This window comes from Parasteatoda tepidariorum, chromosome 3 (genome assembly GCF_982258835.1).
Source record: "Parasteatoda tepidariorum strain Cologne lab strain chromosome 3, Ptep-v5.0, whole genome shotgun sequence".
Lineage (NCBI taxonomy): Eukaryota > Metazoa > Arthropoda > Arachnida > Araneae > Theridiidae > Parasteatoda > Parasteatoda tepidariorum.
The window spans coordinates 55,130,692-55,274,870 of record NC_141757.1 but is presented as its reverse complement, the minus strand read 5'-3'; positions in this window follow the sequence as shown (position 1 = coordinate 55,274,870).

The window sequence follows — 144,179 nt, the reverse complement described above, 5'->3', positions numbered from 1 at the left end:
TGAACTTTGCACGGTAAAAAGAGAATTTATTTTCATTTCACAAATTATTACCTAGGAACTTTATAAGTGAAAGTAGGGATAAAATTTTCGAACAAATTGAAAAGAACGCTTGATTATTTTTCTTAAAAACTGCCTTGTAACTTTGCCTTACTTAAAAATAGTAGTCTGTGGTAAATTTGTTTGAAATATTTCAAAACTTATTTTCCAAATTAAATATTGGTTGACTTATAATAAATGTAGTCTTTAAAATGCTGTTAGCTTTAGGTTAAAATTATTCTAGCTACTTTAGTTTTTCTAAATCATTTAAATCAATCGTTATAAATTTAATTCAATATTTAACAACTGCTCTACATTTTATAATTGGGGACAAATTGATAATTAAATGCACAATTACGGCAGTGGATCATATTTCATCATATTATATGTTGCATAAACGTTAATTAAAAAGGAAAATAGATATATCTGAAAGAATTCTCAATATATTTTAGTTTTTTAGAAATTTTTATAATGATAACAACTATTGAAGAATTCAATTTCAAAACATCTCCTCCCCCCCAGTAACTTAAGGACTATTTCAAGGTTTTAAAATTCCTAGTAACTTAATAAGGCAGATAACTTTTAAGATACAAATTTAAAGATTTTTATTATTCCAGGAAATCTTTCCAAATTTCATTTAATTCTTTATTTCTTTGCATCAGTTCAGAATAAATTCAATTTAATTCCTTATCAGCCATTAATTTATTTTACTGCAGCAATGTGAAACTGTATAAAAAATTCGCGATTTCTTATACAATTTCACATTGTTATCTCGTTAGTTTTCATCATCTCGTTATTTTTCAAGCACGAGCATACAATTTTCCTTTGGCAATATATATAAAAATTTTTTTATAAGGTTACGATTGTTTCATTTCCGATTCAAATAGAGGTTTATAAAGTATTATTATACCGTAAATTTTAATCAAATTTAATTCTTAAATAAAACACTTTTGTTTTAACTTTGAAGCGATTTCTTTTATCGTTTTTTGTCTTACTTAAACTGAACATTTTCTCTCATTTTTCAGTTTTTTATTATCTAAACGTTTCCTATTTAAGAAATTTTTCAGTTATCTCAATAAATTCCATAAATTTTTAAAGTTACAATAAATTAATAAATACTAATTTTTTTTAGCATTTCGTGTTGTATCATTGTTCTGCTCTTTTATCATTGTTGCTTCGTTTTATTTGATGAGTAAAATAAACAAGCTTAATATACTTATTAAGGCATCTAATAAACCCATCATTTGTGAATGTTTTCCCATGTTTTCATATTTAGAAATTTGTAGAAGAGGTACTAGATTAGAGATGGACAAAGTTGCCTTGCAAGATTCAAAATTAAATGACATTGATTCCATAACCGTCAAATAATTTACTTTGGGAAAATATTTAGGTACTTTGTCCTATCTGGATATATATCACAAAAATTATTCTAAATGTTCTTTTAAAATTTTTTGGGTATCAATTTAATTTTGTATGATTAACGATGAAGGTTGTGACTCAAAAATAATTTACCACTTATTTATGACAGAACACTAAGCAATTCATATTTAGAAATCATTTTTGAGCTCGAAAGAGAGATTATAAACGAACGAAATATAATCAACGCTCATAACTGTGACATTTACTCGTTGTGGTTGAACTATATACACCGAAGAGCCATTACATTATGACCACCCTCCGTCTATAACAATGGGCTCGCCCAGGTTTTCATGGTCTCTCTCCCAGGATCAATGTTTTCATGGGGCACATTGGGACCCATAATCCTCATAGAACAATCCCTGACGTCTGTAAGCTACTTGAACATAGTTGCAGACCAGGTTCCCATGATTCATGGCTACAGTTTTTCCTGCGGGGAATGGTGTTTACCAACAGGATAATGCACCATGTCATAAGGGTCGAATCATCGAGGAGCATTCCAGTGACTTTCAAGTAATGTCTTGGCCCCCAAAATCACCTGATCTTAATCCAATAGAGCACTTGTGGTCCTACTTGGAAAACCAAATTCGTAATGCCACGCTACCCCCTCGCAATGTGAGGGAATTGCAGGACCAGTTGGTGAGCTCTTGGTACCAGATATCTCAGACTACCTATCAGCACCTTGTGGAATCAATGCGACGGCGAGTGCTAGCAGTTTTGAGGGTTAAAAGTGGTCCTAAATGTTATTAGCAGGGTGGTCATAATATAATGGCTCTTCGGTGTATGATAGATGCATACGCAAATAAGAAGTTCGCAGTTGCAGTAAAAGACAATGGGTAGTACCAAGGGAAGTTTCCAACAAGTCGGGTCTTAGTTGCAGGAACTTTCAGCAGTCACATCAACGGAAAAAAGGTGTTTAAAAGTATCATCAGAAATGACAAAAGGGAAGGGAGGTGCTCTAACAGAAAACTTTTGCAGTGAATGATCGAACGCACTCAACATAAGTGACACATTAGTACATGGGCATTGCAGCAAATGACCCTTTCGCAAAGAGGGGCCCTTTAGCACTTTAAAAATAATTTCCCATCTTTCAAACAATGATATGCATGCTTTGAGCACGTCTGATTCATTGCAATTTCCTCTTATGTGGTCATCATGTGCTCAGACACGCCTAGAATAACGTTTTTCGTACGTTAACTTAAGAATACATCCTTTGATTAAAAAATTTGAAAGGAAATTTATATTGTTTAGAGTCAATGTTTAAGTTAGAAAGATCAAATTAAAGAGCAATGAACACTCAAAGTTTTTAAAAATAAATTTCTATAATTGACTGAATGATTCTATTAGACTGCAAAAAATCTAGAATCAAATTACGATAAAATGTAATGGCACTCAGGATGCCTGTACTTTTCACAGTAAAAGTGGATTTTATGGATGTTTCACACAAAGTGCCGGGACTTTATACCCTAATTTTGACCCTTAATGTTTTACAGTGTAGGCAGTATGTCCAATTCCTTGCTGTTTTTAAATACAACGATGTACATAATACGGATACAGAACTTAATTTCAAACCATATTATGTTTTAAATCTTTAATGGAATTTTCCTTAATGAGCTATTTTTATAGCATTTTTCTTTAAAAAATTCATAAAATATGTTCACTTTTAAGTTGCTTAAAAATATACATAAATTTTGCTTTAGTCTTATTTTTTTTTAAATAATGAAATTAACCATTTTGTGTAACTTTAATATAATTTATAACAATGTTTGATAAATAAAGTTTTAATTGAAACGTTAGTGTAAAATATTATTTTTTCCGCCCTTGAGAAAATATTTCACAGTAAGGTGAGTATGATAACTTATGTAACTTCATGTATATCAAAAATATATCAAGATAGTTAGAACAAAGAAATGAATATCTTCTCTTAACTAAAGTAACGCGAGTAAGGAAGATAAATTTTACATTTTATACTGTCACGTAATTTTACGTTATTTTTTTCAAGATGACAATTTTTGGCAAGTAAATTGTTAAAGAAAACGCACGTTCTTAATCATGTCTCAACTCTGAACTTTCTCTTTTTAAACTAGTTAAAAGTTATTCACCTTTATACTCCAAATCTGATTAAACCACGTGAGAAAAATTCTTTTGTTTTGGAGAGAGTGGCAGCGAAAAGATACATTGAAAATGAATTTTGAAGTGGTTGGACTGAAAGTTAATTTAATTTTTAAAACCACTTTATTAGATTGGATTTTTCCTTGTAAAAATAGGATATTTAGACAAGTCGAATTTTTATTTTTCATAAGGTAACGGCGCACGTGAATTTTCCCCAAAAATGTAAAACTTATATAAATTAATATTTTAAACACAATTAATATACAATCTACACATTACTTAACAGTAAAATATGTTGAATTTGAGGGAAAATGTATTACTTAATAGTGTCTTTATTAAGAGTTAGAACTGTTGAAAATCAAAAACTGAATTTATTGGTTTTCAAGCTATTTTTGCTCATATTTTCTAAATAATTTTAGTAAAAAAAGCAAATTTTGTGAAAGTGAGGAAAAACTGTCAAAGAAAATGTAGGCATGATTTTTTCAAAGCTTAACAGTACTTATCATTATCAACTGCTTTTCGTGCTAAAGATATAAAACAATAAAAAAAGAAAAACGATAACGATAAATGAAAAACAAAAAAACTTCATGCTGTAGAGCAAAAAATGGCACATTTTTGTTGAAAACTTTCAAATATTGCTCATAATTTGCTTCTTAGCCGATATATTTAAAATAATGATATGGCTGCATAAAATTGCCGTGTGCATGGTGGATAAAAACATCAAATTTTGTATTATAAGGTACCTAAGCAAAAGTAAACGAAAGTAAACAGAAATATATACATTTATATGTACCTTTAGATTCTTTTAGAAATAGTTTAGCTCAGTTGAGTTGTTCAAAAGGATACTCATCCGTTTGTCTCTATTTTACCAATTGAATGAAGCTAAACGTTTCGATGAAAATGAAACAATGAAAGGAATTGAATTGAATTGGATTGAAAAGGAATTGAATTGATAATTGGAATGAATGAAATCGAACTCAAGTTTGATACCAAGAATAGTTAATCAGTTACGCAGATTTTATGTTAAAAAAGTATAGTTTTGAACTAATACGCTTTTTTTATCTGACATTGTTATTTGGCTAAATGAAGCACTGCTTACTGTTACTGTTTAGTTTTAAGCTAAATCGAATAAAACTGCGCGGAGGAGGAAAAATTACCGTGCTGCATGGTAATCGCAACCCTAGCTAAAAGAAAGTCTTATTTGACATTAAAAACCAAAACTATCACTACGCGTCTGAGATTTCTATCTAGAAAAGTGATATATTGTTTAGTATGACTTTTTTTGTTGAATTGCATTAAACATTTTGAAACCTAAATCTTTAAAGCGTCGTTAGGGAAGGATAACCATATTAAATTTGTTTAACTCGAAAACTTTCATGAATTCTTAACTATTAGTCCCATCTAAATGGTTTTGTTTTTGTTTAATTCGATGTAAAATTATCAGAAGAGAATACAATTCTTTTCTAAATAGTAACAGAATAGCAATGTCAGAAATGCAAATTAGTACAAGTCAAAGAATACTCTGTAGAATGCATATTAATATGAAACTTAATTTAACTTTACTGATTTTACATGGATAAAGCTAATTAAAACGGTATTAAAATTAGCAAAATATGTCATTTTTGAAAAAAACGTATTATTGTGTTTTTAATTTAATTAAAATATTAGATATATTTGAGTATTTCATACAGTTTTTGTCAGTTATTAGGCTTTAGAAAATTATATATTGTAAAACATTTTTTTTGTAAATTTGTACTTTGAACAATTTGTATTTTGGTGCGATGAGAATTCTTTCAAACAATTGATATTATCTTTGAGATTGAGTCGAACTCATTAAATATTAAATTTGAATAATATAACAATAAACATTTTTCTTGATATATTTTCAATATTTGAAAATATGTTAAAAGTAAGAATTTCCATACATAAAATCCTATCTAACAGAAATAAATTCTTAATATTTTTCGTAAATATCTTTTTGTGAAGTTCTGAACCGTAAAATTCGAAAAATGTCAATAATTAAAATTCTTTTAAATAGTTTTTTTAAAACAAATTTCTGAGAATAACTAGTTACTGTTATGAAGTTCATTAAAACAAATAACATAATTAACTGAACATAAAAATAAAATGCATGAATAATAAAACAAACATAAAAACGCCATTGTTTTAAAAATTTATTTGTATGTAAAATCAATTTTTTAGCAATCAACATATAGCAATGTCTTTTAATTGTTGACTGATTATGCTATATGTCTATATATTTGCTTAATTTATTATGTTTATCTACTCTGGAATGTTTCACTTTTACGTTTAAAATTCACTGCTGAGGTAAAGAAAAATTGAAAAGCAATTATATCTTTGTAGTTTTTTTTCAAATTTTCAATACACCAAAGTAATTTATTTGCTTAATTTTTTCACATAAGCAAATATTAAACATATCGTTCCCCTGCTCAAATCGCATAATACTAATAAAAAAATGATTTGAAAGATGATTTTCGTTTTGGCAAAAATATTTTAAATCGGATATTTATACATAGACTCAGGGTATCGTAAGTATTTACAAAGTCGAAAGCTTGCTCTTAAACTATTGAAAACTTAAAATATATTTTCAGAATGAATAAAAATGCTGTTTTTAATGTTATAATTCTTGGCATAAAAGCAATACAAATCAAATAAACTGAATTTTTCAGTTTCTTTTCAGGTATTTATACTGATGAAAACGATTTTTTTAAAGCTAATGAACGTAATAAATTTTAAACGAATGGAGCTTAAACGTAAAATATTAGAAAAATAAAATTTTATTTTCAGAAAAAATATGAAATGTATTTCTGATACTTTGAATATTTTTTTAATGTTTTAATTTAAACTCTGAAATAGTTATTGCTTTAGAAGTTGTTTTTATATATTGCAAATGAAGTCGTCGTTATAATAGAGCAATTAAAAAATAGTAATATTACATAGTATCAATCACATACAATAAGAATAGAACATTATTAGCTAGTATTACGTAATACTACTACTAGTTACATAAAATCACCTAGCATCACGTAGCATTACTATTAGTTACGTACCTAGTATTACGTATTATTACTATTAGTTACATAAAATCACCTAGCATCACGTAGCATTACTATTAGTTACGTACCTAGTATTACGTATTATTACTATTAGTTACATAAAATTACAAAGCATTACGTATTAAATGTGTTGTAAAGTCTTATTACATGAAAAATGTTTGAACATCGTTCAGTAATAAATTATTTTTGAATTTGGTTTTAGAGTAAATGCATGCCTGTTTAGTACAAGTTTAAATTGACAAATAAAATCAATCTGCTTGAGAGAAGACTTTATGGAAAATGTTAATTACTACGAGAGATATGTTAATGATAGGTTTCCATAAATGTCATGTCGAAGTTCAAACGGTATCCTAAGCGATATTAGTATTCAATATTATGAAGCGAGACCCATAACTCTAAATTAATATTTGTAGGATCGTTTGAAGTTTGACTTAGACATCTGTTCATATATGAACTTAGATTATCCTATATCGTAAGTATAGCACTAAGACTAAAACTATAAATTATTCATAGTACGGTCAGATTTAACTCAAAATTGTCAATTTTACGAATAAAGCGTCTTACAGGAAATGTTTAGAAAATATTTGTGAATTAATGTGTAATGTAATTAATGTTATTTATAAAAAGAATTAAACTTTGTTTGACTTGGGATTGAATTGAATTATTGATGGTTAAGTAAAACACCGGGCAAATTTTGCAAATTTAGTGAATTTTTTAAGTTTTTTTCTATGATAAGAAAATGATTAATAAAGAAACAAAAGAAAAGGATAATATGGATATGTCAGGAAAAAGTATGAGCAGTTTTAACAATATTTTAACAATATTATATGTTTTCATATCGTTATTTATGTGCGTGGGAGTTCTCAAATTAAGACAATTTTTGATAAATCGTCTGTCCTAAGGTGTGCTTCATAAAAAGAGGGAAATGGAATTTTATAATTAGAAATACATAACTCAAAATTAACACATAACTCTAAATTAAATGTATTTTCCCACTTATGCAAAAAAGTAGAAAAAAACGAGTCATCCTATTTAAATTTAAATTAAATTAAGAGGTGATCGTACAAACTATTACCATAAGATAAGTTGTTAATGAGAAGGTAAATTTAAATGAAAAAAAACAGCACTATTTTTCGTCAACCTAGCTTAAAAAGAATAAGTGAACTACAGATTAAAGTTTGTTCTTTCATGCTTTTGGTCATAAAAATATTTTAAAGAAATAATAATTTTAATAAAAATTCTTTATATGGTACAAAATTTCTTAACACTAACTTGTACACAGAGAAGAAAAGTATGGTCAAAACTAGTGGAATATGATGAAATTTTACTGCGTTTCTGCATCAATAGGAACACTTTAAAGCAAGTTAACTTTTGCCGAAGCACTTTGATAATGATTTGTTTTAAAATTAACAATAAAATATTCTTTTATAATCTGTGATAAAATTTGGTAATTTTAGCACGTTACCTTAGAGCATGACATAAAAACCTAGATTAGGTAAAGTTTACTTTTCAGTTTTGAATTTTTTACTAAGTGCCTGGTATTAAGAACTATAATTTTGAAAACTAGAACTTCCGGAAATCGTTACCATACAAACAGAAGAATTACCAAATGCATGCTTAAAATACTGTATATTTTGATTTATACTAACAAAATTAGATATTTGTTTTTTACCAGAAATGTCACTATGAAATGTTCGGTAATTTTAAAAGAATTTTGCTTCCGTGTAGCAATTAGAAAAATCTTACTAAATTGTGTTTTATAAATCGTATGGCATCAGGTTGCAGTTGCGACTACAGCGTGTTATTCAGAAACGGCGAAAAAAAAAAGTCTTTTGACAAAACAATTTATATTAATTAAATTAAATAAGATGAAAAATAACTTTCAGTATTTATGGTAAAAATAAAACTAAGGCGATAAGAACTATTTATGGTATAAGAACTAACCATTACAGCTACGTCTTTTTTTCCATAAATTATAGACTGGATTCAGTAAACATTTGAAAATAATTGCTGTATTGGTATGGTACAATATCAGATTATGGTTGCAACTACAGCATACCCTTCAAAACGCGTTGAAAAAAGTCATTTCACTGCCAGATTTATATTAATTAATAGAAGATGAAAAATAATTTTCAGTACTTTGATAAAAGAACTGGGGTTTATAGCTAAGGCCATAAGAACTATTTATGATATAAGAACTAACCATTGTGGCTATGTGGTTATTTTTAAAATTAATCCCTATAATTAGTACATTTTTGAAAAAAATCTACAGTCTTAGTATGATGTAATATCAGATTGTAGTTGCTTCTACATTCAGAAGACGCCGAAAAAAAGTCATTTTGCAGAAGGATTTATATTAATTAAGAAGTAGAAGCTGAAAAATAACTTTCAGTATTTATGGTATAAGAACTAACCAATTTGGTCATATTTTAAATTAATTGCAGGATTCAGTACACATTTGAAAAAAAATGCGCCTATTTGCCTGGAATTCCTTTACTTAAACTGAATAATATTGGGTACAGGCTATTCTTTGAAATTGTTTGGTTTGAAGTAAAAACTACAAAAAAGAAATTCAAAAATATATGATTGAAACAGAATTGGAGGAATCCCTGCAGGCAGGAAATTTAGTTTGCGCGCAGTAAACATAGATTTCAATCTGCGGTGACGCTTGAGGGTAGACCATCCACTTTATGTGACTTATGAAAAACATAAGGACTTAGACAAAGGTGAAAACAAGTAGTTACCATGAAAAAAGAATAACAGAAAGTGTGTTTTTAACTTCGTGTTTCAGATTTCTGTTGTCTCGAATTTTCTCGATTTCAAGCTTCACTTAAATTACCTTTTTTTTCCTAGTCTTACAATTATCTCCATTGTAAGTCAGAGTGTTTCATATTTTGAAATATGTATTTCATTAATTTTGAAAAATGCCATTAAAAATGGTTATTTTTAAGAAAAGAAATGTAAAATATGCACCATGCGAATGTGTAACTTGTGCATGCTACACATGCATGCTTTTAATTTCCAGTTCACCGGTTTAGTATATTTCTATATTATAATAAATTATATAATATATTATAATAAATATTCTATATTTTAATAAATATTATAATAAATTAGTTTTCCTTCTAATATTAAAACTATTACTCACGTAAGTCATAATGAATTGTGGTCAGAGCCTTCTAACATTAATAAAATGTTTTTATAAATGACTAAAACGTATTAAACTTATTTATTATGCCACAATGCTGTAATTTTTATAACAGTTTTCTTATAACTGAGGAACACTAAGTTCTGTTTACTATATCTCCTAAATCGTTTTATCTTTCAGTTGGGATCTCTTAGTAATTCACTGAATTCATTGCCTGTATTTTCGCTACATATGTTGACATCCCTACAACTCATGATGAATTTTTATTTACGTGTTCATTTAAAAAGGAACTTGGTACATATTGTAAATACGTAATTCTACTATTTTTTCTGATAGAATGTATTTAAGTGCAGTAATTCTTAATTTTAAGAAAATAATATAATGCTTATTCCTGAATTTAATTCTAATAACCAATGGCAAATCCATGTCGAAGGAATGGTTAAACATTTTAAAATTATGCAGATTTTTATGAATATAAATGAAATTATTTTTAAATTTCTGAAATGTTTCTGGCAGAGATTCATGTTTACAATATGTGTTTTTTGACAGATATATATATATATATTATTATTTTGCATCACGTGGGAAATAAAATTTTAGAGCACCCCACATAACGCTCAAAGCACACTATTTTACATTCCAAATAAATGACAGGGGTTGATGTATTAGGTACATGCCTGACAACATTAAGCGTGTTGAAACACACAAGCTATAATCATGAATTCTGTAACTAAGTATATCTACTTGCACAATATACGTAATAAGTATGTCAAAGCGAAGCTTCAGAGTTTTTATTTTGAAGACAAGTACATTTGTGCTGTTAAATTTTGAATCGCATGTCATGCCAATTATTTTCTCATAATTAAATTTAAAGTTTCACTTGCTGTCATTGTTTTTTTTTATTTGTGCTTACTTAAATTTATTAAGCTTTGCAATTAAGGTATAGTTAACTAAATTAGAATTATTTTTAAATTTTAAAAGTACTAGAAAAAATTTGGACAATGCAAGTATTTTCAAAATATAAGAAAAAACGGCCATATTAAAAATTCATATTTCTAAGCTATCTTCTTTACTTTTTTTGCTTGCGTTTATTTGAGGTACATAATCCTTTGTATTAACTTAAATATTTTTACTGACATACTTACTATGAATATTGTGAAGAAAGGGAACAAAAATGAACTCTGGAATATTTACCAGTGCTGATACTTTTCGTAAAAAAATATTTGATTCCATTCGACTTGAAAACTGAGCTGAATTATTATAAATATTATAACTATCTTCTTCTAAGAAATAAAAAGTTAAACTTTTTTGCAGTTTGAGCACAGTGGCTTATTTTTATTTCTTAAAAATGGAAGTAAATTATTGAAGAAAACTCGAATTTTTAAAAATAAATTCTTACTTGGGAGCCTAATTATTTTTGTATCATAATATTCTAGGGATTTCAATACCATATATTGTTTAAATTCAGCCAACGGTGAAAAGAAGCTTTGCGGAATAAAACTTTTTTTAAAAGTTTCAGTGATAATGCAATCAATATTATATGTTGCTATTCTAGTAGTTTTATGAGGTTCATTACTTCAGATGTTGAACTTAGGCATATGAAAGTAATAGAATTTCTAAATATTTAAATTTTATTAAAAATAATAAAATGCACAGTTAATAGCCAGAAATATATACACTGTATGGTCAAATTATTTGAGTTTTTTTAAAAAAAAAATTATGCTTTTTTTCCTCATAAAAATACGAGGCATTCCTTCTAATTTTTATATTTGGTCCATGATAAAAAATGAGGGTTCAAAATTTCGTTCTCAATAGTTCTATTTTATCTGAAGCGAACTTCATTTTAGAACATCATAAATCACTATCCTTTCTCAAAAAATATTTCATAGGGCGCAGGATTCTCAAAGCTTCTATTTCTACTGAATGTAAAATCTCATTTTTCATCCTCTGATGACAACTTTATTTGGATGCTATCGTTGTATTCCACCCTCTTCTTTGGAACAATATCTATCAGAAAATAAGACAAACACCCGCAATACATATGTAATTAAAGTAGCATACATTTTCGAACCTTAAACTAGTATTTATTTGCCGCTTTTTGTATTTTTTTCAGAACTTGATGATTTTCAGATGGCTAAACTTAGTTTAATAGATAGATAGATAGATTTATCTTCAGAAAAAATTATAATTAATTGCAGTATACTCTCAATTAAAGTAATTTTCCAAATTTTAAAAAAAATATTTCATACTTAATTACACCCAAATTTAATGCTGAAAATAATTATATGAATTAGTTTGCCGACATCCAGTAAAAATATATTTCCCTTTTATGTATCTCAAACCTCAAACTTTCAAATGCAATGTTAAAATTCATTTTCAATACAAAGCATTTGCTTATTTCGTAATACAGTACACCTAAATTTAATGTCAACAATAATTATTTGAATTAGTTTGCCTATGTATAATATTACAGTTTTATAATTCTCAAACTTACAAATGTACTATTAAAATAATTAAAACGAAAACACAAAACATTTATTTTTTTTACAAAGTACACCCAAATTTTATATAGAAAATAATTAGTTGAATTATTTCGCCTATGTCCAGTAAAAGGATATTATCATTCTATAATTCCCAAACTTTTCAAACTACTATTAAAATATTTTTCAAAATGAAAAGCATTTATTTATTTCATTAAAAATATTTACGTAAATCACATCCAAATTTAATGTAAACAATTATTATTTGAATAGTTTGTATATTCCCAGTGAAAAAATATTACCGTTATGTAATTCTCAAGCTTTTAATTCTATGCTTCTATATTTAAATCAGATGTCTATTAATAGCTATATACTTTTAAATTCCTTTCGCATACTTAATATCAATACGTAATAATATTTACTTCAAAAAAGTGCTTGAAGCATTAAATTGTTGATTTAAATTCTAATGCTAATTGCTCCATTACCTTTTAACTATTACTATTTCAGAGAAAATTGCTCTAAAGCTGCCATCAAATTAATTTTTATAATGCTTTATGCACTTAATTTGGATAACAGGCAATAACAATAAAACAAATAAATTGGGCTTGAATATTTTTCTCTAGTAATATATTTTTCGCAGTAATATGAATATTTTACTTTTATTCTTGATTTTTAGGGAACAAAAGTGAATAGCCTTGGGTACAGAATTTAAAATATTTTTATAGTGTATAAATTTACATTTTGAGTGATTCGTTAGTTTTTTTCGTTTCCTTTCTACATGCTATTGAATGATTCATAATTGAAATTTATATTACAGTTTTAAAGAATTTAAATAAACTAGCAAATATAGTCAAAGGATGTAATGCATATTAAAAGAAAGTGCCTTATCTCTCTTAGGAAAAAAATTATGTCGTACATAAATTTACTAATAAAATTTAACTATATCACAATATGAATATAATGAAATTTTCATTATTCTCTAAAAGAAATGGTACATAAGATAAAATAAAAGAGATTAAACGAAATGTAACTGTAATATAAATTGAATTTGCAAATTAAAAGACATAAATTTTAGTAAAATTTCAGATAATAGAGATATTTAATAAATAAAAATAATTTAAAAAAAAATTGAAAATATTCTGAATTATTAAAACATTATTTACATAAATATTTAAATCTAAACTAAAATTCAGTAGGTGCAGATAAGCGTTAATTAAGAAATGGATTTATTGTTGTAATCTAATAAAATGCGAATGATATGTCTAAAAAATAAATAAATTAATATTCACTAAAATATTCCTTTACATAATTTCAACTGATATTAATATCAGCAAATTATTTTATTGAGTGTTGTATTTGTCATGTCATTATTTATTAATATTGTCTTTTTTTTAATCGGTTAAAAAGTTTAAAAATAATATTACGATATTTTCCACATTTCTCGTTTTTTGTTGTGTTTAAAGAGATTACATTATATACAAAGCATTTTATTTTATTTTATAACCGTCGTTGAACAACCAACCAAATTTTGGATTTACGACTACTAATGTTCAACTCTGTAGCCTTGCAATTTTACACCAATCCAGAAGACAAGGAAACTCCTGGATCAGTACCCCAAAGATATGATTTGTTATGGGAAAATGGAGACTTTGTGACTCGACAGATTTAACACGCATCAGTCAAAATTTACAGCATTTCGGCCGACGGGGAACGAGCCCACGACCTCTTGGATATGGGTCCCGTGACTTACCAACCAGGCTAACCCGAGAATAAACTGTAGACAAAAACATGGTCGCTATATTATAAAAAGAAGTATCTTCAAGGTAGAGAACTTTTTTTTATATTTTTGACGCTAAAGACAGATTTCAAAGAACTCTCCTGTTTTAACTATGATTATTGACTCTCAATAACGTAGCTTAAGGAAAAGAAATTCTAAAGAAAGGAATTTTCATTTTTTTAAAATCTTCACTTTTTACAGCATATTTTAAACCATTTAATTTTTTTTTAAAAATTGTCCTAATTTTGTACAATTTTTTGAAGCTGCTCTACAACATGTATCAGTAATTAAAAAAGGGCTTATGTGTTACACTCTCAGATATGAAACTATCCTTTTTGACTGTTCAGCAATCCTTGGGCAGTATTTCGTTAATTCTGAGAATCATTTCGTCACAAAATCACGTTACGCAACCGTAACGAAACACAAACTCAAATAGATGCCGAAAATGTTTCCTCAACTCGAAATCTCATCGTAGTGCTTAGGGGGGGGGGAGAGATTGTTAACTAGAACGATGGAATTAGAATAAAGACTGGACAATCGAAAATAAAGTCAAAAATCAAGCCAATGTGGTCAAGGAGTTGGCCTCGTGCCAGGAAGTTTGAAACCCACTTCGAGCATTAGGAATAATTTAAATCTCTGTTTTATCCTCGTCCTTGTTGTCTTGTACCACCTATATAGTGCTCATCATTAAGTGATAATTTGAAAAGGTAAATACATTATGCACTTTTAAGTTTTTTCTCTGGAATATAATGACGAAATATTTTGACAAAATTCTTTCCTCGAAGAAGTGGCGATTGTTATTTCATCACTTTGACGAAATAATGATGGACGATTTCGTCAAAAACGAAGAAAGTTTCATGATATTTGAGTATCCATTTTTTATAGTGAAATAAATTAATTTTTTCCACTGAGCAAGAATTAGGCTAAATTGAAAATAGGAGAAGTTTAATAAAAATAAATGCTAGAAACGAGGATAAAATGCAGAGATAGATACTAGAAATAAAGAAAAATATATGAATGTAACCCCAGCAATGACTTTTGTAAATCACTCCGATGAGCTTGGCTCTCAACGAATAAGAGGAAAAATACATATATTCGAAGGTACTAAATCCTCTGATTTATATATTTACCCCGAAGGATTTCTCTCATATCGAGCTAGATCGCTTCGAGCCATTTGCTTGAAGAGAATATATAGATATATGTCTTGATCTTTACCATTCATATTGATCTAAGAGAATAAAGTGATATCTCTGGTGTATAGGGTGTAAAGAAATCTATTTCAATAATGTAAATATTTTTTTTTTAGAAAATGGAAAATAAAATAAAGCATTTGAACAGTTTATTTACATTTATTTATTTACATTTATAATATTTGAAAACAAAATGATCAAATAAAGATATTCAATAAAGGTATGACGAATATAAAACTGGTGTGAAATACATGACTAGACAGGAACAGGAATAGAGACTAGAAAGAAGCGTTCATATTCTCAAAGCAAAAAATGGGCCACCCTGAATAACTTCTGATCTATTCATTGGATCTTCATGTTCTAGGAGTCACTCATAATGGTTCGAGGGATTTATTCTCAAATATGCTGATTACTTAGTGCAGGAAAATTTTAGCTTCCGTACCTTCTTTGAATAAACACCTTTTTTTTTTTGACGGATTTGGATTTCAGAACCCAACAATATTGGGGATACTCGCAATTTGGGAAATATGGTCATAAAAGTTTGGTCAGGAGAGCTGTCCAAAATTTGAGCCTCTAATGCTAATTTTACTTTTTGCATATTGCGCCATATTTCGAGAACTTTTTATTAAGCGAATTAAAAAAAATACACACAATCATAAATTTTGTTAATCCAACGATAATTCCATGCAAAATATAATTTATAGTAAGTATTGATAATTTTATTTAATATGAGTCGAAAAACTTAATTGTAAGTTATGCAATTGTAAGTTATAATTTTTCTTTTGCATTATTTTAATGAATGTAATTTTAAATGGGTAAATGCAAAATTTGAGCAAAATCGGTCGAATAGTTCCGATGAAATTGAGTCTTAAAAACACGACTTAATACGAATAAAATAAAATTAACATTAAAGAGTCCAAACTTTGGACTTCTTTCCAGACCAAACTATTAAAATAATATTTTCCAGATTGCGGCTTCCCTCTAAACTGTGAAAGGATAACAAATTTGAATCCGTCAAAAAAAGGTATATTTATTCAGAGAAGTTAAGTTTTTGTGTCTTATTTCGTTACCTAAAATTTGACGTCTAATTAATTAGCATATTTGAAGTCAACCCTTCGAACCTTTAAATTTGAGTCCTAAATCGTGAGGATCCATTCATTAGATCAAAAGTTATTTCGGGTGGTCAGTTTTTTTTTACACATCGTACAGCCTTATTTACATATTTATTTTTTAAATTCCTTACTAACTTTGCTGCAGTCAATTAGAAAAAAAAAATCAATAGAAAGAAACATTAATAATTCTTAGAACACCTAATGAGAAAAATACTGTTCATTGTTGTGCACAACTTCATTTTCATATTCATTTTTATTTTAATTCTTTAGTAATTTGTCTTCCGTCAATTAGAAAGAACAGCCTTCGAAAGAAAGATTAATATTTCTCAGAATACAGTATACAGAAAAAATTTAGTTCATTGTTATACACAATTTTTACACTTATTCTTACTGTATTTCTTTATTAACTTTTCTCTCATTGTGAGTTTCAACTATGTGTTTAAATCAACAATTAGGGAAAAATTATGTTGCATATACATTTTGAACTATCAAGCAAAAAAATTTCAATTTTTGACGATAATTTACTAGTGAATGTGTTTTTTGACATTATTAACTCATTATTAACTACTATATATAATAAATTCTCATATTAAAGTAATTTAAAATGCATTTTAGAAATAAATTGATTATGGTTTTAATAATGATTCTGATTAAATTTTATGAGAAACCGTAGTTAATTTTTAAAAATGAAGCTTTAATTTATTATTAAAAGGCAAAATTCCGTAATTATTTTTTCAGTAAATAATTATAAGTAATCCCTTAAAATTATAAAATAATCTTTTTCCGTTGAAAATTTGCTTGTATTACATTATTTGTTTAAAATTTGTGTAATTAGATAATGAAATTGAAAATATTTGTACTGCGTAATTTTCTTAAAAGGCGAAAAGAACTCAGTACAAATATTTGTTTAATTTTTTACTCATTAAGTTTGTTTAATATAACTTATCACAAAATTTGCGAGCTGCAAAATGAAAATAAAATAATGTGTTATTAGTTTCTAAAAGTCGTGATTAAGTTTTAACGTACTTTTAATTTAATAAATTATAATTTCATTAATGCATATTATTGAAATATCTGTTTTTCAGAAGCGATAAAATATTTTTTAACTAACATATATTTATGCATTTTTTACATGCAATTTTTTTAGTAACAAATTTATTTATTATTGCTTAGTTTTCGTATATTTTAATTTCTTAAAATATGTAATATAATCAAACTTCTAAATTTTTAATGCACGATACAATTAAATTTCTCTAAACATTTAAAGTGTAATACAGTTATGTATCATAAAGTCGATGAAGCATGATTTATTACGGCAAAGCGTCCATAGAGAAATTCAGTTTAGTGATAAAATTAAATTCAAATAAAATGAAATAAAACAATCAATATTATTTATTCATTTTTCGTAGACTACTTTTAAAAATGATTAGTAACCAAAAGATCTGTTTTGTTATGAAAAAGTGTATGCTACTGTAAACATTATGGTTAGAAGTTTATTTGGGAATAAAGAAAAAATATTATACAACAAGATAACAAAATTAAATATACTTTTCGGTATTAGACAATATTGTTAGTATAAATACATTTAATGTCTAAAATATCACCTTTGAAAATTGCAAAATATAATTTTTCTGAACTGTAAGTGTGCAGTCATGTTGATATTTAAAAAATATTTGTACCCTAAATAGTGAAAAATTTATTAAACATACTAAAAATATTGTAAATATAAGCATAACATATAAAGCTTAAAATCTATGACAGCAGTTTTCATTGCGTTTCATATTGATCACTTTATGTATGAAACTGAATGTTGTTTGTCCAATTGTGACGAATATAATCTCCTGAACCATTTATCCGACTAAAATGAAATTTAACTCAATAATAGATTGAAGTACAGACAAGGTTACAGTTGACATGAGAATACTTTCTCCAAACAAATTTTTTATGTGAGAACCTTTACAATGAAGGTCTTAGCATGAAAAAATAACAGCCAGACTTTTAACAGCTTGCAGCTCTATTTAATCAAATACGAATTTCAGAGAGAATAAATTTCACTTTTTTAATATTTATATATTATTGGCGAGCACAAGTAAGTCTGAGTGAACTGAAAATCAGGTGGCTGGTTTGTGTTGCATATTGGAATAACGACACCGAACTTGTAATTTATAAGCTGATTTATACCCCGTGCCTATCCTTACGCTTTGAAAACATTGTTACGTATACAGAAATTCTAAATAATCTGGTATATTGAAGTACCGGGAAAGTTACAGCTGACATGATAATATTTTTCTCCAAATAAAATGTGAGAAAATTTTTTTCTTCATGTGACAAGATTTAAGATGAAAACCTTATCATTAAAAGATAACAACCAGGCCTATCTGACAGCTTATAGCTCTATTTAATCAAAAAGAAATTTAAAAAGGAATTAATTTCATGTTTTTAATATTTATTTACATTTGAAGAGAGCAAGTAAGTTTAAGGGAACACCAGTAAAATCATATCCCTGCATATTCTGCATTCTGCTAATGTTACTGAATCCGTATTTTGTAAGCTGATTTATACCGAGTGGTTATATTTATACTTTTTAAACATTAATATGTGAACTAAGCTCTAAAGTCTAATGGGATTTATAAAAAAAGTTAAAATTTCTGGGTGTGCAAAAATCTTGACTATCACAAGTAAGCTGAGTTAAAAAGCATAATTTTTGTTGACAAAAAAATATCATAAAATAACGGAAAGTATACTTTACTTTTTCGTTTCGTGTGTTTAACCTCTTAAACATGTGTTCTGATGAGTTTAAAAATTTAAAGTCATTGGAAAGCAGAGAATATCTTTATTAACTTTGAAAAAATATGTTGAACCATATGATAAGAAAATCAAAGATTATCGTTTTTCTTTGATTTTCTAATTATTTACTTATATCAAAGTAGTCATTACGTATGTAAAATTTCATTTCATTTTGACGACTCCGTCTTGGTGAGCTAATTTTTTCGTCCATGAATGAATTTGAATAAAAAAAACTAGTTAACAAAACATATTTTGGTTATTTTTTTGATATTTCTGAAAATAAGAACAATTAACTAAATTTTAAGTTTGAAAGAACTCTACTTTTCCAAATATATTTCCCAAGGAATTCTCATTTTAAATCTATTTTTTGAAACTGAAACAAGCATGTAGTCTGTTTACTAGTTGGTGAAAAAAATGGAAAATGATACATGCAACAATCAATTTCTTTAAAAAAGATAAATATCATGATAAGTTAGTCATCCGATGGGCTTGCTCAGACAATAAATACAATACCAATTTAAAGAATATCATTTTATATAGTATTGATATTATAATTTAGTGTTTCAATAGCGCTTTTTATAGTTAGATATTTTGAACTATTGCCATTGCCATTTGATCGATATTAGACTTATACAGTTTTTCTCTTTATTTGATAAGAAACACGTGGTCAAAATTTGAGATTTATATATTTGTAGCAGACTTAAATTCAGTATATATTTCAATTGGGGTGATTTCCTTGATGATTATCAAATATCGAAAGAAACTTTTAATTCTTTCTTATGTCTGATGATTAACATTAGTGCAAACTTAAGGAATTTACCATGGTCGATTTCTCGGCAGGTGTGTTATTTAACTTCACTGACAATTATTCTAATTACCTTCAAATTATCCGAATAATTACAAAATTTCAAAAGAAAATTATCTTTATTTTTCCATTTATCTCATAATGAGCACGTGGTCATAATGTGAGACTTCTATCTAGGTAAAACTTTTTACTTGTTTAGGTAATTACGAGCCTGAAATTATAGAATATTGAAATTTCTTTAGTGTTTCTATTTATGTGGCACAAATTTGCGATTCACACATGTGGTTCAAATTTGAAACCTTTATCTAGGTAAAAACGTGTTTTAAATTGATTTTGTCAATTAGGCTAATTACTGTCTAATTATCCCGATAAATCTAAAATATTGAAATGTTTTTCAGTTTCTTATATTCCTTGTAAATTTATCTAGTTACACTAACTCTATTACCCTAAAACGTTCAAAAGGACAGATTCCAAATGAATGATATCTGAAAAAAAAAGAGTCTACTTGGAATACAAAATTGCTCTCAGTCCGAAAAATAATGGTAACTAGAAAGCTCCATAAATTAAATTCCAAAAAAGGTGTTATAGGTTAAAGGATTTTTTTAAAAAATTTATCCTGATTTCACCATTTCTGTAGCAGAAAAAGGAAGCATTTGATTCCAAAATTTTCTGCTACACCCAAAGAAAAAACTTCCGAAAAGCTCCAATTTTTACAGGTTAAGAGATTTTTTTTTTTTACAAGTAACTCGTTTTTTAGCAATTTTTGATCTATATGTATGAAAAATAGGTATAAGAAAAAGGAAGTTTATTTTTAACATAAAAACCCTTACAACTTCTAAAGTATTTAACTTTTTGACTCACGTTTGATCTCATTCAATTTGATGAAATGTATGAAATATAAATCCTGATTTTAAATGACAGATATTTTAAACAAAAGAACCCTCTATATCTTTCTAACTATAACTCTGCTGACTCGTATTTGATTTCATTCTATGTTGCGTAAAAATAGTTAAGAGGATTCTATCCCATTTGTTTAGAGAGTAATGTTAAAAGCAAAAATTTCTTCACGCATAGAATTGAACTTTTTGTCCATAAAATTCATATAACTTCTAAATTTATTGTCCTATTGTCTAGTATTTTTAAAGTATATCATTCAATATAAAGAATACAATTACACCAGGAACTGTCTTGTCTGGATATCAATATTTAAGTTTCTCATTTTCAATACTCTTCTTTTTTCCCTTTCCCTCTCCAGACAGGGGTCACAAATATCCCCAATTGCTTTTCTCATTCTACAGTGCATAAAAGAAAAAAAGTGTACACTCACAATACTTGATCACAATATTGCATAAAGAATGCTATTGTGAAATTTCTTATTAACTGCTTTGTATCAGAAAAAGAAATAAGATGATATAAATTACATAACGTATTCTAATTATTAATCTTTTCACCTCTTTGCGGATAACATTAGCTTTGACTAGTGATTTACTCATAAATTGCTGTCGCTGTTATTTACATACTGAGCGTTATTGCAGCTGAGAAAGAGAAATGGAAAGCTTATTTTTTCTTTTAAATTTTGCACGTAAGACTTACACTTTTTAAGTGCTTTTTTAAATATAGATATTCTTCTACTGTACTGACTCATTAAAGATACTCTACAAATTTTAAATCTGTTAATTAAGCTAGAAGAATCGAAATCTAAACTGACATAAAATAAAATAGTTCTTAATGTGGAATTTATTGAAGTTATATTATTTGATTATTACGGAGATAAGTAGAGCATAATTTAAATTCTAAACTTAGGTAAAATTAACAATTGGAACTAAAAAAAACAATTGGACGATTAACATTACATAGCTTTTTCTTCTGATTGATGTATTTTCTAACTATTATTTTTATGCAAGAGTGATTTTAAACATAGTTAACATCCAATTAATATTGAAGTTTCAGTGGCACAAATGTAATTGAGAACAATTACTTAATGTTAGTATTAAATTCTAATTTATATTAATAAAATAATTTCGACTGTTTTGAATAATTTTCTAGTCCTGAATTAAACTCCTTTAGTTTTTGGCACTGTAAACTTTTATATTAGTCCGCAATATTTCAGGAGATCACTACAATTTTCGATTCTTTATCTTCTAATTGGGAGGAAATCAGATCTTTCAAAGGGGCAACTTGTTATCACATTTCAAATTTTAAAGCTTTAACTGAGAAGTGATCTGTCGAAAAGTTTTAATGAACCTTTTTTGAATGCAGAAATTGAAATTTATTGATGTCATTTTCAAGTGAAAGAACAGAATTAGATTGTGTGACATATGATAGGCGTTAGATCGGCAAGTATCTAGTTATGGTAGGAAAAAAATGTAAAATTCAGTAAGTTTCTTATCATATTTTTCAGATGCAATTATTTCTTTCGATATTCTGCTACTTCAAGAGATACTTGTAATATTCTTTTTCAGTTTATTTCTGTATATATGCGTTTAAATTAGGTAATATAAAAAAAATATCGTGTTAAAGTTATTAAAATTGTTTTTAAATAAATAACCTGTTATGCTAGTTGCATTAAATAATGAATCCTGGAACACTACTATTTCCTTCTTATTGTGTTGCTTTTTAAAATAATTTTTTTAAGAGAAAATCAGAATTTGAAATTAATTAATAATTTAAAAATTAAAATTTAAAAATTAAAAAGACTTTAAATTCCATTTCTATATTAATAGTTAATACTAAAACACCAATAAGAATCTAATGAAAATGGATTATTTTATCTTCCTTTTGAACTTGAAAAAATTAATAACATTGAACATCTTAACAAAAATGACATTTTTGTAACTAAATAAACGCATATAACTCTTCTGAGCAATTAAAATTAAGAAAAAAAATTTAAACAAAAAGTGCATTAGAAATTTTAAATACTAAACCAAATTAATTTCTTTTCTGTTTAATTCACTTTAGTAGCTTAATTTATTTAATTCATTATTGTTGTCTAGCCATTTTTGTAAAAAAATAATGATCTTTTAAATTACAAGTAATAAATATTTTTTTTTCAATTTTTATTTTTATCTGAATTCATACATTTCTTTATTAAATCTACACAATCTTACATACTCTCAACAGTGCTTTCCCTTTTTTTAGAAAATAATTCTTTCTTGTAGTTACATATATGAATGTAGTATTTATTTGCTTTTTGCCTTTTATAAAATACGATCAAAGAACGTTTCAAACTGGAATAAGAAAAATGATTTAAGTTCGTATGATCTGTTGAAAAGTTGGAAACACTCTTTATAAATAAATAAAGAAAAGACAATCTTGGAATGACTGCCTTAATGGAGTCGAACTGAGGCAAATTGTTTTCGACATGACTTTAACGGTTTTTCAGCTTCAATCTACGGGCCATTAGTAAGAAGTAAGTTTTGTGGGAAGAGATAAATCTATATATAAACACTAAAGAGCAGCAATATCTTCGGATAATTATCTTTCCATCCATTGCCTTTTAGACCAGATGAAACTGTAATTTATTCTTTTTAATTTCCATTTTTCTCTTTTCTAGCACTTAAGTTTTAAATTATTAATCTTCATTTTATCTTGACAAAATTCTATGCGAAATTCTTTCATAGATACCAGAAATCAGTGGAGTTTTCAACGTTGTGTGGATATTTTTACAATAAAGTAAAGTAAAGTAAATTCAAGTAAACCTTTTTCGTTAACAGAGCGGTGAGATCCAGAGGGTCATGTGTTAAAGGCTCCTAAATTTCGTAAGCAACAACATGATGTTGGAATGGTATTTAATTACGCACTGACAATCTTTAGTTTCCAGACAAGCTGGTACTCATCGATTTGAAGATGGGTGGATTTTAAGCTAACATTAGGGAAAGGACCTTGCAGCTTAGTGCATCATCCACCTAGCACTAGCGGCTCGAACCAACGAAAAAAAAACGTATATTAAAATAAAGTAATTTATTTTTGGCATTGTGTAAATTTCCCTTTCGTTGCGAAATCTTTATCGAGTTTCATGCATTTTAATGTATATAAGACTTTTATATATGTTTCTATTTTCTTAAAAATTTCCATCTTGCCCGAAATCATATTTTGGGAAAAGCGACAGAGCAAATTCAACGCGAATTCGGATCAAGTGAAGGTATATTTCATTTGAATTGCAGATATAAGAAGAGAAAAAATGAAAATTTCTCTTGGATATATCGAGTAGCTAAAGTTAAACTAATGCTTTGTGTAATTCAGAATATATGTTGCGTGTATACTACCAAGAGAATGGATGAAAACATTATAAACATCAGCTAACTTACTCTGAGTTTTGAAATGGATCGTCATATATAAGAAAATTTTACACTTTTAAGAAAATTTTACATTTTACACTTTTAATAAAGCTTATTCACCTAAACTTCATTAAGATCCACTGAGTTTAATCAAATTTTATATTAAATATGCATTTGTTTAGCTTCATGATAAAAATCATTTTCTAAATTTTCTTCAATCCGGTGATTTATTAAACACACATATTCATGTCATTAGTAATTCAAATTAAAATAAATCAGAATTTAGATTAAAAATAATATTAATAATTAGATGAGGTAATCAATTATATTCAATTTGAAGGCCTTAAAGGTGCAATTAAAACAAGATTTAACTCTATTTCCAAAATTCACACGCTTTTAACAACTGAAATAAAATTTGTCAGCTTAAGTTACAATTTACTAAATGGTTTGATAATGATACCTTCGAGGTTTAGGTAAATGTTTAAACAGATTGATATTTAAATATGGAATTTTAATATGGATTAAAATATGGAATTTTACAATGGGATATATAATTTAAATAATTTGATTATCTGATGTTATATATTTAGCATCCTTAGTAGAAAGATCAATTATGAAGTAATTTAATTTATTTTTGAACGTATCTGAAATAGTTATAAAGTGTTAAGTTTTTACAAGTATTTACATAAAACTTAATTCGTGTTAAAATCCAGCTTTTTCATAGATTGATAATCTTAGAGCTCAAAACTTTAAGTTTCTTTATGACAATTTATTTTTCAGTTATTGGCAAATCTCGCAAACTCTTAGAGCTTGAAATAATTTAAGAACTGAAAATCAACTTATATTCCAAAGAAAGGTTTGGTGATTTGGAAAATTTACCAGATTTAAAAAGAGTAAGTGTTTTTTTAAATGATAAAAATTTTTTTAAAATCAATTTTGTTATTCAATTTTTTTGTAAATGTTTTACATATTTAACTGTTAGCAATTTTTAATTCTTTTTACTTTTAAGTAACTATAGGAGAATAAACTATCTTTTGGAAGTAAGTGACATAAAATAACACTTTTTCAATTAAAATGACACTGAGTTCAAGAAAATAATTTACGTTAATTATCCTAGTTAACGTGTAAAAGGAAATTGCAAGAATCAATGAAAATCATTATCAAAAGTCATCTCAAGTACTTTAATAATAATTTCATTAGTGCTTCATCTGATTCTCATAAAATATCAATTTAAATCAAAATGATAGTATATAGTAACAATGGTATATTAACGGTGGTGTATATAAGAGCTCGTATAAAATTAATAATGCAAAGGGCAGGAAAGCATGTCTATATCAACTAAGTAAAGATGCAATTGATTAGTACGTAATTAAGTCAAACATTTATGTATCCAGATTTATTAAATTAATTTAACCAACTCGTTATACTTCACAGCCTATAATTTAGCTAATAAGAATTGGCAATTTAATTAGTTAAATTTTTTTTTTCAGATTTCTTTTGAACTGATTAGTACTATATTTAAATTTAAGACGCCATAAATACGATATTTATCAAGGTTAAAATTAAAGTTAAAGAAAGATTTTTAATTTATTTTAATTTAATATCATTGTATTTCATAATAAGTCTTAATGAGAATTTATTTGAATTAATTGAAGAAGAAATGCAATTTATTTTTAGATATAAATCTAAGGAAGATTAAGGAAAATACGTTATAGGTTTATATTATAATAAAATACGTTATACGCTTATATTATACAATTGAGCCATTATCTCATGCAATATTACAACAATTTTTATGCATTTTCACCTAAAAGTGATTATCCGATACAGTGGTTAAATTTGCAAAAGTACTTGATTCAAACAGCTGGTATTATGACAGACTTTATGACGAAAATATATTTGTAAAAGAACTATTTTGAGCTACTCGCAAACTGCTATTTTAAGAGCATCTGTTATTAAATTAAGATATCAGGACCTATATAGCTATATAGCTATAGTATATACCTATTTAATGAGAAGCAAATCTCGCAAATACCACTAATGAACAAAAAAAGGGTAGAAATTTACAAGTAGGGTAAACCAACCAGAGAAGGAACACTACCCAGTGAGGGAACATTTCATATATATTGATTGAAAATAAGAATTTGAAAGTTTTTCTTTAGATTGATTGGTAACAATAGCTTACTGCCAAACAATAGTAAGTCATCTAGCAATGTTTTGGATTACCTGGTCAAATAGACTTCTCTGGAAAAATTTTTAAACTTGTTATTATCTCTGCAACACCTTGTTTCCTTGAAAAAATTATAAGGTGAGTGTTTGTATTTTTATGTTTGAAGTGGAATTAATAGCATGTAATAGTTTTATTTTTCTCACTGTGAAAAGGACAGCTCAAAATATAGTTATTGAAGTTACATTTTATTTTTTTAAAGCATCATAGCATAATAAAGTACTGAGATAAAGGGGTGTTTATTCACTGGATCACCAAACGATGAAAAACCAGTGAAGGAACAAGTGTTCCTTTACTGGTTTTTTTTCTAAGTTAATGAAAATAAAAGATAAACTTTAATTTTCTTGAACTTTTAGTGATGTTCCTCATCAAAAGTATGTTAAAAACAACTTTTAACCAGTGAGGGAACAGGCATTTTCCTTTACTGGGTGTAGATTTCCCACTGAATGAACAGTATGTGTTAATATGTTGACACTTTAATTTTCAATTCATGATTACAAAAAAAGAGTTAACATTTTACAAGTATTTATATGTTATAATTTCAAGAGTAGGCTTGTTTTTAAATATTTGTAGGGCTTATAAATTCATAAAGAGCATTAAAAAATAACCAAAATTAAGTGTTCCTTTACTGGGTGTTCATTCACTGGTAAGAGCTGTTCCTTCACTTGGTCTTCTTACTACTTGTTATTTGAACCTCCAGAACTTGGAAACAATATTATGTAAGTTCTCTAAAATTTTTTTTACATAATTTGCAATTAGTAACAAATATGTTGACACTGTTATTTAACTAAAATTACGAGTTTTGAAATTAATATGATTTTTTAAAAGGCAAGCGAAGCTTAAGTGTTCCTTCACTGGTTAGTTTACCCTACCTTACACAAAAACGTGAAAAATGACGGAAACGGTGGCTAATTTGCAATCTAGCAGCTTTTAACAACTCATTCTCCTTTCAGGAGATTTTTCTCTTGATTGTAGCTGGCACAAATATAATGCTCAAGGACTTTTTTTATTTCCTCTTTTTTATTTATTTCCTCTTTTTTATTTATTTATTTTTTTTTAATTTAAGGAAAAGTAAACCAAGACAGCGGGTTATAAAACACCGCTACAATACGAAGTCACGTCAGGGAGTAAATTGCGCAGGGAAAAAAACACTCTGAATGAGTTTTGATCTGATTGAATTTTCATATGCTAGGACTCAATCTTCTTGGCTCAAAGGATTAACCTCAAATATGCTGATTCATAAGTGCAGACAGTGTTTTAAATTACGAAATCAGACACAAAAAGTGCTTTTTTCTGAATAAGCATGCCTTTTTTTCAACGGAATTGGATTTTTGACAATCAAAATGTAAGGTATAGATGGAATCTTGGAAATAGGATCCATATAGGTTGGTCGTGAAAGCTGTCCAAAGTTTAGATCTCAGAAAGTTCTTTCTTACTTATGTTACTTCTTACTTATATCGCCGTATCTTGAAAACTTTTTAATAAATTTGAAATTTTTTTACTCACAATTAGATTTATACGAAGATAATTCCATGTAAGAATAATCATTATTAATATCCTTTTAATATTTTTGAAATATTTCTTAAATAGTGGACAAAATTTTGAATTGCAAGGTATACAATCATTTGCATCATTTTAAAGAATGTAGTTTCAGGTAGCAAAACCCAAAATGGGAGCAAAATCAGTAGAATAGGTCTTGAGATATCAAATTTTTGATGTATGATTTACAGTTAGGATACAATGCAATTTTTTTTAAGTATGCGAAGCATCCCATTGTTAAAAAGTATAATATTAGAAAAAAATTCAAAGTTGATCAAAGAATTTAATTACGTAGCTCTTAAAAACTTTAATACCCTGTCCGGAAATTTGAAAAACATTCATATTAAGCTCATGTCTAAAAGAGAATTGAATTTTTATGCTGATATTGATTTTTTTAAATTGATTTATTTATTTATTTTAAATCTCTGTTATCATGTAATAAAATAATTTGATAGCAAATTTGATTCATTTACAGTGACACTCAATAGCAGGAAAAAAAAAACGGTAAATCTTATCTTTTTTTTAAAATATATACATTTTGTTTCGTCTATAAAAAACTAATGTGTATATATATATATATATATATATATATATATATATATATATATATATATATATATATATATATATATATATATATATATATATATATATATATATATATATATATATATATATATATATATATATATATATATATATACACATTAGTTTTTTATGAGTTATACACAGTAAAATCTTTATACGAAATAGAATATGGTTTATAAAAGTATTAAAAAAGTAATAGTACTTTTAAAATTTTTTTGAGGATTCAACAAAAACATAATAGAAAATAGAAAATTTTAAAAACTTAGTTAAATACAGAAAATAATTAAACGTAAACATCGTAAAAGTATTTCTTCTTTAAACACACATAAAATTCTTCACGATTTAAGTTGGTGGCACAAAGTATGCAGAGTAAATTTAGCTGTCAAGGAACTATTTACCTAAGTAACTGTAGAACAAAAAGTTTGCAAAGTTTAATGATTATATCAACCTAGAAACTTCTAAAATAAATTACTTTTTTGTTTCGAAAGATCTAAGGAAATTCTTTGATAAAATTAAGTGTAAAAAGATGTTAGGAGAGAAAAAAATATTTTTAATAAAAGCAAGTAAGCAAAAATAATGATAAAAACTCCAAGTTAATTTCTTGCTTAATTTAATAATTCTAAAATGTTATGTTTTTTTTCCACTTCGCTATTTGCTTATAATTTCTATTCAGCACAATGAGTGGCATTGTATAGTTTGCGAATACAATTTTAAAGCATAAGAACATTAAGAATTTATCAAGAACATTTTGTTTAGTGTTTTTTTTATAACACGACAAATAAATAGTCACTACTTCGTTTAAAATAATTACTTTCGTGAAACATTTATCAGTGACTTTGCTCCTGTGTAATGGCTTTCACAGCATACTTTTACATCTGTAAATTATCTTTTGGAACATTCTTCAGTTGTACATTGGAACTCCATGAACAGCACATCGTTACCTCTGTGCACTTACATCCATGCAACCCAGGGTTAGCCTCGTGGTACTTTCATCCGCAGGCATCTTTTGCTTATCACAATCTATTTGCTTTCTTGTACTGATAGCAAACGGACGCGCATTTCGAGATTTCAATATTTCCCGGATGCCCCCTGTTTGCAAGGGTCGGGGTTAAGCTATGCTTTTACCAATTATTTGTAGCAAAAAATACTAAGAAATTAATTAAGAGTGACGAACGATAATATTGCAAATTTTTTTTTTGAATGTAATAAAATTATAGAAAATAAAATCTCTAGAGTTTATTTTTTAAAGTCCATAGCATTTACACATTAGTTTTCAATAATATATCTTTAAAAATATGCATATTTTTGAAAATGTATGTTTGTTTTAAGAAACAAAATTTGAACAATTGAGAGTAGTAAAATAACAAAAAAATTTATATAACATAAACTAGAACAGTGGCGGAATTATACAACTTTGTAATAAATGAAAATTGAATTTATAGTTGAGGATGAGAAATTTTAAAATATTCCAGCTTGATTCATTCTGGAAGGAGGGTTTGTCATTTTAAGCACTGACTGTTTCAGAGGTAATTATTGTTCAAAAAATGTAACGTCTAACTTGCCATCCGCATCGTTTCCTTTGAATCCTCTAATAACATACAATAATATATTCATTAGATAATATAATTAGTGCATAAATTACAGCTTTACCCAAAGAGATGGAAGAATCCCAAGAAGGTGTCATAGTGATTACTTATAATATGTAAATGTAATTTTGTTAATATACCGCGATATTGAAGTGTGTTCAGTGTTAGAATTACAATCTTGACATAGAAGTAATACTTCAATAATAAAGGTTTAATAAATGTCTATTAATTATCATAATAATAAATGTGCTTTGAAGTAAATAGAAAACTAAAGAAAACCATTGTAAAATAGTGAAGCTTCACCAAACACGATAGGCTAAAAATATATAATGAGAATCTCAGATTTTAGTCAAACGCAATTTATATGCAGAGAAAATTACCTGGTGAAATTACTATCTCATCATCTGGTAAAATTATTGTACTGTGTGGTGATGAAATTTCTGATAAAAAGAAACATAATTTTGGTATTAAAACCCAAAATATAAGGTATTTGAAGCATTCATTTGGTAATTTTTTCGTTCAAATGATAAAAGCTTACTATAAATTTTGGTTTTAAAAATTATAGTTATTATTAACACACATTTAGTGAAAATGCAAAACTGTTAAGTAAATTCAATCGAACAAATGATTTTTACGCCATGTTTTTAGGCATCAAGATAGAGTACCCAAATTTTTCCACATTTATCAAATTCTATCTCCTATTGTAAAACCATATTGTATTGCTAATTTTATCAAAATCATTACCAAAGCACTTTGGTAAAAATGATCGAGTTTTATTGTTTTCTCATAAAGCAAGAAGCATGGTAAATCTACCACGTTCTGGAGTTTTGACCATTTTTTTTCTCTGTTTGGTAATTGCATTAAATTAATTTTATTTTAAGCAAATATGAAAATGAAATTTTTAAATCATGACATTTTATTATTGAATTTCGAAAAATATATTTGAATAGTTTGCGTGATACCTTACATGACCTAGATTAATTCAATTAAATGCTTAGTTGAACTGCGCGGACATTAATTATCCTTTTCCGAGTTGTCTTTTAATCATGAAGACGTATAGAGTGAATAATAGAAAAATTAATAAGGTGTCAAGCGGAAGAATCTTGACAGCTTCTGGCGGAAGTGTTCGCTAACTTCCTTTTGTGTAAAGGTCTTTTAAGAATTTATCCGCTTCAAGACTTAAATTAGAACTTCCAATATGGATCTTCTTAGCTTGAATTAGAAAGTATTTTCATTAAAGGTTGTTCTTAGAATAAAACGAATTGAATATATTATCCGGAAAGTGGATTTATTAATGCAGAACATTGGCGCATCATCTCAACTTAAATTAAATCAAGTAAACAACTTACGAAATGATAAACATAGTTAACGATTACATGATTGGAATGAAATGTGTTTATCGTAATATGCATTTGGAATTATATTTAAAAGTTGTAAAGTATTAAATTCAAGGACTATTAAAAGATGGTTTCTGATTTTGTAAATATTTAAATAAAAAAATAAGCTTCACCAAAGATAAATTGCAATAATATATTTAAATTTTTTTTTATTGCGATACATGATTTTTAATTTTTCTAAGGAAAATTGAACATTACAATGCAAGGTAAACTGTTAAAATAAATAAAACTGTTACACCATAACAAAATTTTCTCACTATCTTTTTGGAAACATGATACAAAAAAACAGTGTTAAGATTAATATGTATTTTATACATTTTATTCGGTTAGAAAGACATACTAAAATTTCACGATATTTTCTTCATTTCTGACGAAATCGATGATGGCAACACTTCGTTCTGAAAGTTTGACGTGTTTTTTCGAACTCATTTTGTTCACTTTTCAAAAATGTGATTTTTCTAAGTTAATTTGAATTTAAATTAGTTTTGAATTGCTTTGAACCCCTTTCTACAGCTTTGCTAACGTATGTGATGTGCTATTGGTTTTTCTTGGACCTTAATACTTCGATTTGCAAATACGCCAGTCAACAATGGTGGCCATCTTGCATTAGTAAAACGCCTACTCAATGTTTTTCGAGATATTTAACTTCATGCTTGGAATTACTCAACAACTAGTGAACTCCTGTCCTGGGTAAACACCTGTGATTTGATATTTCTTGTGGAAACTAGTGAGCAAACTGGTCCTAAAGTTGTGGTCCCTAGAGTTTGCTGTTCAGAGAAAACTCGTCAGAGCATGTAGAAGAAAATTACAAGCTGAACTGGACCCGGAACAGACGCAGAATAAATTGCTAAACTATAAAAGGAATAAAGCAAGCTGCAAAAAACTAATCTTAAAAATTGAAAGGGACAAATTAAAAACTTATTTAAATAATATTACCAATCAAGAATTCTTTAGTCCGAGCTATTTAATAGCAAAGAACAAATATAATTCTCAACAACATATTCAGAAAATTGAAAAAACAGATGGAACTTATTCAACCGACAAAAAAGAATCAATAGAAACTATTCTTAAGTATCATTTTGTATCTAACCAGTACCCACCCCTGTCGGAAGCAACTTGCTATAATATTCACTAGTCATTTAATATCAATGAAGTCTGACATGATATTAACTAAAGTAAGAACAACAATGCCTCAGGTCCAGATAATCTTCCCCCAGAACTTATAAAGGCTATGTTTAAGTTCAATAACTACAGCCATGAAGACTTTAATCAAACGAATAGAAAAGGCAAAACGGAAAGGAAGACACACTCTGGGGATCTCATTGGACATCAAGGGAGCATTCGATAGCGTTCTTTGGGTTAACATCATTATAGATCTTAATCGCCTTGCAACTTCAAAAAAGTTAACAAACTTCATTAAAAGTTTTCTCTCTGATCGATAGATAACCTACAATCTCGAACAGGATAGCCAGACACAAAAACTATGCCTGGGGGTTTGAGCCACGGCCCAATCCTGTGGCTCTTTATCGCAAACGCAAGATTGAATATGCAGAGATCAGACTGTGAGACAATAATATTTTATGCGGATGACTTTAGGGTTCTCTTTACTGAAACAATTCTAGACCACTTGGGACCTCTCACAACAGTCCACTTGGAAAAGTTCAAACAGTGGGCTGTGGAACATAACCTGAAATTCAGCTCTGCAAAGACAGTAGCTATCGTTTTTCCCAAGAAGAAGCAACTCTCACGTAAACCCACAGATAAGATAAATGGAGAGAGAATTTCTGCTCAAACTGCAATAGACTACCTTGGTTTCATAATTAATGGTCAGTTGTCCTGGTTGTCCCATTTGGAGGCGTAACATACAAAAATTCTCAAGTTTTATGACAAATTAAATAGAGTAATTGGAATCGACTGGAGAATCACTCCAAACATCAGAAAATTTACTTATTTGAACAGTATATTACGCTTCATCCTATATCGATGTGAAATATGATTTAAAGATCAAGTAAGAATTAACAATAAATTAAGAAAAATATAAAGAATTCCCCTAATCTCAATCACCAGATACTACAGAACTACCTCAACTCCAGCACTCCAAATCCTTGCTTGCCAAATCCTTGTGTAAAACTTGAAACAAGAATTTCTAATATTTATTTTCATGAGGAAGAAGATTACGGGTATCAAATTATTCCGAAACTTAATGTAAGGCATCCAGCAGAGATTATAATTTTTAATTTCGAATACAACAAACCAACAGGAAAGGGAATCGAGATAATTTCACTGGCGGATCCAATCTTAGGGTTCGAAATGAATTTGGAACAGGATGCGCTTTAATCGTCTATTCCGACAGACATGCAGTGGAAAATCATACCTTTAGGCACTCTGATTTTGAAACAGTGTTCCAAGTTGAGTTATGGGCTTTATATACAAGACAATAATTTGGATTTCGGAACAAAACTTAACAGAAACAGTAACACTCTTTTCAGATTCACTATCAGGTCTACAGGTCTTTGAGAACACTGGCAATTCTAATTACATAACTGATGCAATTAAAAAGATATACAGACCAAACATCCATTTTAACTGGATAAAAGTGCAAGTGAGAAATGAGGGTAACGAGGTGACTGACCAACTCGTCAAATCTGCATGTGAAAAACCATCTATCGACATTCATGAAATTCAAACGAAAAGGACTACCAGAAGGAAAATAACAAAACTATTGATGAACGAATGGCAGCGAAGATGGGACAGTGAGGAAAAGGGTAGACATACCTATCAATTAATTCAAAGGGTTAACACCAACAAATTAATTGCAAATTTTTTTCCAAATCAATTCCTCACAAACCACGGGGCTCACGGAGAGCACCAAGCTAGATTGTTTGGCAAAGGAGCACTTTGTGACTCCTGCAATACTTTTGAAAATCTGGAACATATTTTAATAAACTGCAGCAAATTTCAAAACCTTCGACAAAAAAATTTTCCTAGACATTTAAATTACAACCGACTTAAATTATTTTGGAAACAGAAGAAATTCAAACAGGGAATCATTAAAATATTGGAACGCCTTTTCTCTACAAGAGAACTTGACCAGACGGCGTTAGCTGTTTCCCATGGCTGGTCTTTGGAGCTCCTGCGAATAACATTTTCTAACTCATCACACTAAATTTCGTTCTTAACTTACAATGGATATAAATCAATGGATTTTTTTAAGCAAATGAGTGCTTTATAAAGAACACATTTGCTCTACATTTAATGAGCATTTAATGCACACATTAACGAGCTCTACATTTAATGAAATCCAGTAATTGCATCTCACTGTTAACAATACTCTGTGTGTTCTTAGTATTTTTATTTCATTTCAAGTGTTTTTTTTTTTCGCCATCTTATAACCCTTTGCAAATACTGTATTTGTGTTTTTTAGAAATAACTTTCAATTAACTTACTGTTAAAAATTTTATCAAATTTTCTAACTGTTCATGTTTTGAATTTCCACTTGTTTGTAAATGTTTTTTAACGGCTGCCTCGCTATAACTCTTCTACTTAAAATTGTATCTGGTTTTATTGGCTTTGTGCCAGTTGTAGCCCTTTTCACCATCACAATATGTTTGCTACCTTTATTCAATGTTTTTATTGTTCTTTGTTTGATGCCTCGCCTGTAATGTCTGAACACCCAAACTCTTAAATTCTGTTTACTGAGTAACTACTTTTGTAAATTTTAAGGTTTTACTAAATCCTTTGTGGCCTTCTTGTAGGAGTGAGGGAATCTTTGGGTCTTGGTGAGGTTGCTGCTCTGCTCCCAGCCTACATTACCCAGGGTTTTCCCTGGAGTTGCTTTTGCCTCTCTTGCCTATTATTCCGACGTGTGCCATGGATCGTCACTAAGCCTGACCTTAGTGAATCCTTTTTTTTCTTGTTGGGTAGTCGCGTGCGCACACTTTGAGTCAACAGTATGGGGGAGGGACTGGATTAACTTTGATTTCTGACGAAACCATTTCCTGGTATATGCTCCGAGCAAATATTTCGTCAAAGTAACTATCGTAGTATTTAAAGAAATATTTAACCAACAGTAAAAAAAAATATTTCGTCATTCTATTTTTTTTCTAAAAAAAAGAAAAAACACTTGCCGTGCTTAATTTTTGTGCGTGCTAACTTTTGAAATAACCACTTTATTGTGTACACCATGTAGCTGAGTCAAAGTCACCTTTATAACTAAAGAAAGAAAGCTACCACAGAGAGATAAATTACACCCGTGCCGAAACAGGATTTGAACGCACAATCGTCCGGGTATGAAGCCAACTCCTTGATCACCAAATTTTACTTTTTCGGTCACTTTATATTGTCTCGTTTTCATCCTAGTTTCGTCAATCTAGTCAACATCTCCTACAATGCCCTGCAATGAGGTTTCAAGTTGAAGAAACGTTTTCGCCATATACATGACAGTTTCCGTTTTGTCACAATTCACTTGATTTCGTGACGAAATAAGTTTCAAAATTAATGATTATCAAATCAAATTATCAAAATTAATTAAAACATGCTTAAGGATTGTTGAATCATCAAAAAGGAGAGTTCTTAATTCTGACAGGGCACGCATTAATAAAAATATTTTCAAATAATTATGCAATGAATTTTCTAGATTAAAATCAAATAACGATAAAACACGCAGAAAGATATATCTTCTTAAAGAGAACTTTAAAAAAGCTATCAGCATAACGAAGATCGTAACTTGAAATTTAATTTACAATAAAATTACAATTATGTCTAGTAAATGCTATTAACATAAATTTTTATTAGCGATGTCTGCAGTTACATTAAAACATATATTATTCTCTAATCAGAAACGCTGATTTTTGATAATCATAATGTTAATTGAGAAGCTGGTATAACCATTTTTTTTTCAATGGTGTCTAGCTGTTTACAAATAAAACTAAGAGGAGGTTACTTAATGACAAAACACAGCAATAGATGAGTTTTATTTTTTTGTGTGAAAAAATTTGGAATAAATTAATTTAGTATTTTGACACTTGTCCAAAAAAGTAACGGGTGAAACCATGCTATTATTTTTATCAGAAAATAGATTTAAGTAACTATTTTAAGTATTTTTTATCTATCCCTATAAAAATCATTCAAATATTTAAGTGTTTTTTCTTGTTTTTATTAAATATTTTTGCAAGAAAATGCTATCTCTTTACACATGAAAAATTATATTGACTAATATATGTAGCGCACGCAACGCTAATAGTTTTCCCAATAAATCTATAGTTTAAATTAATTTGACAACCTAAAATTGATCTAAGAAGCTATTATACTGCTAATTTTATTTAAATTGGAAAGTATATTACATCAGCAGTGAATATTTAGATCACGAAGAAAAAAATTAGGTTTAAATTACTATACTGTACTGCCAGGAATTCATTAATGTTTGAAGCATGAGTTAGGTAAAATTGTGTTTCATCAGTCACTTTAACTTAATTTTAGATATGAATTTATGTATTCAGATAAATCAGTAAAAAACTCTTAAAAAAAACTTTTCAAATTTCGCTTAAAACAAGAGAAATCGATAGTTTTTAGATATCAAAAGTAAGTTTTGTAAAAGTAAGTAAGAATTTTATTTTAGTATAAGCTGTATTAACTTTCCACACTAGTTTCATCTAATGAGTTAGAAAAACATTTTGTACACTGAGATTTAGGGACAATATATTAAATATAAACTAGGAGGCTTCGCTCCCTGCTCGCTGGCTCTCGCCAACCCCCGGAACTGCTTTCGCAGTTCATTTCGGATTGCTTCGCAATCCGATGCTCGCTTTGCTCGCTCATTGGATACGTTCTTAACGTCTAGCTTTTGTATACCTTTTTGAACAATGAAGCTCCGAAAACTTTTCCCTGTAGAAAATTCTAAACTTGTGCATTTCAATATTAATTTGAAATTGCAAACAGTTCGCATATTTTTCTTTATCACACTATTCTAAATTTCAGTTGTTGAGAAAAGCAACTGTTGTAAGTTTTGTTTTAAAGTCTTTCCCACCAGAGGGCTAAAACCATGTGTTGTAAAACAATATGAAATAGTACTGAACGCTAGATGTAAAGCATCGGCTTCGATGAAGATAATTTTGTGAGAATTGTTTTGATAATTCGGTGAGAATTCACCCGATTAGACATATGATATGCACACTACGTGCTCTTGCGCGCCGAAGCCTATCAATTAAAATGAAAACTGCTGCCAACGCGAGAAAAGAAATATCATCGGTTTTATTGATACATACGTATTAGCGTTTTATATAATATAGATAGATTTCACTAAAGTCAATATTCACTGATAATTTCAAATACCCTTCAATATTTGCCTATAAGCATTTGTCCCTCACATAGATAACCACTGCCTTTTAACAATATTAATACTGAGAAAAAAATGTGGTTAATCTGTAATTTTTACCGGAGTGCTTGGGGAATAATTTTCTAAAATTAACAATAAAATATAACTTTATAATCTGTGATGAAATTAAGTAAATGTGATAAAATTTAGTAATTTTATTATAATACTTTAAAACATGACATAGAATCCATTAAATGTATTTTTCAGTTTTGTATTTTCTTACTAAGTGTGGGGTAAGAACAATTAAATATTTGAAAACCAAAATTTCCAATAAAACATTACCATATGAATGGAAAAATTACCAAATGAATGGTATAAACATCATATATCTTAATTTTATTAATCAGAATTTTTTTTAAAATTTTTTTTAAACCAAAAACGCCATTACTTTTGAGTACGATAATTTTACAAAATGGTTTTCTCCTTAAAGAAAGCATAAATTGTCAGAAAATTATCTTCAAAACATTCAATGAACTTCAAAATGACTTTTGAAGTTCATTCAAGAGAATAAATGCTTAGCATATTGTTAATATGTCTAAGTATTTATTCTCTTATCAAACTTTGAAGACTGAAGTTTCCGTCATCCCACACGCTTACGGAGTTAAATTTTACTTAGTCATATAAATCTTCATAAATTTAAACGCTTGTTTATCTATTTTTCAAAATTTTGAAGCACTGGCAAGTTACAATGTAAAATGTGTTATTTTAGACAGACTATAAATAAACCTAATAACCTTTTCTAAGAACTATAAATGTGCCATAGTAAAGATACATGATAAAAAAAAAGAGCTTAACGGGTTTATTTAGTACTTGAGTCACGTATAAATGGAGTCATAAATGTTAACTTTTTATTCCTAATGATTAGTGGCGCTGAATGCTTCTGCTTAATGCCATGCAATGCTATTTTGCAAAAAAAAAAATTCTATATATATATATATGTATATACCTTACAAATCAAAATTTTTTGGACCATTATTAAATAAAATAATAAAAAATAATAAATATTAACTAAAAATTATTTTTTACATGAATTATCGTAGGATTAACGAATAGTATTATAGCGTGCAAATTTTTTTAAATTCGCTTAAAATGTTCCCGAGATATAGCGAAATACACAAAAAGTAAAATTAACATTATGGGGTTCAAACTTTGGAGCTCTCTCTTGACAAAACTATTGGGACCATATTTATTAAAATGCTTCTTCCCCCTATATTTTTAAATACTCTTTCATGTTTAATTTCATAACTTGAAATATCGTTTGCACTGACAATTTAGAATATTTGAGGTAACCTCCTCAAGCTTCTAAGATTGAGTCCTAGAACATGATAATATAGTCATTGGGATCAAATATTGATCAAGGTAGTCCGCTTCTTTTTGATCACTGTACAATAGTGACCAATAATGGTACAAGTGCACCCACATTGTTTTTTCTATTCCTTTGCAAATCTTACCTCGATTTGCATTTCATAAAAGTTTGGTTCAATTTGAGTAATTACTGCATGGTGCTGCAATTCTTACTAACATGAGTGTATTAACTAGAATCTAAAAAAAAACTACTTAAAGAACTACTGAAGTTTAAGTTTATAAGCGTTAGATTCCCAGTTTATCTATTTTGCGAATTGATAAGATAAATGCCAATTTATAAAATAAAAACTACATATTTATTCAAATATTAGAAGAAATGAACTGAAGTTTGTTTGCCCAATGTAAAAGCAAAAGACATTTAATCTCATTTAAGAAACAAACAACTGAGGCGTAATGTTAGATATGTTGAATAACTATTTTTAATTTCATTTGTTCACTGCCCAAATAAAAGGTTTATACTCTTATCGAAAAACTAAGAGGTTTAGTTTAACGTTGTATTAAGAGACTTAGTTTAATGTTATATATAGAAAATAATTCTTTTTGATTTATTTTACCCATTTCCTTACTAAAAGATATTTTACTCTATTTTAAGAAGTGAACAACTAACGTTTAATGTTATGTATGTAAAGAAACTGTTTTTAATATTTTTTTCCAATGCTAAAGCAAATTTAATTGCGAATTAAAGTACCAGGTCTTAGTTAAATTATAGTATATAATTTTTATTTGGTTAAAACCTTCATTTGTGACATAAATATATATAAAATGGAACGAAACAGTTGACATGTTTCATGCGCTCAAACACAGGTGCCCATTTTCAAGACTTGGGATGAATGGGAAGAAACGAAAGGGATTCAAGATTTGTCAGACGTGAAAGAGAAGAAAGAAGAGTGATTAATCACTTTTTGTTTCTTAAGCACTATAGATACTTCTTGATTAATCAAGTAATATCTATAGTGTTTAGGTTTCTTGGCTTTATTTATTTAATATAGTATATAATATGTAAATTCTTAAAAAATTATCATAATTAGTACGCATGCGCATAAAATGTTTAACATATAAATGGAACTAATTAATCAACATGTTTCAGAACTTTATATGTTAAAGGATACTTAGTTAAAATAGCAGCGAAAGGCTAAAAAAAGAAACACTTAATCTTTTACTTTTAAAATATTCGTCTTTTTTAATAATATTTTCTGGTATTAAAATAGACGAATAGAAATTGCTTCACCCAAGCAGCCCTGCAAAATAACAAGAAAAAAAGTAAATGGAGAATGCGATAAACGCAATGTTTTATATTTTTGAAGTTAAACGAAATCCTTTTGGCCGAAAATCTGCATATTAAATCTGTTCTAGGTAGGATAATTACTCTTTCCTGAACTTCTTTTATCTTTCCCCTCTAGTATAAATTGCAGAAACGAAAAACCTTTTAAGCATTACATTAGATTTTTATTCTTTTTACCAGATTCTGCTTACATAGTTGTACACCATAAGCTAGAGCAAAACTGTGTAGAAAAATTTCTCTGGAATAAAAAGATTTTTTACGAGTCGTTTTGGAGAATATTACATTAGACTTCAAAGCTGCATTAACGCAAAACCTTAAGGGAGCCTGATATGAATTATAATTTTTTTGCGTTAAATACATTAAAAACTAGATTACAGGAGTAATTGATTTTTTAAGAATCATAGAAAATTTAGATGTAGTTAACGTTAAGATGATTAAGAAAATGAACTAGTTTTTAAGTTTAGAAAGTTAACACAATCACAATTAATTTTAACATTTAAAAACAAATTCTGCATGTTATGAGAATTAGCGCTGCAAAAGTACTAAAATACTTAACTACAGCTGAAAAAATAATTACATGCGTAATTTAGAGAAAATAATTAAAATGACAAATTGGAAGTAATATTTCTATGAACATTACTCATGTCTTTTTCTAGAGATTTTCAGTATTCAATTTTGATATAAAAATTGATTTTATTTTTCTCAGATTTTCTATTCCTCATTTCTGTTTAAAAATTGATTCAAGTTGCAATGTTTAAAAATAATTTGAAAAGCATTTTTTAAATTGTTGTTTTAATATTTTTTATTTTATTTCATATTGTAATTTTCCGAATTGATACATTAATCATTCTAATTATGATATTTTAGTAAATACAAGATATTTATTTTATCAATAAAGAAAAATTTAATTAACACTTATGAGTCCCATTACCTTACTTTGCAGTTGAAGTCAATGATGAAATTACAATTTTTCTTTATTTACAAAGTAAACTATAATTTTTTGTAAATACTTAAAGAAGAGAAAAACATGTAAAATAAAACACAAAAATATAAAGACTGAAGAACAAATGTTAGGCAAGTTTATTTTAATAAATAATAAAATAAATATGCTTGTAAAATTGAAATACCGTGTATCAAATATGTTCCTTTTCAAAAAATTCTTTCTGAGATTAGCTATATTTTAACAATTTTGTGTTTTTTGAATGTTTCAAGTTCAGTTTGAGATATTTTTGGGCATTAATATTTGTTATGTTACATTTGAATGTCTAAAAAATGAACAGTTGTTTTAATTATTTTAAAGAATTAAAATATTATCGAAAATTATATTAAGTGTTTTTTTATCTGTTTAGTTTTAATACGAACAAAATTAGTAGATGATACTACTTTTAGTACTTGCTTTTTTTGCTAGCCAAAATAACTTTTAAAATAATACTGTCTCTTTTATCAATTGTCTGCATAAATAGTTATTTGCTGCTCAAATAAAATACTATTAAATTAAGTTTCTTAGCTGAAAAATGTTTAACAAATTCTTGTTGCAATTTAATATAGTACACACATGTTACATATACTCAAATGTGCTACGAAAATAATAATCTAAATTTTTGTACTTATTTTTACATTATATGCAGGGTGTTCCGTAAAGATCGCATTTAATATATGGTTTTGGAATCTTTATAAAAAATGGAGACAGCAAAAGTATACACATTGGGGGCGTAATATAGGATTTAATACAGGAATAGAATAAAAACGCTTTCAAATTCATTGTAAGCACAGAACATTAAAACTATTTAATTGCGCAGGTAATTGCGCGTGTTTCTAAATGCTCTTCTTTATCTTATTCTTCGGCCAGTGTTTTTCAAACTTTTCTCAATCTTAGTCTTAGATCAGTCTTTGTACTCCTCTGTATATTAATCCTAGACGTGCCTGTAAATTTCTCACGATCATAGTCTTAGACCAGTCCTTAAATTTCTCTCTAAATTAGTCTTAGACCAGTCTTTAAGCTCCTCACTATATAAATCCTAGACCAGTCTTTAAACTTCTCTCTGTCTTAGTCTTAGACCAGTCTTTAAATATTTAAAATATTTAAGAATAAAGTTAAGATTCAATAAAATGAAGAACATGCATGTTAATAAATAGTAGAAAATATTAAAATATTGCAAAACTTTTTATTAACTATCTTTCTATTGCTATTAGAAATTGATTTAAAAATATTTACCATAATAAATGTTAGATTGTAATTACTGTGTGTAAATATAAAAGTGTCTGAATAATATAGCTTCTCTTCATACCGATCGCGCAATGAATTAAATATTACATTTCATCTGAAAAATGAAGCCATTGTTTAAAAGTATTCTGAATTTTTTTTTAAAAAAAACCTTTCTTTTTTGAAAATAAGTGTTGAAAACAAGTTTTTTTAATATTATTAACCACTAATGTTATTGAACCACGAATGTCATTAAAATAAGAAGTACATTACTCATAATAAATTTCGAATCGAAAATTTAAAAACTATTTTCTACATTAATAACTGCTCCGCAGAAATTACAAGTGATAAAAGAAAGGTTTGTAAATGATATAGCTTGCCTATCTTACACCCAATGGAATGTAAATTACATTTAATTGAAAAATATAATTTTATAAAATATCATTTTTCTCAGCAAATATTTATTCTTGATAGTTTACACTTTTGTTATTCGAATAATAGATGTTTAGTCTGTAGGAAAATGTTTACGAAAAACTTTTTTGTCTGATTAAAGTAATGAAATTATTTTCAATTTCACAATTACAGAATATCTGAGTGGAGTCAAAAATATAATACTATTTACTTGTTGAATAACAAACAATACTATCCATTATTTTTCATTAAAATTTTTGTTATTTGATAAGTAGGACATTAAGTGTTGAAATTCTTTAATTCTGGAGTCAAAATCTTATTGAGCATAATGTTTGAACAAGAGTTGTCAAAAAATATTTTATTTACTTTTTGACTTGTTGTTAGTGAACCTAACTTAATTTAAAAACTATATTTTAAAGCACTTGCTGAATTAAATTGTGGTTTTCCAGAAGTTCATTTCTAGGTACACCATAAAATGTCTCAATTTAGGAAACATTTGTCATCTTAATTGTCCGATTCGAAATTTAACCGAACTCATAATAATCATATATTTGAAAGAAAAAAAATAGCAAATGTCTTAGTTGCTGAAAGTACATGCGCATTCTGATCAATCACTACTTCGTGTCTTTGAAAATTTCTTATCCTCAGTAACAAATTTTATTCAGCTTACAAATTTTTAGCTTTGAACTAAAAAAGATAATATATTTTAAAACGCAGGAAAATTCCCCAATTACCGTAAACATATGTGCACTCTGATTATCAACTAGTATGTGTCTTTCAAAATGTATAATTTTTAGTAAGGATTTTGGTTCAGTTTACAAATTTTTAGCTATGAACTCGAAAGGATAATATATTTTAAAAAGCAGGAAGCTGCTCTAATTACCGTAAGCATATGTGCACTCTGATTATCAACTAGTATGTGTCTTTCAAAATTTATAATTTTCAGTAACAAATTTGACTCAGTTTATAAATTATTAGCTCTGAACTCAAAAGGATAATATATTTTAAAAAGCAGGAAACTGCTACTTTAAGAAGCAGGAAAACGCCCTAATCAACTTAAGCATAAGTGCCTTCTGATTATCAACTAGTATGTGCATTTTAAAATTTATAATTTACAGTTTATTAACTTTTAGCTCTGAACTCGGAAGGATAATATATTTTAGAAATCAGGAAAATACCCTAATTACCGTAAGCATATGTGCACTCTGATTATCAACTAGTATGTGCATTTTAAAATTTATAATTTTCAATAACAAATTTGACTCAGTTTATAAATTATTAGCTCTGAACTCAAAGAGATAATATATTTTAAAAAGCAGGAAACTTCTCTAATTACTGTAAGCATATGTGCACTCTGATTATCAACTAGTATGTGCATTTTGAAATTTATAATTTTCAGCAACAAATTTGATTCAGTTTGCAAACTCTTAGCTCTGAACTCAAAAGGATAATATATTTTAAAAAGTAGGAAACTGCTATTTTAAGAAGCAGGAAAACGCCCTAATTACCGTAAGCATATGTGCCTTCTGATTATCAACTAGTATGTGCATTTTAAAATTTATAATTTTCAGTAACAATTTTGATTTAGTTTACAAACTTTTAGCTCTGAACTCAAAAGGATAATATATTTTAAAAAGCCGAAAAATGCCTTAATTAACGTAAGCATATGCGTATTCTGATTATCAACTACTACGCGTCTTTTAAAATTTATAATGATCAGTGATAAATTAGATTTAGTTTACAATATATTAGCTCGGAATTCAAAAGGGTGATATATTTAGAAAAGTTGGCAAGTGACCTAATTACCGTACGCGTACATGAATTCTGGTTATAAACGAGTACGCTTCTCTTGAAATTTACAATTCTCAGTAACAAATTTGATTCAGTTTCCAAATTTTTAACTCTGAACTTAAAAGAACATCTTTTGAAAAGCTGTCAAATATCCTAGCGATAATTACCGTAGGCATATTCGCATTATGATTATCAACCAGCTCGCGTCTTTTAAAATTTATGATTCGTAGTAACATAGTTTACAAATTTTAAACTTTGAGATAAAAAGTAATATATATTTTGAAAAGGTGAAAAGTGCCTTTTATAAGCAGTATGATTATAAACTCGTGAACTTCTTTTAATATTTATAATTGCTAGCAATAAATTTTATACAGTTTTCAGATTTTTATCTGTCCCTAATAATTTTACTCATCATTTGTTTAATGTGTGGTATATAATTGATTCGTCCTTAAACACTTGTTCAAAACTGCTCATTGTTTTTACTTGAGACTCTAAAATTTTATGCTGTTATGTTGTTCATTTTTTATTCATTAAAATAAAATTCTAAGCCTCTTATCTACATTTGCTTACTCTTCAACGTTGTGGAGCTTACTGATTGATCAACAACATGGTTATAAACGCTTTTCTTTTCTGATTTAGAATTTTTTTTTCTGAACGAGATGAAGAACTATCTATTTAACAATTATTATAATTCTCCTATCTATATATACTTATTCTTTAACTGTGTGGCGCTGACATTGGGATAAAAAATATGGTCATAGTTAGTTTTTCTCTCATCCAGAGAGTTTTATTTTTTAACATGATTAATCCAGTTTGTAATAAAAATATTAAAATTAAAAACATTTGTATTCTATTTAAATTAGTTTTTTAAAAAAAATATCATAATTCTCAATGGTATTTTTATTGTTTCTTAAATTCTGACAAAAAATAAATCATTTGTTTAAGAATAATATTTCTTCCATACACTTGAAAAAATAATTTAACAAAAAAATAAATAGCCGAAAGAGTTTTTATTTGATGAACAACCAATGTAGAAAGCAAAGTCACATTTGCTTCCTTTTTTTTTTAAAGAAAAAAGAGATAAAAACATAGAAGTAAATTCTTAGTTATTGTAAGAGGATTAAGACGGGTTTTTTTCAATTATCAGGAATAGAAATAAATATGCTGTGAAGAAAGATATCTGATATAAAAATACAAAGATTTAATTTTTTAAGCACATTTTCATGTTAACTAAATATATTTTTTGTACAAAATAAACTTTTTTTCTCTGTAAGCTAGGTTTTAATAAGATTAAAATAAAGCTGAATAATAAAAAGGCATTTTCTTATGAAAACAAATTAATTGATATTTTAACGCAGTGGATCTGCAATATATTTCAAATGTGCTGGAAGTTTTTGATGAGTAAAGGAAATAATAGCAAATTAATAAAATATTTATTGAATAAAAGATTTATTTTGTTTTCTTGTAAGTTAACAAGATTAAAAAAAAGCTAAAAAGCAAAGAATATATTTTTTTCTAGAACAAGTCATTTTACATTTAAACTTGATGCTTTTATGTAATGCTTGATTTCCCATTTAGGTTTTTAATCAATTAAAAATTTGAATAGATATCAAAATCAGAAGGCAGGCATTAAGAAGATAAAAATTATCCTAAAAAGTGTCGCAAACATAGGGGGAGAAAGTTTTCTCGTTTTCAGACATATATATATATATATATAAAAAAAAAAAAAAAAAAAATGACTTGCATTTTCAAACATGTGTGTAATCATTTTTATGTCGATGTAGACAAGGTGGCTCCAATTCAAACAATTCATGGAATAATTTAGCAAGATATATCGTTTTGTAGACAGTAAATTTGTAGTATTTTTTGTAGTTTTCCAGCGTAACGTCAAAACTGTACGAGTGTTTAACAATTTTCACCCTTTCAATATGATTAGCGATTATATATGACAAGGTTTCAGCTTATTGATGCCTTTTCTCCGCTCGCTGAATTTGTAGAATGAATTTTGGAATCCTTTGAATTCTATTAAAGTGTTTACATACTCACTTAATATAAAATATATTTTTATGGGCGGAATTTAAACGAAATGATGGTGAAAGGAAAAGTAGACTATTTTCAATGATGTTTAAACTGGATGCATATGTGATGCACTAAAAAAGTGTTTAAAATTTCGATATTGAATAGAAATCAATATAAAGCATATTAAGGAAAGAGATGAAAATTCTTCCCGACGAAATAGGAACTTATATTCCCTGCAAGAACTGTACCGATATGCAACTTACCCCGGATCACATTCTCGAGATCATCCCGGATCACATTACCAGCCCTTACCCCATATGTTTTACAACTGGGTATGTTATCACTGGCTTCAGAACTTCGTGAGATCCTCTACAGCAGGGGTTTCCAACTGTCGGCCCGGGGGCCGCATCCGACCCGCGAAGCCCTTTTAGTGGCCCGCGAACTAAAACATATTAGTTGTCATTTTTTGGCGGACAATTTTCGTAAAAAATCTATATGGGTTTAAAATACTTTTCTCGTTAATAACCCGAAACCTAATTTCTTCGTTTCTATGAAATTTAACATACCAACGGTGCAAAAAATTTATTTCTCGGGTTTTGCATCCAAGAAAATATTTATTCAAATACAAAAATAATCATGTATGTTGCTCTTTTTTATTTCATTTTTTTGTATTTTGTGAATATAATTCAGCGTGTTCGGCCACTCATTTCGGACGAAATTATTTACTCACACATTTGTAAATTTTAAATGTAAATATTTATTCTCTGGAGGTTGCAGCCGATAAACCTCAATTTTCTCATTGAACATTTTGTGTGGTACTATGTAAATTTTAATACCAACCTTGTTAAAGTTTTATATCTTAATAATTAGATATCAGTTGCACATTAATTGTTTAATACATAGGTGCTCATTAAAGTTATTGTAACCCGAATTTTTATTATTTATTTAATATTTTTAAAAATATTATAAGTAACAACTAAGTATTTCTAAAAGTCTACTTCTTATTTTAATTTGTAATTCAATACTTTTGTTTTGTATAGCTCGGTAAAAATCTGACAGTAATATTTAATGTTCCTTCAAACATAAAAAACTCTTACATAAAATTTTGATAAAGTTGTGGCCTGCCATTTGATTTGTGTTTTTAACTGTGTCCCCCAGCCTCATGTAAGTTGGAAACCCCTGCTCTACAGTAATGATGTATTGGAGCTTGCGGATGCAGTTTTGAAGGCACACGAGGCCATTTAATTGTCCATGGACACGGTAAAAAAAAGGATAATTAAAACAAATAAAGTCGAAAAACATAAATCCTTGAAAAAAAACTTAGAATATAAGCTTAGTATATACATTGTAAAAAAAATTTCGCATCAAATTATGGTATAAAGTACCGGCACTCTGAGAACCTGTAATTTTTAAAGAGAAATCCATTTTTACGGAGGGAAAACTTTGATAAACCGTAATTTTGACAGTAATAATTATAGTAAAATCATAGAATTACTCCAATTAAATAAATATTACTAAAAAAATTACTGCCTAATATTTTGCGGAAAAATGGATTTTATGAAAAATTGGAATATACTGATGATGCAATTAAAATGCCGGTACTTTAAACCGTAATTTTTTACTTCAGTGTACTTTATTTGTACTTAAAATTCAGTATATAGATTTATGGTATAACTTTAAAAAAAATGGTTCTGCAAATTTCAGGAATTTTATTTAAAAGCATTCTTCTATTTTTTACTTTATTTTGAGGAACTGAACAGCATTGTCGTTCTGATTTATGGAAAAATTACGTGAATTTAAATTATAAAGACAAAAAGTTAATTTTTATATATATTTTACCAAACAGAAAATCACACTATATTGAACAAAAATTGTGTTGTTTAACTATGTTTTGTATCAATTCTCGCATATGTTAAGAGCACATGAACACAATGTCCAAATAGTTTTATTTTAAGTATCTTTCAAATTAATGAATAATAATTTACTTTGTTTTTTTTTTTAAACTAGAAGTTAATGAATTAAGACTGTCATTACGTCAAACAGCCCATTGGAAGGTAAAAGAGGGCAAGATCACCATATAAAAATTTTGTCTTGAAAAGAATTATTTTACGTCAAGTAACTCCACATTTGGACTTCATAAGCGCCTAATAGACTTGGTTAGAAAATCAATTCATAAGAATTATCAAACACGTTAAATCCCATTTAAAGCTCTTATTGAGGGGTTTAGTACAGAACTCAAGCGAAATTGCAGATTTTACAGTTTTACTCAGTTGTTGTGTTAAATAGAGTTCAAGTCAAGTGAACTTGCAGGCCATTCCAGATGCAATAATATGTAGTGTCCTTAAAACTAGGCAAATAATGAACCGAAATACTATCTTCTTGAAAAATAGGAGCATCAACAGACTTATCATCATTAAAATTAAATAGTCAATGTCTTTATATCCTCTATTTGATTTGAGTTGATATCTGATAATCTAGAATGTTAAAATAAAGACACCGAAATCCTGGTTTGTGATAGTGGTCAAATCTCTAAGCCAATCTTATCCGTTATAAGAAAAATGACACCAAAAATTTGCAAATCTACATTTATTTAATTCTGCTTCTCGTGAGTTCTCTAGGACAGACTATTTTTTTTGCCCAGTGATGGTATATTAGAATGTGCTATTTTTTTCCAGATATAGTATTTTCAGCTACAAGCTCTTTTCTTCAAAAGCTCTTTTTCTAAATATTCCGGACATTTCCAGATTTGAAAAATAATAATAGTGGTATATTTTCCAAACTACTACCACTATTATTTTGTAATACCCTACTATTATTATATAACACCTTATTAATTTGGAAGTTGCTGCTTTTTTAAAATCAGTCAAAGTAATCCTTTAAATGTGTGTTTAATATCCCTTATAACTTGTAGAAATATATATTTTTTATTCCTACTGGCTTAAACGTTTTTACTTTTATTTGGTACCCGAATTTTAAAACCCATGTCTTACATTTAAGCAACTGGTATCAGATATTAAATGAATAAAAAGAATGAAACTCACTAAATTATTATCTGCAGTTTATGTTGTTAACAATAAAAAAGAAGCAAAGTTGAAAATAAATAAGCAAAACAAAAGATGACTTAAAAGATGTACAAAAAAAGGTTTTTATTATAAATATTTCTTTTTTTTTGTATTTTTGTTCTATACACAAACAAATAAAGTAAAGACATCATTTAACATTCGAACCCAATAACTTTCTTAAAAATTTTTCATTCTCTCTGATTCGCAAAGGAAAATGTTAAAAAATTTTTTTACGCAAACTTTTTAACAAAATAAAACAATAAAGTGAAAGAAATACGAAAGAAGTCATTATCTTCGAAAGAACAAAAAGGGTGCAAATTATATAGTAAAAAGAGTACCTCAAGTACATTTCATTGTATAAGTTTTATTGTTCCATTTTGAATGCGAGTAATATTATTCTTATGAAGCATTGAATTTCTTTAAATACTATCTATCGTGTATTACTGTATTTTTTTAAAAAAAGTTCAGCTGTTTTATTGTTTCTATTGATGTCAAACAACAGATGTAACAGGAATCTCATTGTTGCACATAAATTTTTACTTCTGTAAGAGGTTTATTTTAAAGAAAATAATTTTTAAATGAATTATCTTTTTTTAGTTTCATATTTTTACAGAAAGATTTATTTGGATTAACAAACTATTGTCTCTTACTCGTATAACTCAACTTTTGAGCTACTCACCCTGAAAAAAAATTATTATAAAACTACAGTACTATTTGGCATTTCCTGTTTAAAAAAAAACAACAACATAATTTCAGTTAACAAAAATGTATGGTACTTAAACCAGTTGTGGGGCTAGAATACCACCATTATCAACTTTCATTCATGAATAAGTACGCAAAGATAGAATCGAGTCTTGTATAGTAGTAAATTGGAATTGTACTATAGTAGCAGGCATTACACTACATTACTCCCCAACCAGAATTTTATCTGGGATAGAATTCGATTAATGGAAATCACTAGTTGATTTATTGCCGTTTTGGGAAAGACCGAGAGGTCTGTAAAAAGTTCATCGGACATTGAGCGATGGTCGTGGAAGCTATATTATGTTCACGATTGTGTACATGGTCGTGCTTGTGTTGCTATTAACAGACGAGTGTGTAAAAGCTCTAGTGGTGTGTGATCAAGACTGAGTAGCAACAATGTGAGGAGGACAATGCTGCAATAATTAATACCAAGTCAACTGTTCAATGTGTTTCATCCATCAAAGTAGGCTAGTTCAATCCGAAGTGGAAGTCATTTTCAAGATAAGCGTTTTCAAATCACATCCGGAGGCCACAAATGTGGGGCTCTCGTTTCAGACAATGTGAAACCGTCTCCTATCAAAATGAACCAAAAGACAGAATTGAGTTAATACATAAACTAGTAAATTGGAATTGTATTATTGTAGTGGTAGTTACACTACACATTCATTTGATATTTTTTCGTTCATATGACAACAGTTTACCAGCAATTCTGGTTTTCAAAATTATAGTTCAGTATCTGTCTCAAATTCAACAATTTTCCACTGTGAATAAATCGGTAATAGCAGAATAGCTTAGAATAACAATAACTTGCGAAATTCAATGTATTTATTATCAACCCTGTGTTTTCGCTTCCTTGAAAGAAAACAGAAAGAAGTCTGTATCATCATTTAATTTGAAATCAGTGATTTTGCTACACTTTCAACGAACCACCACGACACATTACCACACCTTTAAAGAGAATTTTAAAAAATTGAAAATCAAATGCAATCCAATAGATGATTGTATACCATGCTTTAAGGCAGTGATTCTCAACCACTGTGCCACGGCACTTTTGTGTGCCGCCAAATTCTTAAACTGTGCCTCCAAATATTAGAAGCGAGACAATAAAAATTATTAAAAATTATAATGATTTTTTTAAATTACGATAAAAGTTTAAATTAAAGAAAAGTGTACATGATATATATATATATATATATATATATATATATATATATATATATATATATATATATATATATATATATATATATATATATATATATATATATATATATATATATATATATATATATATATATATTTCATAATTTTTCCACGCTTGAACCGCACGAACATCTTTGTTAGCGATTGTCTCGTCTCTGACGGTCTTAAAATAAGTTAAAATAAGAAGAAAGTGTTTAAATTGTCTTTAACACGCAATTTTAAAAATTTTTAAAATACGTAGGAAATTTAATGACTATTAAAATAATTAACAAAGGCTAAAACAAGCTAAATATTAACTTTCAAACGGAAATCAAAGCTAATCATTAAAGTAAGCTATGCAGTTAATCGTTATAAAGCAAATTAACAAAGAATAACTAACAAAAAATAAGCTAACAATTAATAATTAGAGAAGAAACTAATTAAAAGGAAATCACAAAAAAATAATACTTAACGTAAAAAAGACTAACAGTTAGTAATTATAGAAAACAAGCTAACAATTAATAACTAGTAAGAAAAAAATAAATAACTGTTACTAACTAATAAAAAATTAATCGTAAGAAATACACTGGTGTTCAAAACTTAAGCAACAAGTGATTTTTCGGCCATAGCTCCCCAACAAAGTGTAAGATAGCCGTGAAATTGCAGTATAATATGCACGTAATTCAGTAGAAAGATTATTTGTATGCAAATTTTAGAAATAAAATGTCGTAGGTGATGTAAGTGTACGTAAACCTTGTGGGTCGGCGCTCGCAGGTCAAAGCTGTGATAAAAGGATGAACAGCACCGTAGCTAAAGACATTCTCTGCAAGTGCAAGTGATTTGTTTTGTGAAACATGTCTTCAAGAAATCATTTCGACGACTTTACTCGAGGAAGAATGATTGGGAAGCTTGAGGAGGGGCGTAGTGTGACCAGTGTCGCCGAAGAGTTCGGGATCCACAAAAGTGTTGTTTCTCGTGCTTGGAATGCCTTTAAAACTACTGGTACAGCTGTTCGGTAGGTTGGTGGTGCACGTCCAAGGAAAACAACACCAAGAGATGACCGTTACATTGTCCTTCAGGCGAAAAGAAACCGTTTTCAGTCAGCGAGTGCCCTATCTCAGCAACTGTGCACAGCCACAGGACGACAAGTATCAAGATTTACAGTGGCCAGACGCCTTAACAAAGGTGGCTTATTTGCTAGATGTCTTGAACACTGCATACCTTTAAAAGTTAGCCATCGGCGGCACCGTTTAGAGTGATGTAGAGAACACGAAACCTGGACACCTCATCAATGAAGTCGCGTCCTCTTCACAGATGAGAGTCGTTTTAGTGCTACAAGCGATTCAGTTGATCTGGAGAGAGGTTGAAGCTCGACTTCATCCCAATAACATCGCGGAAAGAGATCGTTACGGTGGTCCTGGAGTTGTCGTCTGGGGGGGCATTATGTTGAACGGGAGGACTGAGCTTCGGTTCTTCGACCAAGGTTCTGTAACTGGAGACCGCTACTGCAATGAGGTAATCCTACCCCATGTGTGTCTGTTCCGAGGGGCCATTGGACCAGACTTCAATTTCATGGATGACAATGCCCGGCCACACCGTACTGCTAATGTTCAAAAGCTACTGGAAAGTGAAGATATCACACGAATGGATTGGCCAGCTTACTCTCTAGATCGAAATCCCATAGAGCATGTGTGGAATGCATTAAGGAGACGTCTTGCGGCACGACAGTATCCTCCTGGTAACACCCATCAGATAAAAGATGCGTTAAAGGAGGAATGGAGACGTTTATCCCAAGAACTCCTGGATAATCTGGTGCTTAGCATGGAGAGACGATGCCAAGCAACAATTAGAGTAAGGGGAGGGCATTTCCCATTCTAGGGAACATCTGCCAGTTGTACTTACGGTTCATCAGGCAATCATGTGTAACGCCACTATATGTCAAATAAGGCCTTTTTTTGTTCCATACTCTACTTTAAGCTTTATATTCATTTCTGCGCCATTATTCCTTTACCATCGTTTAAGTACAAAATAATGTACATCATATTCAAATTTCATGTCAATCGAATGATTTCTTGTAGAGTTATGACAAAAAACGCACTTGTTGCTTAAGTTTTGCTCACCAGTGTAATTAATCCCTTAATAAACGTGCTTTTGTAGTACAAATTATTTTATTTCACTTTCAAAATTATTATCACAGACTATTTAACACAGTGTATTATAGGTAAGTAAACAACTTTTAAACTATTTTTTTTTTCATTGTGAGCCGCCAAATTTCGAAATTGTTAAAAGTGTGCCGCCACAAAACAAAGGTTGAGAATCACTACTTTAAGGTAACATGAGAAAATTACCATGTGCTACCAAACATGTGGTGTAAAAAACCATTTACAGTGAAACCTCTCAGGAGTGACCAATCTCTATTTCACAGTAAAATGGTCGCTAATAAAGGTTGGTCGCTCTTAGGGGTTACCTCCACTGACTTCAAAATGTTATCGAAGGTACACAATACTTAGCAAACGATTTTTATTTTAGCCAGAGTCATTTTCTTGGTGTGGAAATGTCACATGTGCTGATGTCATAAAAACCGGATCGACGAGTAAGAAATTTAGCGTCAAAAAAATAATAATTATGAATACTAATATAATTACGTGTAAAATTTAAAAAAAAAATAACAAGAGATTTGTTTGTTTGAGATGCTTAGCTTTTTCTAAAATAACGCTTTTTTAAATTTATTTTTTAATTTATTAACTTTCATATCTGAAAATAAATCATTGATAGCATCGTTTTAGTGCACTGTGACTGCAACATAAGGTTGTAGATCGCTTTTAGACATCGACTGAAAGAATGCTCTAAATAGGAGTCTCACGCAAATATTTTGAATACATTTTAATCTGCTTATTTGTTTTGTTAATATTTTTTGCTTTGATAATTTTTCCGTGTCTTCTTATTTGACCTTTTTCGCATTTGGTGCAGAGATTTGCCTGATCACTAGGAGAGGCTTTGATGATCTCTCCTAAAATGTTTCTTCAACACAAAGTCTATGAAAAAACTCCGTGCCTCCCAAAAGTGGTCTCAAATAGAGGACATAGTGGTGGTCTTTCCAGGATGTTTCCCCGCAAAAGCTATATTTTATTGCACTTCGATAAAAATTACCGATATTCGGATGTTCCCCTAAAACCAAAAATACGATTAATTTTAATATATTCTCTTAGTTTTACCAATACTTTTTTCTCAGTTTACAAACTATTTTTGAATACTTATAAAATACCTAAGAAAGATTGAAAAGCTGAACATTAATAGAAAATTCTATCATACAAAATTAAAAACAATCTATTTCTTTTAGTTAAAAACATCACTTTAACAAAGAATTAAAAATAAATAAATCATAACATCGTGTCATAAACTATTTTTCCTTGCTCAGCATTGAACGTCATTTCAAAGCTTTTAGATACAATAAAAATAGCATTTTTATTTGTATTTTTAAAAAGGCGTAGTTTGTAATTACATCAACAGACACTCTAATATGTTTTTTATTAGAGTTCGATAGACAATTACGATTAAGATAAAAAATTAAGTGATTTTTTTTTCAGTCTACTTTCTGTTTTGAAGTTTAAAATGATATTATCTTTGTCTTTCAAGGGCTAATTTATCTCTAACATCTTTTTTACTTTTTGAAAGGAAAACATGCTCATTTCGTAATTACTTTATATTTTTATTTGATGGAATTAAAGTAAAAACTAATTATTGCAGCTCAATTGAATATTTTAATGCTCATCGTTTGCTAATTACTTCATTTGAACTAATTTCAAAATCGACTTTCACTTGTAATGTTAAAGAATTTTTTAAGCACTCGAGAAATTTAGTTATAATTAGGCATTTATAAATCCAGATTCATTGATAAAAATTCCATGAACTATTAAATAAAAAAATTAAATGTTTTTGAATGCCCTGAGAAGTAGTGTTTTTTTTCCTTTTATGGTATTATTATTTATTATATTATTTATTATATTTTAAAAGATTGGAATAAGGACAATACCATAACATGTGCATATTAAAGCATATTAAAGTCACTGTATTAGCATAATTCCTTAAACATATTGCTTGTGCATAACCAAAAATGATTGTTATTTTCTATTTAGTTGTTTAGAGCATAATTTTTATTTATTTATAAGTAAAGTAAAATTTATTTATAAGTAATTTAGTTAAATTTCCTGGAATATTGTGTTGGATATTAAAATGAAGAGCCTTTTAGTATTTGAAATCATGTTTTACCATTACTTCACGAGCATTTTTATAAAACTTGGACAAATAATTCGAACTAAAACAAGTATCAATTTCTATATTCTCATGATTTGGAATTTATTGATAAAACTTACAAAGCTGGTACTTATGTTTGTGGGAAATTATGAAAATTACTATAAGACGCTGCTCTCAATTAAATCCATTTAAAATTCAATATTTTATTTAATAAATTTAGTTGCAAGTTTTATTATGGATGCAAAAAATCACTGTAAAAATCTTGCAAGTAGAAGACAAACTTTGCCATGCCAAGACACAAAATAAAAACACTTTTGACTAAAAAAGTAATACAGAATGTACGTATGGTGTTACTTAAAAAAAGAACAAAATTACTGTTTTGACATTTTGTTTTGATATGAAGGGAAGAGTAAGTCTTAAATAAGAGGAAATATCTAACTTTTTTTTTAGTGCAAACTAAATTTTTACCTTATTCAGAACACATTTACGTAATAATAATAAATTCCAAACATTTGGATAATAGTTATGACTGTTTGAACGGATCAAATTATGGTAAAAAAAAGCGTATTGTACAGGCAAACAAGATGCAGGAACTTTCTGACGAAATATCTATTTTTACTGGAACAGGTTATGGACCAAAAATTTGATATATCACCATTTTCACAGCAATATATACCATGAAATCCCTGAATCACTCTTTTAAAATAAATATTACTGTAAAAGCCTAGTATAATATTTTACGATAAAAAGGGATTTTAAAGAAAAGTTGATTTTACGAAAGGTGCTTCCAAAATGCTGGTACATTATACTGTAATTTGTTCTTGAACTTTTTACAATGAAAATGTGCTATTTTGCCGTAAAACTTGTTCGATTTTTTTTAAACTTAGTTTCACATTGTTTTGTCGATGCATAGTTTTGATTTAACCATATTTATCGCTCTCGAAATTTTGTTTACATGGGAATATTTTTGCAATTCTACAAGACTTAGTTTATAGATTATAATAATTGTAATAACTAAACCTCTTTTTAAGTTCCGAATTTCTAACAATATTAAATGTACTCAAGATGATGTCCCCATGGGAATTTTTTTCCCGCAATACTTAGATTTCGCAAGACTTCACCTAATATCTTTGGCTATCGACCATCTTTTTTTAACTTACACTTTTTAAGTTAACTTAAAAAATAGCAGTCCCAAAAAATATCTTTTTACATTTACAATCTCATATCAGGTCTAAAAATATATTCTGAAAAATTCTTATTCGAACTAATTTGTAAGTCAGTGTTCTTAAATTTGTAACAAAATAGAGGTATTATTAATTTGTTAGTTCATTACGAAAGTTTTATTAAACACGCAGGCTAATTAAGTAACATTTTAAATATAAAAAAAATCTTCGATGTCTCCAACTTATTAATTAAAAATATTGTTAATTACTTTTATTTCCTATATTTTCAACGAAAATGAGTATACAGACTTCAGTTTTTGTTTTAAGATCTCAACTTCTATCTGATGTTCGTTACCTCATTTCACTTCTTTCATGAAAAGAAATGAATTATTCACCAACAAATGCAAACCATAATTTTCGACAATTAAAAACTAATAGTTAGATATGTGGAATTCTAATTAAATTATAAGACAAAAAATTGTGTCATTTTAATTAACTATTGATTTATGAAAACACTGCAGGAGCATAATTAATTTTCTGTCTTCGTAATTGCCTTCGGTGGAATCGTATTTCTAATTAAAAGCAAGAACCTCGATTTTGAACAATTAAGATCTATTTAAAAACTGTAAAAAATGGATTGCATTCTAATTAAGATTAATCGCATAGTAAAATTGTATGTTGATTAAAACTTGAGTACTTAAAGTTAAATGTTTCAATGTGGAACTTTGAAGAGCAAAAGAGAAAAATATTACTTGAGTAAAGCATTTCTCGGCGATTTTTTTGTTATTCTCATTTTAATCAGAATAATTAGCATATTTAAATGAAAAAGGTCTTACATATTGCATAGAAATAAACATGAAACAGAAATTTTAAAAATTATGTCTGAAACTATAAAGTATTGAAAACTGCATTAAATGTTCACGCATATTTTGGTTACAAAAATTTCCATGCTAAATACAAGAATTTGTAAAATATTGGTGAATGATATTACTTAATTAATTGCTTCATTTGCTTCAAAATGTGTAAATATAAAAACATGCTTTAAGCTCTCACGAACATGCGCCTATTTTCAAGACTTGCCAGACGTAAATGGGAAGAAATAAAAATGATTTAAATATATAACTAAATGCGCCAACGAAAAATGAAAATAAAGGTGAGAAATGAAACTAGGAAAACCAAAGAAGTCGAAAGCAAAAAGAGATGAAAAACAGAAAAAGAATATGATAGAAAGAACCACAGTGCCCGAGAAAGGTCAAATCAGTCTTAAATTCATTTCCAAGCTCTAAGTAATTCAATTTTGAAAATGGTGAAACTATTCCCCCACTCGAATCATATGATCTCATCTTTATGCCCTGAAATCTTGTTTTATTCTTATGGATAATGATTCCTTTGTTAAGAATGTAAGATCCATATCATCTCTCCATAGCTTGTGGAAATGCAATATACCATGATTTGCTCATCTCAGCGACTGACGTTTTCCTTGTTACGTTTCCAATATTTTTTGTCTCTCAGTTACTGTGTTTTTTTTAGTTTTGTTTTTCACCATTAAGTTTAAATTTTTCATTACCCACTTAACTTTTGAAATTTTAAATCACTTTTGTCTCTTCTCATTTGCGTTTGCAAGTCTTGATAATGGGCACCTGTTTTTGAGCACTTGAAACACCCGAGTATTTTTTTAATTTGTATATATTTGAAGCAAATCAAATTTTTTATTAAGCAATACTGACCACTTCATTTTTTTTGGAATTATTAATTTAATTAAGAAATGGTGTTATTTTAAACATTCGTAAAAATGAAAGCATACATTTAGTTTAGAAGAAAACTCATTCAGATTAAATCTGCTTAAAAGTTTCGAAAATTTAGATATTTTTTAGACTAATAAAACGTAAAAATGAAAAACTTTAAAAAAAATTTATTTTGAGTAATAAATATGTTTCTTAACCATTTCCCTTCAAGTACGTTATAAAATGCTACAACATTTAATGTTTTATGTATTTACTTTAAAATATTATAAGATATTAAGGAAATAATTTTTGACGAGTTTCTTTCAATTTTTTTTAATAAAATATGGCACACATTTACAGTAATTACATATTTTATAATTGCATTTTTGTTATATTCTCTGTAACTAAACAACCATATTTTGCATTTTTCGCTGAATCAAAATATTGTTCAAAGTTATGTTAAAGTAAGAAAATTGTATGAAAATCTTTTAATCTTCAAACTACGAAAACTTTTATTATTAAGTAAGATAATTTATGTAATCATTTACTATTTCCTATTAAATCTGTTACGCATAAAGTTGCTAAAATATAATAATTGTTATAAATACACCAAACCATAACACAGCCTAGAAAAATATTTTTATTTAAACTAGAATATCTGGAATATAATTTATTAACACCCTACGCATTTTTTATAATGAAATCCAAAGCTTAAGAATAATATTAAATGTCAAAAAAATGATTTACTAAAGTAAATTGAATATCAGCGAGGTTTTTTTTAAATGAAATTTCGTTTAATTTGAGAGGATGGTAGCGGATGCTACGAATTTTCATTTTATAGAAAAAGGAAAAATTAAAAATAATTAGCATAATATAAACAACTTAAATTTAAAAGAAAGAACTTAACTTCAGAAAATTGGTAAGTTAATAAGAATAAAATGTTTTAAAAAAAGAAAGTTGTCTCGTTTTTAGTTTTTAATGGATTTTGCGGGTGTAATGGAGATAGTTTGTATATATTTAGATTTCTTATTGAGAAATTTATAAAGCTTAATAAGAATCTTATAAAGCTTAATTATTAAGCTTTTAAAGTTTAATAAGAATAGCTTAAATAATAATAAAATAATTTTGCATACATGCAGTTAATTCTCTAAAAATTAAAAAAATGGAAGAACAAATAAATTGGACAGAAATCTATCAATTGAAAATATACAACTCATTAGTTATAATAGTTCTAATAAATTAAACAGGGCGTTCCACAAAAAGCACCCTAAATATGTCAAATATGAAAGCTAAAATATTATACTCAATGTGGTTCACAAATTAATATTTAATCAAAAAAGAAAACACTGTTGAATTTTGAAAAGCATAAGTAGAGGGAGGGTGGGAGGTAAATATATCTTGGTTAAATAAGGTTTTTGAAAAGTAATTGTATAAACAAATCGTATAATTCAAAGGAATATTTTCAGGCGAAAAGAAGTTGGGGATTTTGACTATCTTCTTGCTAACCTATGAGGAATTTTACGAACGTAATTTCTTAATTTATCATTTAACTGTATAATATTTTGGTACATTTTTTTTAAAATTTCATTTTAGATACTGAAATGGATTCTTTTTAGCCTAGTTACCAAACTTTTTTGCTTCATTTCAATGTTATTGAAAATGAAGGAAGTGGCTGAATAGTAAATATCACAGCAAGTTAAATATGAGTCTGAAACTTGAATATGTTACTAATAATCATCTTCCAAATTTTTAAAAGAAAAAAAAAACGCAAAATTGGAGAAACGAAACTGAAAAAATTTGGAAAATTTCTAATGAAATCGGAAAGGTTATGGGAAAAAACACTTCCGTATAACAAACATCAAAGTTAGTCCGATTGCAGTTTAAATTTTGAAGATGTAGTAAATAATCATCTTTCAAAGATAGAATCGTAAAGAAAAAACCCGAAAGAAATCGGGAAAACTCTATTGAAATCGAAAAAGTTATAGGAAAGGAAAAAGAAGGCTGTTAAATAAACATCAAAGCAGTTTAAATTAGAGTTTTAAACTTGATCATGTTTCCATCAATCATATTTCAAATCTAGAAAAAAAGAGGAAAAAAAACGAAAAAAGACGGAAAAACTCCATTGAAATCCTTATCGAAAAGGAAGAAGGCAGCCAATAGTAATCATGAAACCAATATAAATTGAATTTTATAATTTGAATAATCATCTTGAATAATCATCTTTCAAATCTTCTTAGTTTTCTACTGAAATCAAACCTGTATTGTTGCTTATTACTTTTGCCCACCCGTACTGTGATTTATGATGCATCGAAAGTTTTTTCGTTTTTGCCTTGTTTAAATATTAATTTGCGGTCCCCAGTCTGTATACTTTCAATGTATAATATGAATACAAACAACATACATAATCAAAAGTTAAAAAAAATCTGAAATAAATCTGAATTTTTAGACGTAGTACCTCGAATCACCCATAGCGAAATGCTCCAAAAAACAATTACCAAAGAGGGATCAATGAAATATAGTTATGGGACCGCCATAAGATAGACTATTAGTTAGTAAAATGTTGGCCCTTGAAGCTTCTTCTTGTAAGTTTCCACTAGTTTTCAGAACTAGCAGTCAAGAATAGAAGAAACAGCAAAAGCGAACAGCACTTGTAGCCGACAAGAGCCAAACTATAAATGTTTCATCTGGTCAGAAAATCCTTTTACAGAAGTTATAATCTTTATGAAATAATAAACTAGTGATGAACTGTTTTGAACTGAAAATACTGTATTGTTTATGGTAAAAATATTCAAAGATAATCTAATCACAATATGAATAATATTTGTTTGAAATAAATATAACATAAACAAGTTTGGGAAAAATTTATGTAAAACATTGAAGTGTGCCTTAAATTTACGCGATTCATCTGGTAATAAAATTCTTATACAGGCATGATTCATTATTTTTGCAATTATAATCTAAATACAGATTTAAAGTAAATAAAACCTAAACAAAACATGGAAACAAATTAGGAAAAAAAGTATTGTAGCATATTTTAAACGTAAACTAATCCTATGGAAATATAACTTTTTGTAATCATAATCTAAATATAGTTACCAAAGAGCCAGAGATCTTTTCTGCTGCTGAGCATATGGTGGTTGCCAGTACTCTCCCCCCCCCCCACAAACGCATTCTTACATTTATTTGGAGTTCATCAGATGGTGACACTTTAAACCAAATTGATCATGTCCTTAAAGATGCAAGACATTCATCAGACATACTAGATGTAAGATCATTTGATGAAGCAAAGTTTGACTCGGACCACTTCCTGGTAATCATAAAACTGAGGGCAAGAATTTCTAATGACCGATAATATCAAGCTGAGAAAACAAAAAAAGTTTAATTGTCATCTTTTTAAAGAATATGATGCCAAACAGAAGTATAAAACTGAAATAGAAACTCGGTTACTAACTAAATTGTACTAAGTTTGAAGAAATAGAGTGTGTAGATTAAAAACGGAAGACACTTAAAATGGTAATATTAGAAACTTCTGGCAGTGTCATAAGTAAGATCAAAAATACCAACAGGAAAGATTAGTTAGACCAGGACTGTGAGACCCATACTGTAAACAAAACAGAGCCATATAGAAATATGCTACAGAGAAGACATTTAAGAAATGCTGTGGAGAAATTAAAAAATGCTAAAAGAATTGAAAAAAAGATAGAAAGAGAAAATTTCGTTGAAATTTTCTAAAATATGTTGAACATCTTAAGGGGGTAGGAGGAAGTGGAGTTGGTGAAATTAATATTGGACTGAAAAGCTTCAAACCACGAACTGCTCTCTGTAGAGGAAGAGATGAAACATCCTTAGTAACAAATATGATCTTCTTGATAGATGGAGAGAACGCTTCGATGAATTGTTGAATGACAATCTTCCCCTCCCACCCAAAAAAACTGCACCAATTAAAATAACAAAGAGACTGTCAGGGTCACGTGATGTAATAACACGCATTTTCTGATGTTGCGAGCTAAAAGCTTGATATTATAGATATGATCATTTCTTTTTTTTCTTGTTTTTGGTTTTTGAACAATGGATGAAAAAAGAATAATAAAATGGTGAATTAGTTTTTGTAGAATTTCGCGTTATTTCTTTTGTAAAAGGTTACGACTGACAAATGTGCGGGGAAACCCCAATGGATTTCGAAATAAAAGATTGGTAGTTGTTTGTTCTATGAATTTCAAGTTGTTTGATGGAAGATAGTGAGTTATTTAGATTGTCTTGAAATTGGTTTAGGAAGTGGCATTTTTTTTTTGTAAGAAGGTGCAGTTTAGAAAGTAGTAGGTGAAAAATGGCATTTTTAGGAAGAGCTTTAAAAGTAGATTTGAAGTGTTTGGCGGAAGAGTTAGGAGAAACGGCAACGGAAGACATGAGAGTTACCGAATTAAAGAAGATTATATTGGCAAGTACGGAGTACGAAGAGGAGTTTGTGAAGGAATTATTAAAAAGAATAGTTAGTGGAAGAGAAGAAATAAAGCGCCAACAAAAAGAAGATGAAATTAGGCGACAAGAATATGAAATTAAGCAACAGGAAAGGGAAGACGAATTAAAGCGGCGAGAACAGGAAAGGGAAGATGAATTAAAGAGGCGAGAACAGGAAAGGGAAGGTGAATTAAAGCGGCGAGAACAGGAAAGGGAAGATGAATTAAAGCGGCAAGAAAAGGAATATGAATTGGAGAGGTTGAAGATAGAAGCTTCATTGGTACATACTGGTACTATAGGAGAGACGAGCAGCTCTCGAAATGAAGAAGCAAGAGAACATGTACCTGGTGGATTGCAAAAATTAATGCGTACTTTTGATCCAAAAGAAGGTGATATAAGTTTTTATCTAATATTGTTTGAAAGACAAGCACGAAGAGTCCATATAAAAGAAGAAGATTGGGTAACGCATCTTGTTGGATTATTGCCTCTAGAAATGGCGAATTTAATTGCAAGGGAGCCTGAAGAAAAAGCAAATGATTATAAACATGTAAAATGTATGTTATTGAAAAGGTTTAAATTGAGCCCAGAAGCATTTAAAATAAAGTTTAAGAGACATTGTAAAGCGGCTGAGAGCACTTGGCGAGATTTTGGATTTGAATTGGCGAACTATTTTAACGAATGGGTTTCGGGACTAAAAATTAATGATTTCGACAGCCTGAAACAACTTGTCATTGTCGAACAGATAAAAGAACGAGTACCTGGAGACATACAAAATCATTTTATTGATGAGTGGAGTAGAATTTGCTCAGTTGACACACTTGCTGAGAAGTTAGATGAGTACGAGAATGCAAGGAAATATAACCAAACTACTAAATTCATTGCTTCTCAACCATATAGGAACTTATACCGGGAAAAACCAAACATGGTTAGTAGAAGATATCATACATTTGGTGAAGGATATAAACATGAGCATAACAACCATGGCAGAATTGATAAGCGGAGTTCTTCCCAAAATCCAGTCACATGTTTTAATTGTGGACGAGTAGGACACTTGGCACGATTTTGTCGAGATAATAAAGAGAGGAGAAGAAACATTGAAGGCAAAGTGGCCGAGGTTCAAGTATCGGAAGGGCAAGTATCCGAAGTTAAGGTACTCAGAAATGGAAATATCGAAAGCAAAGTAGTCACTGCAAGATTTAACGGTGAAGTCATGATAGGAAACAAAAAATGTAAAGGCGTTCAACCAAAAATAGCTGCCCTTAAGAAAGTTAGAATTTCATATAATGGAAATGAATACGAAGCTGTAGTAGATTCTGGTGCACAAATAAGTGTATTTAAAAACGATATAGTGGGTAAGGAAGTGGATTACAAAGGACATATAATACTACAACCTGCGTTTGGCGAAAGTCTAAAAGCTGAATTAAAAGAAGTGGAAATCGCTTTGGTAACGGAAGGATATATTACGCCTATAATTAAAACGATGATAGCAGCCGTCAATGGGTTAAATGCTGACATTTTGTTGGATGCTGAAACTTATGAGGCATTATTAGAACAAAAAAGAGTATACAATCCCAGTTTTACTGCTGCTATGAAGCTAAGATCAGATTCCCGAAAGGAGCAGTTATATATGAGTGCAAGTGACGGAGAAGAGCAGCAGGAGCCAACAGTAGGTGAATGCGGTGATAAAAAGAATGGAAATGAAACCGAACGATTCAAGATACAACAACAAAGTTGCGATACTCTCCAAGAAGCATGGAAATTGGGGAAGCAAAATAAAGGAGGGTATGTGATACAAAATAATATACTATGCCATGAAGAGCTGTTGGACGGGAATAGAATACAACAATTAGTAATTCCCGAAATTAGAAAAGGTAAAATACTAGAAATTGCCCACGAGTCAGTATTCGGAGCACATCTAGGAGCTCGTAAAACAATTCAAAGAATTAAATTTTCCTTTTATTGGCCAGGGATGGTCAAGGAAATTAAAGCTTATTGTAGCTCATGTCATGGGTGCCAAGGTAGAAGAGTTGTTCGTTCAGTAGACAAAATTCCGATAACACCTGTGTCACGTCCTGAACTTCCATTCCAAGTGGTGAACGTAGATCTAATTGGTCCTCTAGATCCAGTATCAGCACAAGGACATAAATATATCCTTTGTTTGATGGACCAACATTCAAGATGGCCTGAAGCAGTCCCGCTCAAATCGTTAACGGCAAGGAATACATGTGAAGCACTGCTCGAAATATTCTGTAGGACAGGAATTCCAGAAGTAATCGTGGTGGATAATGCGACAAATTTTACGGCAAGTTTAACGCAAGAGTTTTTGAAGGTTTTAGGAGCTTGTCCGCGATTTTCAACGCCATACCATCCGGAAGGGAACGGATTGATTGAAAGATGGAACCAAACTTTCAAAAATATGCTACATCACATTATTAGAGAAGTAGGAAGAAATTGGCATCGACATATACCATTTGTACTATGGGCTTATCGAGAAGTTCCAAATGCAACTACAGGAGTACCACCTTTTCTGCTAATGTACGGGAGAGAACCGAAAGGCCCGTTATCTATATTGAAGTCAATTTGGGCCGGAGATATGTTTTTACCTTTGAATATGAAAGGATCAGCGGAGGAATATTTAAAAGAGTTAAAAGGAAAATTAGAAATAGCAACCGAAAAGGCAAGGTTAACAAGTGATGTGCAACAAAGTAATTATGCCAAATATTACAATAGAAGGAAAAAATACCGGGAATTTGCGCCAGGAGATCAAGTACTTGTGCTAATGCATGATTCATCCAATTCATTATATGCCAGATGGATAGGTCCAGTAAAGGTAATTAGAAGAGTGAAACCGAATTCGTATTATTTGCAAATGCCTGAAGGAAATTTAAGATTATTGCATGTTAACAAAATGAGAGAATACAAAGCGAGAATTCAAACAGTTGGAGTTGTCTATGATATTGATGATGAATTTGGTGAAATATACGAAACACCAACTCTTCCTACAGATGTGGAAAGCTATGAAGCATTGAAAGGATTAAATTTGGATTACTTACCCAAAATGCAACAAAATCAATTGAAAGATCTTTTACATAGACGCAAAACGTTGTTTTCGGGGAAGATAAGGATAGCTAAAGTTGGGAAACATGCGATAAAGCTGAAAGCTGAGGAGGATACGATGAAACCAAAAACGTATAAGATACCAGAAAACTTAAAGGGGAAAGTGGATGCACAGATCAATGAATTGCTAGCGTTAGGACTGATTGAACCGGTGGTAAGTGAGATAGCACACCCGGTAGTATGTGTTCATAAGAAAGACGGAACAATCAGGTTATGCATTGATTTCAGAAGTTTGAATGCTCTTACCGTTCCGGATGCATATCCAATGCAAAATATGATGGAGTTGAATTTCTTAGTAGGAAAGAAGAAATTCATTACTGTGCTAGATATGTTGAAGGGATATTGGGCTATACCGATGGAGAACGGCAGCAAACACCTCACAGCATTCCGAACTCACCGAGGCCAGTACCAATGGAATGTATTACCCTTTGGATTAAGAAATGCTGCTGCAACCTACCAAAGAGCTATGTCTAAAGTGGTTCAGTCCATGTCTGATTTCACTTGTGCTTATATCGATGATTTAGCAGTATTTTCTGATACGTGGGAGGAACATTTGATTCATCTTGAAGAAGTTTTTAAGAGATTGGAATATTTTAATTTCTCCGTGAACTTGAGAAAGTGCGAATTTGCTAGACAAAAGGTTAAATACTTAGGACATATTATTGGTTCAGGTAAACATGCTCCTGACAAAGAACGAATAAGAGTAATACAGAAATTAGAGGCACCCAAAACCAAAAAACAACTGAGAAGTGCTTTGGGATTATGCAACTTTTACAGGCAGTATATTCCAAACTTCGCAAAGATTGCTCTTCCACTAACAGAGCTTACTAAAAAGAAAGTTCCTAATGAGATTCCTTGGAGCGAAGAAGCTGAGAAGGCATTCAAGGAATTGAAGACGTCGCTATGTAAGATCGCAGAGTTACAAGTCCCAGACATAGAGAAACCATACTACTTGCATACGGATGCATCTCAAAATGCGGTCGGATGTTGTTTAGGTCAGTTAGATGAAGAAGGAAATATTCGTCCCATAGCTTTCGGTAGCCAGAAGCTGAATTCAACTCAACAGAAATGGTCTACAATTGAAAGGGAAGCTTATGCTATTATTTGGGCTTTGCAGAGATTTGAAACCTTACTCTGTGGTGCTAAGATTATTTTATTAACTGATCATAATCCCCTAGTATTTCTGACGAGTGCGACACCCCAAAGCCCGAGGTTGCAGAGATGGGCGTTAGCCATTCAACGCCATGATATTGAGGCAAGTCACATCAAAGGATCGAAACTTAGTAATGCAGATGCATTGTCCAGACTGTAAATATAAACTAAAATAAGACTCTGAACATTTTTTCCTATTATTATTATTAGGTGATTAAAGTAAATACCTAGTGTTAAGTTAAACCTAAGATTCAGTGAATATTTGGGTGAATGTGAAACATAGTTTGTTTATGTGTAAAGTGTGACCCTTAAATTATTTGCCATATTCGATCTTTGGATCTAATATGACTCTGGGGGGAAGGTGTCAGGGTCACGTGATGTAATAACACGCATTTTCTGATGTTGCGAGCTAAAAGCTTGATATTATAGATATGATCATTTCTTTTTTTTCTTGTTTTTGGTTTTTGAACAATGGATGAAAAAAGAATAATAAAATGGTGAATTAGTTTTTGTAGAATTTCGCGTTATTTCTTTTGTAAAAGGTTACGACTGACAGAGACCATCGAACTACCTTCTTTGGCTGAGATAGAAATTGCCATAAAATTTTAATGGTAAAAGCGACCAAAGTAAGAAGCTTCTCTGAAGTACCTAGTTCATGCATAACTTACAGAAGAAATTCCCTATTAATACAATCATAAGTGGTTTTGAAATCTATGAAAAGGTTATGGGTGCCAATTCTATAATTTCTGCACTTTTCCAAAAGCTATCTTAGGCTATCTTATCTGTTCGATTGTAGATCTTCCCTTTCTAAACTCACATTTATAATTGCCAATCATATTATTAACATAATCCAATCCTCAGGAAGAGCGTCGTTATTCTATGCCAGTTTAATTAAATAAACATTATCAATACACAGCTAGGCCCTGCAGATTTAAGAAATTCTGGTGAGATATCATCAGATCTAGGGGATTTTAGATTTAAAGAAAGAAAGATTCAAATCCAGGGTGCCCTGACCAAACAGTTGGATATAAAGAACGACGCAAGCCAATGAGACACATTGGCTTGTCTCTCATTTAATATTGGGCTAGAAAAGGTTATCAGAGGTTCTAACGTAAACACCAGAGGAAATATCTTTGTTAAGTCAAACCAACGATTGGCTTATGCAGATGATATCGCTATTGTGACCCGGATCACTTAAGTTCTTAAACAAGCCTTTATTGTTTGAAAAAAAAGGCAACGATAATGAATGTAATGGTAAACGAAAAAAATACCACGTACATGCCGTGTTCAAATTCAAATTAGCCATTTAGAAATTGAGGAATGTAAGTTTGAAAAAGTAGATTGATTCACCTATTTAGGAGCAAAATTTAAATATGACCTTACTAAAGAAATACATAAACGAATCCCAAATGCTAATTGATGTGTTCACAGTCTGAAAATTTATATGAGATCCAACTTTTTAAAATTAAAATTTAAATTTCTCTTTTATAAAACTCTTATGAGACCTACTTTGACTTAAGCTTCTGACCTGAGCATTGACTTCGACAGACGAGGAGGCGATTTTTTGAAAGAAATGTATTACGAAGTATCTGTTGTGGAACTCAGGTAAACTTCTCATGGAGAAGAAAGACTAACCCAGTGCTATATAAAATCTTAATGGAGCCCTGACGTTGTCAAGTGCATAAAAATAGGAAGACTAAAATGGGCAGGACATATATTCAGAATACAGGAAGACTGAAACTGCAAAAATATCATTTTATTAAAACCTATGATAACAAGACGAAGTGGAAGATCACGTCTTAGGTGGATCGACAGTGATGAGAAAGACATCAACACTTAGAAAATGAAAAAAAATACAGAGCGATAGTCGCAAAACAGACAGACAGCTGGATAGCCAGAGCCTGTGAAGAAGTGAACTTGGTTGCGCCAGTAAAGAAGAAGAATCTAAACATAGATTTAACAAATTAATGATGAACTTTAAAAGACTCTGCCTGGGATTAGGCATACTCTAATGTCTATGGTAAAGAATTTGAAGGAATATTTAAAAATATCGAAGTACATGCGTGGAACAATCCTTATTTAAAATTAGTAAAACATAATTGAAAAAATATATAAAATATTGATCCCGTTCTAAGTGTGAAAGTTGCATCTCGTACTACAATTCTCATATCAAAATTACTATTATTATTTTTTTGAAATTATAAACTAAATGTAGATTTAATAAAATAATGAGGAATATTAAATGGCACAACTTTGTAATATTACAATAAATAGATTGTTACTCTTGTGAAGTAAATATGATAATATTTGCTCAAATCTTATAAAATATAAAAAACGTTAAGATAAAATTTGACCAGAAATTATCAATCAGAAATTATCAATTTCTTAAAAAAATAAACCATAAATGTAGATTTAACAAATTAATATTGCATTTTTAAAATACGTGGCTTAGAATGCTCAGGACATAGTAAATAAGAATAATAATAGCCTGAAGAATAATCTTCATTCAAAAGAAATAAATTATAAAGAGAGTTAAATTAAAATATGTATAATTAACTATCAAGCAGAGTTGGCCAAAAATGTGATCGATTACATTTTTTGATTACAGTAATCAATTACTTGTAATCATGATTACAACTTTCAAAAAATTTTGATTACAGCTGTAATCATGATTACAATTTTGATTATAGTAATCAATTACTTGTAATCATGATTCCAAGTAATTGCGATTACAAGTAATCACAACAAAAATGATTACGAGTAATTATGATTACAAGTAATCAAAATATATGATTACATGTACTCATGATTACATGTAATTTGATTACATGTAATTTGATTACATGTAATTTGATTACATGTAATTTGATTACATGTAATTTGATTACATGTAATTATGATTACATGTAATTATGATTACATGTAATCTAAATACACGATTACAAGACAATTGTATTCTTATAAATGATTATATTTTACAGTAGATAGTAGAATATATTTTATAATGATACATTTTGCACGTATTAACATGTACTGCACTTTGTACGTATTTGTATATGTACAAATGAATGTAACTAAAATGTATGTACATATGATTTTATCTAGTGCATATGTTCAGACATTTTAGTTTCACACGCATGTACATACACTTATATTGTAGGTATAAAATATATGTACGTATGTATATAGATAATAATTACGCATGTATGTGCAAACAATGTAGACATGTACATTTATACACATTGAAAATATGCATTTTATGCAAATATTTGTGTATGTAAAATGTATATCTATGTTCATGTACGCATGTATATACAAGTACTTGTGTTTGTACGAGCATACATACATTGTCTGTACAATGTATGTCCCATGCATGCATGTGCAATTTATTTATGAACAGTATAATAAATGTATGCATGTACAATATAGGTATATCTGTAGGATGTACAATATATGCATGTATACATGTACATGATATGCATGTCCAGTGTATTTATGTACATATACATAATATGTTCATGCTCAATGTATGTATCCGAATATGCGTAATACATTTGTTTAAGAATGTACGTACATTGGGCGTATTTATATTTTACATATATTCATACATACATTCGACATGCATAACGTACGTACATACACACATTTGAGATGCATATATTGTACAGATGTATATACATATAGCGTACAGATGTATATTCATATAATGTACATATGATGAAATGAACATATAATGTTCATATAATGTACATATGTGTGTACATATACAGTACATATGTGCATAAATATATTGGGCACAATTCTTTCGTACAAATTTTACATGTGTACATGCATGCTATCCATATCTATGCATATGGTGCAATGTATATATGTCCAATGAATGTATCCACACATGTACAATACACGTATCTTCCATGTATGCATATCCATATGTGCTATATATGCACGTACAATACATGAATGTATGTACATACAATGTACATGCGTACATACATTACACGTATACATATGTACATTACATTTTTGTCTAAATATGTGTACAATGCAATAAATAAAATGCATGTAAGTTAACTTTTAATGACTCAGGCAAAATAAATGACAAAATCAAACGATATTTAAATTTGGTTTTCAGCTTTAATTGTTCTATATCATTTTGAAATTCTCTGAATAAAAAATTATTTTCAGGTATTTTCATGAAATGTTTGACAATACAGATTTTTTTTTTATAACATAATGCATGATTCATAGAAATTTTTTAAATGGTAAGAAAAACGGTAAATGTTATGTGTGGAATTAATATTTAGAAATTCAAAATAAAATTATCGTTTGCTTTCTAAAAAATATGAGGTCAAGTTTCATATGCTTTAGAATAAATTTTTAAAACAAATTTTAATTACTTTACTCATATAAATTTTTTTAATGTATGCACAATGTATGTGTATATTGTAATTACATATATTTAAATGTACGCATATATTTGTACATTACTTATAATTATGTGCATTTATACGTTGTATGTACATGCGTACATTGTGCATATAACTATTCTTTTGTACATCCATGCATTACATGCGCATAAGTATTAACAAAGTATGTAGTTATACAAGTACATACGTAAGTTGTACATAAGTACGCACTTTGCGCGCACATATATTGATGTACATATAAATATGCATGTATACATGTAAGCATTTTATTTACGCAACTATGTGCATATATTGCACCTTTAAATAACATTCTTACATATTGTACGTAAATTCGTTCAATTTTATATACATACGTACATTGTATATACGTGCTACTATCGTAAATTTATACAATATATGTACTTAAGTACATAAAAGCATGCAAACGCATAAACATTATTTTCATATACGTTCATACATACATTGTCTACAAACAACGTTTGTGCATACATTGTATGTATAGGAATTGCAAATTGTACGCTCATGCGTGCGTACATTCTATGTACATAAAAATATGTAAACACATGAATACTTACATAAAAAATTTGACTATAGTATACAATCGTAATAACTTGTAATCGTATAGTTTGATTACAAGTAATCACAATTACATGTAATCAAATTACATGTAATCATGATTACATGTAATCATATATTTTGTTTACTTGTAATCATAATTACTCGTAATCGTTTTTGTTGTGATTACATGTAATCGCAATTACTTGGAATCATGATTACAAGTAATTGATTACTGTAATTAAAATTTTTTGAAAGTTGTAATCACGATTACAAGTAATTGATTACTTGTAATCGTGATTACAAGTAATTGATTACTGTAATTAAAATTGTAATCATGATTACAGCTGTAATCAAAATGTTTTGAAAGTTGTAATCACGATTACAAGTAATTGATTACTTGTAATCGTGATTACAAGTAATTGATTACATAGTTGTAATTATCTGTAATCAATTACAGTTGTAATCGATTATTGTAATCAACGGCCAACTCTGCTATTAAGGCTGTCTTAACAATGAATCATTAACCTGGTAATAAATTTCCTCATACAGAAATTATTAATTTTTTAATTAATATCTGGTTGTAACATATACTTGATTTTAAAATGCATGGCCTAAGAATAAATATAAGTGATATTCTTAGGAAATGGTAAATAAAAATAAAAGGATATTTAAAGATAATCTTATGGAATTAAGAGCAATCTTCGTTCAAGAAAAGTAAATTATAAAGAGAGTAAAAGTAAATTACTTGTAACAAACTATTAAGGCTGTATTTAATATGAAACATTCATCTAATAGTAAATTCATCATACAGAAATGATTATTGTTCTGTAATTATTATCTAGATTTAACACATACATGATTTTAAAAGGATAATAAATGAATAAGAATAATGTGGTGATATTCTTAGGAAATGGTAAATAATAAAGGAGTGTTTAAAGATAATCTTATTGCACTCAGAATAATCTTTGTTCAAAAGAGATAAATTATAAAGAGAGGGAAAATAAAACATTTATAACAAACCATTAAGATTGTCTTAACTATGAACCATTAATCTGGTAATAAATTCATCACACAAAAATTATGCTTTTTAAAATTATTATCTAGATTTAGCACATTAAAAATGGATTTAAAAGACGTGGCCTAAAATTAAATATGCTGTAATGCTCAAAAAATGGCAAATACAAATAAAAGAAATAAGTATTACGTTAAATATTATGTTAAGATTGTCTAAACAATGAGATTTGGGAATAAATTTATCATACCGAAACGAGTCATTTATTTTTTAAATTATTACCGAGATTTACCATTATAAAAACAGAATTTATCAGACACAGCTTAAGAATAAACATGCCAAAATGCTTAGGAAATTCTATATAAAAAACGAGCATGTTTGCAAATAATCTTAGTGCATTAAGAATAATATTTTTTCAAAAGAAGTATATTCTAGCTAGATTGAAAATAAAATAGCTATAACAGAATGTCATGACTATCTTAACAATACACAATTGATCTAGTAATAATTTCATCGAACGAAATTGAGTCATTTTTAAAAATATTATTTAAAGATAGATTTAACACAATGACAAAGCGAGTTAAAAAGCATTGTTTATAAATCATCATATCGTAATGCTTAGGAATCGGTAAATAAATATAAAGGAATGCTTAAAGAAAATTTTATCTCATTCAGAATAAATTTGTTCAAAAGAAGTACATTATTGCAAGAGTAAAAATAAAATATGTATACCATAATATCATAGCTATCTTAACTATGAACACTTAATCTGGTAATAAATCCTCATATAGAAATGAGTAATTTTTTAAAATATTATCAAAATATTATCTAAATATAGATTTAACACAATCGCAACGTAAATTAAAAGATATTGCTTAGAAATAATCATGCCGTTAAGATTTAGGAAATAATAAATAAAAATAAAAGAATGTTGTTAGATAATCTTGTCGCATTAACAATAGCTTTTGACCAAAATAAGAAAAATAGAAACAAAGTCATGATAAACTGCCTGTAACATATTGGAGCAAAGAAAGATTTTTATAAATTCAATCTAAATTTTTCTTAAAATAGAAATACGCTTGTCAAAAAATCCCTCATAATAATGAAGCCAACCCATTAATGTTCTCGAATTTCTGTTTTTCATAAAAATAATGACAATCTTTAATATTCTTTCATCCTCTAGGCTTATACTATAATTATTAGATAAAGATTAGATTAGATAAATACTATAATTATTAGAAAATTGCTTCACGCAAATTTGTAAAAATATAGCACTTAAATGCAAGATCAAAAAAAAATATTAGGTTTTGGGATTCTACTTCGTTTATGAGTGCACTATTTTATTTTGTACTTGAGTATATGATGTTCTAATGTTTCATTAAACTAACTTTTCCACAATTAAAGAAAAAATAGAATTGTTCCGCTAAAAAATTACTTCTATATTTGTTATAAATTTCCTAAAGGTTATTTTTGAGGTTGGTTGAAAATTAGGTTGAATAATAAATGAGTGAAAAATAATTTTTTTTCAAAATATTTTTCTTTAAATAAGTTTTTATTAATGACATTTTAGGAATGCGTATTTTTTTTATTTATAAAATCAAATTGTATATAAAACTAAAAAAATACGACACAAATTTTATCTAGTTCTGTTTACAAACACTTTTAATTTGTTTTTAGCGTATTAAGTATTTCCAATAATTTCATAAAAAAAACATTTTGTTGTTATAAAAAAGTAGCCTTTATTCTATGCAGTGATTCAAAAATGACTCTATTTTAATTAATTATCTAAATTTCGCATTCCAAAGAGCAGTTACCTTTCAAATATTAAAATTTTTACTTCTGACTAAAATTTCTATTTCTTAATTAGTTACACTTGATAATTAGCATACTGACAAACACTATCCTTCTCTTTTAATTTGCTCATTGGTAGTTTTAATCCTAATGTTCCAGTTATTAGAGTATTAAGAGTTTTACTTTTTGCACGCTTTTTTTCTCTTAGAAATTATAATTGAAAAGGTAGGAAATAATGCAACGACGAACATATTAGATAGGAAGGTTGAAAATAAATCGCATTGATTAATGTTAGTGAAGTAGCTAGGCAGAAACAAAAGTGAAGTACTAAACTTTGAGTTATTTTTAATTTATTTAACGTAAGAACGTAAATTGCTGTAATATTTCAAAGTGTCTGCTGCTAAAGCTGATTTTTTGGAAAGTAGTGGCTGTTATTAAATATTGCTTTCATTTCTAGAAAAGAAATAAGTTACATCTTAAAATAAGAACTATTAATACAGATTGTTGAAGTTTTCCCAGTTTCTTGCAAATAAGTTCAAATGGAACTGTTTTAATTTTGTAACAATTTGTGATTTAACTCTGTAGAATTTTTAATTTACAATTTATGATTTAACTCTCTAGTATTTATAATTTTATATTAACTTTAGGAATTAATTTGTTTAAATAACTGATAAAGAAGCACTTGCACATGAATTATGAAACTAATAGCTATAATTAACTTCAATTTCTTTAAAAAACAAAAAAGTGTGTAATGCAGAATAATTTGAATTAGCCTAAATTGTGTCATATTAAATTCAAATAAATTTTGTAGTATTATTATATATTATACATTTTAATTGTATAATATATAATCCTTTGAAAGAAATAGCTTTTACTGACGTTGAAGCTTTTAAATGTACCCATATAATGCAAATTATAGATTAATAATGTAAATGGGACGTGGAAAATAAATTTACTAAATATATTATATATATATATATATATGTTGATAATTTGGTGCAAAATTTTATCAATTCACTTAAAAAGTTCTCCAGATACGGCGAAATACAAAAAAAGTAAAAGTTAACATTAAATAACTTTCAAATTTTTTTTACTTAAAGAAACTTTCAAATATTTTGTACTTCGACTTATTCTGAAGTTGACATAGAAAATTTTATTAAACAGAATAGCAGAAGTTTGAAAAATTTTAGCCGTTCGTATTTAGAAAATTTCTGATGTTATTGGTGCTTAGAAAATTTTTGAAGTTCTTTAAATACATTTCAAATTGTTTTGACTTAGAAAAACTCTCAAAATTTTTGTACTTAGAAATACTTTTAAGCTAGAAATTTGTTTAGTTGGAATAGCAGAAGTTTGAAATTTTTCTAAATTTTTGTGCTTAGGAAATTTTTGATGTTATTGACAACTAGAAAGTTTCTGATGTTATCAGTACTTCGAAAATTTCAGAAGTTGTTGTTTAAATAACTGTCAAATTATTTTGACTTAGAAAAACGTTCAAATTTTTTGTTCTTAAAAATATTATGAAGTTGTTTGAACAGAGAAATGTTTCTGTTGGAATCCCAGAAGGTCGAAAGGTCTTTTTGTACTAAGAAAATTTCTGATGTTGTTTGAATTTTAAATAAATTTCAAATTGCTTTGACCTAGAAATATTTTCAAACTGTTTTTAATTAGAAAATTTCTCATTTTATCGGTTATTAGAAAATTTCTGATGTTATTGGTACTTAAAAAATTTCTGATGTTATTAGTACTTAGAAAATTTCTGAATTTTTATGTACTTAGAAATATTCTGAAGTTGTTCCAACATAGAAAATTGTAATATATAGATAGTTATGTTAGAAAATTGTAATATATAGATAGTTTAGTCCAACATAGAAATGTTTGGACTTATTATTAGGTATGAAAATTGTGTATTTTAAGTTTTAATTTTTAACCTTTTATACAAAGCTAAAATCTTTTTAATGATAATACTATTATTTAAATTAGAAAACTTAAAATTTTCACTGTTATTTAACTCTTTATTTAAAAGCTCAGCATAGAATTTTTAGAGAAGACTGCATAGTTATTGTTAGCTTAGTCTTTGGGGATAACTGCAAAATACATTTGTAGTTGCTTAATTTATTGACCAATTTTAAGAAAAATTGTTGAATTGTTATTGTCATTTAAATTTTCTTTATTACCAACGATAAAGTTTTTAAAGTAATAATAAACGATCCATTTCCATTCTGTTTACATGCCTAAAGGTAAAGATAATATATTTAATATATGAAAATAAAATTTTTTAAGATCATTAAGAAAGTATTTTTGAATTTTCATAAATGACATATAGTAAATAGGTTTAATTTCCGTGCCATTTAACAATAAATTTCTTAGCATTAAGTTTCTATAATATTTAAATGACCAGTAATAACATTTTTATGATATTTATCAACAAATTCAAAATATTTCTCTCCTTCACAGCGATATTCATACTCGGATATATTAATTTTTCCTAAATTTTTGCTAATATTATTATAATTAAAAATAGTTCTAAAAAGAGTTTTATTATATTTGTAGCTTTTAATCATTTTTAAATCTTTTAATGGAAACAAATGTTTTAAATTTTCAAAAATATTAATAAATTTGAACTGATCAAAAACAGGCTTTGTAAGTTATCTAACAAAATATAAATTATCTAATTTTTTAAAATTTTATTTGGTAAAATTTTGCTCATTTTATCTTTTATGAGATCGAAGTAAAGAGTTTTGAATTGTAAATTAATTATGCAATCGTGAAACTTATAAATATCATTATTCTTGTGGGAGAAAACAAATTATTTTATTGGTTTAATATAATAAAGTTTATTAAAAGCTTTTCCCTGTTAGAAATAAAATTTGCATTTAATTTGTCACTTTTAAAAGAATTTTTATAACTTCCTGATCTCCCGTTTAGCTAGATTTATATCTTTATCTTTTATATGATGAAAAAAGTGAGTAAGTTGAGGAATTAATAAAGTTTATATGCGTATGTTGGAATGTATCGTTTAACCTCATATGGCGAACATGTTTTTCATAACAGCATGTAGTAATTTTCTTTTTATAGTCTTAATTCAATATCTTCTACCAAGTCTAAAATATTAATTTTTACACTGCTCTTAAATCATGTACTCTAAATTAATTAAGATCAATGTTATTGATACTATGATACCAATATTACTGTTTATATCTGAATGATGCTGATAATATAATGTAAATAAAACTTATTATTATTATTATTTTTCTCAATTTTCCTCTTTCTTTTCTTTTATATTTTAAGTCTTTATTATATATATATATATATATATATATATATATATATATATATATATATATATATATATATATATATATATATATATATATATATATATATATATATATATATATATATATATATATATATATAATAAAGTTATAATACTAAATTGTTATCAAAAATAAAACAGATAAGAATGTTATAGGAGGAATAATTCGAAAAGCAGCATATATAATAATTGAATTTTATTTCTATTTCTTCATTTTACCACTTCCAAAATCAATTTATCCTGCTTCCTCTTATCATTTATTTTCCAATCAATCTATTTCATGCATTTTCTACCCATGCTTATATCCAGCTCTATTTTGGCGAGTTTTGTTTTCGAAGTAAAAAAGGAAGGGAAAAAAACACTTTGTACGGAATTCTGTCAGAAGAAAGACTTTTTCAGGTGAAATATTGGTATTGCACTTAGTAAGATAACGTCTTAAGGCATTGAATTCCTGGAGGTCCTCAAATCACCAATTCATCCTACTCCTTTTCTTTTTCTCATTCAGGTGAACAAAGCAACAGATACATTAGAACTATTAGAGTATAAACCTTATTAGAAAAACAAGTGATGGGTATTTTTTGGCTACTTTTGGTATTGATCTGATATTGAAACAGCTCATATCTATTGAAAAACTTTTTTTCCTTCCAATTACTAGTATTCGGGTGAAAACGGCATTTCTAAATCTGTTCAAATTCGCAATAATCGGAACTTGTATGGCTTCACAATTTGCTAAAGCTCTGAATGAGTTTAAAATCTACTGATGGCATATCAGCTTTAATCCAATACTTTGGTAGGATAGATACTGATGTTATATTTTGAATATCTCACAATTTGTGTAGTTTATCGTTTGTTTCTGAGCATGGATCAGTAAATAGTTTTGATTTAATTATCTTTATTGTGTTTATAGTTTAATTTTAAGTTCAAAGTATGGCCCAGAAATTTAAAACAATTTGAAAACCTGAAAATGTAACATGGATTGAAGCCGTTTTAGTTCTAACTCAGCGATGTGCGATTTTAGCGTTCTTGGAAAGTCACCAGTAAAGCAGAACTGGCAACCAAACCTGAAGAGGTGAAAAAGGCAAGAGGAAGTAGGGTGGATAATTGCTATCAAGGCAATTAAATCATTGTTATCGATATATATTTTTGCATGGTACGCTAAATTAAGTCACAGAAATTTGAATAACAATACATTAGCTTATAGATTATAAGGGTTTAAAGTATTAAAGGTATAATTTTGGCACAAAACACACTTACTCACCTGACATTTCCATCTAGCGAAGTGAAGTAATGTTCTCAATATATTTTTACTGTGAATGGAATGAAATGAAAAATAAATTGCAGAAGGAAATAATAGTTTGGGAGTTATTAAGAGTTTTGCATGTAGAAGAAAGAATTGTTGTAAAATAACAATACTGGAGGGTAATTGCACTTTTAATTTTAAAAAAAAAACATAATTCTTGTAATAAGATTCGGTAATTTCTCTTTTATATTGTAACGGCTTACAAATTTAAAAAGTAAATTTAACCGAATAAATAGACCTTATGCCATGCAAAGGTATCATGATAAATTTACCAGATTTCATCACAGTTACCAAATTTATCACATATTATAAGTTTATATTTTATTGTCAATTTTACCAAAATCATTACCAAAGCACATCGACAAAAATTTCCTAGACTGTTGGTGTTTCTCTAGAGCCAGTAACACGGCAAAATTTACCATATTCTTGTAGTTTTGACCATACTATTTTTCTGTGTAGGTAAAGGCAAAACATTAAAAGTTTTATTGCTGACAAATTTCGAAATTTCAAAATTTTTAATTTTATCAGCTTATTTTAATTTTATTCAATTCAACGCAAAAAAACAAGTAGGTAACTACTAATCACTTGTCTAGTTATACGTGCAATTTGTTTTAATTTAAAATTTTTACTTTTGAAATATAAAATTTTTACTATTTCTAATACTAGTCCCATAGACTATATTTTCCATTTCCTTCGATTGAGATTTTTGAAAGTTTTTTTTCGCGCCATTATTATTCCCTCCCCCTTCAAAAAATTTAAGATGACAGCTAACACTCATCTGCAAGATGGAAATAAGCTTATATTGTCCTTACATATCCAAAATTTTGCACCACACAATTTCTAGTTATCTAAAAATTATTTCCGTTTTCTTCAACTAGTTAGTAACTGTTGTATTTCTTTAACGTTCCTATATAAACGATAGTTAAACAGAACTGATTAAAAAATAAATAAAAGTAAAATGATTTTAAAACTTTACATGCTCAGCAAAAGACTGGTTGTGTTTTGTGCAATGTAGACTAAAGCAAAAAAGAACATGAATAACCCACGAAGGAAAGTACATAAATAAAACATACTATAGTTTCAGATCTATAGACAAGAAAAAACAAAAGACACTGAGGAAGCTTCTGGTTCTAAAGACGAACTAATTTGTTTCGCACAGATTTTTTAAAAAAAGCGTCCTTATCAGGAAATTTTTGATGATGGAAAAAATTACTATTTGCTGATTGAAGAAATTTTTTTTTATCAAGGAATTTTGTTGAAGATGTTAAATAATACACTATGAAAGGCTTGATAATGTAAAGTTTCCGTTGAAGAAGTTGTATTTATTTTCAAATGTCCATACTTTATTTCAAGAATCAAATATGATAAACAGTAAAAAAATGCTTTATTCTAGAAATTTATGGAGCTGCAAAATAGTGAGAAATTTTCATCAATCATACATATGAATTATTAAATATTAAAAAAAATGAAAAGGATCTGGAGGTTGACTGCTGGGCTAAGCCCCATAGGACACCTCCATCCCCGAAGAAATCAAAAATGCCAGTGCAATGTATACGCTAGCTTAGTTTTCACCAAGAAAAATTAAAGAATCCTTGTATTGACTATAAATTGATTTTATTTATTGTTAAGGCTCTTTTCCTTAGCCTTACTGATTCAAATGTGTTGGTGGGAAATAAAGTGTGAGAAATAATAACAAATTTTGATGAATTCAATACATTAGCAACCATATAACGGTTTTCGAATTCTATGCTAAAGTATTAGGCAGTTGTAGAGGGTATCTCTAAAAATAGATTTTGTTTTGTACTCATTTTAAAGATGGGGTATTAAAAGATTAATGATTATATTAATAATTTTTACTTAATGGGAAAAGGATAAATAAGGATAATAATTTAGTTTCAAATGTTAGGATGTTATACAAATTTCAGCATCACATATACACTCACTCTACACGAAAAAAATATGAAGTATTTTTTATAAGTCCATATCATGAATTCCCCTTACAAAAGGAAACTAAATTTATTTTTACATAAATTTGTCAAAGCAAACATACCATAGAAAATTATATCATTACCAAACATTGTAATTTGCCATGATGCTATTTTTTTAAAAATATTTATCATCTTATTTTTTTTTTTCACATTCATATTCAATGCAAAATTATTAAACATACATATGCAACTCCTTACTAGCTATTGTTAACATAATCCACACTTTGCAGAGAAACTCTCAAGTATTCGGCCGTTTCACATGAAAATTACTAATTTGTTATGCATAGACTTCTCCATACAAAACAGTAACATTTAGACAATTATTGAAGTTTTTAATTATTCAAGGTAGAATATAGAGGCTGAAATTTTGAATGTTTAAATTTGTAAACACTCATGCCAATCTGACTTTTAGAGGATTAGCGTGTCAGAAAGCATAGTTTCATAAGATAACACAACTATATAATTATGTGTAAAGGTTATTTCTTCAACGATAAAAATCTGGGTTAAATTATTTAATACCACTTATTTAATAAGTTCTGATTAAGAATCACTTTGGGATAACTTAATCCTTATAAAATATTATAATAACTTATTATTCCCATTATGTTTTCGTGTAAGTGTTATTTGTTTCTATATTCCGCATTTAAGTATTACTATCGTATTTTCAATTTCAATACCTCAAAGTATCTATAATAGCTAAAAGCCAATATTAATTCTTTTATTTTGGCGTGAATAAGAGTTTTTCACAAATGACTATTAACAGCATTATAATGTACCTAATTCAAAATATCTTTTTTCTTACTTAGAATAACATTTGAAAATTATCAATAATAATTTTAAAATACACTTAATATATAGTATATCAACTTATAGCAAACAGTATATAACCAACTACTTTTATATAGCATAATATCATTCCAATTCGGTATATTCGTAAACTCAGAATTCCATAATGTAACACAAATAATAACAAAGTGACAAATATAACCATGCTAAAAAATTAAAATAAAAATATCTAATTTTTCTAATTGTGATATATGAAATTACTATTTGTTGAAGAAGATGTTGATAGATGCATTTCTAACTGTTCACTCTTTTACTCCGGAGTGATACAGTTATTTGAGCGAAGTCGGTTGAATAGTTCATGAGAAATCGAATTTTAATCACAAAACTTTTTTTTTAAAATTTTCTGATTTCTCAGGAACTGTTTGACCAATTTCCTTCATATTTTGCATTTTGCCTTGCTAAATTGCATGTTTTAAAAAACATGATGTAAAAAATGTATACTTTACAATTAAATTTTTTTCGATTATTATTAAATAAGATAATAAAAATTAACAAATATTTACTAACAATTATTTCTTGCATTGGATTATCTTTGGATAAAAGAATTTATGCAAAAGTCTTCAATTCACTTAAAAAGTTCTCGAGATATAGCGAAATATGCAAAAATTAACGTTAAGAAGTCCAAACTTTGAATCGCTCTCCTGACTAAACTATTAGGACCATATTTCCTAGAAGGCGGCTACCCTCTATACTTTGGGGGTGAGAAATCCGAATCCATTGAAAAAGTAAAGTAAGGTATGTATTCAGAGAAAGCATGTTTTTGTGCCTTATTTCAAAACTTAGTAGATCGTCTGCACTAATTAATCAGCATATTGGAGGTTATCCACTCGAACCATTAAGATTGAGCTTCAAACCGTAAAGATCCAATCATTAAATAAAAAGTGATTCAGAGTAGTCCGTTTTTTTAGCTCACATTGCATATGAATTAATAACATAATAATAAATTTAAAAAAGAAGGGCCCGAATTGTTTGGCTACAGGGCTAAGCTCCACTGGATGCCTCCATCTACCAAAATGCCAGTCCCATGTATACCTTAGCATAGTTTTCGATATGGAGAGTTGAAGAATCCACGTATTATCAATTAATTGATTTCATTTATTACGATGGCCCTTTTTTCTTAGCTTTACGCATTCAAATGTGTTGGTGGAAGATAAAGTGTGAGAAATAATAATGAACTCTAATGAATTCAATACATTAGCAACAATATAACGGTTTTCGAAATCTATACTGATGCGTTAGGCAGATGTACAGGGTAACTATGAAAATAGAAATTATTCCACACTCAATTTAAGGTTGTGGTATTAAAGATTACCAATTAAAATACTGATTTTTTTACTGAGAGAAGGATTAAATAAGATAAAAAATTAGTTTTTAAATGCTAATAGAAACGCATACAAGGGGAAAGGCGATTCATGTGCCGCTTTTTCTCGCTATATAGCTGTACTTACATTACAAGTGTGTGTATGAAATCGCCAAATTGCACAAAACCAAAGCAGCAAAGAAATTTTTTGTGGAAATTCCTTTAGAATAAGAAGACCAGATCTGTCCCCATGCGATTTACTCATCTTCGGCGAACCCCCCCCCCCCCAAAAAAAAAAACTGTGTAGAAATTGGCTTAAAATGGACGGCGAAGTCAAGATGTGCGTGTGCAACCGTTACGAACAACCGTTACGTGTGCAACCGTTACAATTGTTATTTGAAAGCATGAAATAACGTGACTAGTCTCATAATGACATAAATAACAACACAATTCAAGATAATACTTTTCAGTTTTATTAAAAAAATTTTGAAAAATAGTTTTATCTCATTAATTATTGGTTGCAAGTAATATTAATGTTTTTTTTCTTATTCCTTTTTGTCAATTGTTATTATTATTATTATTATTTAGAAAGAAAAAATTGTCAACTGAAGTTTATTATCTTAAAAGCACAGTCTTGATTTTAAACAAAAGCAAGAAAATGTTTTGAAATAAGTACTAAAGTAATATAACTTTAATAAAAGAAGAATTGTTCAAAGTATCTTGAGTTTGATGAGTAAACCTAACTTCAATGTGTATATAGAGTATGAAAAAATCCTTCAAAGTTAAACCTGAAAAGTTCAGAAATATATTTTTTTCCGATTTTGTCAAGACATATTTACACGTTGATATCCGTGGGGACTTTTCTATTATTTATTTTTCTTATATAAGAATTTATATCTTAGTGATATTCTTGACAAAAATTCCTTGGAGAAACTTGGATATTGCTTTTAAGCAAATTTTACAAAGTCAATTTAGAAGAAAGTTGTAGCGAAATCTTCGTTCTCTTTCTTCCAAAAATAACATATTGTCAATATATTCTCACAAATATGAAAGTAATAAAAGAACTTTTATAACTCATGAATGTTTTGTATATAAGTGAAAGATAAGATTCTTCAATAAATTTTCCTTCGATGAAAAATATTTTTTTCAACTTAAGATAAAATAAATGTATCCTGTAACATTATAATCTAAAACTGACTTTTTAAAATAATTCTTTAACAATTGTTGCTAATTATAAAAAAAAAATGTAAAGACAATTTTTGCTTAAAAACATTGATTTAATAAGCACATAGTCATTTATATTATATTCAATATTTTTTTATGTTAAAAATGTTTTGTTTGATCTTGTGTGATCCGAATGATCACCGGTGTTTTCCATCGATAAAGAAGGATTATTTTGTATTTCCGGATTATTGTTCGGCCTCAAATTCATTTTGATCTATCGCCAGTGGATATTAGTATGTACTGATTTTAGCCCACCCCGACAAATTTGCTGATAAACACTCGAAACTGTTATAGCTGTTACGTTTGGATCTCTCTCTCTCACACACACACACACACACACACATATATATATATATATATATATATATATATATATATATATATATAAACTGCTGTTTGTAGAAAATGCAACACCATGAAGGAATCATCAGAATCAAATGAAATTCGCAGCAAATGTCAATTATAGGATATTATGCAAATTAATAAAGTTTCAGAGCCATCGCGCGTGCGTGGCGCGCGCAGCGCCCTCTGAATTGATGCTGAAAGCGTATAAATAAAGTGCTGTAGCGGGACGTTGAAAATAGTCTATGATTATTTGTTAGTGGCAAACGTTTAGTGAGACCTGAGTATGCCTCCACGACGGAAGAATAAGAAATTCAAGCAACTTACGGAGTTTGAACGAGGGAGGATAATCGGCCTTCGAGAAGGAGGATTTTCCTATCGCGCAATAGCAGCTCGTATGCAGCGGAACAGTTCCACAGTGATGCGAGTTTGGAAGCAGTGGACCGACGAGCACCGAACAACTCGAAAAACAGGCACTGGACGACAGAAGGTGACGTCAGAGCGCGATGATCGACACCTGCTCCGCATGGCGGTGAATGATCGCACAGCTTCCTCCAGGCAGCTGGCAGCACATTGGTCTACTGCTACAGGTGTACAATTGTCGGCTTCGTCAATTCGTCGTCGTCTGCTGCGCCGTGGATTGCGTGCAAGGGTGCCATTATACAGGATTCCCCTCACGGCGGATCATCGACGGCTGCGTCGGCAGTGGGCTCTTGAGCACAGAGACTGGCGAGCTGATTGGCACCAAGTTGTCTTTTCAGATGAATCACGCTTCAATTTGTGGACCCATGATGGCCGTGTTCGTGTTAGACGTTATGCCGGTCAACGCTGCCTTCCTGAGTGTATTATTGAACGACATAGTGGTCGAACACCCGGAGTTATGGTCTGGGGTGCGATTTCGTATCATGGACGATCCAATTTGATACGAATTCAGGGTAATCTCAATAGCAACAGATACGTCCGTGAAGTGCTACAGCCCGAAGTCGTTCCTTTCCTTCAAGGCATCCCTGGAGCTATCTTTCAGCAGGATAATGCACGCTCACATGTTGCGCGGACTGTTAGAGACTTCTGTTCAGCACAACGCATGCAACTTCTTCCTTGGCCTGCTTATTCGCCGGATATGTCGCCTATTGAGCACGTGTGGGATATGGTTGGTCGGCGTCTCACTCGTGATCCGCGTCCTGCAGTTTCCAAAGACGAACTTTGGTTGCGCATACAAGCGATATGGAATTCTCTTCCTCAAGCAGATATTCAACATCTGTTTGACTCCATGCCACGTCGTATAGCAGCACTTATTGCAGCGCGTGGTGGCTGCACCAAATACTGATTTCGGACGCTTAATTTGTTTCTTTTGTTTTGAAAATTTCATCATTTATTTGTATCAGTACAAGTCGTTTCTGCATTAAATTTCATTTGATTCTGATGATTCTTTCATGGTGTTGCATTTTCTACAAACAGCAGTTTATATATATATATATATATATATATATATATATATATATATATATATATATATATATATATATATATATATATATATATATATATATATATATATATATATATATATATATATATATATTTATATATATATATATATATAAATAAAAAAATAATAATTAAATAACATAAAATCGAGAACTATTAAGGAGCAAAAGCAAAAGTCTTCATCAGGACACATCTTTTGCTATAATTTAATGCAAATTTCTGAATAAAGAATAATTATCCTAAGATAAAAATTATTCTCTATAATGTGTCGATATCACTGAATATTCAGTTGAAAAAGAGTATGAAATAAAAGAAAGCAGAAACAAGACTTACCGGCATTAGCAAAATAAAATGTGGTTAAAAATTAAATGCTAATTTAACAGTTAACAAATTTCGCGAAGAAGAAAAATCTTTAAAGTTGCCCTTATAGCTTGAATTGTACAAAATAAAATTAAAAAATATATTTATTCGAATATATATATATATATATATGTGTGTGTGTGTGCGTGTGTGTGTGTAAAGTGTAGATATCTAATAAATAAAAAATAGAATTTTAGAAAATGCAGTTTCACACAATGTAATTGATCCTCATTTTATCATTTTATATTCACTTTACTTTTTTTAAAAATTTACTTCCTACAAAAAAAATGAAAAAATAAACCTTTTTTTTATTTTTTGTTATACGTGGAAGTAAAATACTAGAAAAAGAAACTTCAACGACAAAATAAAAAAATGTTCGAACAAACAAAGGCGATGTTTTTCAAGTTTGTTATTTAGTGAAGAAATGCAAAAAGCATATTTTTTCTTAAGGGAAAACATTATAGCTAACATCCTCTCCAATTTAGTGATTTTGCTTCCATTTTAATTAGATAAAAATGGAAAATGGCTGTTTCTTTTTTCATTGAGCTTAAAAAAGAAACTTGAACTTGAAAAAAAAATATTATTCATTTACTTTACTTTTGCATAGAACCTTCCAGGAAAATTAAAAGATGAAATGTATAAAAATTCCTTAAATAAATTATGCAAAATGTAAATAACATTAAAAAAGTTTGGTTGATTTGTTAAAAAACATTACATACTAGTTATTTGATTTCCAGTTTAAATTTCACATGTGTAAAGGAAATTCTGTGCATCTTTAATAGATCATGTCGTCGTAAATTTTTAAATTTTTCAATATACGAAAAAATCCAAAATCACATGAAATAGGTTTTAACAAGCAACGGAGATACAGATATTTTCTGCTGTAATAAGCATTAAAGTAATAAAATGTATAAGGTATATTATTTACTTATTTGTAATTAAAATACATTTCTCTGTCATCCCTTCATGCCATTCCTCTCTGTTATTATTACATTTTTGTTTCGATTATTTCTAAGACATGTCCGGCTTTGAATGAAGCTCTGTGCTTCTTGTTTATAATATGTGATAGTATCTAATTACACAATATTTTAGCATTCGTACATTTAATCGCAATTTAATAATTATTAAACGGTGGATAAATTTCATTTCTACAACAAATTTACTGCTACAAAAAATACTGCAAACATATATGACTGAAATAATAATCTCCCAAATTCAAAACATTATTAAGTTTGAAATCTTTACGTTACTGCTAAATACTTTCTTGGATAAAATATATTTCCCGCAAATATGTAGCTATATTGTACAAACTAAAATGATCAAGTTTAAATTTTATCCTATCAAATCAGGATGCTGAACTAAGTCCATGTTTATACTTTTAAGTGACTAATTTTTAGTTCCATGTAACAAGCTATTTTTAGCCAATAAATCGTATTATGTCACCAATATCACCAATAAATCAAATACTGATCAAAAACATCATTAATTTTAAAATACTGAAAACATAATTTATCTAAATATTAGCATATAAAAGAATTTGTTTAGCGATGCATTTTATTTTAAGATCATGATGCAATTTATTTTTGATTAATATATTTCAAAATTGAAGCAGTTTTGCACAAATTTTAACGATTTTTAAACAAATACTTAAAAGATAATTTTTCGAAATACGTTATTAATATTAATAACACATTAAAGGATTTGTTTTAAGATGCAATTTATTTCAATATTATGTAATAACCATGATTCAAGATCAATTTATTTCGAAACTATACATAGGTATTAGTTTTAGATAAGAAATGCCTGAGATATAATAAATTCAATCGTGTTTGTTATCTAATGAAAATTTAATAGAATTCCTTCTAACTGTCAAAGTGGAATAAAAGAAGAAAAATTTAATACCCCATCAAGGTGATCAACTTTCTTCCTTTTTTGAGTCATCAAACTGTCAGTAAAAGACAGTTTTTCCAGGAACTAAAAGGAAGCCCTTTGCAAGACCATCTTCCTGTGTCTGACAGATATTCATCGATTTCTTTGGATTGATCTATCATTTTTTATTCTTTCAAATGAAGAAAAATGTTATGTAAACCTGCCTCACCGTGAGTTGTCATATCTTATTTTGTTGTTCAAAGATATTATTTATTTATGTGCTATTGAACTGTCACACGGTATTCGTATACTACTGAAACTAGCGAATCATTTCAATAAATGGTCGAACCTCTATTTAACGAAGTCGCTAAATCCCGATAATTTGTTCGTTATATGGAAAGTTCATTAAATCAAAAATCACCTTTTGAAATACTTAAACAACGCAAAACAAGTTTTAAATTCATAAAAACTAGGTATAATTAAAATAGCAAATGATACGCATTTATCATGTAAACTAGTATCGACCATTTATTCTTAACCGTAAAAGAAATCTGCATGGAAAGCAAGAATGAAGGAAAACATTATCCAGTGCTACACTATCATACGTCATACATTTTCAACTAAAAAAAGCTAAATTTATGTATAAAATTTTAGCTGCATTAATTGTAAAAGAAATTTTAAACATACATTGCCACATGCGTTCTTAAGTTTAATTGCAACTGATAAAATCCGTTAATTTTGTCAGAGTTTTTAGTTTCAAATGCAAACAAAAGGGAAAAGGAATTTTACTGCTTCCTCTAAAAGTTAAATGGCTTCAAAAATCAATTTATGGCTATTTCCCCCATAAAATACGTTAACAAGTGTGAAATTTTCTGAAATACTTCGGGAAATAGGGATAGTATATCTCAAAAAAAGTTCGTTAAATAGAAAATTCACTTCCCTATTAGGAAGTTATTTACGAAGAAATGTCCAAAATTTATTGGTTTCTCAAAAAAAAAAATCGCAAAATAGAGAAATTCGCAAAAAAAGTTCGTTAAATAGAAGTCCGATTGTATGAAAAAACATTTTGCATTGGCTTCTATTAATGAAGTATAAACGATATTTCATAAGATCTTGGTTTCTACTGTTTTGTTGTAACAAAAAATAAATAACTAAGTAAATAAAACTCAATTCTTTTAAATAATATTTTTTTAATGGCAGGCACTGAACTTTCGTTCATTTGCCTTGGAGGATGTCGAAAGTGTTGTTCTTTAATTTTGCCTGGTGGGCACCTGTGAACCTTCGTCACGGAGGCGAGCAACATTATCCTCGCCACATTGCCACAGATATCAGTTCATAGGGTGGGCCACATTCACCCATAACACAACAGAGAAAAACATCCCTGCCCTCAGTGGGATTCAAACCCGAAACCCGTTGACTTCGCAGTCAGGCACGCTAACCACCTTTCCGGTAAAAATATTAATTATGTCACCTAAAAATGCATCCATATCATCATCATTTGTTTGTAATATTTTATTACAATGTGCTTGGGGAATAATTTGACAGAAGCAATGTGTCGTTCCCTTCCATCTTCTTAAAATGCACTATCTAAAAAATGCAATAAATTAATTATATGCACATCTTCACAGATTCCAAGTAGTTGATATTCCTTTCGAACTTCGTTACAGAAAATGGTGCAATGATAAACGCTAAGCTTTTTTTCTCAGTGTTAACTCAAATCTGTTTTTTTTCCTAATATTGAAAGAATGAAGACCATTTAAGTTTGTTCATTTGATTTCTTTTTAACTTTTATACACAGAAACAATTGCGCATCAAATTGCGGTATAAAGTACCGGCACTTCGTGTGTATCATTCTTAAAATCCATTTTATCGTAGAATTAGTTCCTACAGTAATATTTATTTAATTAGACTGATTCATCGATTTTATGGTAATTTTTACTATAAAAATAGCGGTATATTAGATTTTTTTTTGTTTCGTATCAATTTCCGGTAAAAGTGGATTTTAAGGTAAAAAATTCCGGCATCGTGAGTAATTTGATCTTGAATTTTTAGCAGTGTATGTGCCTTTTGCATTCGCATTCCTGCTAGTGCATTTTATTTTTTTTTAAACTTTTATCTGTGCTTTATACATTCGCTTTCCTCTTAGTGTAAATTAAACTATTTTTTTGTCTACCTATTTATGATACTTTTTATTTGACAATTTTTTCATATGTTTTTTTATTAAAATACTTATTATGCATTTTTTTTTTCAATGGCGTAAGCCAATTGTGTTAGAAATAAAAAACTTCCGACAAATTCAAAAGAATTAAAATTATCTTATTAAATGTTCTCTTAGTTTTAATTTTTTTTCATTATAAAACATAAAATCAGTTTCTCAATTTTCTAATACACTATTTTCGATTCTTCCCAAAAGGCATTTTTGATGTAGTTTCTTTTCGATATTTTATAATAATGCCCTTAGAGGCTTCACAACGCAAAACAATTGATCGTATTGATCGTATTTTAATACCATTTATTTATCATTTAATCATGTTGAATTGCGTTTTTATCTCTGCCAGCTATCATCTTTCTGCTAGATCTAAAAATATTTATTGAATATTGAATTTAAACATTGACGGACAAACAAACGGAATGCTCCCAGTCTCATAATTGGGGGGAAGGGACTAGTGCCATAATCGGAGACCTATCTATGCATCAACTAAACAGAAAGCGTTAAGAACCAGCTACCGTTCACCCTTTTTGAAAAATTGGCATTAGAGAAAGATATTGTTTTGATTCTTTGAACATGTGTTAGCGCCTTCTTCGCTAGTTAATTCTGTATTTGTCCGTCCCTAATTTACAATTTTCTTTGGAAGGCAGAACACATTTAGTTTTTTTAAAGTGTCTTTATAGCGATATTTAAGATCATTATAAAAAAGAAAGTCTGAGAAAGTTCATAAGTTGATTTTCGCATCAATTTACATGCTTTGAACAAAATTTAAATTCGTTGATAAAAAATAATTAAGTGAAACAAAATATCTGTATGGCTGAAAATGTGAAACATTATTGAAAAAAACTCTTAAATGCCAGATTTGATTAGTAAACATTTGAATGAAATCATGTTTAATGTAACTGCTATAAAATGTATTTGCGGATTAGTGATAAAAAAAACTCATCCCTTTAAAGAAGTTTATTCTTAAGCTTGAACTTGGAATCCAAAGCTTTTTTTCCTTCAAAAATTTAAGTTAATTGTTATCATTAAGCCATACCTGAAAATTATGGTCTTTCAATGTCTATAAACAAACAACATTTATCAGATTGGTGATACCGAAATTATGCTAACACAACTAAGCACATTTTGAAAGATATAAGTTAAAAATTATTTTAAATTCCTATTAAATTCTGTAATTCTTTGTAAGAAATCGACTTAAAAAATAAATCTTATATATTATTGTACCTATATCAAGAACACTTTTAAAGGAAAGCAATAAACACTATTACGATGGAACCGTTACTAAATCACAACACTATTACGACGAACACTCTTACTAAATCACAACGCTATTATGATGAACACTGTTACTGAACGATGAACATTTTTAGTCAAAGAATTTTTATTTTAAAACAATTTCCTATATTCAAATTCAATTTCTACAGCTTTCAAATGGCAAGCCGATTTACCCCTTGTTTATCAAACATTGAGCAACTATTTGCTGATATGGTAAGACTTTAACTCAAAGATTACTATCGGTATTAGATATGCTATGACAAACATAAATTTAATTATATGAGCAAAGTGAGTGCTCTAGATTAAATAAATAAGCTCTGTTAAAAGCTAACGTGTGTCCTCCCTGCATCCGAATGCATTACATAAATCAATTTGTTCTGTTCTTGAGAGAAGTTGGGTGGGCTTCTATTCAACCATCAGCGAAATGAAATTAATTCTCGCAAAGTCGCTTTCCTTCACCATAAATGTAAAGATTTCTGTTTATTCAATGTGATTCCACATTAAATAATAACATTTCCTGACAAGGTTTAAGGAATAACTGAATTGTCATGCTTCGTGACTGCTTATTGACAAGTAAAATTATTTTCTGTTTTAAATTGAAAAGTTGGAAATATATTCTCGTAAGTTGTACTGTTAAGAGTGAGTTTAAGTTATTGGCGTGCTTGAAAATAACAAGAAAAATATTAATTTATGCTTCAAATGCGCTCATAGACATTTAAAAAAAATTTCAGCTAATATGATTTAACATTAGATAATCAGAAGAGAAGCTAACAAAGCAACTGTCATATATGTCTTTGAAAGATATGTAAGTCGTAATGAAATTGATACTATCTGTTTTTGCTCTCCTTTACTTATTTCAGCCATGTTTCATGCTACTTTTGCAGTTTGTTTCATACCAGCAGTTGAAATGCATTCTTAATTTAGCAAGTTTAAATTTTAATTATCACATTTTTGAAAGTATTTTATGCATTGCGACTTTATCAAACTCATCTCAGAAACTATATTGCATGAAAATGTCTGTATAATGTTAGCAGTACTATTTTAAGCATGGGACTAAATGAAAATTCAATCTTGAATTTACTCGGAAAAGAAAAGGTAAAAAGGGAAAAAAAATTAACTTTGCAGAATAGTCGAATATATGAAGCATTTTATTCTATGACTTTTTTATTATTATTTTTTAATTACTGTGAATCGAATGATACGAAACTGAAATCGATGGTACTAGTATCGCAGTCATAAGAAAACATGTTAGTATGAAAAATAAGAAAGTACAATTTTTGATTACATCTCTTTGCGTGCTAAAAAATATCCCTCTAGACAAAAAAAATATATAGGTAAAATGAGATTTTGAAAATGTATATATTGCTAATATGTATATTGCTGACATGCATATTGCTAATATTGCTGATTTCTATTGGTATTGGTATTCTATTGGTATAAATACACTGTAAAATAAGGTAAGCGTTTTTTACGCTTAATTAAAGCCCTTATGTGAAAGAAAAAAAACTTATGCTCACAATGTTTCTCAACCTCATAAATATTTAGAAAACTAAACCATAGTATCAACTTGGAATTTCACATCATTTTAATAACAGTGATATTTCCTCTATATTTCATGAAAATTTTTTAAAATAATTTTGAACTTATAACATTGTTCAAATCGTTTAGATAGACAAACAACAACTTCAAACAGTAAATTTCTATGAACGCGGGGCTTAAATTTGAAAACGCAAATCATAGAAACATATCTTTTTAAGCGAGTGATCCATGGAAAGCGAATTAGTTAGGCGAATTAGTTATATATGGCGAATTAGTTAGTCAAGAAATTTTATCCTAAGTTGGCATTCCTCGGTATCACAGCTTTTTTTAGTCTTCTAACTTCAATTTTTGAATAAGGAATTCTTTCAACTTGAGTTTTTGAAAAAGGAATTCATGAGGTGTCTTTCAATTACGTAACAGCATGTTTGTTTGTATTTCATCACATCAATTTTGGAATGTTTTTTTCTTTCCTCTTTTTTTTAACCGCGTTGAAAAGCCGACCCAATTTTCGGGTTTACGACACTAATATCGGCCATTGTAATTTCCACTTCGTAGCCTTGTAATTTTGACCCCAATCCAGAAAATAACATTTGCTTCCTAAACGTTTTTTTTTTTTTTTTTTTTTTTTTTTTTTTTTTTTTTTTTTTTTTTGAAGGCTGGACAGTACGACAGTAATTCCAAAAGCAACATTTTTAGCATTTTTTAAGGAATCAAAGAGATACATTTCTATTTATGAAATCTATGACAATAGGACTAGTTCTTACAAGTTAGTGCATTCCTGACCTGATAAATACAGAACAGTTTCGAATCAATAACTAATAAGTAAAGTAGATAATGACCATTTATAACAATTATGCATGTCATCATTAATCACTTTCCTATGCTTCTCCTGAACTCCTTCATTTGGTTTCTGAGATATAAATTGACATTGCGGAAACTCCTCTCCTATTTAATTACTCCTTTAGCTCCAAATCTGCGTTATTGCGACAAGGAAATATTTTCTTTTACCTTAAGACTATACGGTAAAAAATCCGAAAGCAATATTTTCGTCAATTTTTAAGGAATCAAAGTGAAATAATTCTATTTATGAAATCTATGAAAATAAGACTAGTTCTAACTAGTTAGTGTCTTCCTGACTGATGAATACTTAGTCGTTTCAAATCAATAACTAATCGTTGAAGAGTAGATAATGACCATTCTTAATAATTAAGCCTGTCATCTTTAATCACATTCCGATTCCTATTCTTCTCAACTCCTTCATTTGGTTTCCGAGATATAAATTGACATTACGGAAACGCCTCTCCTATTAAATTACTCCTTTAGACCCAAATCTGCGTTGCTACGACAAGGAAATATTTTCTTTTACCTCAAGACTGCTTTCAGCTCTTAAGAGTGGAACTGGAATCTGCGCAATTAAGTCATACTTAATGACATTTGCTGAAAGTTTTCTTCAACGAAAGTCTTAATTAAAGAACATTTTAGTACCCATTAAAAATAATTAGTTCTCATGTTTAAGAAAAATCAATTAGTAACATTAGTAAATATTTTGAACTGGTGGAAAGAAAACTTCTGTCAATATGTTAAAGCGTAAAATTGCAGGCAAATTTTTTTAAAAAAAAGCTTCAAGTATTTTGATAAAAGTTTTTATGCTATTAGTTTCTTTTTTTTAACTAAATTTTTTAACCAATTCTTTCAATTCAAAAAATTTGCCTCGTGTCATTAGTAAAACTATTTCCTCTCGGAAATTATTTTTAGTTTGACGTTATTTACGACGATTTGCTTCAAAGCATTTAATTCGACATAATTTGGGAGTAAACTGGGAAAAATTGGTAAATTTTATTTTGAAAAATTTTTATGATATATTATGTTCTTATTTAAACAATCATTTTTTATATACATATATTAAAAATGTTTTATAGGCTAATTAAGAAATGATTTCTTTCCACTGAAGGGTTCAATCCTTTTTTTTGGTTAGATACTGGCTTATGTTTTGCAAATTTATTATTTTCTTTTTGCAAATTTTTTTATTCATTTTTTTATAAAATTAAAAATGAGTCTTTAATGAGAATAGATAAAATTACGAACTCCAGTATAACTTTTCAATCAGTCGAAATTGGATTTTTTCACACCATATTAATACTTAAGTTTCTAAGCCTAATTAGGCTTTCTATAATTCATAGATAAAAATGCTTAAAAAGAGTGAACTTAAAATGTTCTTTTATTTTCATTTACTCCAAAATATTGTAAACATTGTAGAATTATTTGTATCTTATTTCAGAAAAGCAAAGCAATGAAAGTCGAATAAAAAATTTTCTTATTTTGTTCTTGAATTTTCTTAAAGGATCGTGATAATACTGAAAAGTAGATTAGCATAAGCATATTGTATATACGTTTTTAGAATGTCTTTAAATTTTAGAATTGTGAGAAAAAATATTTTTCCTTCAGATTTTCAAGTTTTGCCATTGTTTTTAAACAAAGGGTTAACTTAAATAAGAGCAATAATTTTATTTAGTATATAACATTTAAAAAAAATTAGGTTGAAAAAAATTACTTGCAGCAAATTTATGTGATAGGAAATTAGTCTTTCTTACCGAAATTTCCGGCTTTTAGTTTTAAATAATTTTCGATAGATGGCAGCGCATGTCCCATATATTATTTTTCACTCCGTCGTATTTTAATTTCGGTATCCTCTGATTTCCACGTTTGAGTGTTACTGATAATGTGATCTAAGTTTCATTCATTTGAAGGGTTTAAAAAAAAGTTATTTTCAGTTATTTTTCTTAAATTTACAGGCTTACTTCTTGCAATGGCAACTCCCTCCCGCCCTAAGGAATAGAATTTGAAAGAAAAAATTTGCGAGGAAAAACTTATGCCCTGTCACAAGAATTTGCATCCAAATGTGTGTTTTTTTAATCTTAACCATTTTCCTGTTGTAAGATTTCAAAAACCGTTAGTATAGTTAAGGTTAAGCTTTATGCCTGCATTCCTTCAGTGGCATAATTTCTATTTTATAGCAAGTACAAATCTAACTTTTGAAAAATACATTTGGCATTCTTGTTACATTTTGTGCAATTCCTAAATGCACATGAAAAGTAACAAAGCTTTATTCTAGAATTTATAAAATATTATTATCCACTTATATATCCTACATTTCATGAAAAATGCAAAGAAATTAAATTTATGCATTGTCAGCCACCTTTAAATACGTCACATATTAGAAAGCTGGATAGTCAATCTTTTAAAGGTGGGTAACCACTTTGATATGTCTGCAAAGAGATCGGGGGAGTGCGGTATCTGTTCTTGTTAAACTGTTTTCCAGTTAAGTGTTCGACTTCGCCGGAACCTCATCGAACTATAAAAACAGGCTGCGATTTTCCAATCCATCAGTCTTTAACGACCCACTGACATTTTCTGGAATGAAAATAAATAAATAAAATTTATCACTTGATTCTTGATTTTTCTTTTTTAGTTTGGGTAACAAATTTTAAAAGAAATTAAGGCTTGCATTATAATGGGACCAACTACACCATAGAGAAGAAGCTCAAAAAAAAAAAAAAAAAAAAGAGAGACAGCGAGTCATTAAAGGTAGCAGGATTGTAAATGAGAAAGCGGAGGAGCTATTGCCTCTCATAGAATTAAACTTATAATGACATGTCTTCTGCTCATCCTTAATGATGTTTCCAAGACAGTCGCCAAAATCCTTTTGTGCAGCTTTAGTGCGACATAAAAAAAGCACCACTACTACAACAATTCTTTAATAATATTTATTTAAGAGACGCAACAAAATGATTTTTATAACTACTAATAATGACGTATTATACTTCAAAATTTACTGTGCGTGACCGAAACATAATTTCTGGACCACTGAATAATCTGAAACATCTTGAATGAAACAGATTAATTTAAATGACGTGAATGGCAGGTATGCTCAAATCAGTGACGTTTACATTTCTCTAATATTCAGAATTGCGGCCAAAACATTAGTAGTTGCTGAGGATAGAGCAATGTTAGATTTATGCTTAGTCACGATAGTACTTCAGAGTAAATTTGCCACAAACTAATTAAAATGATGAGCTTCTGTCATTCAAGCAATGGTTAACATACGTGAACCCGCATGGTTGCCGAAATTCGAAACGTCCATTGTTAGAAGTTTATGCTCATTTATGGTAATTTAGGATGGACGTGATTTACATATTCAGCAACTGATTAAGATTGAGAACTTTGTTTAAAGTAATCAAGTTAATCTGATAAATAATCGCTAGTAGTGAATTTTATTACATTTCCTAATTATCTAAAAATGATAAATTATGTAACAGGCTCTTTAAAGCAAATTGTGTGAGTCATCTTGAAATTTTTAACTAATTTGTATAGTTAATGAATGCGATACTTTTTGGTTGAATAATAAGCTGGGATAAAAATACGTATTTCTGATTGTATTGATTCAGGACAAATTAAAGTTTATTTTTTAGTAAATTATAAATATTATTTTATCAGCATTAAAGTTATTAACTGATGTTTCATTAAGTAAATTCTAAAACATACGGTAAACTAATCTTTTGCTAATTTAAATCGAAGTTTACTTTTGCTGTAAAGAACAATAAAGAACATGAATAGATCTGCGAAACTATGGAGACAAATAGTACTGGTACTCATGGCGCCAGTATTATTATTTTCTTGTGTAAATTCATATTTAACCTTAGAAACAGTAGTGACATTAGAAGTTAACGAAAAAACATTTACTGTGCAATTGAAAAAGTAGGTTATTTGCAAACGCATGATGATATTAAGACATTCTCACGGTTCGAACATGGAGTACTGCCTCACAAGCAAGAAAATTAATTTAAAAATGATACCTAAGTAGACGAGAAAAAGGTTACCGAGACGATATCTACACTGATTCTTCTTGAAAATTATAAGACTTGAATAGTTTTTTTAATTGAATAGATTTGGTTGCAATAATTACCTTAGGATATTCCAGAAATATTTTCACTGCATCACTAAACTGATTTGTGAATATTCTATTAAATATTGATTACAGAGAAACGATCAGTTTTCAGAATCTGATTATTTTTTTTATTTTATAACCGTCGAACAGACGACCCAATTTTGAGTTTACAACGAAGGCTTGTAATTTTGAACCAAATCCAGAAGGTGCAAGTATTGGGAGAAATTAGTCTTCGTGGAGGACTTTTTGAGGGAACTAGAACACATCTGAGTTAAATGGAGAGGGTAATGACGAAAACCTCTTGCGGTTAGCCTTACGGCAAGGAACTTTAACTTTTGATCCATCTACCACTTAGGATAGCACTGTGGTTGATGCGAGTCGAGTGTTGAATTCGTATCGCCAAGCCATTGCTGAGATTCAAACCCGGGGCACCACATTGGAAGCGATTGCTCTATTCCCTGAGCCACTACAGCTCTGAAAATTCTGATTATTGATAAGATTCAAAAATAAAATTCTTTTATTAGATTATTCGCATCCTATCTTTACCATATTATATTAAATACCTTAGTGAACTCTGTTCCAAATACCACAGTAAAGAAAATAAAGACTCTTGATTTATGCGCAATCAAACACACAAAAATTATTTCACAAACAAAAATTTCACAAACAAAAATTATTCAAATAAGTTTTTTTTTCCTAATGTTTTTAATTTGGCTCAACATTTCCCTTTTAAATGCTTCACAGTGAAAATTTCTTGATTGTTTTAATAGTTATTAGATTATTAGCAAATGATTCATAACTATAACTTTGTAAAATTTTATTTTTACAAGACCACTTAGCATTATCAAATCGTGTAACCGATGTATATCGTTTGCATCACTAGCAATAAGAGAAATAACATAAATATATATCTGTGAGGAAAAAATGTGGAAATAAGCCATATCCTTCTTCTTAAGATCTTTTAGAACAATATCTTCTTTTGTTTTAAAACGCGAAAACTAGTATGCGACAAGCTAAATCTACAATATGTACCGAATACTTCAGTAATTCAAAACTTTTCGACTGTAAAAGGTTTTGAACAGACAAAAGTCTGTCAAACACAAGCAACATTTGGCACCAAAAGCCTCTTTCAATGAAGAAAAGGAAAACGTAATTCACTTTTGAAAAGAGAAATACGGGTAAGTCCCATCGATGGGTTGACAAATTCTTCTTTCTTTTTGGCTCTAAGAAATGAAAAGAACAAGATTGCTTTTCATGGAAAGAGGGTGTATCTTGTCGTCATGTTCTTCTTCTTTTTATTATTTATTTTTAATATTTTACCAAATATGCGTATAAATATCTCATCTGAGTTTTAAAAAAGGTTTTAGAAAATCAAACTCAGCATCCGAATCTTAATAAATGCTGTAAAAATAATTTTATTCAAGTCATATATATATATATATATATATATATATATATAAGTTCAAAATGAAGAAAAAAACAAAGAAAAATTATAGACATATGAAAAAAAGGGGGTGGGAAATAATAAGTAAAAAAAAACAACAAACATTTTATTAAAAAAAAAAAAAAAAAAGTGAAATGCTAATTAAAAAACCGGAAAAAAAGCCGGAAAAAAAAGATATAATCTTTTCTTCAGCCCACACGATTATATCCGCAAAACAGAGTGCTTTCTGATATTGTATCAATAAAGCCAAAGCAAAATATATTAATACAATAGTGTGAGGAGCACTCAAAAATTTTTTTTTATAAAATAACTACATAAAAATAGATCATAAAAAGTAAATATAACATGTAAAAACAGATAATAAAATAAAATAAAAAGAAAAAATAAAAGAAAAAGAAAAAACCTTAAAAAGGGGGGACTATTAAGCGAGTAGCAAAATCATAACAACTTACATGGACAGTTATTTTTCAAGAATGATTTAAAAATGTTTTCGCAGAAAGATTGCCAGATTACAAAATATGAAAACAAAAGATGAAAACAAAAGCGCAAATTGAGTGTAACAAAAGGGTTCTAAAGTGTCGTTCTTACTGCACTGCTGAAGTGATTTGTTATTCATATGTTATTTGTTATATGTTATTTGTAATGTTATATGTTATTAATGTTATTTGTTTAATGTTATATGTTATTTGTAATGTTATATGTTATTAATGTTATATGTTATATGTTGTATGTATAATGTTATTTGTTATATGTTATTTGTAATTTGTTATATATATATATATATATATATATATATATATATATATATATAGGGGAGAGTCGGGTAGCCCCGCTCACTTAAGGAGTATTGCTTATATTTCTGTATAATACTGAGTAACAATCAACATTTTTGTATGTTTCTATTGTTTTATCATCTAATTAAATAATGCAAAAAGAATAAACCAAAAAAAGAATAGTTAAACTTAAAAAAATAGAAATTTAAAAAAACATGTTTTTCAGCTCTTTTCAAAATGTGTCGAGTAGCCCCGCCCAGTTACAAAAATTATGTTTTTTGGCTATTTTTTCAGGTGTAAATGAGAATGACCAATGTATTGACAATAGATAAACCTCATTTATCATTTTTATCACAAAATTACTTTATTTATTACATATTTATATACTTTTAGTGAATTCTATCATTTAATAACAACAAATGTCATACTTTTTATCATTATTAATGTATATTAATATATTATAATATTAATATATATTTATATTAAATATTTAACGAAAATAATTTAATTTAAGTAACAATAATTAATAACAATAGTTGTTTTTCAATATAAACTTATTTGGTTGATCTCTTCTTATAAACTTAATATAAAATACTTCTTATAAAATTACAATTTCACTTTGTATTTTGATTGCATTCAAATGCTTCTGTAGATTGATTCGTTCACAAATAAGTGAAAATAAATAAGTAAGCAAATAGCTTGTCATAATATTTATGATTTCTTGATATTAAATTTGATTTGGATATATCAATTAAATTTCAAAAATATTTAATTTTTCATTTTTAAATATATAAATTTATGTTTCATATAATATTAAAACATATATTTGTTGTTAAAAATGCATATAACATTCAAATTTGAAGCAATAAAATAATAATCATTGCAACTGTACATTTATCGGCGAAATAAAATTGGGCGGTGATTCCCGACATTCATATGAGCGGGGCTACCCGAAATCCAATTTTTTTGTAAATTTGTAATTACTCGAACAATTTTTTACATACAAACTTCTTTCTTTGTGCAAATTAAACTTAAGACTACATACTTTAATGCTGTATGTATAGAAAAAATTATTTTTTTAGTATTAAAATGAAGTTTAATCGAAACATTCAACCAATTTTTCTTAATTTCATGACTACTGTATTCAACATATTTTCAAAACTATTGTTTACCATGTTACCAGCTGCATATATACTTGAAACTTTGAAAATAATCTTTTTTTAATATAACAATTAATGTCCAATGGCCCATTGACTTGAAAATTTTTTCTATACATATGAAATTGACAGTGGGCGGGGCTACCCGACTCTCCCCTATATATATATATATATATATATATATATATATATATATATATATATATATATATATACATATATATATATACACCGAAGAGCCATTACATTATGACCGCCCTCCATCTATAACAATGGGCTCTCCCAGGTTTTCATGGTTTCTCGCCCAAGAACAATGTTTTCATGGGTCACATTAGGACCGGTAATCCTCATAGAACAATCCCTGACGTCTGTAAGTTACTTAAACATAGTTGCAGACCAGGTTCACCCATTCATGGCAACAGTTTTTCCTGCAGGGGACGGTGTTTATGAACAGGATAATGCAACATGTCATAAGAGTCGAATCGTCATGGATTGGTTCGAGGAACATTCCAGTGACTTTCAAGTCATGTCTTGGTCCCCAAATTCACCTGACCTTAATCCAATAGAGAATTTGTGGTCCTACTTAGAAAACCAAATTCGTGCTGCCACGCTACCCCCTCGCAATGTGAGGGAATTGCAGGACCAGTTGGTGAGCGCTTGGTACCAGATACCTCAGACTACCTATCAGCATCTTGTGGAATCAATACCACGACGGGTGCTAGCAATTTTGAGGGCTAAAGGTGGTTCTACATGTTATTTGCAGGGTGGTCATAATGTAATGTAATGGCTCTTCGGTGTATATATATATATATATATATATATATATATATATATATATATATATATATATATATATATATATATATATATATATATATATATATAATATATATATATATATATATATATATATATATATATATATATATATATATATATATATATATATATATATATATATATATATATATATATATATATATATATATATACACTAGGGAGCTGAGCCCCTTGTTCGTTACCGCTCACCTACCCAGATGATTGCTTCGCAATAATTGTCGTTTCTTGGCAGAAAACAGTTCTTCAACTTAAGTTAAAATTATTCACTGTATGTGATGAAAGGATTTCTGTTTGCTTACGCCCCTCTCCCCCCACTTCCCACGTCCAAATATTGTTATCTATATTTAGATTGATTGATGAACAGAAGTAATTTTTCTAAGTAATCATTTTTTAAAACAACATTTATCTCGTTACAGCATTATATAGTTCAAACAATTTTGATGAGTTCACAACCGTGATTTAATATTTTCGCTTACCAAAGGGGCGGATATATTAAATACAATTTTTGCTTGCATCTCAACGTGCAACGATCTCTTTACCTGTAATGTATAACAGTATATTAATGTTATTTGCACAAAAATAATTATTGCAAAATGGTTAATAATATTATACCCCCTTTCTAAACAACTTCATCTTAAAATGTTGCACGTTTTTATATGATAATAAGAATAAAATTAAAAAGAAATTAATTCTCTTTGTTTTAAACTCTAGAATTCAGAGCGTAATAATATCAGTAAAGAAAAATAGCTTTAAATTGGGTATACTATAGCCTACGTCACAGGTTGTGTTGTTCCTACTAAATTTAACCCATGAACGGCATTTTCTGCGAGCCTAACTTCAAGCCACAAATAAATAAACGAAGTGTTTGATCGTTTAAATAGCTGCTCGCCAGATTTCATTGCATTATAAAGAAAATTAATTGATATTCGATTTTTGATTAATAATTGATTTCATGTGAATAGTGGCATAGAATTTAGCATTGCGTCATGGTAAATGTTATTCCTACTAAGTGGAAGTAGTTGTGTTTTTTTTATATTATACCCAATTAGAGATACACATATAATTATAGAAAAACTATACCTTTATAACTTTTATTAATTTTATGCTGATGACAACTAAAACAATATGAAACTTGGTTCAGAAAAACTGGATCCTACCACGTGATTTTACAACTAATAAAAATGCTCGGACAACAATAGATAACTGTCACGTTGTTATTAGACATACTCAAAACAAAATAAAAATTGCAACAAGCTATAGCTGGTAAGTTTAGTTGTAACATTTCAGCAGGAACCATTATAAAAAATTATTACCTTTTCACTCGCATGCTTTCTCAAATTCTCAATTTTGATTGGTTGTTTTGTGCGGTACTAACCGCAAGTCGTCTGTGATTGGCTAAGTCTTATCATTTCACTCTCTTCTTATATATATATATATATATATATATATATATATATATATATATATATATATATATATATATATATATATATATATATATATATATATATATATATATATATAGGATGTAAGATGGTGACCATCAACATAGAAAAATCAAAGTTCATGTTTGCAGTAAAATCAATTTATTTTTACTTCTTCATCTTATAATTTTTTTTAAATGTTTTTTCAAAATATCAAAATATATATAAAAAGTACTTTTAAAAAAAGGCACTTTATCAAAAGAAAGAAAAAGAAGACTTTGAATTCCATTTTTCTTTTTCTTTAAGCCTTGTATCTTTAAAAAGAATCTCTTGAGATGTCGTGGTTTTATTTCACTTTTTCCGGAAGATTGACCTTAATGTCACAAACAAACCTTGATGAAAGGCTTTTATTTCTTCCAAAGAGTGATTCCTGAAGATATTGCTTGTGACTTCTCGGGTAATAAAATCAATAAGTGTGGGACACTTAAGACCGCATCCGATGTCGTCTAGAAGAAAATAGTCTATGTCTGATTTTAGATTAGGAGATTGGTTGCGAGAATAAAACTTAGTACAACTGAATGCTAACAATCTAGGTTGCCGCTTAAGCTGAAGTGTTTTGAAATCCATTCTTTTTTACTTTTGTACTTTTTTAAAATTTCTACAATCAGTGCAGTTTCTTATTTATACCATAACTTAAAAAATAAGGTAATAAGGTTGAAATGACACTCAAGGAGCTTGCTTCGAATTAAATATGATGAATGGTTCTGTCAATTACTTCCCTCTCCATCTATGCAAAGCAAAGGGCAACCAGGTTCAGCCAATGTCTTTTCCTTCTATCCCAATAACTTCATGTTTGGTTTTACCCTCTTCACTTTACTCTGAAGAGTATAATTCAAAACCTACATCACCTAACATTCGATTTTACTCCTAAATTTTTTTTCCAATTTGGCACAGTTTTTCTGGTCTAGTCAAAACATAAAAACATCAATAATCCATCTCCTTTTTTTCTTTCTAAATTTGCCAGCAACTGCATTTTGTTTGTATATAATCGGAAGCATTTTAAATTTAATTTTGCAAATATATATGTAAATTTTTGTCATAATTTAGCTGTAAATTTTGGATTTTCCTTTATTACTTATAATTAAATTCATTCTGTTTCAAGTCTCAGCCTCATATAAGAGTATAGACTTAAGATTGGTGCTAAATATTTTGATTTTTGTATAATTTGAGACTTTTCTTTGTTGCATTTCCAAAGCTGTCAATTAAACTCCCTTAAAGGGAAAGAACAAGAAATAGTAATTATTATTCTTCTGATTGACTGGTGGTATCTTATCTTAGATTTAGATTAAATCGAAAATCCCTAAATTTAGGAAAAATAAATTTAAAATAAAATTGAAAAATTATTTTTTGCGTCTTATATAGACGCATTGAAACTAAATGTAAGTTGCCTTAAAGTATTTAATAAATTTTTGTTTCTCATGCACTCATTTGATATTGTATTTGTTTTCATATGTTTCATATGTTTCATTGTTTTCATATGTTGATATGTTTTCATAAATATGCCTTATTTTAGAAGCATAAAATTCCGATTGTAATATTTTTTTAAATTTAAACACGATAATGTGCGTGATTTATTTTAATAAATAAAGCTGTGAGAATCTTAGTGTATCCCCAGAATTTGTTGTCAGATCCAAAAATAAATGAATAACCGCATTTGAATTTTTGTAAAAAAGGAAGTTCTCTGATGAATTTTGTAAAGTTTGATAGCTTACTCTTATTTTATTACTGTTATGGTTTTCTACAAGTTTTTTCAATACATTTTTATCATAAATATGCCTATGGCGGAGGTTTGTTCTCCGTCAGTAGCCGCCAATATTCGTATTGTGGAAAATAACTTTATACAGTCTCCAGGAAAGAATATACAAATTGTTCAGTGAAATTTAGATTTTATTAAGCATAATAGGTGATATAGAGAATGGCCATTTCTTCATCCATACAAAAGAAATCCCTCAAAGGGATGAAATCAGAATACCCTCTTATTGAGAAATCATGCAGCCAGAATATCATTTCTGACGATTGGAATTTGAGACTGGGGAGGCCCATAAGGCACTCCCAGTCTCCACAAATTTGAAATTGAAAGTGAATATAATTATTCCCAACGGACATAGAAAGTAGGGGTAGGAGATCCAAAATTGGTGATTTATCAAAATATAACACAGCCAAAACAAAGCCAACCAGCATAACAATATTGGGTTTAAAAGAACAGCTTGGCGATCACAAGTCGCCAACAAATTTATGAGAATTATTACAACCATGCAAGAGAAACATTTAGCGGTTGGAAATTTGGAATAAAAAGTTATAAATAGATTTTTGTTTTCGATTATAGGTAACAGTGAATTAATAAATCTGCATTAGTAATGAAATGAAAAGTATCCGTTACATTGATCTAGAAGAGAACAAATAAATATTTTATGTTCGTTTTAAAAGATTAAGTCTTTGATTTATTTTAAATGTATTTCTATTAATAAAAATCAGCTTAAGTAATGAACGATATTTTAAAAGGATAGAAATTAAATATGTAATGCCAATTATGGCATCACAATACCCTCAATTATGTTTTCGCACGATTTTTTTAATTGTTGTATTGTGAAGTAATAATAAAATTATGAAATGTTACAATTTAATTTAGTAGTACAATAGAAAATTTAGTAAGCACACAAAGGGTTTAATGCTGTATGCTTATTATAAACGTCCATTTCGGAGTAGCGAGATTGCATAAAATTAACCACTGAAGTATTTAATCAAAGAACTATTTATTATAATTTATACAATAAAATTTTTATGTAAATTAAAACTGTGATGGAACCAACAAATGAACATTTGCAATCATAATATAACATAAGCATAGACGCAGGCACTCTTACGACCTCACCCTTCTTCTTCCTAGAATCAAACTGAGCATTGTATCTATTATTCACCTGCAGATGTTCTAACTTGCCCCAATCTTGGTTGGAAAGTACGATATTCGGTACCAAAACACGACATTTAAAGAAAGGAATTTTCGTCACCATCTCTAATAAATATATTTTAAAGATATTTTTTATGAGAGGTTGAAACAATATAAAAAAATAATATTACTTAATAGTTGCAATTCACACGATTCATCGCGCGTAAAACTTATCTGATTCTGAAATGAGACTTGGGTTGCAGATACGAATTAAAGGTCTCTTCTTACAGATGTACAGGCCTCACAACGTGTTTTTGGGGGCCTCCCTGGCCGAGCGGTAACGCCGGTCCAAACGCTCTGTTAAGCGCGGAGGTAGCGGGTTCGAATCCCACCGTAACCCTGGATGTATTCTTTGTGATGTCTTTCTCTGAATTGTTCTATCTGTATTTTCTACTTGACAATGACTTATAAGCTTATATATTGAGCACACAAGTCAGCAAATGTATGTAATCTCAATAAAATAAAATAAACAACGTGTTTTCATCCACAAAATGAGGCAGTTAATAAATTTTGTGGTATTTGGCTCCATTGCAGTTCATAAAAGATCTTTACAGTTCTTTATCTCCGGGGAAGGAATTGTTTTCCCGAGAGTTTCTCAGAAATTATTTTTAAACCGGTCTGAAGAGTTTTCCGTGATGTCTTACTGATCCACCCGGTGAGTATCGACATTTTTCAACAAAAAAAAAAAAAAAAAAAAATTCTTTAACCAGATGAGATATCACTGTGACTGCGCGCTGTCAATTAAATATAAATTGCAGTCACCTGAAACCCAAATAAAACAAAGATCTACAATTCCTATTCATAACACGAGTCACAATGCTCCTTTCAAAGAGTGTATGGACAAATAGCAGAATGGCTTCTCAGTTTCTATAATGGACTGCTGCTATAATAGGGGATTTTTTGGACATTAGAGAGAAAGAAGAAAGTTCCAGATACATTCGATTCATGATTGTATGTGAAAAAAGTCATGAATTCGTTTCTAAAATAAATCTATATATTTACGGAAATTTATGAATAATCCATGACAATTTCGTGCTAAAATAATTTTTCACGCTCAAGTTATTAACTGAAATTTGTTCTTAGAAAATAGTAATAACCTAATTGAGACATTATAAGTTTTGATAAATTCATTTTTATTAACTTATAGAAATCAAAAACCGATTAGTTTCACAGGGAAACAAACAGTATTTAATTAGCATTTCTTAACAACCAGTCATTAGTTCCCAAAATTTTATAGCTTTATTAATATAAGAAATTCCATTAGTGATTATAATAATAATTAATTTCACTAACTATAGAAAATATATTTCCTTTATAAATTTTATGAAATGAACTTTTTGTTTAATCTTTAAGAAACGTGCGTCTATTCAATTAATCTTAATATTTTCAACATGTGATGAATTTGTTTCATAAATGTCTGTTAATTGCTTTACATTAAATGTTATTGCATGCTATTCCATACTAGGTAGTTTTCTCTTATATCCTACAGTAAAACAGTGAAAAAATTCCGCTGTAATGTTATTTGAAAGAATACTTAAATTTCCAGTTTTGATTAATTTCTGATTAGCAATTAATAGAAATAAAACATCGATTAGTTTAACAGAGAAACAAACAGCATTTAATTAGCATTTCTTAACAAGTCATTAATTTCCAAACTTTCTTTAGTTAGTAAAAAGAAGAAATTCCATTTTATCATAACAATAATTTTACTAAAAAAAGAAACTATAGATACCGTACAAATTTTATAGACCAACTTTTTATTTACATTTTAACAAAAAAGTTTATATTTAATTAATATTATTTTCAACAAGTGATGAATCTGTTTTATATGTGTTCGCTAATTTCTTTACATTAAATGTTTTTACCTGGTATTCTATAATAAGTAATTTTCTCTTATATCCTACTGTAAAGCGATGAAAAAACCCTCAGTTTTTTGAAAGAATACTCGGATTTCTAGTAGAAAAATAGATGGTTCTCTTTATCAAAAATTGACATTACTTATTACTCCACCTCGTTTTTCACTGCTCCTACAGGGCACGAACATGTGTTCTTTTACCCTCGGCATCAGTAAGCGTTATACTTTCGCTTTCATCTTTGGCATTAAACATCATATTTTCTACAAATGTTATTGAGTTAGCAAAGATCGATTTATATATCTTTTATGTCCTGTGGTGCTAATGGCGCTTTATCATTAATCTTTCCACGAAAAGTTATATGATATTGAGAATTCTATTTGATTTGCTTAATATAGAATACCATTGCTTATCAAGTTATTCTAAATGAACAGTACAAAGTGAGAAGTTTTTATGTTTTTCTTTCTCTTAATTTTGAAGTGTGTTTTCTCGGCACTTTTATTTCTATACAAAATAAGTTTCTAAAAAGAATAATAAGATTTACCTATTAAATTATCTTTATTTTTTTTCTCAATCGATTAGTCGTTGACGTTTATAAAGTGTTTTGCTTAGAAGTGTGTAGTTCAAAAATGATATTGCTATAAACAATAGCTTTTTAACGATAGCCTAATAATCTGTTAAACTGTATAGATCTGTCAGAGTATATTATTCACTGAAATTTCCCTAAAGCACTAAAAACATTGCCGGTAATGGCTGAATCACAGATTACGGGAAATGAAAGTACGTTAGACATGGCTATTTGACTGAAGATTTGACTAGAAAAGAATTTCTTAAGATATAGAACCATTAAACTGCACTTCTGCCCTTACATATAAAAAGACTGTAGAACAGTTTTGTTAATATTTGAACATCCTGTTTTGTTGCAGTTCAAAAGAACGAAACGCATTTTGTATAAAGGTATTGCAAGAAATGTATTTAACAATAGTGTTAAAACGATTATCTATATCTCAACATCACGATAAAAAAAGATCACAATTTTTAAATTTTGGAAATAAAGTGTTTAGGTTCAAGTGCGTATATATACACCGAAGAGCCATTACATTATAACCAACCTGCTAATAACATGTAGGACCTTTAGCCCTCAAAACCTCAGGAATAACTTTTAGCCCTCAAAACTGCTAGTACCCGCCATGGCATTGATTCCACAAGGTGCTGATAGGTAGACTGAGGTATCTGGTACCAAGCGCTCACCAACAGGTCCTGCAATTCCCTCACATTGCGAGGGGATAGCGTGGCAGGACGAACTTGGTTTTCCAAGTAGGACCACAAATGCTCTATTGGATTAAGGTCAGGTGAATTTGGGGGCCAAAACATGACTTGAAAGTCACGGGAATGTTCCTTGACGATTCGACCCTTATGACATGGTGCATTATCCTGTTGGTAAACACCATCCCCCGCAGGAAAAACTGTTGCCATGAATGGGTGAACTTTCTCTGCAACTATGTTCAAGTAGCTTACAGACGTCAGGGATTGTTCTATGAGGATTATGGGTCCTAATGTGCCCCATGAAAACATTGTTCCAGGGCGAGAAACCTGGGCGAGCCCATTGTTATAGATGGAGGGTGATTATAATGCAATGGCTCTTCGGTATATATATATATATATATATATATATATATATATATATATATATATATATATGTGAGTGTTCTACCTCGAATGACCGAATTCAAGAGAATGTCGACTTTCACAGGTGAATGTTCGTTACATACAATTTGACATTAATTTATTTGTTGATATTATTATATTTTTTCGATATTTTAATATCTGATGAGGATAGATACGGAGAAACGTCAGTGTTTGAAATACCGGGCAAGTGTATATATTTCGGACATTTACCAAAGCGACTATGTGATTGTCAACATTCACCGGCTGAAGTCAACAATCACCAATTTTGGTCATTCACAGTAACACATATGCCCACTCTATTTTAAATTATTTATTGTGATAGTAATATTTTGAAGCGATAAGGAAGATGTTTCTATCCGGTAATCGTGTATTGAAATATTCTTGAATGCGCACATTTTAATTCATTCATAAAAAACTGCATTCAGCTCTTTGATATTTTGTGCAAAATTGCATTCAAAATAGTATTTATTATACAAAATCGTATTCAGCTACTCTTGCAAGAGAGTATTATACATTAAGAAAATTATTACTAATTAATCATAAATTGCCATAGAGATCAACGTTTTTATAAAAATATCTAATGAGTGATATTTTTTTAGACAACGTAGTTCAAAGTTTTAATATCTAGTTTTCATAAACGAAATATTTTTTCAAATGTATTAAAACTTCTTAGTCACATTTATTTAAAACAGAACTATTTGAGACTCAAATGTGATATTATGTATTTCATTCATTTTTAATCAAGAATGTGCTCCGTCAAACTATCTTCTAATAGCACATATTTGCTTATTTTTTGCTAGAAAAAGGTTTATAAATAACAGTCATTATTTCTCTTTTGAGACTGAGGATTAAATTTAGCGTTCGAGGCAAGTAAATTGGAGTGAAATATTGTTCTCATTATTCATATAAATTATCGCTACTAACTTTTATTTCAAATGTAGCATGTTTAAAATTCTTAATTTTCTACTGGCCGACTAAACAAATAAAAGAATTTCTACAGACACCGAGTTTATAATTTATATTTTTAATAAAAAAAACCATAGATGAAATGTTTAAATATTATTGAAGATTCAAAAATTCAACTATATAAAGGTTTGTGTTTGTTACAAAATATGAGTTAACTATTTCTTTTTGAATAAATTTTTAAGATATTTTAGTAAGTGTTTAAAACTATGTGTGTTACACGCATTGAAAATTAATTTTTTTATTCTACATACGCCTCTTCTTTTTAAAAAATGGTTGCCAATTTCGATTAAGCACTTGTCATACCTTTAAACTCGATTTAGAATACCCTCTTCATAGTAACTTGCCACCTGCTGCGATATCCAAGAGGTTGCGACCGTTTTCCCGTCTTCGTAATCGTTGTACTGGTTGCCGGCAAAGCGATATTTAGAACATTGGAAAAGATGAAAATCACTTAGCGCAAGGTCTGGGCTGATGAGGGGTGGTCCAAAACTTCCCAGCCGAAAGAGCCAATAAAGTTTTGGCCTGAGCTGTGGAGAGTGTCATTGTCAGGAAGTAGCAAAATTTTCTGTTATTATGCCAGTAGGAAGCTTCGTAGCTTCAGAAATCTGTCGGTGAATGTATGCAGTAGACAGGTTCTTTGCCGACTAAAAATGCATCACTGACCATGCCTCATACGCGGCAGGTAATTTGTTAAATTTGAACATTTTAAAGACACAGAACTGACCCCACAGGATACTTACACAGCTGTAACTAAACAGTTGTTCTCAAGTCTTTTCGAGACAAGCGTCATCTATTAATGCACACAACAAAATGGACCTTAATTAAAAAACAGCCCTCTTGTGTAATACTAACTGTTTTCTTTTTGTTAAACTAGAGTTTGACATTTTCATATGGGATAATTTTTTGTTGTTTCTAAAAAGGTCTAATTTGAGACTTTAAAAAAAAATTAGGATTGTACCATAATTATTATGATGTATATATTATTATGTCTAGCGTGTCTGTGATTAGTGTAAAATATTAGAGATTCTCGAGAATTAGGAAATCCCCCCAAAAAATTTTGATAAAAATCACTAAAAGATAGTGTTTTCTCGTTAAATAAAAATTTTGAAAAATAGCCAAAATCTATAAATTGTCTCCTAATATAAGACCTCCCAATACAAAACAAATAAGTCAGCTATAAATAAAGTAGAAAATGCTTTTTAGTACAATTTTTATGAAAGAGAATACATACTTTATGGTAATGTACACGTGACTGGTGTAAAATATTAGAAATCTGCTGTATTTAAAGGAAAAATGCCAAAATCGTACTTATCCTAAGCCGCGTGTCTCTCCTAAATCACACCTCCTTTGATTCCTAAAAACAATATTGAGGACAGAATGCTTCAGTGGATGAATTAGGATGATTTCATCACATGGAGATCCAAGCAGAAGAATCAAATCTCTGTTTGCAAGCTTTATGTTTTTATTTAAGTTTATTGGCTTCACAAGTTTTCAATGCATTTTTTGAACATCCTTTCTAAGGATATAGCTGATCTAATAATGTGTGCATATTAATAAATGCCTCAGATAATTGTAAAAAAAAAACTTATTCTATTTTTCTATTATGTTCTATTTGTTTCTTAGGTACTTAACTATTGTTTAAGTCTACTAGTAATGTTTGTTTAAAAAGGGACACAGTTGCCTAAATTGCACTTCTAAATGTTGCTCCGAATTGTTGCTTTTAAATCGTTTAGTTAAAAAGTTGTTCCTAAAACACAACTGAGCTAAAAACCTATCCAACATTAAACCTAAAGATTTGTTTTATAAGAATTTGCTCTGGAATTAATTATGGTTTGAATTCCAAGTAAATATCATAATTTACTCTTCTAGTAACAAATTCTTTATTTTTTATAGAAATTTTTTTGTCTCATAGCATCATTTACTGAACTCGTAACAGATCAGAAAATGCAGTACTGTATCTTACATTATAATACCAAACACTTGTTTTGGATTACTTATTTTCTATTTATTTGCTTAGTCATTTTTGATCAAATTTTCTGGATTGGTAAGGTTTAGGAAGTTGGTGGCATGAATTAAGCAACTTATTTCGTAAATCATACCACTTGCAGAACTTGTGAGATGAATTAATTTTTAGTACTTGCTTTTTTATCGACAACTTTATGATAAAAAGAGATTATATAATTTATAAGTAAAGTATACGTGACCGACATAAAATATTCGAGATCAGCTAAATCCAAAAATATTGCGACTAAAAAACACAAAAAGGCAGTGTTGTCCTATAAAATAAAAATAATAAAAAACAATTAAAATCAGGGAAATGTGTCCTAATATGAGATAGTACAAATACATATTAAGTACGTTAACTTTAAATAAATGTTGAACCATGGGTATTTATAGATAATTTTATGATAAAAAGATAATATGTAAATTTATAAACTAAAGTTAGATATTCAGTAAATATTTAACTAAGAAAATCAATTAATTAAACATCAATCATGAAATTGAAATCAAAGTCTACAGATAAATATTATGTTTCGATAACAGAGCAGCGTTAATCATTACAATATACACAGTGAAAAAGTATCTCTCAAATTTAGGCAAACATTTGTTAAAATAACTCTGAAGGAAATAGTAGTCGAATTTAAAAAGCCCGTGTGCTTAAAATTAAAACAACAAATACTCATTTCTTCCTTACGCAGTCTCTAAAGTGATGCTGAGGGAGAAAAATGTGAGTGAGAAAATCGTTGGATGCCGGCAAAATTCGAAATAAGGACCTCCAGGTGCATAGTAGGCAGTTCTAAGCACAACAGTTATATAACTTAGATGAAGGAGAATGAATTAGAAAGCTTTATATAGTGACCGTCACAATGATATACAATGCCATACTAATTTTCAATGTCACTGGTAAAGAAGGTTGCTATGAGGAAATTTTGGTCCCAATAGCTTAGTAAGGAAATTAGTATTTTAATTTTTGCTTATTTCGCTATATCTTAAAAACTTTATCTTAAAGTGTTATATCCACTATATCTTAAAGCGGATGGAATGCATGTCATGTTGTGCAGTTGTTACAACCACAATATAAAGCTTGACTCCTGACCTGTGGTGTACAAAAATGATGGTTAAAGCATTTTATTACGTACCCGGAGTTCCTAGTTAAAATCCCGCCGGCAGCAAATGAACATCATACTCATACATCTTCCCTTAAATGCTACGTAGACCAAGTAATTTGCTCATAAGTGAGTATCCGCAGTTTTAATTTTGAAAACACGGAGTTTTCAAATCAGACTAGTATTTTTTCAGGAATTATTCTGATACTTCTTTTCTCAACTTTTAGAAATTTTTTTCACAATGTAGTGATTCGCAGTTTAAAATGTAGAAATTATTATATAATTTCCTGATCTTAGCAATATTAGTTGTTCTATTTATATATCGTCGTTGAACAGCTGACTCAATTTTGAGTATATGACTACGAATGTTCAGTTCCGTAGCCCTTGTAATTTTGAACCCAATCTAAAAGACAAGAGAATTATTGGTTTAAGTATTGGGAGAAGTTTGCCTTCATGTAGGGCTTATCGAAGGAACTAATCAGCATCTGAGTTACATGAAGAGAAAAACTACGAAATCCTCTCACAGATAGCCTGGCAGCAAGGGGACTTTATCTCATGATTTATCTATGATTTATCTACCACTGAGGATATTTTACGTCAGCACTGTGGTCAGTCCGAGCCGTTTACGAAATTCGCATCGACTAGCCATTTCTGGGCTTCGTACCCGGGCAACTTCATTGAGAGGTCAGTACCCTCTCCCCTGAGCCACCACAGTTCAAGATTAGTTTTTACAATATTTGTGCAGCCATTCAGATTTTATCTATGGATATTCCTGTATTTTTTTAAAGTATATCCTTACTGCAAAATTTCCAGAATTTAAAGTATGTTCATATTGATAAACAAACATACTTTAGATCATTCATATATATTAGTATATGGCATATAAATCACGTTCCTTATATTTTTGAAATCAAATTGCATATATCCTTAACTATATAACTATTTTTTGTTTACTAAAATGAAGTTTTTAATGAAGAAAACAAGACTAGGTACCAAAATTTCTACACCATGCAGAATATCTCCAAAGGAAGCTTCTTTTGTAATAAGCTACCTATCAGCACAGATTGTGTACCCATTTTTATGCAAAGTTTTCTATAAACATATGGAACAAAATTTCGCTCTTTATTTCAGAAAACTCCTTATTGTCTGAGAGTTGAATCTTCTTAGTTCTAGTTTCTTTTCTAAGGCTGCATCTTTTCGATAGTTTTTCAAAATATTTAGCTGTATTTACATAGGAAAAGAAAGCGCTATTTTATTAGAGACTTCTTTTTGCAATGGTTTAAGAAAAGAAGGAAATGATTCGGTTTCGAAACACAAGGACTTTGGTATGCAAATAACTTCAGCGCTATACTCTTTGAAGAAAAATGGGGTTACAAAATGGAAAGGCGAATTTAAATGAACACGTTTTTCTAAAGATTTTCTTTCTGAGTACCTCTGTATTTTTTATATCATCCTGAATATATATATATATATATATATATATATATATATATATATATATATATATATATATATATATATATATATATATATATATATATATATATATATATATATATATATATATATATATATATATATATATATATATATATATATATATATATATATATATATATATATATATATATATATATATATATATATATATATATATATATATATATATATATATATATATATATATATATATATATATATACATATATATATATATATATATATATATATATATATATATATATATATATATATATATATATATATATATATCCTAATTATTATTACGAAACACCACTCATTAGCTTCTTAAAATTTGGACGTTTTTTGTTTGAATAGATTCACTAAAAAGATTCCACTGTGTTAGATTTATCGAAAAACAATACTTTCAGTTGCAATCAAAAAACTGGCCTAACGTTGAATCAGGGTTAAAAGTAATAAAAAAAATATAATGTAAAAAATATGTACTTAAAATCAAAAAATAATAATAATGCAGCTTTCTCTTTTACGTGTCCAATTTTTGAATCCAAATTTTGTATAGACCATATTGCGATTTGGGTTAGAATATATTATTTTAAAAATCACATTTAAAAAAAAATATCAAAAGTAAAGAGTACATTTATTATGTATGGGATATTCCACAGTAACTTACGTTACATTCACATAAACTTTATTACACTGAGAACTTAGAAGAAAACAAATAATGCTAATACGCGTATTAAAATGAAGTGATTTCTTAAACTTACAATCAAAACCAAAAAGAATCTAATTAAAATAATTAATATTTTTCAATTTAAACAGTGTAAAAATCTAAAATTAGTGTGGTAACTTACGTTACCTGAAAAGGAATGGCATAAATTTGCAATATGCTTGAAGGCAAAATTCTGTTCTTATAAAAATGCTGCATGATTAAGATTATATGTATCATTTTTCTGACATGTTTAAAAAATTTTTATGCCTAGATTTAAGATTTTATTTCAAAAAATAAATCAAATATAATTTTTTATGTGGGTAACTTACGTTACAGTAATTTACGTTGCGAAATTCACTTTGTTTCAAACTTTTATTCCAATAATGATCAAATGCAAATTAAGATATTTAAACAGTATAGTGCAAGGGAGAAAAAGTGTACATGAAGTAAATTCAGAAATCTTTGATTTACACACTTGATTCGTTCACATAACTGCAAACTTATTAAGTCCTCTGTTATTAACTAGTATAGGGGGCTCAATTCTCTTCACCATGTTTTCCTTCTGGTAGAATATTTCATCTCCTTTTTCTGGCCATTTACAATAGATTCCCACAGCAGCCATAACATTTACTTTAAATTCCTGCTCTTCAACAGACATTACCACACCAGAATATAACATGTCCTCGTATCTAACCATATACCAACCTCCAGCTTTTATCTTGGGTTTATCATTTTCTTTTTCAATATCTTTCACTAAAAAAACTCTTCTGGTATGCCTTCTTATACTCTTAAACGGTGGATCTGCTTAATGTTTTTAATCTGTAGAGCTTTTGAGAATAGACTATACACTCATCTGTTCTAGAGATTCATACTCATCTGTTTTTTCTAAACATAAAATAAATTTCTAAAGAATTTCGAAAGATGGAACATTATGGATTTTGCTGAAGGCTACCTTAGTCAATCTGAACTTTTCATGATACTTACAAAAACAAACATTTCTTGGAAATTTGCTACTAATCAAACATGCTTTGGACGGAACTCAAAAAATTTAGTTCTTCCAATTTTGCATTCTGGATTTTCCTCCATAAACATTTGGTGCATTTCTCGAACGGAATGAAGAAGATGCCATGCTTGTACTTTCTCTTTGCTACCATTAGCATCTCTAAATACAGACTTTATCCTTAACTCCTGGTACTTGACAAAAGATTTCGTCCAATTTTGAAGACATTTGAATGCCAACACCCAATTAAATGACTTCATGCAAAGAGTTTCATTAAAATTAATATCTTATGGCAGTGATAATTTATTTAAGCTTTGGTATTGTAACTGGATACATTTTATTTAGTTTATATGCCAATATTCAAGAGAAATAGACTCATTTCACATTGGTAATTTACATTGCATGCATGTCGGTAACTTACGTTATACCCATTGAATAGTGCACAAAACAATAAACAAGTAATATTTGAAAAGAAAACTATTACTGCTTATTTAGTGTTAGCCTCGAAGAAAGAAAAAATATTCTTTTTACTTTTGTATCACTTGTTCTTTCTTACACATAAAAACTTTTCCTAGTTTTTGGTAACTTACGTTACATGCATTAATGTTTAGTTGAGATTTATATAATTAAGTGAATTTAGCAACAAAACTTATTTTAACACTGCAAAATATTTCTATTAAGTGCAATAAGCAATATTTATTTTTTTGAACATTTTGAAATGAAAATAATGTTAAATTACTGATTTTCCAAATCTGACTATGTTCTTCACCCAAATCAGAACACGCAAATGCCACTGTTAAATGGGCTACCAACACTAAAAAACTTAATTCTCCTAAAAATATATTATAATTTAACAATCTTCAAACCTTTCTAATACAGGAAACATCCAAAATAATAACATTATTCTTATTTAAATTTTCCAATGCTTTTCCCCTTTTTCATGGAATATATTATTTTAAAAATCACATTTAAAAAAAAACAAACATAAAAAGTAAAGAGTACATTTATTATGCATCCATTTAGTTATTTTTAAATATCTGTCGCCTTTCTTTTGGTCAGCTACAGAATCAAATTGTGATAGATATTTACTATCTAGTTTTCAAATAAAAATAGTAAAACATTAAACAGTTTAGTACAAAGAACAGCGGCGTCGTTTTACCTTTTTATTACGTCATTGGCCTCAACTTATTTCTTTCAATTTCATTTTGCAAACAAATAATTTATGCTTGTAATTAAGTTTATACAGAAACTATTTCCCACTTTACTTCAAAACACAATTAAATGGAACTTTCACATCTTTTGAATTTCGAATCTTGATTTATATCCACAATTATGAGAATGATGCTTATAAGTGCTATCAACTCAACTTCTTTTAATTTGACGTGTAAATAGTTTCTTGACAGTTAAATTTATCGAGAGTGCTTAAAAATACTCAAGCACAATGAAACGCTCTTAATACAAGCTCCAAGAAAAAACTCGTTTTAAAAGCTTTAAAAAAGCTGCGTTAATTAAGTTATGCAGTAAAATTCATTAAGCGTGGGTATTTTTATAGCTTAAAGAACACTAAGCCGAGAACCAAATCAGAAAAAGAGGATTTAAGTACCGCATTTTTTAATTAAGAATGCAATGAAATATCGAACTGATTTTATGTTTTTTGTTATCATTAATGGAATTAACATCATAATTCCAAGGTTCTAATTCGATTATGCATGCCTTCATAAACTAGCTCTGGAATGTTTAATTTTATCATGTAATACGATTATTTATTTATTATGTATGTATGAAAGTTCCTCTGGATGTATGTTCCCTAATAATTCGAGAACTTTAGCACCAATTTGGATCTCGCTCGTCTCATCAGTTTGCAAATTTTCAATAGGTGCTTTGTAAGCAATCAACTCTTTTCGGTGTTATGTGGTTCGGGTATAATATATAAAATATGAAATCTCATTGATAAAAATTATTGTTACAGATTAAAATGTGCTCTGTCACAGAAACAACATTAAAAAAAAACATTAAAAATAGAGACTTAGAAGTTCACTAGAGAAAAATTAAATATTCTTAAAGTGCAGATTCAAAACGTGCTAAAAAAATAAGTATGCTAACATAAGTTATCTTATGGTGATTCTTATTCGTCCAAGAGGTATTTTATTTACAATGCTTTTAAATTTACTATATTCTAATATTAAAACATTTTAATATGAATAACTATAATAATGATGATAATTGATTATTAAATTTATTTTATTCGTGGCTTTTAAATTTGTAAACTTTATTTTATTAAATACGATATTATTGTGAATATTTCTAAACTTTATTTGTGTAATAAACTTATTGATACCAACGCAGAAGTTAAATTAATCGGAAAAATATCTTGATATATTTTTGACAGTGCATTTCAATATTAAAATTTGCTCTCATTAATCACGGGTGTTAATGTTTGTGTGGGTAACATCTCCAAAAGCAGTCGCGATTATAGAGTTCTTATAATCAATAAGTAGAATGTGAGAGGCTAGGTACAAACATCCGATATGTCTAAAATGTACATAAATTATAAAATTGAGTACAAGCATTTAAGACTTAGTCTCAACTTCTGTGTCTCAATATTAAGAAAAGGTTAGTTCTTGATAGCAAAACTCTCTTTTCTAGGTTCAAAAAATTACTTTAAAACTCATTAACTTTAAAACTCATTTAATTGCGTAAGCTGCCTTTTAGCTCTTGAACAGCACAAAACAAGTTCTTGAACAACAAAGTAAAATTAGTTTCTTAAAGTTTATTGCTTGCTTTTAAATGTATTGCTTGCTGTTTTAGATCTGTGTATTTTTTTTAACTATTTAACTTTAAAACTCCTTTAATTGTGTAAGCTGCCTTTTAGCTCTTGAACAGCACAAAACAAGTTCTTGAGCAACAAAGTAAAATTAGTTTCTTAAAGTTTATTGCTTGCTTTTAAATGTATTGCTTGCTGTTTTAGATCTGTGTATTTTTTTTAACTATTTAACTTTAAAACTCCTTTAATTGTGTAAGCTGCCTTTTAGCTCTTGAACAGCACAAAACAAGTTCTTGAGCAACAAAGTAAAATTAGTTTCTTAAAGTTTATTGCTTGCTTTTAAATGTATTGCTTGCTGTTTTAGATCTGTGTATTTTTTTAACATAAAAATATTTATAAGAGTCAAAGTTCGTTTGCTTCGTCAATTATAATAATAAAAAAAACTTGTTTAAAAACTAAGCTAAAAAAATTAAATTCATTGTCTCACATATTTAATAACATCAATAAGTACACAGTTTGATTTTGACGAAGTTGCTAATATACTTTACTATCCATTTCGAAACAATATTGAAAGTTTTAAACTCAGAATCGTGTCGGCTGTTCAATGCCAGTTATAAAATAAAATAAAATCTTAATGTTGAAAGATCCAAACTTAAAGATGCTAATTTGAGCAGAAGATATTTTAAGTTATTGAAATAACTATGCGACACAATTTTTTTTGTTGTGCGCTGAAGTAGTTCCAGAAATTTATCTAAGTAGCCAAAAGGGAAATAAACCTTGAGAAAATTAACATAATAAGGCAACTCTCTTCAGTAAATTATAGCTACCATTCTTATTTAAACTTCACTGATCAGAAATTGGAATCTCTCTAAAGAAAATTATTTTTATCCGGATAAAGTATTTAATTATGTCTTAGTTTGTACTTTAATATATCGTCCGCGTAGAATAATTAACACATTTTAAGTTACTCGAGGAATCATTAAGATTGCCACGTAGTACCTTTAAATCTGATCATTATATCAAAAGTCATTAGGATGTTTCAGATTTAATTTTATGTATGAATCTAATTAAATTTAAAAGCATGAAATAAAAGAATAATATTAATAATCAAGCTATAACAACGAAAATGAAATTAAAAAAAATGCATTAAGTTACATACATAACACACTAAGTAATTATTAAAAATACAATTTCTCAATTGTGTAAAACTAATTCATTTCATAACTAAAAGTGAATTAATTTTAAATTTTTTTATGTCTTTTACACAGTTATTTCTTCGTCAGTATTTTAATACTCATTTCAGTATATAGAAAAATATCATAATTAAACCCCTTTTTATTCTAAGTGTAAAAAAATATTCTTCTCAAAACAAAACTGCGTATAGAAATTTATAAAAAAAACTATTTTATTATTTAAAACAAGTAATTAAGCTTTAAAAAACTCAGCATGCAACGAAGAGGTTTTGCATAACCCAAAATACGAATTTACTTGAAGGGAGGGCTACTTAATTGCATCACTCTATTTCATTACAGCATTTTCTCATTTTCTGGAAAGGTCATAAAATTAATGGTTCATTGTAAGTTCTCCTACAAAATTCTGCGCTTTCTTTATTTCATTTTTTTCATAATGCACACAATTTATAGCTTATATGAAAGAACAAAAACATAGAAGAATATTTAATTCTGAGAAAAAACTATATATGGTTACATAAAAATCTTTATTTCAATTGCGTACTAATCGAGAAAAAAAAGCTATAAAATTTTCATTAGAATAATAAAGAAAGAAAATTAAAAGGATATTAATATAATAATTCAGTTTCTTCTACTATACATAAGACAAATTTTTCTTAATGTTCTGGTTAGCATCAAAGAATGTTTTTGGATTAAAAATATGACTCAATTCATTATTAAATTAATATTTAACTATGTTTAGAAACCAACAGCAGAAAATTAATATTATTTATGCACGGAACAAAATTCTAATGAAATTACAGTACTGTATATTAAAGAAATTTTTGTTAAGAAAAAAAAAGAAAAGAAAACATGATTCTGGTAATAAAAACCAAAATATACGGTATTTAAACAATTTATTTGTTAATATTTCCATTCATATGATAGCGGTTAACTGGAAATTCTGGTTTTCTTAATTACAATTCTTATTATCCCATATTTATTAAAAATTACGAAATTAAAAAATAAATTAAACAGAATAAATGGTTTTTATGCCGAACTCTAAGGTATTACGAGGAAATTATCCAATTTTACCACCTTTATCAAATTTTTTCCACAAACTATAAAACCATATTTTGTTGTTAATAGCTCCTATATTAACCCTAAAGCACTTCGGTAAAAATTACCCAGCTTTGTGTTGTTCCGTTAAAGCAGGGGTTGCCAAACTTTTTTGATCATCGACCCCTACATAATTTTTCGAAATCTCCATCGACCCCCATAAAAGTAATTTTCTGTTAATTAAAATAAAACTCTATTAGATACTGTGTTTGTACATTTATTTTACGATTTTGAACATTTATTAAAGTAATAGTATACATAGTGTAACAATAGTTTTATGAAAAATATATTAATGTTGAAATATAAATACCTTAATATTTATGAAATGAGTAATTATAAGTTAGTAGAAATAATAAGTAAAGTAACTACGGATTTATTGCTTCTTAATCAATGACATGGGTGTGCCTGGTGTTTTTTTTCTGCAAGGTTCGTTATATTGGGTTCAAAATTGGTCAATTTTAATCTTAATCCCCTCGAAACTCCACATTTAATTTATTTCTGTTCTTAGTTAAGATTGAATTTACGTGACTGAAGCCGGCTTCAACCACATGGGAACTTGGAAATGCTATCATAAATGGCTGAGCTATTTCGTAAAGTCATATTTTTGCATTATATTTATATTTGTCCAAAATTTGCTTATTGTTAAATTTTTAAAAAGCGTCTTTGCTTCAAATCCCCATAATCATTCAGCAAGCTCATCTTGGAGGTTGATGTCCACGTTTTCAATTTGAGCAGAAAATGGCACTATAATCCAATAAGGGATGTCAATGTTTTCCAAATGAACAAAACGCAGTTTAAAATCGTCGCTCAATTTTTGAAGATTACCTGCATAGATTTCCAAGTCTTCTTCTTTTATTTCTAATTGTCCCATATCTGAAAAATACTGATAATCCTTCGACCAATCGACCCTTACGGTTCGGATCGACCCCCTGACTCAGATCGACCCCCGCTTATGTTAAATAAACCCCTGGGGGTCTATATAGACCACTTTGGCGACCTCTGCGTTAAAGTCACATACATGGTAGAGGTTGCCATAATCTGGTAGTAACGAACATGCTTTTTTTCTCAGTGTGATCTAATCTGTGTTTTGATTCTCCACTTTTATTATCGTTTGCTGTTATTTTAATTTCAGTTATTATTAAATTTTAAAGGCTGAAAATCATGGGTGTTGTTTTTATTATAATGTTAGGAGATAATGCTATCAGATAATGCTCATATAAATAACTTATCGTCTTGTAACACGTAAGCAAAATTAAATAATAAAAAAAAACTTCAATAAGATTTAGGATTAATATTTCCCCTTGAGCATTTAAATTTAAAAAAAAAGCATTTCGTTATCTTTGAAAATATTAAATTATGTTTAAGTTTAGAACCGTAAGCTAGCTGACTAGCAGCATAGTAAATACACAAAGTTTGTTTTTCTCTGTTATTTTAAACATAAAATAAAAATAAATAAATAATTTATGTCAAATGATGCTTAATGTTTTCATAAAACTAAAATAATCAAGAGAACTGAACTTATACTGACTAACTGAAACTTATTTGTGGTATGAAATTAATAATAAAGTATTATAAATAGATTTTTGTTTTCGATTAGGCTAGGTAGTGATTTAATGAGTGTACATTAGTATTGAAACAAAAAGTTACCCGTTACATTGATCGATAAGAAAATAATAAAATATTTTATGTTGCTTTTATAAAGATTAACTCATTGATTTAATTTGAATTTAATTCGATTATAAATGCTTAAAAAAATAAGTTGAAGCAATAAAAGATATTTTAAAGGCTAGGAAATATGTAATGCCAATTGTAGTATCACAGCTCTTTTATATTTTCACAACTCCATTAAAATATAGCATGACATAGTAGAGAAACTGTGTTAAAATTCAACGAACTCCACCTTTTGTTAGAATTTATCATTATTTTTTATAATTTTAAAAAACATCTTGACTATTAGAAAATGTACATTTTCCAGATTTCAAAATTTTTTCGTTTTTTCGTCATTTTACGATAATTTTGAATATTTAGTCACCCAGGACACCTTTTCGTGGAATCTCCCTAGTACTGGGATTCTGAGTGCAGCAGCATTAAATCCATTTTTTTTCGTAAAGTCACCTCTTATTTGTGTTATATGAATTTATACTTACATATACTCTTGATTTTCTTAAGTCTCAAAAGACTTCATTTTTTTATGTAAAAAGGCGGATCAGCTGATAGCATGAAATAACTTTAGTATAATGCTGTTCTTTTTTTGGCACCATGAAATCTTAGACACGTCTAGGAAGACTTTCCACTCGTCTTTGATAGATGGACACATGAATTAAATTCCGGGTGTTGAGCACAGATGAAGTGGCTGCTGGCAGCGTGGATGAGTGATTTGTTGACTACATAATCTGTATTACAATTCGTTTCAGAGGCTTTCTGTATGATTTAAATTGAGGCTCACAGAATATTAGTTTATTTTTTGAGCAATAAATTTCATTAAACTTTGGCTACAAAAGTTCCGAAGCGGAAATGGAACTGTTATCCTTCTGGAAGATAAATGAGTCTTCCCGAGATATTGTTACAGATTTATGAAGATAACCATCGTAAAGAGTGTCCACGTATATCTACGAGCTCATGTTTTCAACCACAGGAACTAAGGAAACCAGGCCAAATGACTAAAAATATCTCCACTTAATGTCTATACTCACTTCTTACGATGGATGTTTAAAACGTTATGATAAATAGCCTATATAAATTTAACGTGCATTCACAATTATTTGGAAACTAATGATACATGAAGTAAAGTTGCTATGTTTTGAATATAAATGAGAGTGAGAGAAAAGTGTAACATGTCAAAACACTTACATAAATTTGAGAACTGTCCAAGTTTAAAATGAGGAGTAACGTAGGATACCTGAAAATCCAGAAACTGAAGATCAAATTCAGAATGTGGTTGCTCTTTTTTATTAAGAACAAAAACTGCAACGTGTTCTTTTTTTGCCATTAAAGAATCTCGCAAGTTATCCAAATGGACTGAGAGTTGGACAGAAACATAGTTTCGGATATAAAAAAATATTATCATTGTAAATTTTTGTGACAGGGCCTGAAACTTTGCTCTAGATTTCTTGATTTAGTTCAAAAGGTTTTTGACTGACAACGCTGCAAGTGACATCTACTTTTCTTATGCTAGTGTGCTAATTTTGTTTTCCAATTACGACCCTTGATTGAGGCACAGTAAACACATTATTATTTCATAATAACTTTATATGATTTATTTAAAAAACCGGAGGAAGTGTTGCGATTTTTGAATTATTTTTCTTGGATTTATAGGTTAACTAACTGCAGCGTTATCCAGATAGGAAGAACAGCAACAATTTTAGAAGGAAAAAGTTTTGCCTACCTTGTGAATCTGAAGCAAGAATTTTTCTTCTTCATTTTCACTGTCTACCAGACGTAAATTTCTGAATATGACTAGTCTAGTTCAAGAAATTCCTGGTTAAGTAATCAAGGTAATACAATTCTTATAGGCGTCTGATATCGTGCTGTTTAAAATAACTTGTAAAATTAACAAAATGAAACATTTTACCATGAAAACATGTGACTATACTTACCCCCTCCATTCTGGGTGTTGTTTTTTTTTTAGAATTTGTTTTTAAAAAAATTTGTTTTGAAGATTAGACTTGAAATGGTTATAACTTGCATTTTTTGTTTAAAATTTAGTTATCAAACTATTTGCATATAAAATGAATGAAACTGATTTTTCCTTACTATTCACAACTTCACTTAATAAATAATTGAAATCCTTAATTCAATAAGAATGAATAGATAGCTTTTATTGTCTCTTTCCTTTACTAATGATTTTAAACGTGTTGAATTCTTTCCTTCAACTTAAGTACTAAGAAAAGAATTGATCCAAAATATTTCTTCCATCCAAAAAACATTCTTTCAATGTATTTTTGTTTCTTCCATTTTTGAGCTAAACTTATGTTTCATTCCAGAGAAAGCTAAAAAAATGTTAGAAAAAAATATATTCTACGAAGTTAATGATCTTTGAAGCAATTTGTGGTAAAATTAGTACATTAATGATTATTGGTTCAGCCTATAGTATTTCGTAACTACCTATTTTTCAGCCAATTGATAATAAGGCAACATTTTTTTAGTTGTTTAAGAAAGTAATTTTTATGTCATAAGCGATGAGAAAAAAAAGTTACGTTCCTTTAAGAGTAGTGATTAATTTTAAGTACCCTAATGTATGCGTTTTTATTATACTCAAAGAAAATAATGAGAGAAAGTTTTTTAACACGAAATTTTTATTAAAAATATAATCATACGATGCTTTGGTTTCATGAAGAGCACTTTATAAAAAATATATGCTTAATAAAGAATCTAATAAATAGTTCTTCTTTTTTTAAATATGAATGTTTTCGATGCATTTTTAAAATCTTGGTTTGAAAATTTAAAAATTTATTTCTGAAAACTATCTCTTATTCTGTTTGAATTAATCATTCAAACGATAAACTTGCTTTATGCATTTCATTTTTCTTTTAAAGAGTTTTGTAGCGGAAAAAAGAAAGAAAATTCAGAAATATTGCAAATATAAGATTTGTGATTCCATTAGGCAAAATTTGTTTAAATCAAGTAACATGTCAATAAACACTACCCTACAATAATGGAAGAAACACTTTCAGTTTTTGCTATTTTTTTTCGAATTTCAAGAAAAATACCTAATGGAATTATTTTGTAACTTTAGAGGTGTGCGCCTTATAGATTAATTAGAGGTTCATGCGACTTTTCATACTCAGCAATAAGACTTAAAGCTTTCCGAAGTTTGAAAGAACTACAATAAATAGCAAAATTTAATTTGAACACCCTATGGAAGAAAAGCTAGCAAAAAGCTTGTAAGTTGTATCGATAAATTTCACTTGTTATTCTTATTAACTGCATAAAGTTTCGTAAGTCTAGAGTAAATATTTATGGAGATATGGACATTTTTTGTAGAAAAATAATTTTCTCGCCTTACGTTCTTTTGATATAACTTCATAAACATTCAATGGAATTAAAGAAAATTTTCGTAAGAAAGACAAAATTGTTTATCTTAAATTTAAGAAAAATTTTTGAAACTGCGCAAGATATAAGTATTTAAACTAGTTCCTTTATACTGCGCATCCACAGAAAAAAAAATAAAAAGTTTTTTTCATAATTTTATTGAGAATCGTGTTTGGCAACTAATGATAAAAGCATTATTTGGATGTCTTAAAAATTTGCAAAAGTTTCAAGCAATTTTCTAAGTTTTTTTTTGTACTTTTTAGAAAAAAGCTCAAAACGATAAGGGTTTATCCACAAATTTCATTTTCCACTATTAAACAAGATTTATTAAAAATGAAATCGCTATTGTGGGTGATCCCTTCCCTCTAAATGTATGTTTTCTTTCACATGTTTTCGTTCCCTACACCATCAAATTTTAGTTTCCAGAAGATTACTGCAAGGAATTATCATTTGTTGTTAAACTTTGTCTTGTGATATAAAATAAAATTTATGAAAAACCCCTGATTGTTTAGAGTTTTCTTTTGGAAAAAAAAAAAAAACTACTTTAGAATATTGTTTGAAACTTTAAAATTTTTTAGGACCTTCAAGTATTTTTTTTATTACTTGCCAAATACACTGTTAGAAATTTCTCTGGAAAAATGGTTAAATAACAATTTATTGAATGGGTATTTTACCATATTTAATCAACACAGTCAAACAACCATAAATAAAATGGTAATCAAACTGTTTAGTTTGAGAAAAACTGCTCGTTAACCGCTTTCACCTTATACGGTTAAACAACCAGAATTTTATTGCACCAACTAGAACCACCGAATGAAGCTACTTAATTCTTTGCAACTGCGTACATATCATAGCCGAGTGGGCTTATCGGTCAATCTCATGACCGGCAGAACTGGAGTTCGAGTCCTAGTGGTGACACCACACTATTTCCTCCATTATCTCCTACGCATGAAGAATTTCCAGTGTCCGTCACTCTCCAATGCCCATTACCTTACGAAAAACCGAGCTCGTATGTCTAGTTAAATATTTTTTTCTTTCTTTTACGCTTATGAAAAATGTTAGCTGTAAATGGTTCAAAAACCGTTTAGTTTTGCATTCATGGTCTTACAACCATACTTTTTGTAAATGGTTTCAAAACCATAAAGGAAAATATGTTCTTTCCGATTAATCGTAAACTTTAATATTAATCGGATGGACAGATAGCTGCCAGTTATTTTACCATAATTTTAGAAAGGAAATTTTAACAATGTACGATTCACTACAAAATTATAAAAAAACTTTTTTTACATTTTTTTACATTATAAGAAAACTAGCTTAAAGGCTCCGAAACTTACGCTGTTTTTTTTTAAATTTTGAGTCGACAATTTTGAAGTTAATCATAAATTGCTCCTAACATTTTGCTTAATTCTGTTAAATATATATAAAGTTTTAATGAAAAAATGTAATGCGAAAAAATTAATTTTTTATAAATTGACCATATCTTGAGAAATATTTACTCTAGGTTAACGAAACGTTATACAGTTATTAAAAATAAAGTAATCGATAAAAGTTACAAGTATTTTTCTTAAATTTATGGCATTCATTCTTGTTTTCTTTCGCGATTGATTGTAGGTCTTCCAAACCACTGAATGCTTTTAATTTTATTAATAAGTATAAAAAATAGCGTGAACTAAACATCTCTAAATTTATAAAGAAAATGCTTTGAGTTTTTCTTGAGAAATTAAAGAAAAATGTCAAAAACTAAAAGTGTATCTTCCATTATTGTAGGGTAGTGTATATTCATGTCAATCAAGACACACGCCAAACTTTAAAAAGGTTTTTAAGCGAAAAGAAAATATTTAAGCAAAAGTTAATTCTTCTATTTTAGTAAAAGTTTATTCTTGTATTCTTGAATATTATTCTTGAGTTTAATGGAGTCTAAGGCATAAAAATCTTAAATACCATGTGCTGTTGTCATAACTAGAAGTAATTTAGTGAGTTACAAATGGTAAAGAAATATGTTTTTATATTCGTTCGAATTTCTCTCACATTATACTTCAAGTAATTCTAACGCTGAAAAAATTATCAGAGATTTTTCTCCCTGAATTTTTTTTTCATGATATTTATCCAATTTCAATGTTTTTCTTTTCTTTCAATATTTTTTATTTTTAATACGTTTGTCAAAATATTTTAGGTTTTAATAAATAATTAAAAATTTAAAAATAAATATAACTTTTCATTTTGATTTGTTTTAATTATTTCAAGTTTCCAATGGCAGTAACCAGAAAAATGTCGTAGAAGCATGGATATTTTTCTTAAAAATTAACCAAAAAATATATTCATTTTGAAGCATACTACTTTAATATTTATTAAAAATTAAAAGTATAATTTTTATCTATTTTTTTACTCTGCTCATTTTTTCTAAATCTGTTATATAAAAAGTTCTGTTAGCATTTTTTATGCTCTTTGCAGCAGTACAAATAGATGAAAATAATCAAAAAAGTAATGCATTCTTTTTTGAAAGCTTTAAAAATGTTTCCTAGATTTTCATAAATCATTTACATGCCAAAACTATTTTTGAATCAAAAATACTTTCAAGTATAGAAATGAGATTTTAGTTTTTCATTACGAAGGTAAAAAAAAATTGTCATAAGAAATAATATATATTTATCTCTAAATTTAGAAATACATTTTTTCACGTAAAATATGATGCAGGTATTATATCTCTACATAGAACTCCATCACGTACAAGTCCTTCTGATTTTGTAAATTCCAGACGCGATTGAAATTTTGGAATACCTCTTACGTTTTTTGAATTCTATATGATATATCATTGATTTGAATTGATATTTTCTTCAAAAAGTAATAAAATAAAATATCTCTACATCACAAGAGAGAAAATATTGAGATGAAAAGAAATATCTTGTATAGTTATATATAGTTTACAATATTTGAAAGGTGTTCCTGAAAATATTAATTTAACCAGTTCACTTTAATAAGAATATGGCCAGAAAAAATATTTTTTATTCATTACAATATTTTTATGTAAACATACATTACCAACACTCTAAGATAGGTTCATATTAGCAGCATAATATTGATAATTGGATCCTTAAAATTGGTACACTGTAAAGACTTTTGGATCAAATTACTGTACTTACGGATGATGCGTAGGATGGGTGTATAATCTGTAAAATCTATTTTACCATAATCTCCACCTTTACCATAAATCCATTTCACAGTAAAGTATTACACCGTAAATTCTGCAGTTTATACTTACTTAGTGATTTTACTGTAAAAATTACGGTATATCAGATTTTTTGTTCCGTTAAAAATGAATTTTACGGCAAACAATATTGGCAACCTGAATGCCGGAACTTTTAGCTGTAATTTGATCCGGAATTTTTTAAAATGCATGTGCTTATGGATTCGCATTCCTGTTTGTTCATTTTCAAATTTATTGGAGCAAATTTGGTGCATGGTACAAAAACTGTAAAATTGAACCTGTTTAGCTCAAATTTAACCACAGCATCAGGAAAAGGAGCTTAGCCATGATGGTAATTTACTACCATGCTACTGTTTGAATGGAATTATGGATCTATACACTCAAAAATGTATAACCATATAAGTATAAGTAATCTTTTAACAAATTTCATTGCAATTATTTAAATTATGAAATACGAAGAAGTAAGTATTTCGAAGATTTCGAAAAAAAAAGTTTTAGTCTCTTGTTTGAGCAGTCTTAACGAAAGCTGAAATTCACCAAATCAAATCTCAGGTACATACTAGGTGTCTTCGACGTGACAGTTAGTGTCGCAATTTGTCTACTACCTAGACACTGAATAATGCATTTGAATAGAATCTCAGCGATATTACATGTCTGGGCATGATAAATGGGACTCCCCGCTGCTTATTGCGTCGTCCCTCTTCGTTACCTTCTCTTGACAATACCAATTAGATGCTAAGACATTCCATGAAATCCATCGTGATTAATAAAACATTTTGTTCATATCATGCAATCAAATAATACATGAAGAATTTCATCAAATGACAATTGTCGTTTTATTCTTAACGAGTAAAAGGAGTCTGGATTTAAACGTATTGTAATAAATTACTTTTAATGCATTTCTTCGTATATCGATCTCGCTAAAATATTTTAGTGGGTGCGGAATATTAATTTTATGTTATGTATGTCAAATACAATCTATAACACAAAGTAAAATAATTTAAAAAAACCAATTTCGTTTATTTTGAGCTATTTTCTTAAAACAAAGTTTGTTGAGTCCATATTCCGAGAAATTAAATGCCAAATTTTCTGAGCAATATTTTATTGTAGAACACATAATTTTTATTGCTATGATTATGATGATGGAAATTAAAGCATCTTGTTGAGCCATTAAAATTGAAAGGTATTGTACCAATTTGTTTTTAAGGCATTTTTTTGTATATCGGATCCTCTAAAATTTTTAGTGGTATAGGTTTAGTATTAATATTTTTGTTACTTTATGTCAAATTATATATCTAAGATCATTATTATGAATTATTATGTAAAGCTCGAAGTATTAAAAATTTTTATTATAAAAACTATTATCTTTTATATTTTGAGCATTTTTTTTAAAAAATTAAAGTTAAATTTGTATTCTAAAGAAAAAGAAAATTATTAAACAATGTTTTTTCAATACATAATGCTTTATTGCTCTGATTATGAGAATGGACATTAATACGATTGCATTTAAATATATTTAAAAGACTTAAGTGGGCTTGTTTAATCATGTTATAAGCCTTATCACTAAAATAATTGTTTTAATGTTATATACGCATTACAAGAGAAAGTTGATCCGTCTTTTTTCCGAATTGCCCACTGCTCTAAAGAAGCTTCTTTTAAATTTAATATAAAGTTGCTTTCAAAACGTTTTCTTCATACACAATTTTTTTTCAAGGAATTTATAAATTTGTGTATTTAATATTTATCAGTACTTTGGAAAAGAAATAATTTATTGATTAATATTTTTTGCTTCGCCCACTTCCTATACAGAACTTTTTCTTAAATTAATGTACTGTATAGTAATGTCATTTCTAGTAATAAAATAAATATAAAAAAAATCTGGAAACAAAACCAAAATATATGTTACAAACCATTCATTTGGTAGTTTCGGTCATATAGTAATATTTTAATGAAAATTCTGGTTTTTAAAATTATAGTTCTTATTACCACACATTTAATAATAATTTATTCGGTAGAATATATATATATATATATATATATATATATATATATATATATATATATATATATATATATATATATATATATATATATATATATATATATATATATATATATATATATATATATATATATATATATATATATATATATATATATATATATATATATATATATATATATATATATATATATATATATATATATATATATATATATATATATATATATATATATATATATATATATATATAATAACAGGGCTACAACCCTGTTATCATTGTTGTATTCCTCTTTAATAATGCAGTCGTCTGGCAGACTACATTATCAGTAGCTTTATTTAAAGGCATGCTGGTGGTAATAACAGTTCACATCCGCACTCCACAGGGGATGGGGTGGACGAGATTTCTGACAATTCCGGGACAACTTATGAGGATCACAACATGATGAAAAAGACACGCGAAAACTAGTGTTCCGACGTTTTATACAAACACAGATAAGGGTAAAAAGGCACAGTCTTGTAACCTTACTCATCACCGAAAATAATTTACTGCTTCCTAATATGGAAGTGAAAGAGTGAAAGAGGGAACGATTCTATAAATAACTCCTCCTTTGAAATATAAATCCAATTATAATTCAATGGTATGTTTATATATATATATATATATATATTCTACCGAATAAATGATTTTTGAATCCATGTTTTAAAGAATCCTGATGAAACTAATAAATTTTGCCACATTTACCAAAGTTTATCGCATATTATAACACTTTATTTTATGGTTAAATGAACCAAAATCTTTACCATAAGTCTGCATTAGCAATTACCGAGCTAGTGTGTCCTATAGCACACAGTAAATTTAACCGTATTCTGGTAGTTTTGTGTACTTTTTTCTCGGTGTAAAAATGGTTGAATTATAAAATAATTTCGCATTGATTGAACACTTTTAATTTTCTAATTATTTTAAGACTCTTAATTTTTAAAAGCTAGAAAATATTTAATATTTCGCACTCGCGTAAGATATTTTTTCCTTATCCCTTCGAAATTAACCCTCCTCTAAGACCGTTTTAAAAGAGGCATTATCTGTCTGCTAATACAGCTGTTAAGTTCAAAATTTTCCCTTACAAATGGCAGTCATAAAATGTTGCTTTGTATTTTAGACAAAAAAATAATCTTGTTACATTTCTTGAATGATTTTTAAGCCATGCCATTTTAATAAATGGAATTTGTTAATCCGCGCAATATTTTAGGGTGAATTTTGAGTTTTAATCTAGATTTTCGATACAGTTACTTCCCTCTTAAAAAAAATTATTTAGAAAAATTTATATCACTGGAATGAATGATCGATATACACTACTGGCCTTTAAAATTGCTACACCAGAAAGGCGACATACCACGAGCGAGAAATTTGAAGGACAGATAAAACATGTCGTGGTATGCAAATGATTAGCTTATCAGCGCATTCATGAAAAGCAGGCGGCGGTAGCGGCACATACAATGTGTATGAAAGAAGAGATTTAATAGTAAGTTTCACATACAGAAATTGAATTTGAGCGTTGTTCTTGGGTAAAGAAGTTTTTGGTATGCCTCATGTAAGAAGGAGAAATGCCTACCAACACGTGTCTGATTTTGATTGAGGTTGAATTGGGGCCTACTGGGATTGCTGTTTATCATATCGAAGTATTATTGTTCGCGTTGGTCGAAATTCCATGACTGTTAGCAGAATATGGAATCATATGACGGTCATATGGAACGGCGTGCAGGATCTCAGCTGCCCCCCATCACTAGCAGCCGAGAAGACATACATGTTATCCACATGGCCTTAACAGATCGTACAGCTATGTGACCAACAATTAGTCTACAAATGAGGTCATTTCCAAGACAACAAGTGTCTGCACGAACAGTTCGACGACGTTTGCAGCTGCATGGACTGTCAGCATGGCGACTATGGCTTCGACTACACTTGACGCTGAATCACAGACAGGAGCGTCTCCAATGGTGTGATCAATGACGAACCTGGATGCAGGAATGCCATGACGCCGACTTTTCAGACGAAATCCAGATACGGTATACAGCATCATGATGGCCACACCCGTGTTTAGCGACATCGCGGCGAACGCCCATGCATTCGACATCGTCATACTGGCTCATCACCTGGTGTTTAGGGCGCCATTGGATACACGCCTCGATCACATCTTGCTCGAATTGCCAATACTTTGAACAACAGCCGTTACATTTCTGATGTGTTGGGGCCAGTTGCTCTGCCTTATCTTCGAGGCCTCCATATGGCTACGTTTCAACAGGACAATGCACGACCGCATGCTGCCCGCACTGTCCTAACCTTCCTTGACACAGAACATGTTCGCCTGTAGCCCTGTCCAGCATGTTCTCCTAAACTCTCAGCAATTGAAACCGTCTGGTCAATGGTTGCCAAACGACTGGTGCGCCACCACTCGTCAGTCACTACGGTCGATGAATTGGGGCATAATCCTGAAGCTGTTTGGAATGTAGTATCCGTCCATGCTATCCAATCTCTGTTCGACTCGATGCCCAGGAGAATAACCGCTGTTATTGCTGCCAGTGGAGGCTGTTCTGAGTACTGATTCCTCAGGATTTATCCATCCCAATAAATATCATTCTGTTATTTGCATTCCTTCCTGGTGTAGCAATTTTAATGAACCATTTTAAAAATAAATACAATTTATCCTATGCCACCCAACAGTACTTAAAAAGTAACAATGTTTGATAAAGACTTCTAGTTGTGAATACAGGGTGGTCCTAAAATATATGTCAAAAATGTAAACGTAGGTAGAGGGGACCTAAATAAGCATATTTTGTATAGGATTGTGTGTGCGGTAATGCCGCCTTGAGCTGGTAGGGAACGCTGATGACTGCGGCGTATAAAAGCGCTTGCTAGCTGGATTCATCATTTCCCGCAGGACATGGCGGTCCAGTTCCCTGGCCACCGCGTTCTCCTGATTCAACCTGCTTGGATTTTTTCTTTTGGGGTCATATTAAAAGCCTGGTGTACGAAAGTCCCGTCACATCTGAAGAAGATCTTGTTGAACGCTTGTCTGTTACTGCTTTAGATGTGCTCGACATGCCTGACGTCTTTTTTAATGTACGCTGATCCGTTGCTGTGAATCTTGTATCGTTGTTGGTTGCTGCTCCTTCTAACACCTCTTGTAAACTGCTGATAAATTTTTGTTTTCTTTTGTATTTACTTGTCTTTTCAGTTTACTTTGATTCATACTGCTTCACAAGCTAGTGCTTTAATGTCCCATTACCGCACACACATTCCTATCCGAATATGCTTATTTATGTCCCCTCTACCTACCTTTACATTTTTGACATATATTTTAAGACCACCCTGTATATTAAATTTTAAATAATTCATTTTAATTACAAAAATGCAAATGTCAAATTAGAAATAAAAAACAAATCCTCACGAATAAAACATAAAGCAAACACAAATTGAAAATACTTTTTTTCGAAGTAGTGATTATTTTTAAGTACCGCCTCTTATTATTAAATATATCTTTTTATTATTTATACTAGTTTTAATAAAAAAAAAATAGTCGGACCAAAGAATCTAGATGCATCAGCATTTTTTTCTAAATTTTTTTTACAAAATCTCATGTATAGTAATGGAAAAAAATAGTTAATAAAAAACAATTTTAAACTAATTTGTACAATAAATAGTATTTGAAACGGAGTATAAAAAGTTAACAGTTAATATTAATTGAAGCATTTTTAATATTTAAATTATTTCCTAACTGATTAAATATAAAAGTTGCAAAGCATTAAATTTAATAAGATTATAATTTTAAATATTTCCCGAATAAAAAAAACACTTCCTTCATTTTAAACTCTAAAATATTTCATTATTATCTCTTCCATCCATGGTTCCAAAAAGTATTTCATAAAATTGGATTTAGCTTTTTACTTTTCCAATTATTCAATTTTACGCTGGATCACACATTATGAACGCGTTATTTTTCATAAAAAAAGAACTCCTTTATTTCTTTCTAATACATTTAGCTTATATTTTCACGTCACTTTGCTTGATTGAGGATGACACTAATCCTGAAGATTCACGTATAGGATATTTTTTGTGGGAGACTTTTTTTTTTCCAAAAATTTCTTGACCATGTTTCTGAAACTTTGCAATCTATTCAAGAATTGCAGATACTCAATATTTTTTTATTCTTTAAAATAAATCTGATTAGAAAGTTAAGCGCTTAATGAGATTAAAATAGTTTGAGTTTAATCCTACTTTGCGTTGAAAATCTGTACTTTTTTTGGGTATTCAAGATTAACGCATGGTTAACTCAATCATTTGAGGCAACTTTAAATATTTAAAACTACTAAAATGTAATTTTAAAATCTCTCTATGCAACTGAAAGTTTGTTCTTGTCTGAATGTACTCAAATAATGTAAAAACTTCAGTAATAATCTTCTTAACTTCATTTTAGCTGGCATTTTCTGCACTAACTGCATTTTCCTGTAAGAATCTGTGGCAAGTATATCAAATTGAAAAATAAAGGATACCTTATTTTTAAATTAAAATCTATTAAATATTATTTCTCCAGTGCATAATCATGAAGAAGTAGAGTGCTAACTTTTTGTGACAGCTATTACTGTATTTGGATAAATGTTTGAGTGATTAGAATATTTACTTGTAAAAAATGAATTAGTTTCTTTACATTTAATACAAAGTGAATCTAAACCTTATCATGTAAATACCGTATTTTCCAGTGTTTGTGCACTTGGGAATTCCTTAGCCTAATAGATGAATTAAGGTTTTGAATTAATTCATAATAAGAAGAAGCAAGTTAATCTCAATGTACTGTGGAGTTATTCATTCATTGTTTAAGGTTATTTTTCGATGGCTTTGTAGTCATATAGAATTAGGCTTTTACCGAATAATTAAATATAAGGCTAGCGCAATTTATACTTATTCTGAAAATAGTGCAAAACGTCAATAAAGGGAAAAAACTCAGTTTTGGGAAAATGAAAAGAGCTTGCGGTTTAAATTTTTAATATTTAAAAACTTACTCCAATGTTGCATTATCTGAAATTCAAAAACTCAAAGACTAAAAATAAGTCAGTGATTTTGTGAAAAAAGGACGCTAAATTGGTGATTTAAAAAAATAATTTTTAAAATATTTAAGTTATTTGCTGTTCTATAGCCGAGATATATTCATGGCAATATGATTTATGTAGTTTAAAATGATAATTTTTCATCAAGTGTAAGGCGATTAAACTGTCGCTTTTTCATTTTCTTTGGCGACTGAGCTTTAATAAACCATATTTAAGCATTCTAAACCTGCCTACAAGTGATTGAAGATATATTTTTTTAACCGCAATATTTTTAAGCGCTTATATAAAATTATATATCATTTAACCCGTATTTTACCATCATCCTATATAGAGGACAACTACAATTTGTAGCATCTTTACAGCGGATATTGTTATATTAAATTAGTTATCACTTCAATAATAAAGTTTTAGATGGATAATAATAATTAAACTCATTTTATGACTAATTTTAAGGTTTTCTTTTTTTTATACTTTTGAAAATAGCTAATTTTTACTATTTTATTTGACTCGAATTAAATTTTAATTTGAAGTTGCAAGAAGAAAACAACACATTTATTTTGAAATTTACTACCCCCAAGCTTTTAGTATTACGATGGAGGGAAAACTGAATCGAAAAATGGATATTTAAACTGGTTTTATAAGTAATTTTTTAAACTGTTCTATAAAGAGGACAATGATAGAATCCCCTACCATAGGTGCCCACCTGAGAAACTCAATTACATCTGGGTTTCTCTGAACATAAGTCCAGAGTTTGCTATTAGAACAGTTGAATATTAACAATTATAGAGACTCATGACTATTTAATGCCATTGAGCAATGGATTTGATGATAGTGACTCTAAAACGGTAATATTACCACTTGATCTAGACGTAGTCACTGATGATAAAGATATGATAATGCCTGCACTAGCATTGAACAGGGACATGCTATATTTGATGAAAAAACCCCATAAGAAACTTCATGAACTATTGAAGTTATAAGGCAAAAAACTACTGAAAAAATAAATATTTCATGAGCAAAATGAACTAATCGAAATTTTTTTCAGCTCCTGAGTTATTTCATAGTGAACATAGTCAAGAAAGGTGTAGTCCGCAAAAAAAAAAAAGATATCACCCTGAATAACTTTCGTTCTAATGATCCGATTTTCACGAACTAAGTGTCAATCTTAATGGTTCCTGGGGGTGACCTCAAATATGCTAATTAATTAGTGCTAACTATTAATTAAGTTACGAAATCAGACACAAAAACGTACTTTCTCTGAATAAACATATACTGTTTTTTACATATTTGGAATCTAGACACTTGAATTAGGGGGGGGTAGACAAAATTTTAAAACAATTGGGTCGTTAATTGGGTTGCAATAAAGGTTTATATATTTGGCGATAGTCCAGAAAACCGCCAAAAAAAGTCGCCTGCGCATATAAATATTTTAAGATAACCCATTGACTGATTCAAAAGAGAAACGCTTAATTTTACTAGGTTGCTAGGCAACCAATTTCTGACTGTAAAAAAATTGAAATAATGTTTAGTGATTGCTCTGAGAGGTTTAATTAATAGTTAATAGAAAACATCTCGAAGTTTCTAGGCAATAGACAATTTTTAAGTTCATTTACGTCCAAAAAGCAAAAAAAAAAAAAAAAAAAAAAAAAAAAAAAAAAAAAAAAAAAATTAAATAAAAAATTATTTTATTCTCCTTTGAAAAGAAAATTTTGTTTTTAGAATTTAAATACATGAACTTTTTATCTGATATTATTTAGATTAAGCTATTTTTGCTATGTTTATTCGTGGATTTCATACTAAAATCAAATTAACATAACTTATACAAAATTTTAGCTATATACAAAATTAGCTATATACAAAATTTTAGGGATAATGATTTTTACAGCTTTAATCGAGTCTTCTAGGCATGAAAGTTTGAAGGAAAAAAAAGTGCTAGAAAAATAAAATGTAGATTGTATAGTAATTCTAATGCACATTCACGAGGTTTTCTATAATTTACGATATTTCTTTTTTCTATAACTCAATGAATTGCTGAATGTTTAGTGACATTTTAAAAACATTTAAATATTTTATGTTTAAGAATAAGATAGTGAAATAATATGTTGCATATTGTATGATTCATTGTTTAAAAAATTGCTTCATTTTGCAAATAGCATCCACATGTTTCGATACATTCTGAAACTTACGTTCGCAAATTCACCATAAAATGTCGCACAGCATATTCTTCAATTACGATAAGCTACATTTACCACCAAATACTGCTACTATGATTATTTTTGTTTTCTTATATATATATATATATATATATATATATATATATATATATATATATATATATATATATATATATATATATATATATATATATATATATCTGATATGATACTCTCTTTTTAAACAGAGCTCGTAAGGCCCTTAAGATACTGAAATGGGGGCACGAAAACTTAAAAGATTTTTTTTTCCTAATGCCCGCCTGTGTTAACATCCGTCAATTCAGGCATCTACAGGGCGACAGATATCTGTGTGGCCTAAGGATTCCTAACGAGCATCAAACATTCTCAAAATTAAGTGTTCATTCACTGGAAAATTTAGTGTTTATTCAATTTAAGAACTGTTCCTTCACTTGGTTATCTTACTTATTATTTAAACCACCAAAAGCTTAAAACAATATTATGTAAGTTATCTAAATGTTTTTTACATAATTTGCATTTATTAACAAATATGTCGACATGCATTTAATAACAAATACGTCATTTAGCTAAAATTACAAATTTTGAAATTTTTATGATTTTTTTTTTAAAGACAAGCTAAGCTTAAGTATTCCATCACTGGTTAGTTTACCCTATAAGATTTTGAGAAATTTGCGATGTTGTGAGAGATGCTTAAAAATGTTGACTACGTATTTTTATTAATATTTATAAAATATATATTCAAAAAATTGATGAATATTTTATTCCAAATTTATTCATTCGTATGTATATTATTGAAATTTTATCAGTTATTGAGAAAAAAAACTTTAGATTTTTCAATTGAAAAATATGTAGATTTATATGGTATAAAAAAATTCATACCTTGTAATTCAAAAATTTTTCATCCTTAATTTAATTAAATAATTAAAAATAATTAACAATTATTAAAAATTATTTTTTTCGGGAAATTATCTTTGGGTAAATGAGTTTTATGACTAAGGTTAAGAATCCAAATATGTAAGAAAAAATATATGTTTATTCAGAGAAAGTACGTTTTTGTGTCTGATTTCGTAACTTGTTAATTATTTTTAATTATTTAATTAAATTAAGGATGAAAAATTTTTGAATTATAAGGTATGAATTTTTTATACCATATTAATCTACATATTTTTCAATTGAAAAATCTAAAGTTTCAACTGTTTTTATTTATTAGAAGCTGAGAAAAATTAAAATTAATTATTTTTAAAAAAATAATTTGGCGACAATGAAGAATGATTAAATGGGGCGATTAATATTAAAATGTGATAAACTTGCGAGGAACTTGACTTCGCGCGCTTAGCATAAAATTTCATTCATATTTTTTTCGCTAATAATCGTTTGCTTATCTTTTCATTTTTATTTTTTTAAGCTAAAAAATACGATGTTTCTTTTTTAGTCGTCTAAAATTCTATTTGCAATTTAGTAAAGAAATTTGAATAAAACATTTTATTGAATAAAATACATTTTATTCAGAGAATGTGGAGTTTTATAAAAGCATGCTTCTGATAGAATATGATTATACAACAGATTGTGCTTCTTAAATGTGATTTTTTTTAATTTTTTTTTCTCAATAACTGATAAAATTTCAATAATATACATACGAATGAATAAATTTGGAATAAAATATTCATCAATTTCTTGAATATATATTTTATAAATATTAATAAAAATACGCAGTCAACATTTTTAAGCATCTCTCACAACATCGCAAATTTCTCAAAATCTTATAGGGTAAACTAACCAGTGAAGGAATACTTAAGCTTAGCTTGTCTTTAAAAAAAATCATAAAAATTTCAAAATTTGTAATTTTAGCTAAATGACGTATTTATTATTAAATGCATGTCGACATATTTGTTATTAAATGCAAATTATGTAAAAAAAATTTAGATAACTTACATAATATTGTTTTAAGCTTTTGGTAGTTTAAATAATAAGTAGTAAGATAACCAAGTGAAGGAACAGTTCTTAAATTGAATAAACACTAAATTTTCCAGTGAATGAACACTTAATTTTGAGAATGTTTGATGCTCGTTAGGAATCCTTAGGCCACACAGATATCTGTCGCCCTGTAGATGCCTGAATTGACTGATGTTAACACAGGCGGGCATTAGGAAAAAAAAAATCTTTTAAGTTTTCGCGCCCCCATTTCAGTATCTTAAGGGCCTTACGAGCTCTGTTTAAAAAGAGAGTATCCTACCATATATATATATATATATATATATATATATATATATATATATATATATATATATATATATATATATATATATATATATATATATATATATATATATATATATATATATATATATATATATATATATATATATATATATATATATATATATATATATATATATACATAAAAAGCTTCAATTAATCTTTTTATGTTAGTTTCTTTGCTATAAAACTTCATCCTAATTAATTATTCTAAACGAAATACTTTCTCACACTTTTAAAA